Here is a 138,375-nt window from a genome sequence, read left to right on the forward strand (position 1 = left end):
CCACACTAGCCTTACTTTCATGTGGCCTCCAGGGCCCACAGACCATGTGATTTCAAAGCAGACACAACAAAGTGATTTAAACAGAAAAAAAGGAGATACTTTATTTGAAATGTACAAAAGCTATATACACATCACACACACACACACCCTCACACACACTCACATACTGAGCATAGTAAAGTGAATGATAGCATACACACAAACATTTGAAAGGCTAATTAGAAATTGAGCAAACATAATAGAACTGAGGAATTTGCAGAGCTAGTTCTGTTCGAAACAGGATTTCATTATCAAAGTCCCCTCCTGGACTCTGCAGTTCATCTAGAACCCAGGGGAGATATGGGGTGCAGTGAGGGGTGGGGTATGAATGTGTTAATCAGTGTTGGATCTCTCTTAGAGAAGACACAGAGGTACTTGTATATTCTTTTAGAGAACACTCTTCATCAGATTCACAGGCGTTCACGAGCCCTGATAGACTAACACAGAGGATATCCTTGTCCTTTTCAATCATTTACCCTTGTGAGATGGAACCATGGAGAGTTAATGTCTCTGATCCAGAGGGGAAAGGAGGAAATCCGATTTTACATCCCCAAGAGCTCCAAATGCACCATGATCAAAATACACCTAATATCTGTGCATAATAATGGTTGTACACCCACTTGTTTTAACTAGGGCTGTCAAATGCTTTATTTGGACATTTACAATTTGTTGTAATTTTATTTTTGAATAAGATTACTGCAGATTGAATTCCATGATATTTTATGAAGAAAATCAAGAAACATTTACACTAAACTTGACCACTTTTTTCATTTTCTGGCGATAGCTGATATAAGTGCATAAACAAATCGCAATAGTACATTTACTTTTTTTTCTCCAAATATCTTGTATCTTGCATCACTTTCTACATGCATGGCTTCAAATATTTTTTTTATTCATGCCACTGCACAAGCACTGCTATGCATGGCATTTCACTCGTCACCTGACTCATATACTGCTAAATAAAATGTTACCAGGAAGATTAATTTAAAATCATTTTGAAACCATAGATAATAGGGTGGTTTATATGTTACTGTACCTTTGACAGCCCTAGTTTAAACATCAAAAGTCTACAGCATAAGCAAGTACCATATTGTATAATCTATCCATACAACAGTCTCAATGAGAAAATATTTTCTGATATCTACATTTCATGTCAGTTTCTGGTAACTATTTCCATGTTACATGCAGATGCATCACCGTGATGTCCTCAGCAAGGCACTATATGGACTGCTGTCAGTGCTGTTCTTCTTAAAGGCCTGTTACACCAGCAAATACTGAATGGCAATTGTTTTTAATGTATTTATATACCCTGCGCTGTCATAGATTTGTAGCTAAACAGTATGGCTTTTTTTAAAGATGATAGAAAATGGACCTTAACCTAGCTATATTTACTAGTAACTTTTCAGTGTAACATATAATCTTAAGCAAATATTACAAGATAAGCATATTACCATGGACAATGAAGAAAACATGTATGAAATAGCCAGTTTTGCATTGTACAATCAGTGCTTCCTTGTGTTGTCCTTATATTCCTGATAGATGTGATAAGAAAGGTTGAATAGATGATGAGGTGCTTGACTGCTCTCAGCTTATCAGGTTGAGGAACTTGCTTTCCTCAGCCAAGGCTGTGAGCATGGAGTTCATGTCACCAATGGCCATATTGCCAATCCCTGCTGGTACGGACGCGAGAGTGACAGAGTTACGAGGGGTGGTGAGACGTGAGGAACTCTGTGAGAGGCTCTGTAGTAGACCTGGACTCAGGGTGCCTGACATCAGGCTGGAGTGGTCCCCATCGTCAAGCATGGAGTCAAAGTCAATCTGAGCATGCTCTGTTCCGACACATGCTCCTGTGGAAGAATCCACTGTGCTGCTGGAGACTTGGTTAACCCCTGGTGAGGCCATGTTGGCTGGAGCGGAGTTGTTGCTGGCAGGGGCCTGGCTGGCACATGGGGACATAGGCGCATCAAAGCTGACAGAGGCTGGCTCAAACATCTGAATCTGAGCAGTGTAGAACCCAGCAGAGTTGGGATTCTCTGGGTTGTTGATGTGGGATCCACTGGGCCTCTTTGGGCTTGCCTCTGACGTGTCATTACCAAGACCGGGGCTGATATCAGATGGCTTCGGTATTCGGCTTGGTTGGGTCAGGTTGGACCCTGTGTGTTGTCTGGCAGTAGACTTAGGCTCTGTGGGAGGCCTGGGTTGTAACATTCCCCTGGCTCCATTTGAGATATTGTGCTGCTGCTGGGAGACAGTGTTGTAACTTTGCTGCTGATCCACATGGTTCACATGAGAATAACCATCAGTCCTCACTCTGTAACTCTGCAGTTCTGGATCTGCCATGCGTGTAGGTCTCATGCTAGTGCTCCCAGATATAGAGTTTGGGATTGCCTCTTGGCCAAACCCTTGCTGAGGACTCATTTGCTCACTAAGGTTCATATTGTTGCATTGCCTCTGTTGTTGTTGCTGCTGCTGCTGCTGGATGGAGACATTTGTCAGCCTGTGATTGGCATATCCCTGCAAAGACATATTCTGACTCATTGGCACAACCTGTTGGTTGCTGCTCAGGCCCTGACTTTGTCCCTGGAACAGGCCGAAGTTGTTCCTCTGCTGAACAACAGCTAGATTCCCCCTGAGTGGATGTTGCTGCTGTTTAGAGAGCTTGGTTGATGTGTCAACAGTCCCTGAGCTCACCTCATTCCACTGCACCGGCATGTTGTTCTTACTTATGTTGTTTGATGGTGCTGAGAAAGGCTGCAGAGAGCCACCTGGACCCATCTGGCAGGACTGCATATCCTGACCAGACAGAGACATTGTTGCATCCACCATGGCCATCCTCCTCTGTGCATAAGATGAAGCTGGTGGTGCCATGCCTGTCTGATAGCCTTGTGTCTGATTGTTATAATTGACTTGGCTCAAGGTGTGACCTGAGGGCCCAGAATTCTGTGCCCTGATGTACTGTACCACATCATCTGGAAGCACCATATCATCTTCTCCACTATGTTCCGTCCCACTAATCATCCCATCTACTGCCATGTTTTCCATGACCACATTCTCAGAAATGCTTGGTGGTCTGGGGGCAAATGGGTAGCGCTGCAGGCTTCCATCTGAGCGAGTGTAGCCCTGCATAGTCAGTGCTTGGTGGCGCTCTGCAGCTGATGGAGCATTCATGGGGTTCATGCTGTTCATGCTGTTATAGCGCTGGACCCTTGGAAAGGAGAGTGGGTCCAGTGTGGGACGACGCACAGGGTCACTAGCACGACGTGGAAGGTTGGTGGGTACTTCATGAGGCATCATGCTCTGTGACCCATAACCAATGTCACTGCATCGCCTTGGCACTGCTCCACATGGCGGCTGATGAAATGGGTGTGAGGAGCCTTCCTGGGAGTCAGTGTAGAGTGCCATGCGTGTTCTGAGGCTCATTCTGTCCATATTGGGGAGAGGAGTGGGCGGAGCTCCACCAATGGCAGCGGCATACTTTGCTTTTAGCCGATAATGCTGAGCTGGTGTGAGATTGAGAAGGCTAGGAAGGCCTCCTCCACCTCCTCCACTCACACCACCACCTCCACCACAGTGGCTTGCCTCACTGGAGCGGCGGGACAGATCAGTGGAGATTGGATCATAGGAATCAGCAGAACTGATATTGTTGTGGCGGTTAGCACCAAACTGGGATGCCTCGCTCGAGCGACGGCTGGAATAGCAGGGTGAGATGCCAGAGGAGCGCCGACTCATGGTGTAAGCTGAGCTCATGGTGCTGGTGGTGCTGTCACGCCGTTCATTCAGTTGGTTTAGCAATGTGACTTCACATAAAGACAGGTCTCCATTGCGTTGTCCAGGGTAGGGACTGCTTATGTTATTCATCAGGTTGGAGCTCTCCAGCAGGGAACCTGGCAGATGGGAAGTATAGATGCAATATTAATTTATGAAATACATCTGCATGGTGGTTTACTATAGAGCCTAATCAACACGCCAGCATTTTTGTGTGTTAACTATTCCGAAAACAGTTGGTATACTTAGCATTCAGTGCTTACCAACTGCAGGTATGGGAGGCAGCTTCATGCTGTTGCGTTGGCCCTGCGGTGGCTGTGGTGCAGAGTTAACCCAGGGACATGAGTCCCTTACTGTCCTTAGTCTTTCCTTCTTTATGTTTTCCAGCTTGATGGTGACTGCGCCACTGTGACCTGTGGCTTTCCTTAACTGAAGCCCCACCCCCGCATGCTGTCCACCAGCGGGAACAGTGGAGTCAACCATGGGGCACTCATCCTGCGCGCTGAGGTCCCCGAAGCTGCCTCCGCTGTGCATGGCCATCTCTACCCCACTGTCGTTGTTGTTGGCGCTGCTGAGAGGCGACGGCTCACTGCTACATGACGAGTGGCCACCAGGACTGGACTGATATGTCTGGAGGAAGACAGCAGGGAGGAATTTGATGTAAGCATAAAGAATGAAACTTTATTAGCGGATTATAAAAGAGAGTTGTACATCTTTCAGTTTTGCTACCAGGAAATAAATATTCACGTCAATTTGCTCCTTTGAATATTTGATGCAAGAAAAACAAAAGTATAAAAAATTTAAAATTAGGAATGAATATAATGAAATTAAAATAAAAACTATAGCCTCATGCCAAGTTCTGAGAACTGTATTAGGTATTCCATTAGGTAAATAATTACCACAGTTAAAAAATTCTGATTGTAAATGTTTTGCAGTTGCTATTGTAAAGCTCATGGTTCCATAATCTCTGTAATTATAGATGAATATAATTTATTTATATCAAGAAAGTGGATAATAGATAAGTTCTGTGACTAGTAATTCACACTAGCCCAAAATGAACTAAAGTCTTGATCACAGCTTGATGGTAGCTCTATTTGTTCAACCCACAGCAGTCCCAGAACCTTGAATATTAATGTGACAATGGCTTTTATCATTGGTTGACAGTTGATGCTTCAGTGATGTGCTGGACAGAAAAATCCAGCTTAACAGCAGCGTAAGACTCTCCGAGCATGCATATATGTGTAATACAAAGCAGAATGATTTAAATACTGTATGTGGAAATCATGCAATTGTGATTTAATTTTCACCATGCAAAAAGCATCCCGAATCACAATATATTTGCACGTTAACATACAGAGACAGATTGTGTGCTCACCTCAGTGAAGTCTGTCCATTAGGAGGGTTTTAAAGAAAAGAAAGAAGTAAGTTTACTTAACCAGAGAGGCTGGAGTTAGAAAGGATGCGGTTAACTTTTTAATGTTAGCGAGCAATGTTAGTGAAGCAGGAAACAGAGCCCAAGAGATATTGGATTTTAGTGACCTGGAGTAAAATATCAGTATATCAATGTAGTTCCTGTACTTATATGATAAGTAAATATTACCCAATGGTATACCAATGTACCAGTCAAGCTTTACTGATGAACAACCAGGACTCACCATGGAGTTCTCCATCTTGACAGATTTGACTTGCATATAGTCCTCCACACCTCTAGAGGTGCTGTTGGTTTCTGTCTTGCTATCCCCGCCTCTTGACCCATGCTTGGAGTTTGCCTCATTTTCCCCGTTGCCCTTGGGTGGCTGCGGTCTCGGAGGAGCATCGCTTCGTTGTTTCTTGGTGACGTGGGCCTCGGGTCCGTGGACAGTCTTGACATGCTTCCTGAGTGAGCTAGGGTCAGTGTAGCGCTTGGTGCATCCCGGGATTTTACACACATATGGTTTCTGCCAAAAGTGTTTTGAGAAGGTTTTGAGTCTTTTAGTCTTTACTTAAGATGTGGATGGAAAATATTAGTATGCAAGAATGTCCAAACTAAGGCTAACAAAGCTAGAATTTTTTTCTTAATTTTAAGGGGTCAATTAATAAATGTACAAGCATGAATATACCTCATTTGAATGTGTGCGGTTCTGGTGCTTGGCCCGGTCAGAGGCATTGGAAAAGGCCTTGTTGCAGCCTTCATGCTCACACACATAAGGCTTTTCCCCAGTGTGGGACCTTAGGTGGGTCTTGAGGTTCTCCAGGCGGGAATAGGCTTTCGAGCAGCCCTCAAACTACAGAAAGACAGACAGATGGACAGTGAGACATACTGCTGTGTTATTTTGTCTGCAGCTGGGCAGAGAAAAGACCCCCAATCCCCCCCAAAAAACTGTTTCACTTTTTTAAAAATGTAATCTACTCTTGGACTCTTGCCCACCTACTGTGGAGTGCCACACAAAAGCAAATCCCTGCTACACTAAAAAGGGCTATTATGCGAAATATCTAAACTAAGTGTGAGGTGTAGTGAAGCTCTTTGTCTGCTGTGCTTTGTTGAGACAAAGAGAAGTCTGTGTTTAGCCTTTGTATTCACTTGTACTCTACAAGCTATAATTTGGTATTCCTTCTGAGCAGTCATTGTGAGTGTAATGGGCTTTGAAATTAAAAGAGAATCAAATTAGAGATGGGATAAAAAAGTCAGAAGATTCTCCTTAAAAAGACAAGACTAAAGGGGAGTCAAAGTGTTATGAGTGGATGCATGTGGGATTTGTCCACAGAGTATACAGCATGGTCTTAATAAGGACCCCTGCTTGTCTGCAGATTTTAATTACACACTCTCACTGTCAATCAGCTTTCTTAACTCTCTCCTTCACAAGCCATTGGTTTTAATGCATGCACAAGAGCCTGTGAGTAAGCTTTGAAGCCAACCAAACAGGCTCTCAATTTGATCTTAACATAGAAAATGAAGGCTTCAATAGACATGATTTTTTTGGTAGTGGCTGAATGGTAGAGACTTTTTCCCTGTTAATGTGGCTGAACTTCTGTATCTAAGAGTTAAACAAGACAAGGAAATAATACTTAATTCTTCTATGCAAAGCCTACATGTTTATCTGACTACCCATACCAACTATCACACAAGCTGTCTTAAAAATTACCATATGACAACAAGTAGTTATAAATAATAATTATTAAATAACTGCCTATAGGATGCAAGCAAGCACCAAAGACATTCAACTTCTTTTATGTGATCTGTGTTGTCTCTACTTCCGGCCATGATTGTACAGTTTACACAAAGGTGTGGGACTTTATATTATGGTGAACAATGAACAACAAAGGCTGTAACTTTAATTACAGCAGTTACAAATTACAAGTAAAAAATCAGGCAGTGAGTCAGGGTAATACAGTTATGAGGTTCTTACTGTGCATTTGTGTGGCTTCTCCCCTGTGTGTCGCCTCATGTGTACCACCAGCATATACTGGGCCTTGAAGGGCTTCTGCTCGCGGGAACACTCCTCCCAACGACACACAAACTCTTTCTTCTCACCGTGGATGTGGTCATTGTTGATATGCTGAGGACACAAATCAGTTTGTGTCAATAATCACAGATAAGGGTAAATGTGAAACACTGACACTATAAAGCATGTTTGTCAGCATATTGTCTTTTTCCCACCAGATGATTCTCTTTCTTTATTATGTCCTTGTGCATGCACTGTGACTCACACACATTGTGAGTGATGGTGCTATCCGTAATGGCTGACAGTTATTATGTCAATAAAAGACAGAGCCTATAAAATCATTCAGTCTGTTTTTTCAGGCTGTGTGCTCACATTTCTGTAGGAAGAGGAACTTCCTTGGATTCTAGTAAAAAGTGATCAGGAAGCAGATTTTGAAAGCAGCTTTACCTTCCATTCCCCTCTGCACTTTAAATGGATCAGGAAGTCAGTTTCCTATGTGATGCCTTTTTTCTGATTGACTTGAAAAGCTCCATCTACATCTGTAAATTCAGCCTTTATTCTGACTTGTAGGAATTCGTCATGTTAGGAGAACAGAACTATCCCATGCACCACCACATACAAATATCCACACACCCAGAGGAACCACTTCATTTCCTGAGGACATCCAAGCCCACAATGCTCCACTTATGTGGCCACTTCTTCGCCAGTGAAAAAGCTCTGTGGTTGGCGATTTTGCTGAGATCTATTTCTGGGTGAAGGAGGAGGAATGGAAACAAGTGTGTGGCCTGAGCAGAAGGCTCTATTTTCAGGTTACACACTGCTGTGAGTCCATAATTTGGAGGCTCTTGAAACAGGATTACTTTGGTCAAGTAGAAACCAGAAAAAAAGCCCACAGGTCTGTTTGTGTGTGTGCGCGCACTGATATTTTTTCGAGATGATATTGAAAATTACACACTATATTCTGCTTTATAAGTGTATAGAATGCGGACACTTAAAAATGCACATCATGTGGCTTTAAGAATGTATTGGTCCATCCATGGCCAAGATCAAACTACCGGTCTTCTGTGAGTCCACTCTCTAATGTTGGCCAGCTCTGAGTTTGGAACAAAAAAGTCTTCTCTTCTTGTAGCACAACTGACCAGTAACATGTTTCTCCTCCCATTGACTGACATCAGCCAGAAGGTGGAATGTAAGAAGAATCAGACATATATGCTAATATATCCCTCTGCATGGAAAAAAGGGGAAGAGCATTAATTTCTATAACTACAGAGCTGCTGGCACGATGATGGATTTATGGCCGGTCCTCTGGGCTTTCGGGGTTGGGGTGTTGCTAGGAGTGAGAGGTTAGGGGTTAGGGGTCACAGGGCTGAGGGGTTGTGTGCTGGGAGAGGGGGGCACAGCTGCAGGGCTTGGGCTTGAATTTGCCGAAAGCCGGCAGGCTCATTAACATTGTGTGTGTCCATTTAACAGGAAAGGATCAGTCACTGGACAGCTTTCTGACTGGACTCAGTCTGCATTAATTTAATGAACAGCTGAAGAGTTGTTTGAACTTTTAACTTTTTACACAGCTGCATGCTGCAGGTCTAAAATGTAATTAATTGGAATTTACCTTTATGGAAACTAATGTTGGGCATGACAACATACATGTGACTCGCATAACTTTATGTAACACGTATAATGCTAATGTGATGTAACAAAAATAAATCAACAACTTAGTCACACTGGCACCTAGCTTAGCACTCACATGTACAAGTTGATCCTGGGTGTCATACTCCTTGGAACAGCCTTCCCAGTGACAGTTGGTCTCATATATGGCCTCAGGCTCTTGCTTGCACTCGTCTTTATCCAGATCTTCACTCAGATCCAAGATCCCCCCACTGTGGTCCTGGAGAGAAAAAAACACTGTCAGTAGAGGGGAAACAAACTGTACACCTATGTGCATCAATTACAATGTATTGACTGTATGGAAACATGCAAACACAAATCTGCAGTCAATATGTTAAAGGAGCATTCTATACGGTTTCTCTTTTATCTTATCTACTTTGACTGTAGTAAGAGTTGTAGCTTGATCTCACTGCATCACAGCAGTTCTTGTCACTGATTAAAGCTGCAATTTAATTTAACAGCTGTGATCAATCAAAGCCAAATTAGCAACCACCATTAAATTCAGGCATTGTCCTACTATAAATAGCAGGACTTGATCATGGAGCTGCGGAAAACAATGTATGCTGTTGTTTTTGGAGGTCATTGCATGTTCAAAAAGTAAATCTTATAAAGTTATTCAAGTGACCATCTAGCTAGGTTACAATTATAGCTAGCTAAACATAGCTTACTAATGTCATCTGCAAAATACAGTCTAAGTGAAAACATTGCAATAATTTAAACTGTCGAAATGTGCAACTAAAAGCATACATAATTCCCTCCTGATAATATTTTGCTAGTTATGATGTTAGTTATGGTTAGTTCAGTAGGTGAATTTGTTTTTAAGGCCACACTTACCTGAGAGGATGGAGAAATAGGCAGTGGGCCCTCTGCTTCGGTTTTAACCTTTGACCTCTTGGTCATCAGTGGGTTGACTGTGCTACTCACTGCTGGGTCTCCACTCGCATTCTAAAAGACATTAAAATAAGGACAGAGGCCGAGGTTAAATTTACTATAGCACTAGCACAAAAGCAGGCAGAACAGTAACCTTCTCACGCAGCAGTCATTTGTCTGGCCATTTTTTAATGAATCCCAACACCCTAACCATTCATCCATCTGTGCATCCATTAGTCCTCCCACTCAACTATTCATTTTACTACTATTCAACCACGGATTGCTGCCTTCCACACCACAGGGAGATGTGAAGGGAAGTCAGATAAGTAACAGTGCATACTGTTACTGCACAAGTTTTTCTTTGCCCGATGCTCTGCTGTAATGAGATATGAAAAGTCCAGGCACCATGGCCCATACGTTAGACTAGGACCTGCCGCCGAGACTAAACAGTTTAGACTGCTTTATGATCGCCAAAGCCGCAAGAAAATATGAAAGAAGAGGAGTTATTACCCTCGCTACAGATCATGGAGGAGGAAGGGTCGGAGCTCGGGGAGTGTGTGTGTGTGTGTGTGTGGGAGAGGGGGCTTTGATGTGCCGACTGATTCTGAACATGACCAAAAGACAAAGAGTCAGAAGGCCTGTTAAACCTCTAATGGAGACGAAAAGAAAAGATATAAATGTGTGTGTGTTGAGGTTCATTGGAGGGGGTCCAACATTGAAGGGGGGGGGGTCTTCTAATCCCACCCAGACGTTGCAGGGGACTGCAGCTTTTCTGGGGGCCTCAATGATTCATTCAGTTGGCTGGAAACCAAAATGAAAATATGTTTCTGATTGCTGTTGAACTAAAGCTGAATGTGTGTGTTAGGGGGTGTGTTCCTGTTTGTGTGCATGTCTGCTGGAGCGTACACAAAAAGGTGCAAATATACTGTATACTCTTGCATGCTTGGATACCGTTAGTGTGTGTCAGCAGACACCGTGCTGATAGTAGTGTGAGGCGCAATGATTCACTGAGTGGGAAGTTTACATTACAAGTGGCTGCTGTGTATACAGTGGGCTGATACTGAAGAGAAGCAGGGGAGACAGTAGGAAGTAAGACAGATTGAAATGGGGGGTGTTCAAACACACTTGAACTGGTGTATAGCATGTGTGTCTAACATTTTGGTGCATTCCCACCTGGTTTGCCTCAGAGTTGGAGCTGTTGTGAGTGGACATAGGTGAAGTGTTGAGGGGGTGCTGGCGAGCAGAGAAAGAGGAGGGTGATGGTTGGATAAGTGGAGGTGTGTGGCCGAAGGCGTTGAGACCCCTCTGCTGGGACAGCAGCTGCTGGTAGGCCACTGGGTTGATAGGATGTGGGAAGCTGAACGTGGGGCTGAGACAGAGGAAAAGATTATCTGATTAAATATTTAATATGTAGACAGAGACCAGTAGAGTTTTGTAGCAAAACCAAAATAGAGCTACCTTTTACCGTGTATTTTTTACTCACACTGCCAACTGAATGGCTAAGCTAGCGTGCATGATAAGTCTGACCATTGACAAGAGACGGCAGTAAGTACGTCTGTAAAAACCTGCCATTCAACTTAGTACATACCTGATTCCTCCGACAGAGAGATGCCCATAAGAGCTACTAGCAGCCGAACTGGAGCGGGAGTTGTTGATGTAGGCCACTAAGGAGTTTGGTGAGGTGCGGATCATGGTCTGCAAGTCAATGCTGGCATCTGACAGCGGCGAGATGGACAGTGCCCTTTTCCTGCTTAGTCTGGGAGTTAGCCTTGGGCTCGAAAAACGGGATACTGGACCAAGACAAAAAGAGACACAACAGCAGCATTTCTGATTAACTATTGTGTGTTTTATTTCTACAGATAACTAGTTTAAATGATACACATGCAGTCCCCAATATAAAGCAGCAGTTATTGTAGACCACGATAAAGAAACATTCCGCCCTGAGCATTCTAGTGGAGGTCACAGCCATGCTAAGCCACACTCTATCTCCTGCATCTCTCTCACACACAGCTCCCCTGTTTAACATTCGCATCCTCTTATGCATAATGAATCGGCCCCAATCATTCTCAGTAATTACTGTGATAGCAATCTCTTTCAGACCGCCGTACTTGGGCAAGTTAAATGGAGGCAATTTAAACAAATTGATTTCAGAATACCATTAAAAAAGAACAAGGCCGACTCAAAAAGGTAGGGTTCATGGCCTCCTGCTAAGAGGTTGTTCATGCAGTTTGCCTTATTCTCATAAAAGAAGAGCACAAGAAAATGGTGAGGATGGCTATTTTCCCATGAACTTAAAGAGGAGGCTATTTATATTTTTTATTATGTACTGATAGTTTATCATTTGTATCATTTATTTCTTTTAAATGTTTGAGGCGTGCAGCTCCTTCTCACACAGACAGAAACAATAGCTAGGACCAACAGGTGCTGGTTTCTAGTGCGAGCTGCTGCTGTGTATGTTTGTGCACATGCTTAATTAAGACTTACAGCAGACATCATCAGAGGCGCGAGAGGCAGGAAACTCATAATAGGCACATCACAGCTCACCTAAGCACATGTATAGTGACCTGTCACTAGCACACATTTAGTGCATGTCACCTTCACAGCTGTCAATATGTTGCCAATCCCTGACCCTGTGCTGGTAGAACTCACAGCCCCTCAAGCCAAATTAATCCAGGCACCGCCATAATCACCGCGCCAGACCTACAGCCATAAAGCTGGGTCTTACTTCCAAAGCTATTATGTTTGGAGGTGGCGAGTCGTAAAGCAGAGGCACATGCACTGAGTTAAATGGCCCCCAGTAACTTCAGATGGCAGACAACAGTAGTTGAGGGCCAGAAGAAAAAAAAAAGACTGGTGGAGATGATATGGATGTGTATCAAAGGGTTGGCAAAAACAACAAACGGTCCTTAGGAATGCATCTCTTTAGGGTTAATAAATAAATGTGTCATCTCCTGTCACGGTTGGGAAAAGGGAGGCGGGAAGAGAGGAAGAAAAAAGGGTACAGGCAGTGTGTGAGGATTCATTTCAATAAGCTACGCATTTTTTGTGTGGGTTGTGCAGCTGCTTGGATTTTCTCAGTTTAAAGTTAGCCAGGCTTGCATGCAGATTTAATAGCAGATATGTGTATTAATATTCCCCTTTATAAAGCAGGAAACAGGCCTCACAACCTTGTGGCCTGGTAGGCTGGCGCCTGCCTCACCCCTTTGGGCATGATGCCCACCAGACCTCCCTCAACCTCCATCTTCAAACAACCCCCGCATTCTATACATCTAGCTCAGCCCACCAGAATCCTTAATGCCTCCAGCGACACACTTTTTCTTAAGCTATGGCGCAGACAAGCTAGTTTTGTTTTAGTTCCAATAGATGTCCTTAATTTTACCTGAAACAATTTCACACACACACAACTCTCACGACTGGGTAAAGGAGTGTTTTATAGGTGGTGGTTATAATTGAAAGGGTTAGCAGGTTCCGGCAGGGAGTGAGAAACCAGATGTTGCGCAGGCCATGGTGGCGCAGCAGTGTGTGATAATATGGCGTGTGTCTGTATATTTGTGAGCATGTGTTTATGTGCGCTGCGTTGTTCAGTGGGACGGGATCCCGGGCTGGTTGTAATTGTGGGATCTGCATTTATATAGAAAGGCATAATTACAGGCGTTCCAGTGCACATTGATACAGTAAAGAAAAAGAATTTAAAAAGAAGCTAGAGTGAGGAGCGTGTCTGCGTGTGTGATTATTTAAAGCATTTCCTTGTGCTGTTTTAACTGAAATGGCTTTGTGGAAAATGAAAACACTTTAATTGGAGGGTTGTGCTAATCCCCAGACATTGCTAGCACTCATGTCATCATGACCTGAGCTCATGGAGGGTCACTGTGAGATTGGTGTGAAAAGGTGTAGACATAAAAAAATAACAAACAAACATACAAATAAATCATAATACATGTCTTCAAAAGGAGTCATTGCCACTTTCTGAACATGTTAAAGCGGTTCCAAGTATTCACAAGTGTGCAGGGAGTTATAAACTGTATCATCATAGGGTAAACCCAAGTCTCTGTGAGGACGGCCGCAGCCTCATTAAATTCTTATGTATGCACAGACAGTTCCTTTTCCTGAGGTCATATGCCCGCATTTTGAGAAGATTTGTGTTTTTTTAAATAATACATAATAAAAAAAGCAAAGGGGCAGGGAAAATAACTCGTATAAAACACAGACTTCCAGACAGATTCATGGTCCACGGTGTGGGAGCTGTCTGAGTGTGGGTTCGCAAGGCAGTAAAATTCCTGGTAACACAGAAAGCTATTGGCATATGCTGCGACTGACTACATGTACAACACAGTATATTAGAGTTGCATGTTAAAAAAAACAGACCACCATAGGAGTAATATTTTAGAGCTTAGTTGTTCATTGTGAATTTATGAGGAAAAATGGCAACTTTAGATATTCTGTGAACTTCCTGAAGTCATAAATCGATGAAGTAAATAGCTCTTGAAAGCTCAAATGCTTAATAAAAAAGTATCGGGGCAAAAAAGACTGTTTAGCCAAAACAAGCCTACACATAGGCAAACTACAGCATGTGTCATGTCTTAACTTTGTCTGACAAACTGGTACTGGTACAGTTTGGTTTAAGATTTTAATCAACTATTGTGGACACTGTAATGACTGGCAAGAGCTGTTGCACACAGTTTAAAGTAACATCCCTGCACCAAAACATAACTACTCCCTCAGACTAAGGTGACAACATGTCCAGTTGTCACTTTGTGAAACTTTAGATTTTTAAAAATGGCTTCCAAAAACTGTTTATGTCCTTATATTCTGAGCAGTTGACAACAGTGGATAATCTTTGGTTTGACCAACGTGACCTTAATTAGGGTGAAGCCAGAGCTGCTCTGTGCTGGCCCCCACCACTGTTGAGTGTGTGCCAGCAGGGCCTTAGGCCTCCATACCTCCAGCCACCCCTTGGGCTAGCGAGAGTGGGAGAATGTTTATTTTCCCTGCTAAATCTCACTAATGCTAACACTGTGAATTTTATTAGCGAGGGGCTTGCACTGAATCCTCTATGAGCCCCTAGTGTCCAGCCCAAAGCCGCCGTTGTGTTTGCCAGCGTGTTTATGCACACACTTCCACCCATGTGCTCATGAACCAACATATAGTTAAGTGTTTGTGTATGCAGTCTGAGGGGACCAGCCCCCCCCCCCCAACCCCCACTCTCCTCACCACCACATCAGTACACAAATCTATCTGCCTCACTCCCTCTGCAGCATCAACACTAAAATCTCTTTTTGCTCAGGATGGCAGACATTTACTTTGGCTGCTGCTTTTGTCGTGGGAGCTTCAATATTTTCCTGCAAACCACTCTGATATTTCTCTGCCCACCCACCCCTTACATTCATATACAAACAGTCTTGTGAATGCCCCCCAGTGTGAAATACCATAATGTGACTTTATCTGCTCTTACAGTAGCGGTGGTGTACTAGTGGGATGCTAATCAGAATTTATATGTGCCTGGTTTATCACCTGAAAACTTGCAGATGACTATGTTTTCTAAAGTTTTACTGTCACCAAGAGACAGGCCTTTCAGTAAGCAGAGGTTATTTAACATGATGCCTGTAAATTAACTAGCATTTTCTCATAAAGCCAGGCATCTAGGTGAGCTACAGCTTTTGTTATGCAGGGGTGACGTGACATCTCTGTGGTTTGATTTTCAGACTTTCAGCGAAACATCTTCAAGAAACTCTACAAGTTCAGTTGCCTCACTTCAAGTTCTTGAATCAAAATGTCCTGACCATTAATGATCATTCTTGGCTGGTGCAGATTTTTTATGTAAGGAAAATTACTAAATTACTGAGCCTTTTGTTAGAAGATCTGTCCATCATGCAGTGATATGGTTGGTTTGGTGGAGAAAACCACAGCACAAATAAAAAGCTTTTACTATGCTGGTTGGGTTTATACTACAGCTGTGGTAATTCAAAACAGCATCTTTAAAAGCTGTCATCTTTATTTTCTAGAGAGAAATTCCTGTGTGTAAGTGTCTGGCTTGAGGTATACCCAACAGTCAGACCAGAAAGACCTGCATTTCTGTCAAAAGATCCTTCACCGATGCATGTATGCACCACTTCACCAGTACATTTCTCATAGTAGCACTCAGTGCTTCACTGCACTTCACTTATCCAGAGGGAAAAGAGGGGTGGGAGGGTGCAATGGTTGATGGCTGCACTATGGGTTCACTGAGGTCTTGCGGTGGGTCTGCTGAATATTAGTGCATAAATTGATTTTTAATACAGGTTTTATCTGTGCTGCCTTCCAAAACTAACTAACATATTTGCTGCTGCTCCTCCTCTTTTGCTCTAGCAGTAAATAAGGTCTTTGATTCAAGCCCGAGGCTGCCCGCATTGACCATTAGCTGGCCACCTTGGTCAATATGGTCCCTGTGTCTAGAAGAGCCAGAGTGACCCCAACTCAACAACATCACTCCTAGGATGGTAGAACATTAAATAAAAGCTGCCGCAACGGTGGAAGCAAGTGTGGATGCTGCATTAAAGCAGGCAAGGGGGGTGAGGGAAAGGGGTTGTGGCTACATGAGCAAACAACCAGCCAACACCCAGCCCAAACAAGTGTGGGCAAAGCAGCACAGCGGCGGTCACTGAGGTGGTTGGAGGTAGAGAGGGGAAAGTAAAAGAGGTGGTCTACAGTTTCTAACTTTCAGCGCTGGTGTGTTGAACTAAGTGACTAAGGTAATTTAAAAGATTAATGACAGAGCTATCTGATCAAAATCTCCCCGTTTTGTTTTGTGACCTGCGTGCGTTAGGATGGCTGCATTAGTGTCTTTGCAGAGTGTGACATTGCAGCAATAGGGTTTTTTTCTGGGTGGGTGGTTGGAAAGTGTGAAAGAAAGAGTGAAGGCTCCTGTAGTGAAGTGGACCTCACTGCCAAGTGCCCTATTTGATTATCAGGCATCGAAAGGGCTGACTTTCATGGACAGTTTTCCACTCTGTGTGCTTTCTGTTTCCCATTCATGAGGGCTGAAAGTTTCTTGGATGCGTTCCCCTCCTAAAATCAAATGTCTGTTCTGCTGCCTGACCGTCACTTAAAGATAGAGGGCCGAAGTTCTGGCTGGCATAAAAGAACAGGCTGGTCTCTGTGAGTTTGTCTGCAAACACGTGTACAAGTCTGTGGGCACTTGCCTGCCAATGCCTGGCAGTCAAATTTATGCCTGCCACTGTGTGTGTGTGTGTGTATGGCAGCATTAACCTGCCTCATCCCTGCTATTTAAACAGGGAGCACTAGGTTAATCCCTGCCTTAACAGAGCAGAGATGAAGGTATCAGGCTATTACTGATGCGACTCAAACAGCCAATTTCCCTTCATGCTCCCCCTTTTTAGAGACATTTTTGTTGGATGTTACATGTAATAACAGTACAAACACACCTGAAACACCATCACAATGAGAGACTCTAACATGTGTTTTTACAAGCCGCTGACCTGGGGGCATTCAGTGTTTATGCACCCTCAACTAACATTGGCCTCCATGCATGTAAGTCTAAAAATCACTGACTTTGATGTGGAGAGCTCTTCCATGAAAAAAGAATAAGAGGATGGAACAAACATGCCTGGTGCTGAGAACAAAGGACAAGATGGCTGTTAAGTTTGCCCATTACTCTTAAACCAGGGATGAAAGACCTGCATATGTTTACTATTAGTAGAGTGGTAGTTGGTTGACATTACACTTGTATCACACTAGAACAAGCTGGAAATTCAGAACCGTCTTCTTTCCAGGGCCAAGAAGCTGTGGCTGACTTACTTATGACCTGCAGTCATGTGACAAAAATTTAGTTTTTGGCTGATTCTGAGGCTGACATTAATCCAATAGCAACACAGTAGGAATTTCTCTCCTCACCATCCACGGGGGTGATGTAATCCGGTAGATGAGCTGCAGCGGCTGCTGCTGCCGCTGCTGCTGCCACACCGCTCTGCATCAGCAGATCACCGTATGGGCTCCTCTGGCTGGCGCTGGCCATCAGGTGGTAGTACTCTGTGGGGTTGGCCCCTGGTGGTGGAGGAGGAAGACTGAACAGGGCACGATCCTTCAGGTGCTCGTGGGTCACTGCAGTGGAAGGGAAGTGATGAGGGACAACAGGTTAACTTCTTTTAGAAATTCTGCTCACCTTCTGTGTAGAGGTCATTATAACTCTTTGGGATTTTATTTTCCTTTAATGAATTTGTACATCCATAGACATCATTTCACATGGAGCTTGACAGAATGACAAAAACAAAGGCACCCACAGAAAGGTTGCAAGAAGGACTCAACAGAGATGAGATGAGCACACTGCTTTACAGATTTTATGATCTATGCTTGCGTGCATGCCCTGGGGCATGAGGCTTTTGATAAAAGATGTCTGATGTCTTTGATGCTTGCTGGGTTATGGGAAAATATCTCTGTGGAGTAGGAGAAGTGCCTGAGCAGGGCAATGGGGAACACACACACATGTTCATAATGTTGAGGAAGCATTAAACACTGCATGAGCAAAAGGAATATTGACATAAAAATGTGTTAACACCTGCATCTAGTAAAGCCACATTTAAAGATGTCAGGAACTATAAGAATGAGAGATGGATTACTTTTGCTCTTTCCTACATCTAACTGTGTCCGGCTGTGTCCCCCTTTTCCTGCCTCCTCCCTCCTCCTTCCCCCAGTGTGTATGGGTGTTTGGAGGAGACAGGAGTGTGGGCTAGTGGTGGATTAATATGCATGCTGTTGGTAAGGGGGGGTTGGGATCATAAGGAGGAGCAAAACCACCATTTTATTCTACTCTCAGCACACAGAAGCATACACAGGGCAAAAACCTGGATCCATCAGAAACTATTAGGCCATGGCTGCAGTAACAGTGCACAGGGCAATTTGTTTTGTGCAGCAGCAACGACCCAAGCCTAGTACTCTGGTTTTTCCATGGCTGCCAGATCACGTTATTGCATTTGCTGAGTAGCATTTTGTGCTCATGTGTGACCTCACAAACACAGAGGGATGAGGCAACAGATGCGCTACAGGCAGTTTACTGGCAGTAGCATACCTCACTCTACATTGGTAAGGATTCAGAAACCATATTTTCCAACGATCATAGAATAGATTACGTATGGCTTATGGTTTTGTTGTTAAATGTAACAAAATATTGGATATTTCCCCAAAACTACTTACTTAGATCAGTTTGCTCCCTTTACCAAGATGACGACCAACACTAGAGCCACAAAAAATACAACTCTTTTATTTTTTTGTAGTTTTGGCTTAACACGTTTTTTTAGATACATACATTTGTCCACTAATTACCAGATGTAAACCTAAAATCAGCTATGGTTTCACAAACAACACAAACCTGACACCCAGGTATTCCTGTCAGAAGTTTACACATGCTTCACTCAGCTCCATGTCTAAACAGAACTTTAGTTATGTTCTGCAGAGCTACAGAGTGGCCTCCATTTGGTGCCATACTTCCACTTTATCAGTGACAATATCTCTTCCGCATTGCTTCTCTTGAAATGTGGGTAGGTTGTTTTTGCCAGTAGCATGTGCCTAGTGATTTATTGGTGCCGGGTGCAAGCTGCGGCTCCGCTTCTTTCCGACCTGTTGTATCAACAGGGGTACTGAGGACAGGTCTGTCATTGTGTGGACCTAGTAGTTCAGGCCCATTGAGTGTCTGTCTGTACTAATTTCCATGGTTTCCCCTGCCCAAACACTGCAAGCTGCCTGCACCGCAAAGCATGTGCATGACGCAGCCACAAATCACCAGCATGCACACACACGCTGCATCAGAACATGCTTGATGAAAGGTATGCTTCAGTGCCCCATGTAGGGGAAAGTATAAGGTGTCAGACTAATTATCACAATTAGGTAAATAATCAGCTGTGTAAACAACAGTATGTGCACTTGCAGTGAGCTGCAGCTCAGCAGACGGAGTAGGTTTATGGAGAACAGGATACATAAATTCTAAACCCGCTCAACTCTTCACCTCCTTAATGCTGTTCAGAGCAGAGGCGAAGAAGGTGCCGTCTGACAGACTTTCCACATCACTTGCAGTTTATTCTTCAGTTTATATACATACATTAGAAGACTAAGGCTGAGTGTTTCCATCTCCCAGATGATGGAAGTATGTCTGTCTCTCTCTTAGCTACACGGTTAGCACATATGTCATCATTTTTTGAAGTATGTCACTGTGAAAGGCACTACCAAAAAATAAAAATAAAAATTTAGAACAGAAAAAAACATGTTTATGCTTTTCTTACCTTCAGCAGGACTAAGTCCTCGAGCTGCTGAGATCATTGAGAGAGTGGGACTGCCATGTACTGAGCGCAGGTAGTGCTCCATGTGGGGGCTGACATACGGATGTGGAGGGTTGAATGGTGAGTCACCTGTCCCTGCCGCCGCGTGGGGTGATAGGTGTATCAGAGAAATATCTGAGATGACTGGACTGCCTGTCAGTCCAGGAGGTCTGTGGAGAGGGGGTAAAAAATTTAACAAATTTACAAAAAATGGTAAGTGAAGGTGGGAAATAGAAAAGCATGCAGAGGGGGTTCGAGGGGAAGAGAAAAGCAGACAGGCGGGGATGGAGGGAGTGGAGGCAACCGGCCTTAATTTGACTACTTGAATTGTGTCATTAACATTGTGAGTGATCTCTTCACTAAAACATGAAGACTTGAGGATGAGACTTTTTTTTTTTTACAGAAGTGTCTGTCTCACCCATTCCTCTCCCCAGGCCCAAAGCTAATACATAATAATCCCCTTTTGTTCACCTTCTCCTATTAAGCCTTCCAGCTACAGACAAGTCAAGACCAAGGGCTTTTAGTGCAGGAGGCTATGAGGAAGAGTGCACTCAGTCTCTTTGGGTGGGCAGAACGGCGGGATCTCTCACATTAGGTATTACAAGGTGCATGATAAGAGAACACAAGCGGCTGCTTAAAGCTTTAAGTAGCTGCCTGTAGTCACCCTTTGGCTGGATGTTCAGTCTGAAGTTCTCTGTCAGCCTGCCGGTCAAATCAGGCTATACAATAAATTTGTCATCTCTGGCAGGTAATTGGTGGCTATGCTTGGAGGAATGTAGACAAGTGGGTGTTGTAAGTCTAGATTGCCCCAAGGGACAAGCTCCTGATAAAAATGTCTGCTAGCCGCTGGCAGTGGTACAACTCTTTGAAGGGACACTGGTGCTTATGTTGATCCAGTTTGCTTCAGCTGTGATAAGCAGCCTGTCGTCCCTCAGTGTGAGGTGTGAACATATGTAAAAATTGAGCACTGAGAGAGAGGAGGAAGCACACTTCTGATATTTGGCAGCTAATGTTCAAAGCTCTCATTCTGTTTTCACTATATATATTTGTGGCATGTCCATATTTGTCACAGAATTTGATGGACCATTAAAAATAAATACACTTCACAACCTTTCGAGTTTAACACCCTTTTTAAAACTAATATGATTAGTAAGTTGACTTTGTCTCCCAACCTGTGTCTGCTGCACTGTATCACTTTACAAAGCACAGGGCCAACTTTCAATAGGCTTAATAGTAATGTGAGATGGATGATGATGAGGATAAGAAATGCACACAGACACAGAAGGGGAGCTACAGTGTAATAAAATTTACGTAGTCGTGCACAATGGGTTTCAGTAAAAAATTAGCATTAGGAGTTTTCACCTAAATAAGTGAATCTTTATGCAGGCCTTGTGAAATCTCTATTATAACACTGCTTGCCTTTTGTCTCACTTTTTCTAAACTTCACTCTGTTATACTCATAAAACAATACAAAATAATAAAAAACAAGAGAATAGCTCTTATTCTCTATATTATGAGTGACTCAAACCAAATGCTGACACTTTACCAGCTTGATGATGTCTATGGCTGCTGTGAACAAATGAGTGTTTACATTTACAGTGTGGTTTGGATTCTTGGCAGCATCAAATGCAGTCTGGGTACACAACATGTGTATATATGTGTTAGAAAGGATAACCTACACAATCTACTCCTTTATTGTTTAAAACCATTCTGGAATATACCATCGTTTGACTGATGAAACGAGTGTGACTGCCTTATGGTTACAGCCATGAAAGGTGGGCCAGGGACCTGGCAGGGCTTAGCAGTACCCCCTCCCACTACCATCCTCCTTCAGAGTTTCCCTGCTCAGTCTCTCTTTCACTGTCTCTATGTGAACGCCAACCTGCACCCGGCCCAGCCCTGCCCAGGCCCTCGCTCCATTTCCAGTAAGCGCCTGCAGACTGCTGGCCTTGTCTAAGGGCCAACTTTCTGCCGTCGGGCCCACTCTTCCCCTACAAACATCCATAAAGAGCCCTCTGTTCTGGGCGGGAGGGGAGAAGTGAGAAGAAACAGACGCTCCATACACAAAAAACACGCTTTACTCGGTCCGCCTGTAAGCAGCATACAGAGAGGTTGGCACTGCCTTCTCAGATTAGTGCTCGGGTCCTTTACCTGGGTAAGATGGCATTGGTAATGACTCTCTATTTTGTTAGACTGGGTGACTCAAAAGGAATGTCACACTGGGATTCCCAGCGTTTGGCCTAATCATAATGCTAGAATGCAATAAAACCCAATATACAGTACTGTATTTCCTGAATGGACAGAATATTAGAAACACGTGCCTAATCCAAAGCACCAGTGTTCCACCCTTAATTGATGCTGATTTAACAATGGATCACAATAGGCAGCACATTAGGTTTTTATAAAAAGAAATACTGTATGGTGTAGTCACAATTGTGCTGCAGTTCAGTAAACTAAATTGATTGTATAATTTTTTTAACAGATTCCACTTAAGATTGTACGAGCACTTGTTGTTGGAGATCCCAACTGCATGTTGCACCTACCAAACTCATTTTTCAGTGCTTTACTTTAGACCTATATCTATCAACAATAGTTATTTGTTTCTTTGCTCATAGCAAACCAGTGTGTCGACGCACACATCACTCTAGCTGCAGTAAATCACTCCAACAGCCGTGAGCATATATGAAGCTGTGATAATAAGGTGAAATTTACTGCCGCTGCCTGTCAGGAGGCTGCAAATGATAGTCCTGTCTGGCAGGTACCATTATTGAAACCTTGTCAGTCCACCCTCTTTCTGACAAGATGTTACATGAAGTCTGTATGTTTTCTGGAGGCTCCAAAATCACAGGCTGAATGGGAAGCTCTTGGAGGGGCCTGTCTCTTAATCAGTAGCTGCCATTTAAAGAAGCTTCCATCATACTTGAACAGTATGGGTGGCTGCACAGATGAGAATATACTGACAAACAGCACGACCTATATTCTTTGCCATTTCTCCTGGTAAAGATGATAGAACATGGAGAAAAAGAGGTAGATGTATAGGAAGTCAGTGTGAGCCAGTGGATGACATGTTTTCAAGCAGGTAATTGCTATTTGTCTCAGTGTTCTGCACTGTGTGATTACATGCTCTGTTGTTCCATTGTTAAAACTCTGCTGTGAGAAAAAGTGATTTGGACAAGGTGCAACTTGTTGAGCACGATTAACTCTATGAGTAAGTGCATACCACAGAGCACATACATCAGAGCAGACTGCAGTGTGATTAGTGATCTGCTAAAAAAATAAAAATAAAAAAGACTAAAACTGATTCTTACCAAATGTATTTTTACAATAATGCACACTGACATAAAAGATAGTGACTAAAAGTGCTGTACTAACTATCTAATATCAAAATGCTTAAACATCAACAGTACAACTCCACTTTAGACATATTTTGTGCTAGACATAATGGATTAGCAGAGGTATCGACTGCATTTCTTTGTTTTCTTTTATCTACATTTAAATATAAGATTATTTTATATTTAAAGAATGGTGTAAAAGATTGTTATTTTTGACAAAGACAAATCTAACAAACCAGTATGTTCAATGCCTGAACATTTAACATATTTAATATTTGTTAGAATATTTATCTTCATTTGTTGATCACTAAACTGACACTTCACAGCATCCATTTAACATGTTTCCAAGTGAGGTCACATGGCCACACTCCAATTCCAAGTTCCCTTTGTGACTGCCTGCTTGCCTTCTAGCTGACCAACAAGTTAGAGTTCGCCTCTCTGGCGTTTTCCCGACTGGCTCGGGGTGGGATGAATTATGATGCGACACACTCCCTTCTGTACTTCTGGGCAGCCAAGGCGATCAAGATAAATCACCTCTCTACCCCACAGAGGCCATGCTGAGATCCTGCCTTAGTTGTTTTTGGGGCCCTGATCAGGATGCTGAGGGTTTTGGACACAACATGATACTCTACTCTCTCAGAAGCAGGGGCTTTGTACAAAGGAGGGGCCCAGCAGAACTATGTCAAGACGATGGGATAATATACCTAAAAGACACAGGATTAAAGAGAGGGTAATTATCTATTATTTGGCTCTACTGCTGTCACATACCATTTCATACAAAAATTACTTTGAGACCATGCGATAAACCATGAAAATTTCAGGCTATAGATTTGCAACATGCCCGTCTTTTGATTGATAGGTCCCTTGTCTTTTCAGCAGCACATTCCTGGCTGTAACTCAGGGGAGCATCCAAATTCAAACATTAGCCGTGACGATGAGCAGGGGCTTGGGCCAACAAGGAACAGCATAAGATAACAACATGTCAGTCAAAACCAAAACGACCAATCAAGCTGAATGTAAAATTACCCTCCACCCATCTCCCTTCTCAATGTTAACCAAACCAAAACAATAAAGGGAAAAAAACAACCCAAATGGCTGATGTGTAAACTGTATTTAATCAACACATTCCGCGCTGCGGGGCTGCAGGCCTTGAACAGGCTGACTGCCTGGTGAGTGGAACCACATCTGTTTGTGTACAGGGGCGGTGCAGGCCGCAGCACTGCCACACAAAAACCTTGGGCATATTTCAACTTTTCAGTGCTGCAATTTGCCCCCCGACTGCTTCCCAAAAAGCATAAATACGGGCTGTGGAATGAGCGGGGGATCTGTTTTTCTCATCCATTGCTTTGTCATTGAGGTTCTGGGAACGGAAGGCTGGATTTTGGATGCTAATTACCCGGTCAAACATGCTGGCACGGAGGCTGGCTTTCCTGCCCTGTGGGTTTGCATAGAAGATGCCCAAACTCCATAATATGCAGCAAACAGCACATAAGTAGTGTATGTAAGTCCAAGTTCTACTGTCAGCCCACAAAAAGCTCTTCCTAATTTGTTCCAGAGGCAGTTTGTATATGGCATGTTTTGTAAAAAACATCAAGGATTTAGGAATGTGTAGAAAAATACCTTCACCCAGCCTTTGACATCCTACCCTACCTTATAAAACTGATATATACTGCCCTTAAGACCTTTTCGTTCAAGCACCTGTATGAGTCAAAAGCCCCTCGCAGCTGTGATATGTAATACTTGTGGCTTCATCCTTGTGTTGAAATGACAGCATACTGGCATTCAGACACGGGACACTTTCATGGTAATATTCCTCACAGTGTTATTAAAACAAAGCCTTACCTCATGTTCCCCCTGTTCACAGATTTTACTCTTTTTTTACTGTTACTTTGAGTTTAAAGTGAACAGTTAAGAGTTTGTTATAGCCAGATAATGAAAGAAAGAATTGTCAGATACAAGCTTTTGATGTTCCTTGATTAATGGCTCAATTGGAAAATATGTCCAAATTTAAGCATGAAATTGTGACACTCCATTCAATAAACCACTTTATCGTGTGACAAAACTCCCTTCACTTAACGAGGCTTTGGCTGATCTACAGTTGATGTGCAAACCTGGTTTGTGGATGCTTTAAAATGCAAAGAATAAAATATCTACAGCATGTGAAGCTCTTAGATTGGTAACACTGTAATACTTTGAATTTTTGTAAAATAAATTCATTAGATGCGGCTGATATGAAAAACACCCTAGTAACTGTTTGAGGTTTCAGGTCAAGTGTATTTACAGCAGTAACATAAACCACTCATACTAACTCAAACAAAATCTACTAAGCTATACATTATAATTTAATTATAGGGCCTTTAGTGGTGATTCGATTTTCACAGAATGGTGTAAAAGTAAGTTGCACTTGGACACAAAGTCACAAGTAGAAAATGTAAAGTGTCATATTGATATACAGTATGCTCCAGTTTGTTTACTTAAATCTTCACCCAAAGAGCACGGCAGGCAGCAAGAACAGTGCTGCAGGATCTGCATTATGACAGCTGTGATAGAATGACCTGCAGCCCTCATTATGTTACATGCAAACAGTAATGAAGGGGGCTCAGCACGATTCTTCAGAAAGGAAGCCCATCTCTGACACTCGGCAGCCAAGCAGCTACTGACGAAGTGCTGCCACCATGTGCCCTGCACCGACTCCTTGCTCCATTTCTCCGGGATGGCGCACGGTAATTAGGTGAATTTGGCGCGGGTTGGGGAAGAGACAGCTAGATCAAGGCCTTGATGAATTAGTGGGTGCACTCTGTCAGAGTCGCATCACATTAATCACAACAAAGCGGGTGCACAGCCACACTCCCCCCCCACACTCCTCACCCCCGCCTTTCCCTCACTTTGCTGGTGATGAATAGCACTGCCTACGCTGTGTATCACCTGATCTTGCTGAATTTAAATGTAACAGCATAGTTCTCACAAAACCTCTATTGATCTTACTCCTGGGTTCCCCTCCTGGATTCCAATATTTTAGATAAGCGTACAGAGAAGGCCTGGCAGTGTTAAAAAGGCCAGACTTTTATGGTAATGCTACATTAATAAGTTAGGAAACAAATTGTTGTTTTTTTAGGTCAGGTTAGGATACAGTAAGTTGCTGAAACGAGCAGACATCTGGACTTGTTCTTTACTTTTCCTTTATAACAAATGATATTAAAGTATATTACAAGTAGATTTATTGCTTCAACTTTCTGAAGTGAATTATTTATGTACTTCTTTCAACTTCATCTTCCACTAAGCTTTCTGACTGCAGAGCTGTTCAAACTGCACACGAGCTTCTTGGCAGTCCTTCTCATTTTTGGGTGATGCCAGCACCAGAGAGCTCTCCAAGTCCCAAACCATGAAATGTTAGGAGAGGAGATAGAAGAGGAAATGTTAACAGTCTGTTGTATTGGTACTAATGTGATTTGTCTCTCTTCATCTCCCTCTTGCTCTAGCTTTGATGTACTTCTCTCTTGGCTCTCTCAGTCAGGAGATGTCTTTACCGCTCTGGTGCAGACAAATGGGAATTCTCAGAGAAACAAACCAATGAAAAGCGATAATCAGTGCTTTCAGACATTATTTATTCCAGGGAAATCTTCTGTATAAAGGACTAATGCATCGATGTGTTGGTTGACAAGACGTGACAAACTAAAACATGAGGTTAAATAATATGCAGGGGCTAATTTAGACGTGCTCCTATGCCTCGTTTTAGCATGATTTAATGCCCATTTTTTCCATCACAATTAATGCAACAGTGAGTAAAATGTGGTTGTGTTAGCTTCAGCAACCAGCACTGCATAAACTGAATGCCCCAGATATAACAAAAAGTGAGGCATTGACAACATTGTCAACATCCGCAGAAAACTGGGAGGGGGCTAATTACTGGCATTGTTTCCAGTTCAAATGTGAAGGGTATCCTTACATAGAAAGTGTGATATGTTTGGTATCTCGAGTAGAAGTTAACATGTAAAGTCCTGTTAATGTGACCAATGTGATACCAATGTGAGAACCAATTGGCGGGCCACTGCAAAAAATGTTAATTCCAAAGAAATACTGATATCCACTTACCCATGCATGGTGTGGAGTGGGTGAGGCTCATAATGGTATCGCCCCTCATGGTGCCTCATGTCGATTGGAATAGGTGTGTGAAATGTGGGAAAGAGGTGGTGAGCACCTGTAAGTACAAGATTGAAAAAGCCTTAGTTTTTGAAAACAGCCCTTCTTAAAACCAGCACTGAAATTAAATACAGGTGACAGTTACTGACTAATGCTTGCAATACAGTATGAAATGTAACTCTAGCATTTTACAGTTCCTGTAATCCACCAGTAATTGAAACCTTCCACACTGTCTGTGGCTTTTGCCTGGAGAGCTGTTCATTCATTAATGGCTCTCTCTATCCAATAAGACCAAAGCAGGTTTTACACAACAATGAATGTTGTTTTTATGTGTCTGACAAAGAATGCACACATTTCCTGCCATAAATTGTCTGATGACCCAAGGGTAGTCTCATTAGAACAATGCAGTTGGCTCTAATTAATTACTGTCATTAGAGGGGGTAAGTTGGAGACATTTCTGTGTGGATTTAAAGAGAAAGAGAGACCTCTAATCAGAGACTCCTTTGTCATGTTTGAGCTTCATGTCTAATGGCAAAAAATAAACTCACAGCCCCAAATGCTTTTAGAATACAGCCTGAGCAATATTGGCCTGCTGATATAAGTCATTGATTGGTCTAAATGTGCTTCAGCTCCATTCACAATACATATGGTAGAGTAGATGCATCATAGCTCATCAGAGCTCAGACATCAAGATATTTTACTCCCCTGTCTCAAAAGAATGCTTTACTAAATCTGTACTTCAAAAACATTTTCACAATAAATTCAGTTCAGTGTATGTCTTCACTTTTGAGGGCACAGAAAAAACACAGAGTTATAGAGCTCCCGCGGGTTGATCTGTGGTTGTCATTAGGATTCTTTAGCTCTACGTGGTCCACTAAACATGAGACCACCAAGGTTAAAGGTTAAAGCTCAGTGAGATCTGATCATTATCCTTTTCTGGGAGGAACATTAGCAGGAAGTATTTTAAGTCTTTAAGTCATTTCTGTTTTTGTTTTTCTATCTTCACAACATCTAACTTTTTTCACACAAACAAATATAAGAAATTGAGAAAATGTGGATAAACCTTATTTATATTAAAATTAAAGTGACAGAGTGATGGGTTTGTGTATGATTATCATGTTTAGAAAAGAACAGTTAAAATAACTCTAAAGTTTTCCATGTATAGAAACAGCTTCCTGTTTGAGATGTGCCTCAGGATTTCTAACTCATTCTGTGAAAACAAGGTGTAACAGGACTCTGTGCCTTCAGGCGATGATAAAACGTTGGATGTTGTTTTTAGGTGATGCCAGTCACAAAGACAGACATTACTGCTACTTAACCCTGATTGAGCCTTTTGTTACAGTGACTGGGGCAATCATCATGACGTTGTGCCATCTTGTTCTTAGCTAATTCTGATGGGATTACACCCAGCTGGGGGTGGAGAGGTTCCCTGAAGGCAGCTCAGAACTGTGAAACATTTGACTGTTGTGGAATGTATTTAACAACAGGCATTATCTGCCAATGATTGTTTTCACTTTGAAAACCTGGCTTCACTGATGCATCCACTGCAATCAGTGGATTAAGATAAGAAATGCAATCAATCAATTCATGTTAGCAAAATTAGTCAAACTGTTCTTATTTTATACATCATCAGGTAAAATAAACAGACTGAGCATACAGAGACTTGACCCATGAAGACAAAGTGAGTTGTAAAAATCCTCCTCTCGCCTCTGAGCTCAGAAGGCCAAGGGGCTCTGTGTTTCTACTAAGATCTATGCTGCTGGATCGCAGCCAGTGACCCTCCCTTGCTTTTGTGTGTGAGATAGACGGCCAATTTCGAGTCAACTTGTGTGCTACAAAGCCAAAAGAGGCACCCAGTAAATGAGTGAGAGGGAGTTGAGTGCTGGGAAACAGAGTTTAAGCTTTGTTTCACAAGTGGAGCCAGAAGTTCAAACTTTGTCTGAGAGGTGCCCCCTGATTGTGCTGCCTGGCACCTCTCTGGTAGGATACGACGGGAAAGGCACAGGACAAGGAGGACTGCCTATGACAGAGATATAATGGTTGGAATCTTGTTTTCTATTTCTTCTTCCACTGCTCATATGCCGTGATGTCTTTCAACAGGTAGTTGTCTAACTTCGCTCAGTAGGGAACATTGGTAAAGAAAAACATATGCACACACTGACAACCAAGCAGGAGCTCCAGAGGCTGAATTCTCCCCCCCTCTTGGCTCTTCATAGGATTGTGCTGCTGGATGTGGGGGTGATAAGGGCTGACCAGGGCGTTCCATCACCCAAGACAGCTGCATTGTTTGCTGAGCTGCTGGGGACAACTGCCGACAAGTACATGGCCAGGACCATTCACACGTCTTCGTTTCTAGATTTACCGCCTGCCTGTCCCCTTTGGGTGTGTTGGCAGGAGGGGTTACTCCTCCCTGCACTTTCATCCAATACAGTTTGAACAGCACGAGTACATCTTGTCCCAAACAAAACCATGACAACAATATGTATGGGTCTGCTAAGAAAAAAGTAATTTATCCCAAAAAGTCATCATTCATCAATCATGTATCAGTGAGAAACTGTAAAAACAGAAGGCATCATCTGATGGTCTTTAAATGCATCATGTATGATGTACAATGTCTCAACTGCAACAAGATTCTGTTGAAACAAAAATCTGCACTTCTGCATTTAACTACTAAGCCATGACATACTAACATGCAACAAACACTCATCGTCCTAAAGATACTGTCTTTATTTGGCTACACAGGCCACTGAAGCTTTGTCATTTTCATTAGCTCCCATGTTTTCCTGCTAATTCCGTGACCAATGGCAACAGTCCAAATTACAGTGCACCATACACTGGGGCACTTTTGTGCTGGTGCAATCTTATAACATGAATCAACCCTGTCCTTTTCAGGCTCAATATCTGCTCTGATCTCTCTTCACGTGTTTGTTTTAAGATCCAACATATCTTTGCCCCCATAATGAGGCTCCAGACGTGCCAAACATCCTGCCAAGCAGCAGAGAGAGCCCCACATCTTCTCATCTTTTTTTTTTCAGTTTGCATCTTAAAGCTGCGGTTTGATCTCTCACTAAAGACAATGCCAGGTGTTCAATGTTAACAAAGGCCCCTTCCAGTCCCATGACTCAAAAAGCACTCTCTCATTATGTCCAAATGAAGCCCCAGATCAGGACCATCCTGAAGTGGAGAGCAGAGTGGGTTCATGTGTTCGAGGAAGTACTCAATGATAATAATAATGGCCTTAGAGGCTGGGCCAGGAATAATTTTCAGGACAAAAAAAGGCTTTTGTGGTGCTTTGAGAGACGGGGAACACGGAGAAGGAAAGAAGGAAGAGAAGAGCAGAGGAGTAGGAGAGGTGGGGGTGCTACATTCAGACAGGAAATTCCACCAGAAAAAGTTGGCCTGGGTCCTAACTACACAGCACCGTGCCAACGGCTATACACAAATGCTCATGTGCTTGCATACACGCTCACAATTACACACACAGACACTGATTTGTTCTGCAGTTCAGTAAGCAGCCATCAGGAGAGACAAACACAAATGTCTCACTTGGAGGTCGAACAGAAATGCTCTCTTTAAACACAGACACACGAAACACACTACAGCTCGCGCTATGCCCAAGGTTAATAAAAAGTGTGTGTTTAGACTAATCCGGGAATCCTGCTCTACACACACAACATGAAACCTGTAGGTTTAGTTTGCAAGACGCTGCTTCCTCTAGGGCAGTACATGGGCGAGTGATGGCGACAGAGGGATTACGGGCTTACAGGAGAGCACGAAACCACTGCCATCCATGAAAGGAAGTCTTAACAGGGTGGCTCTTTACTTTTAACAGCCCTTGGGGAGGGTAAAATGATACCTTTTTCATTGATAGGGGGATTTTGGGCAGAAGGTAAGTGGATTAGGCCAATGGTCTCCGTCATGACACAAGATGGTTTAAGCGGAAATTCATTAGTTCCTGTGAACTTGTGTGAATGTGTACAGGATATGTTATGATGTATACATTACACATTTCTGCCTAGGACAGCCAACAGTCATTTTGCAGAGGGTTCAGTCAGCACTGTAAGGACAGTTTGGTGCTTGAACCAACATTTTAAAGAATGTTATCAAACAGTTTCTAATATCTCACTGTCCATCATTGTTGCATTCATAAATATGATTTTTATAACGCATTGTGTGCATATGAGAGTGAAAGATTAAAATCTTAGCAAATGGGTCTGTGTTTATATCTCGTTGCCATGACACCACCCTACGCATCCCCCCCCCCAGATGTGTTGTATCATCTGGCAGTGCTGTGCTGCACAGCGTCCGAGGCCTCTGTTGCCTCCGCTCCATATCCCGGCATGTTTACAGATCCCACTCAGACCCAGCTGGCTTCACTCCTCCACGATTAGTCTCTGTCAAATCTGCGTGTCTGCCTCAGCCAATCACTCCTCCTTCTCAGCATCAACCGCACAAACCCACCACCAGTGTGATCCATCACCTGGGTTACAAGGTGCTACACCGCCTCCTCTAATTGTTCTAAAGACTGAGTGCTACCCATACTTAAGCTCACCTGGGTCACTGTTAGCTGGTGGTGCTAACGTCCACTCAGTGTAAAATGGCCATCAAGGGAAAAGGGGAGGCGGGCACTTCTAAATCCAAACTTTTTGTCTTTTTTATTTCTGAAGGTCGGCAAAAATGTTAAGATTTCTGCCCACTGATTTATCATTGTGGAAATACTGATATAATTACTGTCATTGTATATTGGACATTTAGTATGGTGTATCCTGTGTAATGTGCAGGTAGCTTGCTTCAGTGTTCCTATCTGTAAAGACTGATGTGGTGTCAGGATAATCAGCTGCCTGTGCAGACTTCTGATTTATTGCCTAGCTGCACACACAGGTGTGAGGCTGGTCAAGCAATTAATGCACTGGGTTTGTTACTGTTGAAGAGCTGGTGGTCGACATCGTTCTTTTCCTCTCTTCTCTCATGGCTGCGCAGCATTTGCTCGCCAGCTTCTGGCAAGTGCAAAAATACCAATCAAGCCAAGTCACTTCAAACGGCGAGAACTCTGAGCTTTCCTCTGTCTCCCGTGAGCCCTTTAACCTCTCAGACACAGCTGACAGAGAAGCTGCCAGTTCACACAAAGAGCGTCCTCAGCGCCCTATGACGGCATCCTTAGTGCAAGCTCAGCACCCTCCCGCCCCAACTCGTAAACAGGGCTTTTTCTTTAAGGGGAAGAAGGCAGAGGAAGTACCCAAAACAGCGGACACAATGTGTGGGAGAAGAAGGCAGTGCACATCAATCTAAGGCCGACTCAGCTGGGGGTCACCCTGAGGTGAGAGCCCCCCCTCCCCCTCCTCTGGGGAAACCAGAGTGAGAGACTGGGAAGTATCTCCTGCATGGGCTTGGCCTGGTCTCCATCAAACTGCCACAGTGAGTCAGTAAGATGTGTCCGTGGTGAAGACACAAATGTAATTTAGAGCACAGATGGACTTAAAAAAAGGCCAGAGGTAAATTCTTCTGGGGGGAATGTTTATACCCATCAGCAGGAAGGTTTAATTAAATAAACAGCAGATAGCTATTACTGTGCAGCAGCTCTAATGTGGGACATTTTAAAATTAATTGTAGGAAACAGGCATTGGTACACCTTATTCTTGCATTAAGGTCTGTGTGTTCTTTTTTATTTTACGACTGGCTTCTCTCTGTACTTCAGCTGACTGTTGGTGGCATTCATAACACAGGCTAAAGCATCTTAAGTGCAGGCCCCTGCACTCTTGGGTCAGCCATCCCCGATAAGATAAAACATTGAGACTGCACTGTTTATACACGCACACAGACACGCAGGATCTCATAAACCCCCTTCTTGTCTGGCCTCTTTCTTCGAGGCAGGATTCAGTGTGGAAACTCTGGGAATTGGTTTTAAAGCACTAACAAGAAACAGCTGTGAAACAGGTCAGAGGGCCTCTAACCAAATGGATTGGCTCTCAGGTGATTTTTTTCCCTTCCCCGTCTAATAATGCTGCACTGTTCCTTTGCTGTTAGTTAGGTGGACCTCATTTAATAGTCCATGCGTTAACAGGAACAATTGAGCTAATAGCAGTTGTCATATTTATGATTATTTTTTTGACTGAGCATTACACAGGTGACGGCTTGTGCCCACATATCAGTAAATATCCAATATTGTGCCACTGTATAAAATATCACCTGCTTCAAATGGTGGTGTAGTACAGACCCAAAACTCCAAATGGGAGGCTCACTATCTTGGCAGAGTCGGCCTATCTCCTGGTTAATTCCAGTTGATGGTCTAAGAGGAGAGGAGTGAGCTTTGAGATGACAACCTTATGGAAGTTTGTAGGAATTGAGCCAACCTCAGGTGGCCACTGGAGGAACTTTTTTTTCAGGCATATGCAAAGACAAGGTAATTCCTTGATTTATTTATAGCAAGACTGGCCAGTTAATTAAAGTTAATTATCTTGGTGCAAGGGGGTAGTGTGACTGCTCAGTCGCTAGAACACTAGCCCTGAAAAGCGTCAGACACAGTGGAGACAAAAAGCTACAAATTTCCACTCAATGTACTAACATCTGTTTGTTGGTCATTGGACTTGTGTTCAGGAAGGCTGTAACAACAGCTAGTTATTGGTAAATGTAGCCAGTGTCAGTTTTTCTTCCTGTCTCTCTTGTCCCGATTGGAATCACTAAACAAACTCCCTGGCTTCAGGCTAGATCAACAGAAAAAAACGAGGAGATGAGGCTGATGCAGCGATAAGCAAAGAGGAAAGGAGAGAGGAAGTGGGAACGGGTTTGTATTATTAGGGCCACCACCTCTGGGAAGTGCCAGGTCATAAAACATGTGCTTTTAATGCTTCTCTGCCTTCGGGTGACAGGATTACGACAGGGCCCATGCCCTTTTTACTGATACATAAGAGTACATACTGATGCATATATTATCAATGCTGGATTAGGGAGCTTTGGCAGTAAGGGTGGCACTGTGAACAGTCATACTTGATTCTTTCTGGTTATTCCTGCAGCCTGGAGGGCAGCTGATATGTTTACTTGGCTTTAATGCAAGTATGGAAGTCAAATAAACAAGCGACCCTGTGAGTAACACATGCCGCTTTCATCAGGCCTTCACTGCCAATGGGGTCCGGGGTTTTGCCAAATTAAAAAAAAAAAAAAAAAAAAAGGAGCCTGATCCATGTTAGTCTACATGCCTGTCTTCATTAGATGATATGCAGGCAAATGGAAAGGCCATCAAGGAGACCGGTGGAAAGCTTAAGTCAGAGAGGAAATGGAAACCACAGAGAACAGTTAGTCCACAGGGGTAATGACACTACAGCTTGTGTACAAATCAAAGAAAGTTTGTTTTTTTCTGCTGAGCTGTTCTTGAAATCCTGAGCATCTTCAGTTGTGTGTGTTTGTGTGCGCATGCCATTTGACGTTTGACGGTGGGTGCAGATGAAGCCTCTGAAGGCTCCAGAGACAGAAGCGAGTGGCCAGGACATTACTCAGCAACAACAAACAACAGCCCTCAAGATAAGGAATCATTTGTCACTGGAGCTGCACTGACAAACAGCATGCATTGTGTGATAAAATTAGCCGCCACGCTGCTTCCCTTGTGTTACACTGTGAGAACTGAGTCGCCCCAGGGTATGCCTGTTGGGGAATCTCCTTTATCTGACACTTTCATGGATGCAGACAGGAAGGGTTTTCAATCATCAAGGCGCTTCGCAACTTTGTACTGCAACATTATTTATGTGGTTTTGTTTTAGGCTTGGACGCATTCTAGTTTAGCATTATGAATTATTTTACTATTTCAATATGAAAAATACAAAAAAATCCCATGTTTTTTAATAATGTATATTTTATTGTATATCTCCATATATCGTGACTGTTTTTCACACAGTTTTTTTTAGTTACACACATCCCCACTGGGAACCTGACTAGTTTAACCACAGACCTCTACTGGTGACCACATAGCAGACCACTAGAGCTGTTGGCCTGCCATATATGCCTTGCTCAAAACCACTTCAAGAGTAGCTGTCACAGTCCAACCGATTTTCCCACAAGTCCTGGGAGCTTAAAGCAGCAACTGCCTTGTTCATTTGTATTTTAACTTAATACAAAGTTGCACATTGTCAGGTATATGTGAAGGCGGCAGCTACATCCCAGCCAAGTTTTAGTGATTAAAACATAGTATTGCACAAGTTTTCTTACTGAATTTGTCAGACTTTAAATTGGCTCTTGAATACACCACATGTGTTGCGTGGATCAGTAGGAAAAGATACTAAAATCTAAGCTTCAAATTGTGATATTTCATCACAGACACTTATATATTAAACATATCTTAAATACAAAATGCAATTCACCAAAAAAACTCTTTGTAAACAAGATTGTAAAAACACACAAAAAATGTTTTTGCGCAGCCAGGGTGGCAAGATTTGTCATCTGATCTGATAGATTTCTACATTTGATGTGCAGAGTGGAGTGAAAAACTGGTGTGTATGGGTTAATAATTAGTTTTATGCACAAATACCAATGCTCTGGCAACCTAGCTGTATAACCATTTGCTAGATACAAGCTTCTTTAGCTGAATAATGCTAAAAGAAAAAGGAAAATCTGCATTGAATTTTGCCTTGATTAATAATAATTGTGTCATTCAAAGTCTCCCTTGGACTTCATTTAAGCTAATTAAAGCCATTAGTGATTAAAAAAGATCTGAAAGTCTTTCATTTAGTCATTTACCAATTAACTCTAAAGGTGTCAATAGGGCCTTGAACCCTATTAGTTAAATGTGACTTCACAGCCCTAACTGTACAGATTAAACAAGTAAAAAGAACCATGAATTCACTGGTTCATAGTCTCGTTTCTCCCAGCAACATAACAAATGTGTTCATTTACAGAGCTCCACACATGTACCCTTCCAGTGTTTCGGTGAACATGTCCAAACATGTTTATGTCAAAATAGAAGAAACCAATTCCACACTGAGGCATGTGATCAAAAAGTTACAGATTGCTTTGAGCCAAGAGCTGGGTGATGACAGTGGTGCAATCAAGTAGCTGAAGACATAGCTAAAGCATGCAGGTTCTGATTAAGGCCTGAATTCTCTACTGTATATCCCCCACGTCTGTCCACATGTAACCTGAAACTGAAAGAGCGGCAGGCGACTGAGCTGTGATCACAGGGATAAAGGCCTCATTTGTAAAACAGTTCAAAGTACTGTATTACAAATTAAGATAAAGTCATTCATAAAAAAATCTCCCAAACTAACAGATACTCATGCACTGATATTGCCCAACCCATTTTGGCTGAAAATATATGGACATTTCACAATCACCTAATTACAGAAGTAGAGGAATTATGATATTAAAATGAATAGTTAAATCTGTTGTCTTAACGTAGTTCTTTATATCATGATCAAAGCTCAGTTACCATGAGCAAACAGCACGTTTACCGATAGATCATATAGCATAGTGTATCTTTCCTTTTTAAGCCAATTTGCAGATACCGGTGTACATGATTTGCTGACGTGCATTGTGGGAAATGTAGTATTTTGCATTTAAGCCTGTATATTACAACAGCATGACTAAATTCCAGATGTGGTTATGGTTGCCATTATTATATGTGACACACATACATAATACCGTGCCATCATACCATGGACGTTTGAACTATTTAATCACACTCTATCAATGAGCCCATGTTGTCACTGACTCCCTGCCAGACAGCTTCCATCAACACACAAAATGAAACATTATGGAACAAAGTCAAGATGCTGGCAGGTAAGTATTTTATGTACAACAGTAATGGCAACAGAGGGATTTAATCACATCTGATGTTTTGGATATGTTGATTAAGACTCCCTGTGTAGGAGAATTTCTCAGTCTTAGTGACGGCACTACCGAGCAGCGACATAGTGAAGCAATTACAGTGTGGATTCAAGCCAGACTCCAGACTCCAGACCAAATCCATGGCAAAGTATGCTTATCTCAAACGGATCCAAAAAGTGGGGTGAACCTTTTTAAGTCCACTTTACAGTCTGTTTCCAGATCTGAATTCCATTTATTAAATGCGTTATTTTATACCTCTTTAAGAATCCCAAAGGGGAGTTTAGCTTTTATGTACAAAACAAACAAGACTACAGACTATAGATACTTAGTCTGATTTTCCCTTCAGTAGAAACAAACAGGCTCCTTCTGTTGGAGATGTTCCTCAAAGTTTTGGTCTTTGTGGCCTTTGTTTTTGCAAAGCCTTGATTAGAAAGCATTTTCCCTTCACCCTGCCTTGAAGCTTAAAATCTAAGAGCACACTGGAGTTTTAACAACCCATGCTGGCTCTTCATAATGACCCACATGTGGCACAGTTGTGATCTCCATCAAACTACTCTTGTTTCTTTCTGTGGGGAGAGAGTGCCACATGCTGTCACTGGATTATTCTTCGTTGTCTCTTTACATGCACCACATAAAGCACTTGAAACAACATCAGTGTGAAGTTACAGTGTGCTGTGGTTTTGAGATGAATCGTGGACTGGTGGCAGATTTAACCATCTCTAGGACAACACTTCAGAGCTGCTGTGTACCTACACATTTTATAGCTCATGTGTTCCTTAGAATAAACAGCCACAGGCGGCATTGCATACAGAGTATTCACTACACCTACTTCTTATTCATGTTGTTGTTTTCAGTGTGAGCCCACACACCAGTGTATATGTCACGAGACACCACTGTCCTATTTCTGTCCATCCAGCATCAACACCATTTGACACTTCAGAAAAGCTGCGATTTGTTTTTATAGTCCCCCATGGATTGGTGATAGCTCTTAATCTTAAATGGCGTTGAGTCAGAGCCATGGCCTTGGCACACGATATTATAACTTTTTTCTGGGAAAAAAAGAAGCAGCCCAGCTTTGGTATAGCACGTCTTTAACACCAAATACAGACTTGCAAAGGTAAGAAGCAAAACTAGAGCCTGATACGGAAGCTTCGGACTGATACTTTCTTTTTCATGCATATAATCATAGGTGTGTGCCTGTGGCTGTCTGATTCTGTCCAGTAATATCAGCAAACTAATATGTTGTTTGAATCAGCAGATTCTGTAGGTCTCCAGTCTTGGGCAAAGAAGACAAGCTCACTTTTCATTTCGTTGACTTGCTGACTCAAGTGACATTATTTGTGGCTGCTTATCAGACTTTCCTTCTGGAAAAACAAAAGGATTTTTCCAACTAGACATTGGTGGAGTTCCCCAAATACTTTGTATACCAGGGATTTAATGCGAAGTTGTTATTATATGCAGCCAGTGTAGGTCTGCAGTGATTGGAAGACCAAGCAAGGCGTGAGTGCGTGTTTTGTCTGTACAAAGACCCTATTTAAAGCTAACTACTCTACTACAGAGCCTATAGAAACAGAGCTCTGTTTCTATAGCGATAGGCCATCTGATCTCCCCTGTCAGACCGCCACTTGTCAGCTCCTATTAGGGCTAGCAGTTGCCTCAGCTTACATGTGGTACCCATCACCCCAGACCGTGAGGTAGCGATCCAGTTTGGCTGCTACAGTGCCTGGCCCCCGGGGACACTTGGTTCACTCAGTCCAGGAATCACCTCAGGTTATATGTGCCGTGTTATGACAGCCTAATGGTGCTAGTAACTGTGTGGCAGCAGAGTGAGGGGAGGGAGGAGGTAGACAGGAGGAAGACATGAAGGTGAATGTGTGTACGGTACACACATTTGCCTTTCGCAAAGATCAGCGTCAATGTCTGCAATAGGTATTCCCCAATAACTTTATGAATTTCAGGCATTTCTTTTCTAGCTTAATCTGTCTTGCAGATTCTTAGGAACCAGAATTTAAGTTGTGTATGTGGCCAAGAAAAAATAATGAATAAATATTCATATCTAAGCTAATTTTATGAGCTGTTTTGGTTGCCTGTCCTGCATGATGAGAGGTGACTCACCAGAAATGAAAGCCTCCTGTTATTGTAGTTACTCCATCAGCCCAGAAGCCAAGTTCTGAGGCAATTAAACTGTCTGTACAGCTTTGAGAAGCTGCCTAAGCTAAACATTAACCAAACAGTCAGGACACACAGGCTCATTTCACAAAATGACTAGTAGTCTGAGCTTAGCACACCTGCGAAAACATTTTTACTGCAGGTAACGTTGGATAAGTTAGTTAGCATGGCTGAACATGGCCATGACATGCCTTACAAGGCTGTGAAGGCAGCTTTTTTCTTATTTGGGATGCATCGTACAACTCAAGGGTTGCACCAATGTTTCATCAATGGCGCTTTTTTTTAGCTATATTTGAAGAAACCTTCAAATGGGCCTTTGTAGGATGCAAAAACATTAAGCAGTAACCTGAATGATTTTCTTGAAGCCATATTTTTGTTATTAAATAATCTGCCAGTTACTTCACTGATTATTTTGTCATACCAAAAAGTCAACAAACTACAAGAGAAGCTGCACATTTGACACAAAGTAATGACTAATCAGTCATCAGTATACATGATTAATTATTTCAGCTCTAAAGCATTGAGAAAATCTCAACATGTTAAGATGTTAAAGACAAACAAGCCTTCGTCAGAGTTTGGACACTTGTCACTTCAGGTTAAACTGCATTTAAAATATGTGAAAAAGAAAACCGTCTGCAAATTTCTTCAGACTAAATACACAACTTAATGACGTGTTGATGGATAGTCTTGCTGTATCCATATATTTCTCCATATGCACCTCTTGGAACATTTATAACTTAGGTCAATATTTGCTCACATCTGTCATTATGGCTTACTGTGAAAGTACCCGGTGTGGATGTTAATTGCTGTGCTTGTCATGGAATGGCTTTTGCATTTGGAATGATTTTATGAGGTGATTTCCAGTCTGTAAAGGGTAAGGGTCCCCACAGTTTTACCAACTTGTGCCAATGATCCCCCTCCCCCCACCCCCAACTTTCAACAAAAGCATATTTGGTCTGGCTTTATGGAAGTCAATATTAGCCACATTAATTGGGAGACAAAAAAAATGAAAACTCCACGTGGAGGGCATAGAAAGAAGGGGTCCAAAGCTTACTGTCGCTGCCTGTGAGTCCTCCCCCTATGTCCGAGGCTTAGGGCTACTTCCTCCTCTATAATTAAGGGGTTATCCCCTGCACAATGGAGAAATTAAACTGCAAAACCTTGCAAGGCAAATTACAGCTTTTCTTGGGAGTCAGAGGAAGCGTCTTGATATGTAAACAATACCCCCTCTTCAACTGAGTACCCTCTCTGTCACCCCCCCACCTCTTCCCCCTGCTTCCCTCTTTGTTCCGTGGGAATTTCAGATGGGCCAGATTCTCTCTAAGACTACAACTCTGCTGAATACAGAGGATTTACAGTACCTTTATCGCTTAAGCATCTCAAACCTGTTTTGCCAAAGCTAACACTCAGAGAATGAGCCCTCCACTCTTGCATAGAGCATGAACACATACACACATGTTGCCAGTACACAAGTTTACTTATTCAAATAGAGTCTAAGTTTTTTTTTTACTAAGTTTTTATGAAATCACAGTTGCAAAATAACAATATTTGTGTTGATGTATTGACAAAGAAAAGATAAAGGCTAATCTCTGATTAGATAAATATCTCAAGACAGGGTACAAGATGTGATTGTACACTAAGTCAAGTGAATATGAAAGTGTCTTTATGCTAAAGATGCACGTCTGCATAAAGGATCTTGTACATTTAAACAGGAGTTCTGTAGCATTAGGACTGGATGCCACAAGAAGAGGCAAGCACAGAGGAAACCAAAATCTAAACCATTAACACATACACACCAAATGTCTATATGTGGCAATGGAATGGTTGTTTATTAGTGTGTATCTTGTGTGAATGTAAACATAGCATGGAAAAAGGAAAAGTGGATCTAATTTGAGTATGTGTTTAAGGAGCAAGTATTGGATAATGGTTGGTTTTCTTTTGAACTGAAGCACCGCTGTGCCAAGACTGAAACACCTCTTACATATCACTGGACAAGCATGTTGTATGATGAAGCTGGTCAAGCAGACAGCTATTCTGTCTATGGCCCAATCTGCAGACGTATGTCTACCATGAACATGTCTGTATTTGCTGCTGTCAGGGGATGACCTTGCTTCTCTTTGAAGCCAGAGCCAGGAATTCTCAGGCTTAGCTAGCACCACCGGGGAAATCACCTGGCAAACAAAACACAACACGCTTACACGCTATACCAACACACAGGCTTTCATTCAACAAACCCCTTTCATTCACAGACTGTTTATTAGACGGACGCCTCCTATCACTTACATAATACAGCTAAAGCAGAGCAGTAAGCACAAAATAAGGATACAATTATATATTTATATAAGAAGACTTGCATTAAGTGGCTATCTAAGAATGAATGAACAAATGGATGAATGATTTTGAACACCAGGGTGTATATCTAAAGTTCTGATGTATTGAGGAATTGAATTGGTAAAGAAGAAACTTTTAGATTCAAATATCAGACATCTTGTTTCCAGAAACAGACACCGACATACAAAAAAAACATTCCCGTCCACCCTAGCCAGCAATACCACTCAATCATCTGTTGCTACCCAGCTGTTACAGGACGACTCTCTTTATTCCTGCATATTTCCTGCAGCTGTATGATGAATAACATTACAAATCAGTTTTCCATATGGCAGCAGTTTGTTTGCTTTTTTTTAGAGAGAGCGAGAGACTATGACAACCAAACCCGGACCTTCTGACAGACTTTACAGAGCAGTGTGACTAATAGTGGCACAATCATGAAGCACTTTCTCACAAAGAATATGACACTGTAGAAAAATGTATGCTCAGAGCAGGTAGGGATGTCTCACCAAAATATGTTGATTTATTTCAGCGTAACGAATGGTACAAGAACTAAGAAATCCAGCCTCCAGCTTGAATTCCCACACCACATTATATTAAAAATATAGTGTGATCTTCTTTGTCAATCAACCACATAGTAACAGCCTGATCTGCCCATCGCAGACAGATTAGCTTAGGTTAGCATAAGAGTGCAGTTTGTTACATTGCTACATTTACAAGTGTATTTTTGAATTCTCAAGAGAGTTAAGCTATTTTCTGTGCTTCCAGCCTCCTAGCTTATTATAAAGAGATGAAGCTAATATACGTCTTTGTTTGTTTGTTTTTTTTGTCTCTAAAGTTTGAAGTTTAATTGAAGGTGAAGTTTAATTTGACGTGCGTGTGGGAAGCCTTTTTCATTTTATCTTGTTTAGAGGACACGGTCCAAGATCCAGTGAGCATGGACAGCATTTGTTTGTTATACCTGTGTCCGCTATTTACACAGACACCCTCTTCTGCTTATTTTGCTGGTCACCCAATTTACTGCAATGGATGGCTGGTGTTGTGGCCGCACGTTCACCCTTCCGGGGATGTGGCCATGAAAACATATTGTAAAAGTTTATTTTTTCATACATGTTTATGGAATTTCTCTGCCTCTGCTGCAAACCCAGCTGCTGACTGGGCAGGACAGTTTGGGTTTCTGGCTATGACCGTTGTATTTAAAAGTGTGAACCCAGAGGCTGGCAGGTGACATGTATGAACAAGCCCGGCTCTGTGTGTCTATGACCCAGTACAGAGTGATTAGGCTAATTGCTAAATGCTACCAGAGGCAGGAGAGCAGGAGTGTTGAAACCTTAGATCTGTAATTACAAGAAGCAGCATTTCCCTTTGGAGGAATTTCACTGATGAAAAAAATCAATTTCCTCCTCTTGCTTTCTTGGGTGGCTTACAACCAGGACAATTACAGCAGAGCTTTAATTGTAAAGACACACACAATTTGTTCAGTGGCTTATTCAGGCTGGAACAAATCTAATCTGGTGGGCGTCTTTGGGAACATTTTATTAAAATGCACATTAGGTTCATTCAAACATTTTAAGGTGTATACTCTCTTATGCATTTCCAACTGATGCCTTGGTAACCACAGTATTGTACGTTTCATCACGGATGAGTGGGCTTCCCTGCTCCACACAGCACTGTATCTTTCCTCAAGCAGTGTTTCTCTGTTTCTCTGAGGGCGGACTAAAGCTGTGTCTGCAGGCAAGGAGAGAAAGAGGGGGGGGGCTAAGAACCGGAAGAGCCTGACCACAAACTGTCCGCCTCTGGACCAACTCAACCATAGGAACCCGGCCTGTTTATATAAGCGCCTCCCGCCTGTGTTTACAGCTAGCACACATTTTTGTTTTACCACGTCTAAACTCCTCAGACGTTTATTTTGCTTCACTTGAACTGTGAGTGTTAGGGCTACATTAGCAGATGAAAGTAGCCGAGGCTAGAAGACTGGGAGATCGAGTCTGACGGATATCAGGGGTTACACTGGGTCGGAGAGAAAAGAATTTGCAGCATACAAATGTACAGGCATGGACTTTCGGCAAGCTCTTTGATAACACATGCAGTGGAAGAAGTGGTTGCCTGAGGCGACACCTTTTAAAAGTGGAGAGAGCTAGGCACCTTATTGGGCTGAGTCCCATCAGTCTAACAAACAAAACAGGCTGGAAGTATCTTAGAGGTGGGGGCATGGATTACACTGTGCATGCTTTCTGTTTAAGAGAGGATGAAGCACAAAGAGAAAAAGGAAAGAACAAGCGAGGGAGAAGGGACAGACTTGAGGAACAGGGAGAGAAAGCTGGTTGACGGGGTGTTGGCTAATCCCCTAAAGCATCCATATATTGCCTCCACCTCCTCTCCCACTGCTTGTAAACGGCAAGGAATGTAACATGTCTTTGGGCCCCGTGCGTGTAGACGCCTCTAGTAAGGAGAGATTTATATGCACAGACAGTGCCTAAAGCATACTATGTAGCTTTTTTAATTCTGGAAGCTTTGATGCAGAGGTGGAGCGTTCCAAAGAAACAACCAATATGAGAATTGTCCTCTCATTTGAACCTGATTTATGTTTCCAAACCACATTAGAAACCTGGGCTGTCAACCCTCTATTCAGTCGACATACAATAGACGACAGTAAGGCAATAAATGTAGTTTGATGTCTGGGCTGCTTAATATTTGGCTTTACAGCTGTCTTTCAAGCAATCCAAGCTTCCTTTGAGCTGTATGATTGGGTTTAAAGTAAAAATTTTAGGTTCACATAAAATTCAAAAATGAGTATGCATGCACCTACAGCAGATTAAGCTGTGATATAGGGAAACACAAACTTTTACGTTTTACAACAGCGACATCCTTGCATGTGTGGTGTTTACCACTCTTTGTCTGTCTGCCTGAGATGGACAGTATAAATGGGCCCTTACTATGCAGGCCAGAAACCTGCCAGTAATGAGTGATGATAACGACAGCAACTTCAGCAAGTATACAGGGATCTAAAACCTGTGTATTTGGCTATAGCCCAGCTATCACCAAGGCCAAACACCATCACAGAGCAAGATGTTCCTCTTCTGCTTTCACTTAGCACATCTAATCCGTAAGTTCTGTCTTGGCCAGTCAGTGGCCCAAAGTGAATTACTAGATAAGACAGGAAGAGAAACATGAGGATGAAAGCTGGGTGGGTGACTCGGAAAGCAGTGTTCAGTTTTAATAAAAAAGCCAAACACCCAGTGAGTCATTCAAGCATTTTAAATGTCTCCACTTCCAACTTGAGGACAGGCTGGAGTTATCAGGCACAAAGTCCAAACAGATGTCAACTGACTGTGCAAATGATGAAGCTATATGTTTGTGGACAGACGGCTACAAACTGAAAGTCATTCCGGGACAGAAACAATATCGGTCTATTTGAAGTCATTGTTGGAGGACAGCAGTGAGTTCCTGATAGTGTGCTCCTATAGACCCTGACAGGAAAATAAACAACATTGGGAAATGGTCAATAGGCCTTCCTGTAAGCTTGTTGCTTGTAGGTCTTCTCATGTATCAGGAAAGGCATTATTGATATGCTGTTACAAAATTTTACAGTAGATGACACCTGATAGAGCTGATTCCCTCTCGACACCGGGGATATATCCTTTAGGCTGTTAAAAGTGAAATCTATGACATGTTTGGAGGCTTTAGGAGCCAGGGGAGGTGCTTCTTGTATGTGCAGCCACGTAACTCGATCTAGAGCTCTTCTAAAAACAGTAGCTGCGGAACATCTTCAAGTAATAATTCACTCATCTGGATGATATAGAGCACCAGTGGATTGTGAGGAGGAGCATTTATTACTTTAGTTGAGGACAATACTTCAGACATCAGGAGATGAATTCTCTGATTCTTTCAACTAAAGTGGAAGGCCAAGGAGTTAAACCCAAAGGGGGCACAGGGGTCTGGCATGAATGCGGTCATTCCTGCATAACCCTGGCCGCTGAGCACCTCCCCCACCCCTTCCTCCACCTCTTATCCAGTCGGTGGAACCACAACAGCGTAAGAGCCTCATTTAGGAGCATAGAAAGAAAAGGCAGAAATCTCTTTCTCAGGAAGATTAGTGGCTGTCCCTTTGGAGTAGGCCTGTGGATGGGGAGGGAAGAGGGAGAGGGGGGCGTCTATTTTTCTTTGCCAGTGGGGCTGTGACCCACTCCAGAGCACCTTCCAGAGAAAGGCCGTGTGGCCTGCGCAGAGACCCTTCAGCTCCAACTAGGACTTACCAATGCTGACCATGATTAACACCCAGCTCCTTATCGCAAATCCACCCTGTGCTCCCAGAAAGACTAATTATACCCGGCTCTTCTTCTTCATCCATCTACAGTGACCATTCCGAATCAGACTAGGAAGACTTGATCCATTTTCATGAGACTGGAGGAGGGGTGATTTAATGCTGTATTCTTACACACAGACAGTACATGTTGACAAAGGTGAGGACATTTTTCTCTCATTGGCTACCTCCTTAGATACATCAAAGCAGAGAATAACTATGTGTGGACAATGTGTTTTTACGCTGAGGAACATCTATCTTTGCCTAGACTTTGCAAGCCACGACCAAATTCTAAGAAAGATGAATATAACACACTGGTTAGGCAGAAATAATCAGAGTGTTACAGAGCTTGTCTGCTCCACTGGCCTCGTACAGTCACACCAAAGTGAGCGATGATGGAAAAATTCTCTTTGGCAAACTTTTGCAGAGCATAATAAGGGGCCGTAAAACAAGTTTGTCAGATCTGTGTTTGAACCGTCACTCTTCCTCAGACAAGGCCAGAAAAAGGCAGCACATCTGAGTGCTTGTATACTATCTTTGGTGTGAAGTAGCGATGAGGAGGAGATGCATCAATCACAGGTATTCCTTTGAAATCACAAGATGTTTTACAGTTCTGGAAGCGGGCACCTAATCTGAACACATGTTACTCTGACATGGTAAAACACAAGCCAACACAGACTCGTAAATCCTGGGGCCTGGGAGTCAGGTTGCAGGGGCCAAGCCTGTGGAAGCACGCCCTATAGCAAGACAGATGCAGGCTGTCACACAAAATGCTGGTGCCCATTTAAAACCATTAACAAGGCCCGGAGAAACAAGTCTGATTCCTATCATATGGACTAAATCCGACCAAGGGCTTTTGTCTTTGCATCCCTGGCCTCCATCATCTTTTCTTGGACACACACTCTCCAGACAAGTTCAGCAGGGCACGGCATGTCTCCATGAAACTCAAGCAAAGTTATGAGATTCGTGACCAGCTGACACAGTGGATTACAGTGAACAAGATGTTCTCAGGATGTTTCTTCTTAAGTTACACTATTGTAATGTGCGGTTTTACTTCCATAACATAGTCTGGAGTGCTTTAAAATTCCATTTGAAATACAAGTAAGCAGAATAAATGAGTAAACAAGTTAGTGACATTTTGCAAAGCTACTTGATTTATTCACATTTGTCCCACATTTTTGTTGCATACTAGTTTGAGGAAAAAGAAAAAGATTAAAAAATCAAAGCATTACAATCATCTAAAGAAGATCTAATGTCCTACTTTGACTGTTTCCCTGCGTGACAAAGTGTGCTTTGTGATGGCAGGCCACCAGGCCCTTCATTAAATTGTAAAACAACTTGAATGATATGTTCCTGCCTCTGCCCCTCACTCCATGCCAGTGTGCCGTCCTCCGGGATTTCAGTGTCCACCAACCCACTCTACCAGCAGGCTTTAGTAATTTATAAGACTGGTACCTCAGAGGCCCCAACAAGGTCCACCAACCTCGTTATGAGGAGTTTTCATCATACATTCACTAATGAAAACATGAGCTCTCATCTTTTAATTATGACTCTTGCACAGCCTGCACCCTCTCTGTTACCTCACATGCACAAATAACCCCTAATAACTGCAGACAGCAGATTTTCAGAGTGCCAAGGTTATGAAAATCCAACCCCCACAGCCTACATGACACACAATGGTCAGAGCTGTGTCAATGACTGAATAATTCATGCCGTGGCAAGCTCAATATTTTCTTTTGCTGGTTTGAAAAAACTTGTGGCCTCTTTGTGGAGGTGCCAGAAAGGGACGCACTGAAACGGCCTACTTTCTCACCACGCATCCCTAAACAATTAATGCTCATGGCTCCTCATGTGGCAGGCCACCAAGCCCATCATTAAGCAGAAATAGCGCTAACGCCACAATGTCATACGACATCTTGTTAGCATTTCAAAGGTGCTGCTTTCCTCCCAGCCTTTATCCGAGGCCTCTGATACACCATGTCGTCCACTGCTATGCCAGCCTGTGTTAGTAATTTATGAAATTTACACTCGGGAGGTGAGAACAAGGTCTTTCGACCTCATTATAACATTTTTTCATCACCCATTCTCTGACATCTCTGAATCAGCGGCCCCCATCTTTGGCTGTAACTCTTTTGATGCACCACCCAGCTACTTATGAGTAGCCATAATGTTTCAGTTCATTGCACAGCACAGCGCGCAACATAATCCTACAGAAAAACATCGGGATACAAGTGTGCTATTTTATACAAGCATTTGAAAGAAGCAGAGTGGGTGCATCTTTTGCCTTTTCAAGAACTATTATGTGTCAATGAGAAAAATAGTCATACCTCTGCTAAGAGTGGTGGGTGAGGGCTTTTTGGGGAGTTCTGAGAAGCTGCTTCCATCCAGACCAGAGGTTTTACACTCCTTCTTGTCTGTGGCTGTTGGTGCTGACGTTTCCATGCTGCACTTTAATTTGAGTCACAACCTGAAAAGACAAGAAAGGCAATCATGTGAGATCAAATACCTACAAATAATGAGAAAGTAATGGAGTGCCAAGCTAAACTAAGAATCAATTAATATTATGATACTGACATTTCTGTAATGAAACATAATATTTGTCAGATAAAAACCAGGTGAATGAATTTTTTTTTTACTTTTTCAGCACACACACACACACACACACACACACAAAGGTTTCTCAGTTTGATGTTGATAGTGCCCCTTCTGTTGCAATTGTAGATGTGAGTGACCCTTAGTGCTGAGGTTTTAACCACACGCACTGAGTCAATACGTCCTCATGTCTGTGTAAAAGGCTTGATGACTTGGCAACATGCCACTTGTTTGACTTGGTGGGACCTACAAGATCATCCTCCGCTGAGAGCAAATAAGACTTGAGGCCACTTATTCCACACTCTGGCTAGCTTGTGGTTGTTGCCTTTTCACCTGATTTCAGACACTGGTGAGAAAACCTTGTGTGTGTTTTGACAGAATACTGAGATCACGTTAACACAAAAGTGAACAACGTATTCACGGACATATTGAGAAAGACTTTTGCGTCTTAAGGTTTACAAGGGAATGCAATTATGACTGGACCCCTAAAACACACCAATGAGGAAATGAATTTTCCCCTTTTGTAAGGGAAATCACCAGACACCACAAATTCTGAAGACCCATTGTGTAACACTGTGAATGTGCGTAAATACATGCAAGTGGGAATCCTGAGAATGATACTGTCATTAAAAGGAAAGTGTAATTGTTCAGTGGTCTGGTTAGTGCTAGCTGAATGTGTGAAGTACTGTTTTTGGTTTCATGTGGATTTCCAACATGTCATCCTTTATTGTGAGGTGTATGTACTAGCAGCCATGTCTGTGACCCTTCAGAGGTGCCAGTCGCCTGTCACTGGGCCAATGTAAGCCGATTAGAGGTGGGCGACTAACAGGTTTAGGCTGCATCTGTTTCTTTTTTTTCTGCTGCCAAAATGTTCCCGAGCTCGCCAGCGAGCCATCTTGTCTTAGAGAACTCCGTCACTCTGACATCACCTTAGTGATAGAATTTAATTTGCTCTTTCATGGGCCTTTATCGTAGTCAAGAGTTGGCTGGAGAGCTGACTCTTTTTGGTGGCGGACCCTGTTGGCTCGGATAAGATGTGCCCATGAACACACAACTGCTTACAGCAACACTGTTTGCCTTTCAAGCAGCCTGCCCCCTTAAAATTAACAGAGAATCCTCCCCTTAACATCACCATCTGATGAACATCTGGCATCACATTAATAGCTGTTTCCATGCTTTTACAACGTGCCAACTATTTGCTTTCCAATTGCCTCTGAACCTCGAGCCAATATTCTGATGAAAAGGGGTACAAGCACCTGTAAAGGTCATTTATGTCGAAATAAAACATAGCAGGTGCGGTTTAGAGGACTGTTAGTTATAAATAAAAGAATACATTTCTCTAAAAAGTGGCCCTGACTTCACCCTCACCCTCCATTCACCCACCTCCTTCCTCAATTCTGGGTTACATTACCCCCCTCTTACCAAACAGCTCCCTACAGGCTAGACCCTCATTGCCCCCGATGACAAGGAAGCCCAGTTCTGACGGGATAGTACAGGTGTCAGGAACCAAGTGGACAGATGGCAGAGGCCAAAGGCGAACAAACAACAAGGGTGCACTTCTTTTCTCATCTTCTGGTTGGCTGGGCAGCCCATTGCAGCAAGAACAGGATAAGGGCCTCCTTACCCCACCTTCTGGTGTCATGTGACCACTCGCTCGAAGACTTCAGAGCAGGACTACCCACAGACACAAAACTCCCAGTAAATGATTGTAATTTTACCCCTAAATATTTCTCTTTTTTTAAATGTATATTTTCACTTGTCTTACTAGCATCCTATTTGAAGAGACTACAGTTTTTTCATGTCTTTTACAGTATTTAATACAGTCCACAAATGCTTCAGTTCTATTTTCAGTGGCTGTCTGCCCACACCCCCAAGACTCTGAATAAGTTCTGGCTGAATATCAAGACTTAGCAGAAAAAAAAGACCTGAGCGGGGATGGTGCCCAGACATTAACAGAAGAGTACAGTTTATAGCAGAGATAGTTGATGTTGATTTTCCTTTGCCAGCTCTCACTATAAAGGACAGTCCAGACATGCAACCACACAAGGCACCGGAAAAAGACTGAGGTAATGGGGGAAATGCACTTCACGTCAGTTAGGTCTTAAATCAAAAGAGGCTCTGATGATTCCACTTGTTTCCATCTGATGCAGATATCCTGAGTCAGAAACACCACTTCACCAAAACAAACTGTCCCTTTTCCTTTGTCTGTTAATTTACCTTCTACCCCCTTCATCTCAGACTTGCAGACTTTTTGTTATGAGACCCAGTGTGTGTTTTTCTTAGCGCCTCGTTCAGTTTCAAGTGTTCCTCTCCTCCACTACCGTTCAACAGCTCCCCTTTCACCAACACTGAAAGGAATGCAAACACACATCAAAAGAGGCCCTCTCATTTTGAAGATTTCCAGGCTTTGCTCTTCTTACTTTCTTCCTTCCTATCTTTCAGTGAATGCGATCCGTATGCTGGTAGGCTCTCTTTCCTGGCAGCACACACGCATACACACACAAACACACACACACACATACACACAGTTAGTTCGCTCCCACTCAATGAGCGGCTCACCAACTGCTGTCCCACACTCTGCTCACTTGGCAAGCACATGAGATTTGGATAGTTGAGGTCTCCTGCCCCTATGCCACCTGCAGACCTCTCTGCTCAGGTTTCTGATGGTGACACACATGCAGGTTAACATAACAACCACCAAACGCCAAAATATGCTCTTGTTTTACATATTTGTGTCTTCATCACAGATGTAAGGTGGTTTAGATTACCTTGTGCAACTTATGATTTCCTTATCCTCTGGTTCGATGTGCCTTTATGCTCTTTCATTTAAGTAACACTGGCATAACGGTGACTTAACATGTTATTCTTCTATTAAAAATAGATCCAGTTCTAGTCATTTTGATCATCAGTTTTACCTTTCATGAGTGTGCACACTGTATACAAACTGATCCTTGACAAACACCAAACACGGCAGGCAGAAAAGTGATTAGTGATTGGCTAGTGAACAAAGTGTTTGAGATTAGAAACCTAAGCTACTTCCCTTTAGAAGTTTTGTGATTGAGACCAAGAACATTGAGACCAGTAGTGCTGTCATGTCTTTTTAAGGTGTAAGCGATGGTTAAAAAAATAGTTTAGTACACCCATGGAGAGTATGTTTATTTTTTACAGAAGAAGGTCGACATTAGTATCAAAGTTAGCCTTCAGACTGCTTAAGTCATCAACAGACTTGCAGTGGCCGTGTCATTTAAAAATGTGCAGCACGTCCAAAAGCTGTAAAATCTGACAGACCTAACTTCAAACCCGTCCTTTAAGCTGTGTAAACAATTCAGTCTATGTGTAACTTGTGCTCATCGCACTCTGGTAGGCAAAAGGCAAAACCCGATGATACACTGAGGAGGAATGCTGCAACCGTCAGGTCTAATTTACAGGTGGACAGGTGTGGGGGCAAAGGGGAAATGGTGCTGATGGGTTCCACGCTGGCTTCTTCTTTCACTATGCTTCAGCTGTACCTCCGCTATATCCGGAGATCCTCACATAATTCAGGCTTAATTGTTTTTCCTCCTCTCATGGCCATCCCTAACCACCTTGGCTGGACTTTCTCTGGTACTCTGTGACAGTTTCATAAAGAACCTTTAATTTAACTTACCAGATGTTCTCTTAGTGAAGAGTGTTTTTCACTTACCAAATACTTCCTTCTTCAGACTATTCAGACTCATTGTAGGTCCTGGCTGCTGCAAAGCCTAACAGTCCAATGGTACTCATTTTAAACCACATTCTAAAACTTTCACCTTTGGTTTACCACATTTGAGGCCATATTCTTGCCAACTTCCATCATTAAAATGTTTTTAACATTTCATTTCCGCATTATTTGGGCCAGGCACCATGGGTTATAGCAATGTAAGGGAAAAGTCGTGAGGTCTTACAAACATTTGGCTCGGATATGGGCCCCACGTATGCTAAATTGTAACTGTTCATTTAAACGTATGTGTAATAATGTGCCACTTGTTTTGGGCACAGATCCGCTACCAGATGGAGGCTGGAAGATTTGTGTTGTGCACCTTAATATATATATATATATATATATATATATATATATATAACCAATATATAAACCTTATGTGGCTTTGATGTATTGTGAAAAAAAAAATATATGTACGGTATCAGTAAAAAGCAATCTATACCAGACTAGGAATGTTTTTGTTGACAGATGATACACTGAAATGGACGGTGAGCCGCAGAGACCTTTGGGAGAAGACAAGTTTAGACTAGGACAGGGCACATTCTCTGGGTGTGAATCACTTGTCTTTGGAGAAATGTCTTCCTGTGAGGATTTGAAGCTCAGGTCTAAAAGGTCATGAAGTTGACTGTGAGAGGCCTGACAGCAACACATTATCCATTAGTCTGATTCAGAGCTTGAAACAACATCACTACAGCCTGTCACACATGTATACATTCAGGTCACTCAAGCGAGAAGGAGTGTATTGCTACAATGTGCTGTCTCGAACTAGCGTGCTACATTTAAGCACTTAACATGGCTACTTTTAAATCTTGCTTTTACAAAAATTTAACCTGTGGGTGATTTAAATTCAGTCTCAGAACAATTCATCATACTGACAAGGAGGGAGATCCTGTTTTTGATCACAGCCATGTAAATGAGAACTTTTACAGTCTGCAGACTGCACTCAGGGACTTCAATCCCAAACCAAAACCTGACCATCCAGCGGATTGCAGACGATACAGAGTAATGAGAAACTAACAACTGATGTAATATAAAAGGCATCTAAAACAGCAGAGAAAAAAGCCCTGTGGATGAGTTCTTACCCCACCCCTGAACCTGACCTTTCCTGCTAGTAAAGGCAATATCCTGTGGTTGATCTCTTTGTCTCCCTCAACCAACACAAAACAGATGTGAAGCTCACGGCCTTTACAGTACATAGTCCCCAGCAGGGAGGAATTGACATGGAAACTATGCGGGCTTAGGGCTTGAAACTTGATTTTAAATTGAACTCATATTATTCTTCAATTCAATATAGTCAGTTTATGGCAATCATCAATACTCCAAAACCAAAGATTTCATTTATTCCACACACTCTCTTCCCTGAAACTTCCCTGTGTGGTCGAGGATTCTTTTAGTACCTGGGTGTGATCCTACATCAAGAACGCACTCAAACACGTTATTCTGTGATAGAGGGAAATTTAGCATGTAGTGAACATCAGCGCCACATTTCACAGCAATCCATCCTGTAGCTTTTAAGGGGTTTCAGCCAGGACCCTGTCCATCATGACTGTCTCTGAAACCACACCGCTAACATGCTTCAATTATGAACAAAGCTGGTTTTGGCCTCTTAAATGAGAAGATTTCTCTGATTTATTTACAGTGTACTTGTAAAAGAAAGAACATAACTTACCTAGGAAATTTAAAAAAAGGGGATTATTCAAGAAAATCCACATTGTTCTGAGCCAGGTCTGAGCTAGATGAATGGTTGAAAATAAATCCTACATGAAATTATTTATCTGTGGATTTTTCTTGGATATTCTTGTTGTCAATTTTTCCTAATGTATTCACTGTTGAAAATATAGATTAAAAACTAGTGAAGATGCAATCCCTGCTCATTACGTTTTTCTGATATCTGCTGTAATATTGACTGAATTAATAAGTTTGAATGTGTCCCCAGAGAGATGGCAGAAATCTCTGCAACAAAACGATATAAATGCATAAATAGAGTGTCAAAAGTATAAATAATTGATTTTGAAATGTCCCTGTCAGATTGATTGATAACAAAATGATGCTTAACTGCACCCTTAACAGTTTTCATTATATACACCATCCAAATAAAGCCTAAGCTGTCCCTGTAATTTTGTGATGGAGGTTTGTGTGTCTGTGAAGTTAAAGGCACAGCTGTCACTGGTGCCACATTGCACACTGCTGAGTCGAGTCAGCTTCCTCTCTGAGGCATTTGGCCTGGGTCATTCATCCTAAATGTGTTGTTAGCACTCACTCTCGACTGCATCAGCTGTCAATAACCTCGGCAACTACTTAAGCACAGCACTACTGGCACTATACATGCGTGTGTGTGTTCATGTGCACAAGCACACCACATGGAATGCAGCTACTTGCCAGTGAGTGAACATTTTGCCAAACTGAAGCTGGCATTCAGCTTTGCTGCAGTGCTGCTTCCACATTGTTGCAATGAAATAACCACAGAAGCAGAAGTGATTGTGATCGCTGACTAGAACCATTCTTTAACAGCTGCTGCTACTTCCGTGTCAGATCTCAGGCCTTTAGTGACACGAGGACTCCCCTTGAAGTCGTGTCGGTGTGTGTGTGTTTATGTTGCCTTAGGACATGTCTATAGCAGCTGTCAAAGCACGTCACCAGGTGATTTCTTGTAACCCCTGCTAACTGTCAAATTAGTTACCATGATCTGCAACCAAACTGCTTATCCCCCTCTACATTTACATAAATAAACAAGGCTTATAGAAAACACAACACATACTCTATTACCCAAGCACATATTTAACACTCTGCTTAAAAGCCTTTGAAGTAAGGAAGACAGCATTCTGTCCTCTAACCCATGAGAGTTAGTGGTCAGAAGTCTGTTGCCCTCAGAAGATGTCAGTATCATAGATCACACCTGTGTGTGTGTGTGTGTTTTTGACTGACATTCGACCTCACTTTTGCAGCATATTACACACTGCTAGTTTGACTAATGGGAAGAATTTATGAGCTGCTTGAAGATATTTTGTTCCTTCAGTTGTAAATTAAAGCAACTACATTACCAGGCCGTCAGACAGCTGCTACTGGCTGGGACTAGCTGCACTTTTGCATTTTGACGGAGCTGGATTGCCAAAGGGATGATAAAATTTATATGTTCTGCATACACGGGTGCAGAACGGCCATACATTTTATCATTGACTTAGTGAAGTTGAGCTGTTGTCCAGATGTCCATTTTTTTGTGACAGCATAGATACGATTTGTCTACAAATTATAAATATAAACAAATGTTAAAATCAAGACAACAACACTAAAAAAAGAAGGAAGGACTCTATTGTACTGTTCGTGTTTGGAATGCAGACTGCAGGACTTTTAAGTGGTAAGAATAACTGTTTGGATTTGGTTTAGTGCAGACTAAAAGTACCTAATTATGTAGCTCAGGGAAACATTTGCAAAATCAAGATCCACAGCACAACCATATACATTTAAAGTAAAACAACCTCCCAGTCTGTATGAACAGTACCTTGCTGCTAAAAAAAACATGACAAGATGTAGATTTTCTGCTGTCTTCACCAGCTTTTTCTTCCTGGAATGTGCTACGACCACCTGTTGACATCGCAGAGTTCACTGTGAGAGCAGCCTGACATTACAAAGTCTTGCGTGTAAAAGAATGGAGCGCAAAGACGGGGCCCTGCGTGCACATAACCGGGCATCCTACTTTCACCCTACTTTTTCTCTAATGAGTTGATTACAAAACATGAGCAAACCTCATTTTGGCCTAGAGCCACAGTGAAAGAGAAAGAAGAGAGAGGAGATGATGGCAGCAGCAGACATGCTGTGAGGGAGGAGGGGAGGGTTTCAGAATAAGCTGTTAAAGACAACCACATGTCTCTATATCCATGCTCAACTCTGACACTCTGTCTCTTGTCTCTGGCTTCTATCTGAGAGGAGACTGTGGCCTGGCACTGAGTCAGCACGATTCAGAATCTAATATCTCCCATCATATGGAAACATAAGAAAAGCAGCCTAGCTGCCCTGCCCTTGAGGCTGCGTTGACTTTGTAGCTATGGGAGGCCCTGGTGTAAATCATAACTTACAAACTCTTTGCCCTCTCGCCTTCTAAACACAAACCCTAGAGTTAGAAGCACAAACAGATCCCGCTCCCCCTCCTCCTCTTTTCTCTGTATGATGGCTGCATTTTGTTCTCAGTGGCCTCTGCATAGACCCCAGCCTCTGCCTCTGCATCAGATTAGGGCCAGTGGCAAACACAGCACACAATATATCATTGTCTACCAGGCTGTGTCAGTCTATCTTAACAGCTTGCAGTCATATAGAAAAGCCTGTTGGGTGTTTGATGAGGAAGTGATAATGACAGTGAAGGGAAATCCCAATCCTAACAGCTGGCCATTTTCTCTATGGTCAGCCAGGAGATAATCTGAGACTTAATCTATGATGGATGATAACAAAAACACTTCAGCATCTGACTATTATGCAAAAGACAAATGTCAGTATTGACAACTCTTCTATTTAAGTTAATACAAACTAAAATTCACCTTAAGCATTAGCTTCACTGGAACACACTTTTCTAAGAGAATTCCTTTTATTTTCATTTTATTAAACTTAATACTCTCAGCAAGTCAATGAATATACTTGTGTAATAAGGAACTAACACCTCACTGATTTGAGTTTGCTTTTCAGCTTTCAACACAAAAGCACCAAAAGGAGGTTGAGTGAACACAAACCAGTCTGTTGTCTCTTCACATTCAACACCGCCTAATGACGTTTGAGCTCTGCTTTAACATGGACGGATGTTTTATCTAGCGAGAAGTCGTTACCAACAGGAGAAGTTACCAACAGAGCTAACGAGCGTGTTCAACGTTTCACAGGGGCAGAAGAAAAAAACATGTCTAAGTGTGTTCTTTGTTCAATGTAAAAAGAGGTTTCAGTCTTTACTTTTAAAAAATTGTAGTCCGCAGCCTCAACGGAAGCAAGATGCATAAAAATTTATCATACTTCACAGAGCTCCCCATGGAACTACAAAAGACTTTTTACAACTTCTTTTTACATGTACAGTTGTACTCCAGGAGGCCTGCAGATTGACTTTGATGCATAATTTTAGACTTTTCTTTGATAAAATATACCAGAAACTCAACAAATATTTTTCAGCTCATTAACAATTCGTTTTATTACAATTTTCAACATTAGTTTATAAAGTTATAATTTCATCTTTCCTGCATTGTGTTTACAGATTTTATTACAAAAGATTAATTGTGCTAAAAATGCATTTTTAAGGCAATTAAAGCTTTATTGTTGTGTTGTGGTAAAAATGTTGTGGTGTTAAAAAAACACACACACAGAACCTGTCACTTTCTATTGTCCAGAGAGTTTATCTTGTGTTGAGATAATGAAATCAGTCCCACCATCCCCCCTCCTACAGATGAACTGACCTCCTGTGACCTGCGTAGGGTTTCTCCAAAAGACCCCCCGCCATTGTTCCTTTGTAAGCCGATAGACAATGATGATGTTACTGCTAAAATGCCTTTTGGATAACTGGGCTTCCGATGAGTCAGTTAAGGAGTGCGTGAAGAGTTCGGGCCAGGATGTGAAGATCTCTGTAAACTGAACTGGTGATGACACATCATGTATCACACAAAGTACACTGTATACAAAAGTGAACCTGTTTAAGTTTTCCTCCCTTTTGGAGATACTGGTGCTGGCTGTTGTAGAATTGCAGGACAGCCAGGGAAGAGGGCTGTTAGGCCTTAGACATACAGTTTACCTCAAACCAGCTATTTCCGCTGCAATGGTGCATTCCTGTTTAAGCTGTAGGTAATGCCGTAACTAATGGATGAGGTCAATCAACCTGTAATGAGCTTGTCAGTTTTTTAGCCCAGCTTGTTAAATGTACATCAGCCTCTGTTGTGTTTTTAGAGGCCATGTGTGTGCTTTAGATGGCGTTGCTACAATCCACCGCGACCTCTCGATTCTGTGCCAGAACTCGAGTGCCCACTCATAGCTGTTCTAGTGTAAAGAAGGGGGGGGAGCAGGAGAGGGTGAAATGTGCAACACCCCCGCTTCCCCAACCCGGATATGATGTGAGCCTCTTTAACCTCACACACACTTGAGGGAGAATGAACGGGACGCCTCGAGGGGAGAAAACAACAGGCGTTAAAACAAGCAGGGATTGTCCTGCGCCATCTCCCCCAACACCCCCACCCCACCCCATGCCAAAAGCAAAGGAGACGGATTCAGTGAAGGGCTCTACACATGAATGTAAGCAGCCATCTCTCTCACTTGCTTTCCCACTTTTCCCTCCATCTGAAGAGCAGGCTGACTGTGAAAGATCACGGTGGCGATGCTCAACGCAGAGCTGCCTTTTACAGCCCGCCTAAATGGCCATTAAAGTCTCATCAATTCATCCCTGCACATGAGGGAGTTTCAGTCAACAGCCCACCCCTCCCTCTGTGGACTCACAGTCCTGTGGAAAGCAGACACTGTGGATGCTCAGCTCATTTCATTCACAAACTTTTGTCATTTGTCATTCATTAAAAAATGTGTTCATGTTGTACAGATTTCATGTGCAAATATGTAATTCATGATTATTATTTTTTTTAATTGAGGAAAAGTGTTTTATCTATGCAGTCACACAAAGCCCCTTCAGGCAAACTTTTAGTTAAACAGCCAAGCATCCAAAATGCTAAGAGGTTGTTAAATGTTTCCTTTGATGGGAAATACAAGAAACCAACAAACCAGAGCGTGTATGCCAGGCCAGAAGTTGTCCATGAAGCCACATACATAAATCCCATTAGAATTTAAAAAGAGGAGTGTGAAGGGAAGTTGACCAGTGGGGCCTTTACTGTCCTGTAGACATCATCATCTCTTGTGCACGTACGGCACTCAGAAAATATATAATTTGAACACCTACATTAAATTTGTTCAACGTTACATCATGTACTATAAAAGATCTTTATCAGTCCCATACTGTAAAACTGTGCCTGCTGACTCCTAACTGCAGCAGCAGCAGGTCAGAGGTTTACACAGTACTTAAGGGAAAGAGCAGCGGCCAGCCTTTATTCGTGGATGCTAAATTCCAGTGCAAACATTTTTCAGCCGAACCATCAAGGCCTCAGAAGCCCCCCCACCTACCGTATCCCCACGCAGGCCACATTTTCTTGAGGCTGCCATCACGAGGTGACAGGCCACTGAATGGCTTCATTGGTACAGTTCAGTGTCTGGGCTCAGTGAAATGAGGATCGGAGCAGGATGGGCCGTGGTTAAAGGCATTCTTTCTCTCTTTTTTTTCAACTTTTGAGTTTACTCAGCAGGAGTGGGTGGTTGTGGTGGTGGGAAGGTGCTCCTCCCCCTCCTTGGAGTCACTCAGACTTCACCCTCTCCTCCAGCCCTCCTCTCCGTCCCTGTACGCTAGACTTCATCGGTATTTGCTTTAAAAAAAGCCGTACCCCTCCTTCTCCTCCTCATCTTATACCCCTCCTAACACACACACACACACATACACACTGCCCAGTCACTCCTTTTCCAGTATTTGGTTCATTAAATTTTCTGCGAACTTCCAGAAAAGAGGCACAAAAAAAGGGAGCAGATCAATAAAAGTGGGGCCTGTGCGATGTGTGAAAAAAGGAGGCTACAGCAGCATACATACAACGGCACAGAGGGGCAGGGGCTGAGGAGATGAAAGTGACATGGCCACTATAGGGTCTCTGAACACTGCAGAGCGGAGCCCCCGAACTGAGGCTGAATGAGCTGAATAGGCTCATCCATTCTTCACTCCTTTCACTCTCCGTAGGCCCTAACTGTTGGAACTCTTCATTCCTCACAATGGGCAAATGCACTAAAACTTTTTCCTCTTTTTCTCATGCAAATCACCTCGGCCCTGACTGGCGTTGTCATCATGTGAAGCGGAAAACACACATGCACATACTTGATTTGCAAAATCAGCCTTTAAAAAAAATAAAAAATCCTCCCACTTAAATTATTCCTTAAAACCTAAAGTTCAAAAAATTTTCCAACTTTTCTGTGTCTCATTAACATGCAGGAAAAAAAACAGCCATTTGATTTTCAAATGATACTTATATAGCAGGGAGGAGGGGGCAAAGCCTTACAAAAACACACATTTTCTTTTTTCCCCACTAATATGTAGGCCAAAACACAAAGTGGGACTCATGTCCACACATGAGTTTGGAGATCATTAGCAGCGCCCTGTTAGATAGGAGTAAAAGCCAACGGCAAATATAGCTGCTAAAGGGCCCCACAAAGGCGTGAAGTGTTTGTTGACTGCTCAGTCTGAAGAGCAAACAGTAAACTTTGAATCTTTCAACATTAAGTACACATCTCCCACGGCCCTGTCACAGGCACTGAGTGTCCACACTGCTACTGCACTTTCTCATTGTTTCTTTACTTTGTAACATTGAGAGATTAAAAATAATACACGTGTGGTTTTATAGTTTTTCTTTGCAAGCTTAAAAACATGTTTTCTTGATTTAGGAATTTTTCAGATTGGGATTACTAATTTTTTTTTACAATCTTGAGGAAAAAACACTTAAATCATTTGTGCATATCTATGTAAAGGTGAGCAGATGCATTGGCGCCGAGTGTTCTGATCACATCTCTTCCCATATGGATCAAGTTGCAGGACGAAAATTTTTTGGATTCCTGTGTCAGATAAGTTCAAAGTGCAAATGAGATGTGAAGCTGCCCTAAACCTCATCTGCCGTTGACACGAAAGGTAACAGAAACGAAGAGTAGTAGTAGGAGGAGGAGAAACTCAGCAGTGAAACACTTTCTGGGTGCGCAAAGACATAAAAACACAATCACAACATAAAGAAATTATATCGAAAGTGTCAGCATCCCACCAGAATCCCTCCTTACCTTCGCCGCCGTCTCTTTTCTCTCCGAATCTCGTCCTCTCCGTCTTTATGGTTTTGTCCGAAGAAAAACTTTTGCCAGGACTTCTGATTCCCGTAAACTACAACTGATCTGGCGCCGCCACCGAACAAGGCTCTCTAGACTTGACGCGAAACTCCATGAACCGAGTTAGGAAAAGTTTGGAATCAAAGTTTGCACGGCATTACAGCCCCTCTGCTGTCCCACAGAGACACTCAGTGCGAAGCAGAAGTCGCGTCTAACTTTTTCTTACAATCCATCTCCTCCGAGAGGTGCGCTTTAGGCTTTTCAACAAACTAACATGATGCGTAATCGTCTTGTTTTCGTTCTCTCTCTTTCGCTCTAGTGCGCGTAAAAGTTTGAATCGGAACGCGGCACGGCTTCTCTCGGCAGTTGTTGCGGAGACATGCGGTGGTGTTGAGATCTTCGGGCTGCTGATCTGTTTTCAATCCGACCCCCCTTCTCTTCTCTTCTCTCTTCCCCCCTTCACCATCTCCTCCTCTCTCTCATTCCCCTTGCTCCCTGGTGAGTTGGGCCATTTGCTGCACCAGATGGGCCGGGCTAACTCAATCCAGCAGTTGTAGACGGGAGAGAAAAGTTGGGTAAAGTTTCATTTATTGTTCGATTTTTCACGGGCTTTACTCTTAAGCATTTTCAGTCGAAGTCAGTTTTGCCACATAAGTGATGATACACGTGAAGCACACACAATTGCATCAGTTAAAACGCACCAATAAGTTTTGATTGTTGTTTCAGTGTTTTTTTTTCCAGTGATTCGTTGAGTGGGTGGATGGATAATCAAAAAACTCTCTAACTTGAACAAACCAAACGCCCATTTAACCACTAATATATCTTCACCCTATAGTTAACGCCACAGTGTGTTGATTTAAAAGTAGTCAACAAACAATCTTCATAATTTGCACTTTGTTTATCCTCCTGCTGGCTTTTTCATCTTGGTTAGAGGTTGAAACCTTTTATTCAGCAGAGCAGCGGGGGCAGGAGATGGACAAAGAGTATTTATTATGTGATGCATGTACAGTAGGCTTCACCTCAGATAACCCTGCCAGTGCCACTGTCTGTACAATCATTTTGTCATTAGTAGTTATTTATAGGTGAAGATTTAAAAGTAAAGTTGGCAAAAGTGATGATAGAAAGAATCCTAATAAATATTAATAAAATAACAGTATCAGAGATATTATATAAAATATGTCACCATAGTCTGGATTACTGTGAGCAGCGCTTAATGCCTCATAGTGCAGCTTAGTACTTTCAGCCATGTTTCACTTATAGATAGTAAACTGATGCAACAATGTAATGCAGTGGTGTACTGTTTATAACTTTCAGGTAAGCTGTTGTCAAGGCAATTGCATCTTTTTCTGCATTATGTTCTGCAGAAAATAAATAAATAATTACATTGGCACACATCAGTTGGCATGTTCATCTGTGTCAATATGTTATACACCAGTATCGGGCGATAATATCTGCAGACTGATATATCAGTCTGGCAGTGCATTCAAACTACTGGGGTTAGGCATTAAAACGCCCCTTCCACAAGAAATATTACATATACCAAAATCAACATATCTCTCTATTTTTATGGCTACTGTGGTGACCAGAAACATACACACTGGTTGATCTTTATTATGCTATCACAGGTATGCCAGGTCTGAGCTCTTGTTCACCGACAGTGTTGATTCAACGATTTCTGTGTTTCTGCTTTAGATAAAAATACAAGTCACCACTGTCTGAACAAAAACATTTAATGGTGCAGAAGGTTTGAATTCTGCAGTCTTCATCATGCTATAAAATGAACACCCCGCCATTGATGTTGCCACTGCGGCCTCACGGACCTTCTCGGGTGATAAGACTTTGAGACAGGCCTTTATGTCATCTCTCCCTCTCTGATGTTTACCTTCTCAGACACTGGTAACTCATGGTAATATCCACATGAGCTGTATAACTGATGTCCTACATTAGCCCACTGATTTGTCACAACTCTCTCGTATACCTTGAACTATACCTTCAGGCCTTTAAACATAATATCATGGGCATAAAGTACATCTGGATTACACCCTTGTCTGATGTGCACTATGATATGATATAACCTGGATGTGTTAGGTATGAATATTGATGTGTTAAATGAATTATTAATCACCTCTTGATGTGAACTCAGTTTGACAGCGACTGTGTGGATCATACTGATGAGATATCAGTGTTAAACTGACTGTCAGAGGTGGGACACTATTCAGATGTGTCAGATGTGTCAAAGCTAAATTCACAGTCCTCATTCTGTGCCATGTGTATCAATTTCTACTGTTACAGTAAAAAAAAACACTCCAGCTGAGGTAAATGTTCTGCTTTTAAAATATTAAAAAGTAAAAATACACACAGAAAAAAACAAATCTTAGTTTGTTTAATTTTATAAAACTAAAAAAAACACATTTAACCGTTTACTCTTTATTCTTGCTCTGATACTGTGCTGAAACTATGATAAACAGTGATGTTGCAGCATATCAAACTTTACATGACACCAGAATGACTAAAGGGTTCCTAGCATCTTTTTTTCCTACGTCACAAAAACCAATAATGGGATATTTTTCATTATAGTGTGCTGTTAAACATTCACTTTGTAAGCATCAATGTTGTAGCTAATCAACAAGGGCAAGGAGTTGTAATTATGTACATTTTAAACAAGTCACAAACAGTAAAGTGCACTGAGAGCTGGATGAAATGACACACAGGTAGTCAGTGAGTCATTCATTCTTCATTGCATGCTTATCCGTGGGAGGCTTCAAGGGAGGGAGTTTCAAAAGGCTGTACAAATCACAAACCCACATCTACAGATAAAGACTTTTCAAACAGGGAGCTTAGTATCTTGTCCAGTATTTCCCACACAAACTTGGGAATCACAGGTAACACTCAGAGCACATGATCGGCTGCACAGACAGGAGACACAAAAATGCAAAGGATAAAAAGAGTCACAGAAGGACTGTCAGGCCTGGCTGGTCTCAGGGCTCGAGGTGCTGCCACCTATTGTCCCTCTCTGTGCTTGCATCATGCCTGAGTGCCCACTCTCAAAACCAGTCTGTGCACATGAGTGGCCTCTGTGCCTGTGCACGTCCTCAAAAGAGAGTGAATGCCAGTGTCAAGCTCACCGGCCTCTCCCCTGTCCTGCTGCAGTCTTACAGGCAGGAATTTTAATGAGCTTGTTGTTTTTTTCCTGCAATAGAAGAGTGTAAGAGTGTCAGTGTAAAGCACTGATACTAAAGTTTTTGGAGAGAGAATTAAAGAGAAGGAGGTGAGGAGAAGACATGCCAGTGATTAGAGGTTCGATGATACCATTATGGTTTGATCGTATTACCTCATGCATTCTTTTGTGATGGTGCAACTGCTTGTTCCCCCAAATGTTTATGGGTCACATACTGTTTAAATGAACTCATTTTCCATGTTAATGAGAAATTGGAAACAAATCTCAGTTTGGTCTGGTGGTCAGGTTCAAATGTAATAAATAGATGTAAACAAAGGGACATTTTTCAGTTTAAATGTATTGTTTATGAAATAAATAAACAAAATACAAAACTCAATGAAAGTGTAAAAGTCCAAAAATGACCAGTCATCTCTGGACAAAAGACAAAATGGAATTCAACTGTGCCTATTTTAACTGTTTGGAAAAGCATCAGTTGCAAAGATACAAAGGGCTTTTCTATATCTGTGGTTCAAGGATTCCTAAATATTAAACAAAATCCTTTTTGACTGTATTATCTGTCTCGTTACTTTTGAACCCTAAAACTTTTGGTGTCACCATTAATTGAACTGTGGCGATTATATTTCTATAAAATATAAATATATATTATATATAAATATATAGTTAGTATGTATTGTACTTGTATCATAAAACCAATAGTAGGTTTTGTTTAAATAACTTGTGTAGCCACACATTTTACCACAAAAAGTTTTACAAAACACACACTGTTTTTGCACAACTAATAAAATTAGGCTGATTTTGCTCTTATCTGTGCAGGGTGGCTAAGGTAAGCGGGGTGGCCCTGAGCTGGTGCACAGGGGCCACTTTGTCCTCTTATCTGCCCATCACTGAGCTCCTGACAGTTCATTCAGTCTGAGTCTCTGTGCCCCTCACAGCACTGCAGTGTTTTCACAGGGCAGCTCAACCTGCTCCCTGTGTCACCCAGCTACAGCAAAAATGTTGATGATGAGTGGAGAAATATAGAGGAATTAAAGGTATATAAGATTAAGATAACTTTATTCATCTCTGTACGGAAATGAGAAACTATAGAGCAATTTTTTTTACAGCATATAGTACTACATTTTACATGTATTCAATAGGTATTCTCCCAAGTTTTCATAAGGAAAATTCCAATAAGCATTTACAGTAACTTTTCTAAATTTCTGTTATAAAGTATCATTGTATAATATATTAAACAATGCTAATTTCCAATTTTGAACCCTTTAAATGATGCCATGAGGTAAAGTTAGAGGTAGAAGTATTCAGTGATTTACAAAAATAAATCAGAAAGAAACGTTTAGAAAGAAATTTATTTTATGGCAAATATAGTATACACTCCAAGCTCCCTCGTTAAACCTTGTGTAGATTATACATTTGAACAAATCACTTTTTCTATTATTTGAAATGGAATACGTTCCATCAGTCACAGTACGTTGGAGACAGCGCTTTAAATTCCTTAGAAAATGCTGCCCTCTAATGGTTACTCAAAACATTACAACGTCATGCCTACAGTTTCCTCAGAAACTTTTAACAGTGTGCTTCTCAACTAATTCTAACAGGAAAGCCAGTGAGTAGGTCAGTCACTGTTTTGTCAAAACAAACAATAAAACAATACAGCGCTCTCTCAATGAATGTACATTTTTTATTTATTTATGAAATGTATTATTTTTAAGCATAATATTGACTTACTTGAAGTACTTTTTTGGACACTTATAATCATACTCATATTAATGAAATGTGTCTAACCTGAGCGTTTCCTGTTGTTACAAGGCCCACATTCAAAAGTATTATTGCCAGAATATAAGTAATTTATATGCCTGAAGCATCTGCAGCTTTGATCACATCCTCTATTCTCAACAACAAACCTCCCCTCAAAATGTAAGCAGTGTAGAGCAGGGCCACTGAAGTTGCATGTCATGGGTGCATTTTAAATTAAATAAACCTAAAATTCTTCTTTTTTTTAAAAAAAACTTTTAATTGATCTGATTTAAATTTGTAATCAAATTCAACTAGTGTTTCTCTGTGAATGAAGAACCAAACAGAAGAGCAGCTAGCCCTCAGGGGCTGCATGCTGAAAACAACTGAAAGATAACACACAGACAGTCCTGATTAATAACTATTATCATTAATTAATTAATTAATAACACAGTATCGAAAGCCCACATACTATGGGAGGTCAATATGAAATGCTATTACGCTTTTGATCAGTAAGGGTTTGTGGCCCTTTTATTGCAGCTGATTCACATAAATCTACATTTGTGACTGACTGTAGAAATGTGTACATTCTAAAGAGTATTAAAATACCACATAACTAACACAAATATAGTTACAAATAGACCTAATGCCTTATTGTAATACACAATGTTTAAAATGTGTCCAATAATCTGTGTGTTGTACCATTTTTTGTGTAATTCTGAAAGAACATCTAAGCCCAGGATTCAGTGGCATTTGGCCTTTGGAGGTCTCGCCCACAATAGTGAGAGTGTGACAAAACTGTCCTAAAGCTTGTTAGCCTCAGTGAAGGTGCCTGGCCAGGCATTTGTTCTGGCTCCTCTTTGGGAATCCTCATTTCCAGCATTCTCAAAGCGGTCATCACAAAAGAGTGTCCGTCCGGAGGTACGAAAGCTACAAAACAGCCCTATAAACTGAATGGAACTGTCTTAGTGGCCATTTCCTTGCCTTTGGGTGGTAAATCACAGTGTTTGTCGCAGGGAGGTTTATGTTGTTTGTGCACAATCTGCCACCACTTCAAAGCCGTGGGAGGGGACCGCAGGAGGGGGAGAGGGAGGGTGTTGTCCCCCTTTCAGTGACTCATGGTCAACCTCAAAGGACCCGGTCTATAACATCCGGCACCGGCATTTTGTTGGCTTAACTGGAAGAAGTGGTCAAGAAGTTGTCATTGTTTGAGGGGTCAGCAGGTGGGAACAAGTGATTTCTGAGTTTTAAGACTTCGAGTGGAGAGTAATAGACCTACTATACTTTCTTATACACATACTTTCTTATATATTAAGAAATTCTTTAAGCAGTGTCATACAATGACTAGCAAGGCGCGCCACAGGCTAGGGTGAAGTGTCTTGCCCAAGAACACACAACAGTGACTAGGGAGTTGGGATCGAACCACCAACCTTCCGGTTACTAGACAACCCTGCTATACCACTGCGCCACTGTTGTCCCCATACATGAGAATTACAAGGCTGCTCCTCTCGGATGTGACTATGTCCGGGACTTTCCTCCATCCCCCCTCTGAGGTCTATGAGAAAGACATTTTGGTCACTTGAGATCCAGACTGTGACCACAGATTGCTGCAGATACAGTAGCTGTCAGGCTAAGCCTCACCACAGCAGTCACAGCTGGCAGTACAGCAGGCCACAAGTGCCACCATCCTCTCTGACTCACAGCTTCGTCTGGCTCCCCAAGCCTTGGTAGCGTGCTGCGCTGAAGAGCATCAGACGTCAACACACACAACACACTGACCACTAATCACACATTAACCGTCCCTCTCAGGGGAGGAAAGAGTTCTGTGATGTCTCCAAATGATCCAGTAAAAAAGTTCCCTGCTGTTACCGTAAAGAGGAGAAACAGAATCACACATTAGAGAAAGGTTTACAGCAGGAGCCAGCCTTTTAATAGAAGTAATAAATGTGATTTTACTGTTTGTGCCCTGGTTAGATTTTCACTTACAGTTGTCTACAAGTGTGAGGTGCATTACTTTTAGTAAACACTAGGAGGAAGCAGTGATCTTTGCTATTGGTCATTTACACCCACACCTCTTTAAGATGATTATTAACCTGGAGCCTCTGATGTTCTCTTGATGTTTACGAATAAGGAAATTCCAAATTATCTTCTTCTATCCTGAAGCACTGACAATAATAACATAATGTGACATTTAATATCAGTAGAACACAGAAGATTTCTGACATGAAATTACTACTGCTAGCAATATTACAATGTATGACATTCTGTGCAGTAGTCCAAATATTGTTGTGTTGAGACTTATAGAGCAGTGTTTTTATTGTTACTTTCAAAACACTTAAGGTTGTTGTTGTCATGCTACTGGCAGGTTGGGAACCTCATATAAGAATTGGCATTGCACAACCCATTTTTTTCAGTCTTTGCTCATGAAAAGATGGATTAACCTGCTCGGAGGTCCTGTGCTAAAATTAACTATGGGCCCCTATTGAACACCCTTGTCTTTTCTTTCCACTCTGTGAGTCATATGTAACCTGTTGCCTATTAGGTAGGTAACAGGGCACTTATGGGTACCTATTAAAAACACTCCGCAAGGGCTACACATGGCAGCTTCTTTACAACTTGCTTTGAGACTTAAAAGTTAACCAATACACTCCAGTGTTTTAAATCAGCCCATTCTCACCATGACCATATATCTAAGCCTATTAAACAACCTATATGAAAGCATCTGGTGCCCGCTTGTGGTTGTATTTATATCGTGCATTAAATGAGGCGGAATTAGAGATTATTAGATTAAATAACGACACCAACTCATGTAGTTTTATTTCTTATCTGTGAGGAAAAACAAAACATAACAGGTGAAAACAAAAGGAAAGCAACTGTGTAACACTGTAAAAGGCAGGTGTGGTGAGGTGGCAAGTAAGGTTTGAACTTCTCTTCCTCGAACAACACATGTACAGGCAAGTCAGTGCACCCTTATCATTATGGCTAATATAGTGCTTAGCGGGGTTTCTGAATGAGCATTAAGGCTTATGCAGCAGTTTAACATGATGACAAATGAACGTAAAACAACTACACACAATGCCCACACAACAAAATCAAATATCTCAGTAAGTATAAAATGCAGCTGGGTAAATCAAAGGAACATAATCACTTATTTTTTTTCACAGCAAATGGATCTGTTTTGTGTGTGAAAAACCTCCCAGCAGTGTTCACTGATCTGTGGAACTGATATGAAGGACACACACATCTTAACTTGAGGGCGTTTTAGTGACATCCGCTCAGAGTTTGCAGCAGTTGCCAGTTTTCCTGACAGTTCGACAGGAAAGCTTCTTGGTTGGTACAAATTACAAGTCACATCCTGTTGTTCTATGACTGGAACAATCTGTTTGAAATTAGAGAAACCACTTAACATAATGAACTTATCAGTTGACTGGTTCTAGAAGCTTTCTGGAAGAGTTAGCGATTTATTGTAAGGCTTTTGGCTATAGCAGAGATGCCAGCTGATGAAATTTCAAGACCTTCAAGGCATCTCTTCAGGTGACACGGTGTGGTGTATTGTCATTGTGTGGTACTGCACTGTCTCATAAATCAGCAAGGCATTGACCTATGAAGCGCCTTTCATGGTCCGTTTTGCATCTGGGACTGCTGTTGCAGAAACGTGAGACGGTGGGCATGCGTTGGAGCTGCGCTCCCAGCTGCCGATGTGGAGATAAAAACTCTGTGACTTGTGTGCGTCACTCTCTTGTCATGGTACTTTGAATACTATCAGCTCACTTTCAAGCTTGCCCAAACACAGAGGGGCAGTTTGAGGAACCCCAGGGAGGAATCAGTCCAAAATATGCAGGCCAGATAGAGATACACATCGGTGGACAGAGCCTCAGAGAATAAACTCTCCCTCATCTCTACATCTCTCTCCCACGTCGCTTGCTTTCAGTCGTCTTTTTTTGTATCTCTTTCACTTCTCTGGTTACATTACAGCTTTTATTTTAGACCAGCCACTAATATGAATTTGGATTAATGAACAAAAAAAGTTTTTCAACCAGCCAACACAATGACTATTATTATTTAATTATTTGTTATGCAAAAATGTGTAAATTAGGTGCCCACATTTTTCAAAAGTGTCATTTTTGTTAATTTTTTTATATTCACAAATGTTTAATTTCAGATTAAAATGAGACAAATTTGGCCCTTGGGTCCCAACATGGGTAGCCCGGGTGAAATCTGTCAGTGCAATACAATTGTATTTCCTAACAGCACAGCCTCACTGATATTTGAGCACAATTGCATTTTTGAGGTAGTGCATTATGGGTAATGAAATATCAAAATAGATATATAAGCTCTGCTGAAATAACAGCTGACAGGGTCAGGTTTATATTAAATGTTACATTGAAAAGTCATGGAGTCATAAATTCTCCAGTGACATGTTTCATAAACTGAACAAGCATAAAACTTTGGTTCACTAAACAAACATCAGCTCAGCTGTGCTGCAGACAGTCCTGAGAGTATTGTAAATAAGTCGAAGCATGCTCTGTGTCATGACACCATAACTGAAGTACTCAAAACATCTTTCTTTCTGCATTGTATTCTGTAAAAAAATATTAGCCATCAAACTCTGTTCAGTCAAAACATTATGACCACTGACAGCTGAAGTGAAAAACACTGATTATGTTGTTATCATGATCCATATCACTGGGTGGGATTTAGGCAGCAAGAGAATATTACAGTGTGTCCTTAAAGCTGATGTGTTACAGTGAAAATGGACAAACACAAGGAATTAAGCAACTTTGACAGAGGCCAAATTGTGCTGGCTAAAAGACTGGGTCAGAACATCTCCAAAAATGCAGCTCTTGTGGGGCGTTCCCTGTCCGCAGTACCTGTTAAATAAGTGAATCTGAAACAGGGTCACAGACGGGTGAGGCTTGCTGATGTACATGAAGATCCAACAGACGAGCTCTGTAGCTTAAACTGCTGAAAAAGTGGTTCTGATGGAAACATGCAGGGCATCAGAATTAGAACACAGGAATGGAAGATGACCTGGTCTGGGTTTCATTTACATCATATGGATGGCTGGGTAAATCGCAAAGAAGGGTTTGAGAAACAAAACAATGGGTTTAAGATGTTGGTCTCCAGATTCCACCCTTTATAACAAGTCCGATCTATGGAGGTCCCACCTCACAACTTCCAGGACTAAAGGCTGATATCTGCTGCTGATATCTTGGTGTCAGACACACCTTCAGAGGTCAGGCACAGTGCATGCATTGAGAGCTAAAGACTATGTTGGAGCAAAAGGGGACTGATATTTGACAAATGCTGCCAAAGAATTGTTCGTCTTAAGTCAATTAGTTTTTATTATTGGAGGACATTTACTATGTAGTTATCTGTTCCTGCTACAGGGATCGTTAACCTTTGACATTAAGGTGTATTCCTGCAGCATTGTGGGCCTGTTAGTGTCTACTTTTTCAATCTGAGCTGCAACCTGTCCAACTGGTGAACCTGAACACTACACAGATGTATAACATCAAGGCCATTCTTTTCTGACATGTCTTCCTCCCTCTGTTTTTATTGTAGCCAGTCTGTGATATATTACACACTAACCTCCATGATTGGCATGCTTGATGCTTCCTCTCTGAACGACTGAAAGACCTTCCTGTTTTTCCCATATGACCGAACCGTCTGGAAATCCCTTGCATCGAGACAGACAAGGAAATTGGACTTTGCCTTAAAGCCTCTCACTTCTCTCTGAAATCTGCGTCTCGTGGTCTCCAGAGGGTCCACCTGCTCCCTGTCAGATATGATCCAGTTGCCATTACCAACCCCACCTTGGTTTCTGCTGCAGCCGCTTGTCGTGGAGGATGGCTACAGTTAAATGTAAGCAAGGCTAATAGGGCAAGGCGTCAGGGGTGGGGTGGGGATTGAAATAAGGGGCTCATGTGTACCACATCTGAGCGCTTTAACTCCTCATAGGGAGTCTCACAGGGGAAAAGGTCAGAGGTTGGGGAGTTTCCCCACTGTTTCTTGCTTTTGTTGTGGTCTCACACTGCAGCTTTGGTGATTGAGTAAAGGTGCTTTGATGTCGCATTAGATGAGCATGGAGGTGGCAGGGCGATGGGGTGGGTGGGTGATATCATTCTCACACAGGTGAGTGATGATGAAAGACAACAGCCCTTGTGCTGTCAACAGTCTAAGACCTACTGTAAAAACACCCTTTAGTATGTGAAGGAGTAACAAAGGGGATTTGCTTCAAGAGTGCACTTAAAACCTCAGTCGTAGTCCTAAATGACCACGCTTCATGTCACTCAGTGTCTTATGTATGCCTGCACAGGCTCGTCATTTACCTAATGTTGTTTTGGTGACATTTACATTCAAGTATGTAGGTAGAAAAAATATCTCCAGGGCTCAATTTGATTGATGGCTGAGAGAGATCAGCCTGCAGTGACTGAGGCAAACTCTATCTGATACGTATACACAAAGCAAACACAAGGCTCCTATCACATTACCTAAGCCCACATATGCCGTGTTGTGTGTTGCTGGGTATTTTAAGGACAAAACTGCAAACAAAAGATCTTTTATAATCATGAAGCAGTTGCTTTGAAAAGCAAAGGCATATTATTCCCCTTAAAGCATGAAGCCACTGAAAAAGAGGAAAACAGGTCTCACACCACAACATGACATGTAGGCCATCAACGTCTGTGAGGAGAATCAGCCAGACTGGGGCACTGTCTGGGACTTTATGTCATTTCCCAAGTGACCGTCTCGAATATCTTAACCCTGTTTACTTTTATCTCTGCAGTGACTGACCAGTCAGCATGCATCAGACACATGGGAAGCTGGATGGCCTCATTTAAGAGTCTTAAGACCTTTTGCCTGGCAGGAGTTACTTTAAGTCTCTCACCTGAGCACCATGTGTGTGTGTGAAAATGGCTTGATGCCAGGTTTACTTCAGTGTTTACTACAGCCTTAAGGGGTTGGTGAGTATATTCTTAGAAATGTATTTTAATTCACATTTGGAGACATCTGTCCCCATTTCATTAGGGGGTTCTTGATGTTAACGTGTCATGCTATTGGGTTTTTAGCAGACCCATCAATCATGGGATAACTTTAACAGCTTCTTTCAGTTGTCAGCATAGAGTATTATCACATGTAGCTTGTAGCACTTGTAGGTGCTGGTAGTTCATCACAACACACTGACTAGTCTGAGTACGTATCTGTTTAGCCATAAGCCATATAGCTAGACAAGGTGAGTTCTTGTGAGAATCCCGCCGCTTCTCAAGGTAATTTGAAAATTATTGTTGTTTTTGGGCGTATCATCTCCTACAGTTATAGACTTGCTGAATCGTTGACACTGAGCCATCGCTATGAATACAAATATGCAGCAGCGTTTTAAAACTCACCACATACCATAATCTGAACAGTAAGACTGGCTTGAGAGTGTTTTAGCAGAGCACAGATCATAACTTATGGTTCCATGCACACACCTGCACCGACATCATGGCATGTAAAGGAATAAAGGCCAGGCCCTACAGCAAGCAGCAATTATGTAGCTTAACCATCGTCATTTTCATTACATTTCAGAATTTATGAAGTAGACACTATGGAAGCTGAGAGACGCTGTGCCAGCATTTTTTTTCATGCTGTCAATTCAAAATCATGGGTTAAGTAACTTGTGGTTATGATAACAAGTTAGGCTACTAGCAAACAGTAAAGTTCCTATTTAATATGGGATGATAATAATAACCCACCACTTATAATCTGTCACCACTTTATCTAGTGGTTTATAATGAGAGTAAATAACAGGTAGATCCCTACACATTTGCCTCCATCAATTCATCTCAGATGATTCAAATCAGCTATCCTTCAGTCTAATGCCAGCTTCTTTGGGATTTTCATTTTTTATAAAGTAGAAAACTTAAAATGTTCTCTGGTCCTGAGCCATTGAAGAATTTCACCTGGCACATCAGTGAATGAAACTAAAGCCTCCTGGCTACCCATAAAGCTGCCCCACATTACAACTACAAGTGTAATCACAGTAATCTGGCTGAATCCCATTATAGCACTACCAGAGTCTAGACAGCATGATCTCTGCACTGTTCCCTGTTCATAATGACATCAGTGAATACGGTGCCATTACATTTCTCACACACATACAAACACAAGCCTGGAAAATGCCTCCACACACACACACACAACCCGGCTGCCATCCAATAATCCACTCAAACCTTGGTATAACCCTGCCTGATATCAGCCAGAGGGGACAGAGGATTTGCGGTCTGTCTAAAAATATAGCATAAGAGATGAATGAGTGGAATCCATCTCACTAAGCTGTATTATACATTACTCACATGCATTCATTTACCAACTCTGCTTTGTTTTTTCAACTCTCACCTTCCATCTCCTATCAGTTTGCCCTCTGGTTTTTCTACAAAGTAGAATGATTGTTCCTAATAGTCTGCTTTATAAGGCAGGACATGTTCCAGACAAACACGTGGATTAGAGAGCACAGGGACACATTGTAACACGAGCACAGGGCAGATGAAAATGTTGTTTTGGATTTCCTCTGCCAAGCTGAAGTAAAAACTGTCCCCGCGAACATGAGTTCAACTGTCCTTGTGTGTTCGCTAATAGCGATGATGGGGCTGTCCTTAAACAGAGGGCATGAGCACCCTCATAACAGAAAATGTAGGACAAGTGAGGAGAAAAATCCCTGACAGTGTCCTCAGAAACAGGTTCAAACATGTGATGGCACTGACTACACTCCAGGAGCGGGGTGGTCTTTTATAATATGGATGGCATACTCAAGATTTACTGTTAATATGTCAGTCAAGCCACAGTCTGGTCCATAAAAACCTGCCTGACAGCCACTGGAGTGGTAGTAGTCTGCTGGTGCATAATGACACTGTCATGTATTTGAGTGGATTATTGGCTGTCAGATATTTAGTGTGACTTTCACTGAGACAAGAAGAGTAAAATTATTCAACCATTCTTTAGAACACACACACATCACCATGATGGACCACGGGCTGAGAGCATGTGTATTAAAAATGTGAAATGACTTACTAATAGTGCTAATAGGGCTAAAGAAGAAGCTAGTATGAAAGTATGGAAGACTGTAGTGCTTAGAGCTGAGCTATGCCTGCGCACACGTACACACACACACACACACAGAGTAAGCTAACTGAATGAACACAGGTTCAAGAATGTGTATTTTCATGCCAATAAACACCTCACCAACAGGTAATTTAAAAGTGACTGATAGGATCATTCATTGCAAAAGACAAATAAAAATAATGATAAAACTTTTAAAAACTATTTAATACAAATAAAAAATCATTATGACAATTTAAGACTTGGGAGGTTTCTTATGTGATGGCTGCCAGCTGTGGAGCAGCAAGTGTGTAGCTCAGTGTTATTTTAAGCAGGGTGAATGTAAGCCTGATGTTTATATTGGCCGCCTGTTGTAAGAGATAGGTCTTGAGCGCAGATGATTGGATGGTGTATGGAACATGTGACTGCAGTTTGAACTACCGTGACACTCCACGGGGTGGCCTGCTTCCAGGAAATTTGATGTGTTGATCCCGTGACTGGTACTGGCACGATGTTATCGGACAGAACCTGATCACCCATTCAGACTAAACTGTAGCATCAGACTGACACTTTTTTTGTCCATATGCTCTGTCTCTGTCTCATCCTCCATCCCCCTCTCTCTCACATGGAGTCTGTACTCCTACCTCATCCATCATGGCAGGTGTAGTATAGAAACACTGAGCTAACAAAGGGATCGCCTTACCTTTGAAGTAGAATAGTTGTTTTATGGATGTATCTTTTATCTTAACTAAACTGTGTGTGTTTTTGTATAACAGTATACCAGGAACTCCTCCCTCTTTTTTTTATTATTCCAATTACTTCAGCTCAGTATTTTACACACAGGCCAACCTCAAAGTAGCCTGAAACCTGTTTGAAATAGGTTTGACCACTGTCATCCAATACTCTCACAGAACAAACACGTCATAATAAAATTCTAAGAACTACAGATACTGATCACAAAAGTGATCGTGTTCTGGGAAGCTAAAAAAATTATCATTTGTTTTGTAGGTGAAGCAATAAGAGCAATGTTATGTAATAGGTTTTAGTCTCATATTGAAAACTGTTGCAAAGAAGTGAATAATAAAACCAAAGTTTTTAAGTATTATAACACTTTTATGAAATAGTGAAGTACAATAAATAAATAAATAAATTAATTAATTAATTAATATTGTATTCAAAAATTGTGAAATTTGTGTATGTTTTGTGTTTTGAGCTCGTTACCATCAATGTGGTTTGGTTATCTGTGTAGTTTTTACATCTGGACATCCCATGTAGTGGAGCAAGCACTCCCATTCAGAAGGCCACAGGAGTCCTTCTGCTGTCAGTCAGACGTGACACCGCCTTTTTCACGGCACCTAATTAGGAAAACAAGTGCACCTCTAAAAACATCAACAGTGGCAAAGATGGCGTCTACCTGTGGAAGTTTTGGGTTTGATTTGCAATGAAAGTTGGAGAAAATTGACTTTACGTGCGGGTTTTACACGTTTACATCTTTAGTGTAAAACGTGTCTTTTGGGCAGTGGAACCATGCGAACTAACGGAATAACGAGAAAAATCGATGAATGGATTAATACCTGGATTTATGTGCTGCGTCGCAGGTAAGATGTCGCCTTTTACGACGTTGTTAAATGTAAATTAATGCTGCGTGTATTTGTGAAAGTCATTTACACAGTTTCAATTTCAGTTTAAGGCAACGCTGCACAAAACACAGAATAATGTATTTACCTGTTTTAGATATGTACGCAAAACACGTTCAGCTAGCGTGGTGCGGGCCTGTCAAACATGTCATTGATCTCATTCCGTTGAGGTGCTGTGTTAATTCAACATGCTGTAAACTCAGCCACCATCTACCTATTGTAGAAAGCAATATTTAGTGATGTCCATGCAGGGAGAGGCAAAGTAAAAGTCAGAGCCCCATCACCTCTGCACCTACAGACAATGACCTGAAAGCTAACAGAGGCATCCAGACTCCTCACAGAGGTCCCTCCCCACATGCACATGTTGGCATTGCAGAGCACTAAAGTACCACTTGATTTGAAGAGCTAAGCGGGTCTGGAGGCCTGCCAAAGCAGAGCTCCGATTGCAGTGTTGACATTGCTCTTTCTCATCCTTCGCCTGCTATCTATTAGCTCTGTGCTGCTGATACTCAGCATCATAGCATAGTTTGTCCAGCAGAGTAATTTTTTTTGTTGTTTTGTTGGTTTTTGTTTTCTTTTTTTTGCCCAGGGCTAGTTTCACCACTTTAGACCTTAAGAGGGTTGGCAAAAAATGAGAGCAGGGGCCCTCTGGTATCAATGCTGTCATGGAAAATCCCTCTTGCTTTAGTAGTGGTATTTAAGATCGACAACAATTATTATGTGTTGTGGATTATACATCACATACAGCTGCTAACTCCATTGAAGATTGTGAAAATGTGTGCCAACTGATAAGAAACTCGGTGTTATATTATGGTCGTTTCTGTTTCTGAGTGCTGTGTCTTGATCCAACAGCAATACATTCTGTGGCTTTGTCCTAATCGTGTGAGAGGGCAGAAAGGTCTGTTTTGTGAGACAGTGCCCAGCTTATATCTCCTATAATGTGATTATTTAGCTCCTTGTTCCTTTGTGTCCCCCTGTAGTATCAATAACATGTGAATTATAAAGGCATTGTTCTGTGTTGTGGTCATGATGCGGCACATATTTCAGATTTCAATATACAGTAATTCCTCAGAGAGATGTGTCATGGTAGTGTGTATTACCCCCCTGAGGACAAGCAGGTGTACGTTTACACACACACAAACAGGCGTGCACAGGGACAGTGCCTCTATACACACCTTTACATGCACCTACAAGCCTGTATGCACACACTGCAATTTTATCTGTTTTTATGTCAGTTATGATTATTGCTTATAAAGTTATTTAGGTAGTAAAGTAACATGGATATAGTTTGACATTAAAGTCATTAAGAATTTTCAAGGTTGAAAAAGGCTTTTTTGTGAGAATAGGCTTTTTGTTTTATTTGTACAGGACCTCAGTATCTGTTATTATGCCATCAGCGGATTGATGAGACATTTAAATTATACTTTGCAAAGGAATTTAGTATAAGAAAATCCTGCTGATTTTTGTACATCATCTGCATATGATATATCATACTATGTCCAAAACTTATCTGTCTCACTAGTAGTGGTATCTTGCAATGAAGATTACCCAGTGAAGTTTAAGTAACTTCAGATTCTATCCTTTTTTCACATGTATGTTATACAGGACATCCATCATCCACAGAGGCAAGGATATATTATATCACATAGTAGAAAGTGAAAAGGTGTGGTGAAACTCTCTGGGGGACAAAAATACAGATCCAGAGGGAGAGGACACACAGGCCTGTGTGTGTGTGTGTGTGTACATGGCTTACCGTTTCCCTCTTTAAGGATATGAGGTCAAATTAGCCAGAGTAGCAGTCAGTCTGCAGTGGGGTGGATTAAGCTTGTGTGCCGAGAAAGCTAAGGCAACGAACTGTCTACTGTTCGTCCGTTAATGCTTATTAAGCGTTCTGTGCTCTTCAGTCATCTACACACACAGACACACACACGTGTCATATGTCAGTTTATTCAGTGTTGACTTGGTGCGGGATACTGCAACAAATATTAAGTGTGATAATGTTCAAAACATCCATACATAAAAGCATGTTAGGATCTCTTACATTTCCAAACTTGCTCAGTGTTTCTGAGGTCCAGCTGGTCATTGGGTAATCCAGCCTTGTGAGGAGAGAAAGCATGAGTCGTATGGCGTCTCGACAGCATCTTTGGTGCTGCCGGCTCAGCACGGCAGGTCCAGGCAGACCTAGAGAGGGGATTTGGTCACGCAGGAGTGGGAAACTGGGGCACACTGGAATCTGTGGTCCTGAGAGCAGAGTTTAGTAAATGAGCCAGGGCTGACCCAGCAACGGCTGCAGCCACGTCCCATTGGTCCAGCTGCAACTGGTGTTATGCAGATGGTGGGTGTCAGCTGTTGTGCTGGCAGCTGTCAGTCAGCCTTGGACTGGATTGGATCTAGACTGGCTGTGTCTTTGGAGTGTACTTAACACATTTCATATGGACAACCTTTTGCATATTTCTCAACTTCATTGGAATACAAGACCCACTGGAGTTCCAATATCTGCATTGCCAACGCATACCTGGGGTAAGAGAGATTGTTGTCCTAACTAGATTTCTGCTGGTCTATATTGAATGCTGCATACCTTATGTAAGAAAATTATCTGAGCCCATGAAGCTGAATGTGGATGATTTAGATATAGATGTTGTCCTTTAACAGCTGAGTTTCATGATATAACATACAGTCTAATCATTGTTACTAAGTACAGCTGTGACTTTCTTGATACATAGGAATAATAGGCCAATTCATCTCATTATAGCAGATATAAGCTGGTTACTGTTCCACAGCCAAGACCTTTTTGGCCTCTCGTGATTGGAAAATACACAAGAATGCGATGCTGTTATTCAATCTAAAGACTGACCTGTCTGAAAACGTCTTTTCATAGTAATGGGCACACTTGTTTATAAATGCAGCGTACCTTTCCCTTTGGCTCTGTTTTCAACCAGTAGCACAGCAGGTGCTGCACATACCCTCTTATTACCTAGCCTCAGTTGATTGCTTGTAATGCCTGAGTGCGTATGGCTGAAGGCTTGCGCTGGTGTCAGTGGGAATGCCCTCTTAATGGGGGCAGCAATCAGGCAGCCGTCGCCACTGAGCCAAAGGAAAACACACTGGAAACATCCAGCATGTCAGAGGCTCATTACTGAATGGAGCAGCGTTTATAACACTGCTGAGAAGAACAGTAAATCACTGTGCTCCCCTAGAGCGCTGAGTGGAGGGAGTCCTGCCCTCTTAAATGCACCAGTCACCATTCTACACACACCAGGGACTGTGTCTGTGTGTGAGTGAGTGTGAGTCGGTGTAAGCAGCAGTAGCGAGGACCCTATTCTTACTTTTTTCAACATGCAAAGGTCTTATGGCAATCACTGCTTTATGAGCCATGTAAAAATGACAAATCTATACAGTACATGTGTGTGAAACGTGTGTACACAGATCTATTAACAACTTTCTTATACCATGTCTGACAAGAAATAATACAGTTTATGGCTGTTGGTTATATCTAATAGTAAAACTAAGTGCTTTTATTTTTTGCTAAGCTACATTGATACCACTCCAAAACATTAAAACATTGCATTAAAAGCTGCAGGAGTTAGGTTGAAAAGCTACAGGAGTTTATTGAGGATACTTCTATTGATACACTGTGCCTATTTAACTGGCTGAGATACATATATAGCATTGTTTATACTTATTTGTCATTTGACTTACTATGTCACATGGTTAACCTTGTTATCCATATTTCTCACTCAAATTTAAAACACATTACATACATTAAAACACACTATTTATAAACACTGTTTATATGTCCTTTTTTAATTAGAGGAAATAAAGAACGACGCCAAAGATGTTGTGACCAGGATCACTTGCTCCTACTTTCTGTGTGTCTCATCTGTTTGACCCTGCTCCACTGAATTCTTTCTATGAATAATTACTGGAGGAAACACATTGCGTACAGTTGAACCCAAAAAGCGTGAACACATCAATTCTTTAGACATTAGCTCTTGATTAGGTCTTCCAATTAGATACCCATGAGCCTGACTGGGGCCCTGATACAAACCAAATGGGATAGCAGACACACAGCCAGAGTGAATTGTGTCATTGTAAGGCAGATAATGGCCGCCTTCTTACACACATTAAATGCAAGTCAGGGGGGGGCCCTTGAGGCCCCTGGTGGCCTGTTTTTGCATGAGGTAAAATGCCTCCTATTCAATAGGGCATGGTCAGCACCGTTAAACATTTATGGAGGTTGTTTAAACAGCCGTTAACTGCAGATTAAGTGAGATCTGTGCTCCTGGTGTAGAAGAATCTGCCGTTCAGCTCATGCACACAAATGCCAGCATGTGAGCCTGTGGGAGCATATAGACAGGAAAATACATTAAAAGACAGCATGTGTGTGTTTGTGAATGGATGGAATCAAACTCAAACATGGATCAGTCACATGATGCCCTGCACCCCTATATATTCTTACAATATGTCCATTGTAAGAATGGACATATTAAAATGTGCACTTAGCTGTTATGTTTAAAAATGGAGGCAACAGACATGCAGGCAGCCAGTGCAAAATAATTTTCTGATTTATTAAAGACAATGTTGATGACTGACATCCATCTCTGATAACACCAGTAGTCACCCCAACTCAGCATGCTCTGCTGATTGATTTAAGATTGGTAGTTTTAAGCAGTTATCAGTGAGACAGTATAACACCTGTCCTGGTTACCTGATAATGTTTGGACAATCTCTTACCGCATCCTGTTTTTCACTTTTCTGGCTAATCTGGTCTTGTAACATTTGTCTGAGTGGAGACCTGGTGCTCCATAAAGGATGCTACTGTCACTGAAACTGTAACCAGACCAGATTAACTTGGCTGGCTCTTCTCCCGTGTCTCGCTGTCAACCCAGACAGAAACGTGACGTAAGGGTGGAAGTCATGCCTGGAGCGTGCATTGTATTGCACGCTTGCCCTAATATGGAGTTAGCCTCCTTTCGTCGCTCTGTAATTAGCAGCAGAGGCAAGCCAGGAGCTGGACTGTACGTGGAGAGGAAACGCTGTGAGGTCATGAGGCCGGCGGTGGGTCACTGTCGGGGTCAGGAGCTTGTTAATGAGGCGAGGATGTTTTGACTGTGCTGATGAGTTAGCTGGCCTGTGGAAAGACCTGGAAGTGGTTTGATTTGGTGACAACACAGAAATACGAGTGAATGCTTTTAAAATTGAAACTAAAGTAAAAAAACAAATCTTGAGCCTTAGACATTTCTATTACCTGCCAACTAATTATCTCGTCACAAACAGACTTTGTTTTTATTTTCAGTCTTTGAGCCAGTGTTTGAGATATGGTAATAAGCCTCCTCACACAGTTGAATTGGCAGCGCACACAGTTGGCTCGTTGTTGTTTTGGTGTTTTGTGTGGGCCGGGGCCAGGGTGCCTGTCGAGGCGCTGGTGTGGACAGCTGGCCCGTCTGATCCCTCTAGTCTGCTCTTAAATTGGTTTTAGCGGCAGCACTAATAAAGCTGATTATCTGTGTGGCTCAAGGGCCCACTAACCCTGTGACACTCCTGGCAGCTGGTGGGACCCAAAGCTCAAATACCATCCACACTGCAAAAAAGGGGGATATTTATTAGAAATAAACATTGTGGTAATGCTGTATCTCTCAAAAAAGGAGAAATCCTGGGTTTTGTATGTGCTTCAGCCTGCCTATGTTTTTCACTTAGTCAGACTGATGCTGTAATTGGTTTCACACACCAGACTTGTGAAATTAATTAACATTTTTAGTGTTAGTGTACTGTTGTCCACTCCTCTTCAATCCACTCCTCTTGACCGGTAGCTAAGTATTGTACTCCTCCTACCTCCTGTTTACCCTTCCTCTTGTACAGTTGTCCCTCTCTGGGCAGCTGCTGCTAAAGCCTCTGTGCTACTTTGCCCCCGCCCGACCTCCTCTCATCATCACACCCTCTGCATGCTGCCCACTGTTACACTTGGCTCATTTGATATACACATTTAGACACAAAGTGTGCACTGTATGTGTATGCCTTTTGGAAGTTCATTCATTTATTGTCATTTATTGTCAGCATATTGTTGCTCATTTGTCAGCTCATATGCACACTGACATGCGTGAGGACCCATTGTTGAACACGGGGCACACAGAGGGGGGTGTTCCTCTTTCTTGTTAAATGTGCCAAATGACTATGTGAGATGTAGGGCACTGAGAGTTGGACATTTTTGTCTGCACCAAGAGAAAGCACCCAAAGAGAGATTATGGTGTCTTAGTATTCATATTGATTAGTGTGTGATGTTCTGTTGGGAGGGCAGCAGGGGAGAGGCAGTAGGCAGTGGGGTTATGTCAGTCAAACATGAGTTTTAATAAACACTCAACATTCACAAACAAATTCATTACTGTAAAAATACAGATTATGCATAAAATTGTGCACTGGCTTTCCTCAGAAAAGGTCACTGACATTTCTGTTTAAATAGCCCTGTAATACAAAAGCCACTTTCAGCATGATACATGTATTTTGTTCTTAACTTCACTCACTCAAAGGGGATTTAAATCAATGTAGACCAAGCAGCAGCATCCAGACCTAAGAAATAAAGCATATGTTAAAATGCCAAAAAACTGCATTCTCTTACATGGCCAGTTGAAGGTAGCTCTGAAAGCGAGTCAATCATCCATGGACCTACATATTAGACTGTCCGATTAAATGTAGCAACCTTTTTGATGCAGCATAATTAGCTCCCACTAGTCTTCACATGAATATAGCTTAAATGAACTAACTTTTTAATTGTTGTATGAGGGGAAAATCAGGCTCATGTGACTTGCAAACAATTTATGTAAACATATACCTACTGGAAAAGTACAACTTTTTCTCTACATTGTCTGACATGATCTGACATGAATATCCTAATTGTGATTGTTGCACTTCTGTTGCACTGTTGTTGTCAGAAGACCACATATTTAAGCCTTTTAGTGGTAGTTTTCAAATGGGTTGTCTCCAACACATGATTGACTGGGTTGTTGATGAGTGCACACGTTTCACACTTTTCTGACTATAGTTCAACTGTACAAATGTCAACATGGATCAGAGATCACAATGCAAAAAGGATCAATAAAAAATATGGATTAACAACTCAATTTAGGCAACAACAGAGAATGTGTGCTTCTTGTATAATCCTGCTTGTATGACTTACACCCCTGGGAGGAGTGTTTAGCTGGTGAATGGGTGTCTTTGAGTCACTATCCTTGCTCCCATGAGCATTGCCATTTCTCTGGTTTCACTCGCTGAGAGCAGCCTGCTTGAATTGGCCAGGGGCCCGGGTCTTCCTATAGGCCCTAAACTCAACAAAGCTTTTATGACACAGGCAGTTTCAGTCGCTCCACAGGAGAAAGAGGAGGAATTATCATGACAGAGAATCTTTCCTGCAGCACTAGAGATCTGTAAACGGAGAACATTTTTTCAGATCTATTGGAAAAATTTCTTTTAATCAGTTACTGTGATGTGTGTCTGTAGCCGACATATCTGTCATGTTTGACAATCATCCAATTATATCTTGTGTATATGATGATACTTACATTGCAATGAGCTAATCAAAGTAATTTTGGTGTCCTATGCTGTTGAACTGTGTGGAAACCTTAGGGTCTAAATTTGGAGTCATGTACATCTATGTGTCCCTTTCTGATTGGCTTTTTTGTCGGTGCATGTCAGTTGGCTCAGCTTGTGATCGATGGTTGTATTGCTGCAGGCGGTGTCATTTAAAGCTGAGAAATTTTAGTTTACCACCTGATCTACAGATTGTTCCAGCTCTCATTTGTGGTGACATGGTCTAAATTAGATCATGAATACAAGAGGTGTATTCACACACTCTGAAATCCCCCTGAAAACAGCAAAAATAATCAGCAAGTAAGAAATCCAGAAGAGATGTCCCTTTCCACTAAAAAGAACCCGTCAAGGCATTATTTACAATTGATCTGTATCCTTCCTGACAGTCTTGATGAGGAAGTAGTGCTGGCACGCCAATGGGTGGGAAGCTAAGGGTGGATCAAAAATATGCTGGAGAGTATGTCCTCCCTTTCCTGTGAATGCTTCTTTTTTAACCAGGATGAGCTGTAGGTCCTGTGCAACCTCTGCACTTCAAAAAAGAGAAAAAAAGACATGTTTTAAAACTGTCATGTATGCATTAGTTATACTTGCACTCGAATTGTTTGACAGCTGTCAAGAGCTGCATGGAAGTACACACTGGATTCTAAAAAGTTCACTCCCAGCACGTGTGGCCATTGTGCAGTCCCTCTATCATGGAATCAGCAATGGAAACTGTAGCACAGTTGGGACTGTGTTGGTAGTATGGTACACAGCTGGACCTCTGCACATTGCTCACGGCTAGTTTCTTCCTCTCAGAGAGAAAGAGGAGCCTCCTGCACAAAGAAATGACTTCAAAAGGGCTCAGAGACTTCTGAACATTTTGGAAGTAAACAAAAACGTGACACAGGCAGCTGCTCTGTAATTGCCTGCTTCTTTTGACCGTTGCCTGGACTTAAAGCAGGAATGTGTCAGTAGGGAAAGCACTGTGTCGAGCTTGGCCTGGCTGCAGAGTCTGCGTGGCACCCTGCTTGGGGTTAGTCCAGCTGGATTAGAAGTCACAGACGTGTTCATTTTTTTAATTTTACTTTGTAACAGGAAAAATGTCGCCTCCACCTAATGACAAGCACATCACAGAATCAAGCAGCAAATATGTTTAACTTTGAAAGAAAAAACTGTGTTTGGAAACATATGTCATAACGACCACTGAAGAGTGTCTGTTTAGAATCTCTTCATTACCTTTAATTTAAGCAAACACATCAATGCCACAACTTCACTCTGGGCATTTATTTTTGGCACTGCTTTTGGCACAAAACTCAGCAGGCTGGGTTTTGTGTCCCCTGTAGGACTGTATTCTTGAATTTGTTTCATGACCTCATCACTTCACTTTCACTTTCACTCATAGTTGGATACAAATGTTGTTAGGGTGAGAAATAGATTGTAGTTTGGGTTTCATTTGAGACACAATTTCAACACATTTCTGTGTTGAAATTAGAGTAAAACCTTCATATTTCTGTCTGCCATTTACCATGATGACAGTCCTTCAAATGACACATTTGACATGTAATGACCATCACATATGGGCACACTGGTCATTTCAGAGGCCTATAAATATCAATCTCTTGTTTGCTGCTGCTCACTGCCTAACACAGCCATAATGGAATCACAAAGGGAAGTATTTTGAGTAATGAAACAATTCATGAAAAATTAAGAGTCATAGTTATCAATATTTTGTGGTGCTTCCATCTATTATGAGTTTGGCAACACAATGACACAGCACAATAACCAGATTTTTAAGGCAATCAAATTACTTTTTCCTTTTTGGTTGCAGTTAAATGGTTACTGCACATAATTTACAAGTTACTTCTTGCTGTAAGAAAGATAAGAGAAAAATGAAGAAATTCAGTTTACTTGATTAGTGATTGAATTTACTGCAGAGTGAGAAAATGAGTTCTACACTTTAGATTGTAACACCAGTCTTACATTTTCCCACTGACTGTGTAACAATCTGATAAATATTTATAGGCTTAATATAGAAATGACATAATCCTGAAAATGAAAGCCTGAAAACATAAAGCATAACACAGGGATTTTATTTGTCAAGCAACACATCATAAAACATTAGCAGCCACTGAAAGGAACATAGTGAGCACAAACAGGCTGTTTCTGGTATTTCGAGGATTGAAGGTGGATCAACAGTATATAAATTATGTTTCATAATACCTCTGCAGTACTTTGTTGTACCTCATGGAACCTCTGAAATTCAACATATATATATATTATATATCTCTTCTTCTGATGTTGTTGCCAATGTATGAATGTGTTTAAGTTTAGAAGTTTCATCACTAAAAATGATGGATCGTGTAAACAAGTGAACATTCTTTGGCAATGTGACCAGAGTGAGGTTTGAGATGATGAAACCTTTTTTCTTTAGACAGTCTAATCCAAGTTTGGATGAGTGACATATGGGCACTGACCTTCTGCAGCCAGGCATTTATATGATATCGTTTTCATTTTACTTTCTTTTTTTGAGCAGACCAGCATGGTTCATGAACAATTCTTGGAGCTGTCATTAATAAAGATCACATATAAAGAACAACCAATAGCAATCCAGACCAATAGTGCCAAGAGTAAATGAAGTGAATTCAATGTACTATTATTATTACTATTATGCTCATTGTTAAAATAGCTGACATATAAAAGGTTTCAGTTGAGAAATAGTGCAGGCTATAGTTCAGGCTCACAGGCTGAAAATGATGGCTGTAAATGTGTAAAATCAAAACAGGATACAGAATGGTATGAATGCAGAAAAACAGTCACGGGAAAGAGGCGATATATATGTATATATGATGAGGTGACTTGGGAACTGGAAACAGATGAGGTGGGTGTCGAAGTCAGGACTGGAAGCTTAAAGAATGAGTGATGGATTACTGCAAGACATTGACATTCGTTACTCCGTGCAAGGAAGATAAAGGCTAAATCTAGACTTTACACATCTTTAGGACAGCTATGATTACATAGATGGTACATAATTCTATTTTAAAGTATGTTTAATGCACGCAGTAGATAGGCATCTATTGGAACATCTGTGCTTTCACACACTTGAAGTTTGTATTTTGAAGTTTGCTCAGTAGCTAGACTCCAAATAGTTGTTTTCTGGCACATGTACAGCCTTTGCCCTTCCAGGAAGGAGCCTCACAGGAAGCTGTGGGCAACAAATTGGGTCACAGCCACCAGTTTTTATTGCATGAGTATGCAAAGATGAACACAGTACTCCAATACCACCTCTGACATCATTGCAGTGTAATGTGACTATAGAATTCGAACTAGAATATAAACAAACCACATGAAACCCGTGTAAAAATTGTTATTGTATTATTTGTATTAATTGAATAAAGTGTGCATGTGGTCATAAAAAAGCAAGCTTTCATTGTTGCGATATATGGATCAGACTGCGACAATAAACTGTTAGTAACCTAAGATTTTCTCTGCTCTAAAAAACCTTTACGCTTTGTGGTTGATATACACAGTATATAGTCAAAGGGAGAATTTAGGTTAGGGAGCACCTGCTAGAGAGCAGTTGTTATGGGCTGGCAGTAAAGAGGCAGAGATTCTCTGGCCCTTTGGCAAACCTTTGCTCTGACATGCACTGCTTGTTCTTTTTTACACACAGCAGTAATGCAGAAACCTCACTCCTACGAGCACTGTAAAGCTGTTAGGTACTGCTTTAATATATGGTATGCTTTTATAACTCCATCCCCTAAAGCAGTTTCATAACAGCTATAAATGGGACAGTGAAAACAGGACAGCCATGTTACAGGGCTGTGGTGACAGACAACATCAAGCAGTTTACATTGGACTTGACCTGACATAAACACACACACTCTCTGCCTCCCTGTTATCCAGTCTGTGCCTCTCTATCCTCTCTGGAGCCAACATGGTAGAGACAGACTTCTCAGCAGTGGTCTTGAGGTCAGAGGTCAAATATGAGCCTTGTCAGGATCTACACCATGACTAAAGATAAGATCTTTCTTACTGCTACTTCTTACTGCCCCCTGATTTTCTAAACTGAGCCATCAAAAAACTGGATTGTGCTGGCCATGTGTACTGTACATATAATCAGTCTGCTGAGAACTGCCTCATTGTTTATGTCTTCATAGTGTATATATAGATAGCATGTATATGGATGTGTAAACAGCACGTGAAATGCTTTCCCTATATGGCTTATATCTCTCCTTCTCCATCAGTTTTTGTCTCTTCTTCTGTTAACATTCATGCTGTTTGACCCTTGACCACTACCTTAATGTTAAGCTATTCTGTCCATGCACAGTGATCAAATATTATGGGATGGTTCACTGCTCAGTGTTTTCTCCCTTGTTTACAGCTCTGGGTGGGAATGGGGAATTGGTCTGTTAGAAATCTGAAAGTGTAACTATTGATGATTTTTTATAAAGGATGCTCCTAATAGCAGATAATTATTTGACTTGACTGAATTATTTGACCACAGTCCTATCAGCTTTGTAATAGAAGCTCTGAGGTGCACTACTACTTGTCTCCGGACCCTGCTGTGTGATTTTAGCAATGCTAGCCTTGACCTTGACAACCAAGCAGCCTGCCATCACACCTCATTAACATTAACAACAGTCTTCCTGGTGTGAACTGCTTGTGATGGGAACCTTCAGGACTTTTATGGCTCCAATTGGCTGTCAGGCTCTAACATGTAGAGAGAGGAAGTTGTATTATCTTCATTGCTAGGCTAATGGCAGGCTGTATTCATGCTAGAGATGCCTCACACTGTGCAGGGGTTAACATCCACACGTATGAACAATGAGGTATCAAATTCTGTCAGACATTTTGGAAAAACCATTGCCGGAACATGTATTTTTAAGGATATCTAAAAATTGACACTTGCATATGCATACTTAAGCAACTAAAGTTGGAAAGGGAACTGTACAGACTTCTGTCGTGGAGCCCCTGACAGTGGCATGCAACATCCGATCACTGACCGTGGGAATTTACGGAAGTCTGTGTAGTTACCATGGTAACTGACAGTGTGACAATTGCTCTTGCTGATGAAATGTGGAGTTTTCCTTTTTTTTCACCAAAGATACTGCTGACCAAGTGAGCCTTTGATTTATAATCCAGTAGATTCCATGCGTTATTTACCTGTTTGCTGTTTTGACAGCGATGATTATAACAGAAAATGGGTGACAACTAATACAGATACATAACAAAAACTGTTCCCCCAGCAGCCTGAAAAGCAGGATTTATGCTAACTGGGGCAGACATTACTACATCTTTCTGCTACTCACAACTCCCCTGAAAACAATTTACCAGGAATATGACAATAACTTGTCTAAACAACCTCAACTTTTGAACTGAACTTACATGGATCCGCATCAAAATGCAGACATAGTGTAAAGTTGGTCAGATAATTGGTTCTTGAGACAATGAGGGACAGACACTCATATCAGAGCTTATTGTCAATACAATGTTAATGTTAACTAAATAAAAAATAAAATTATTGTCTAATAATCAGTTGCAACTTTTGAATTCAGCATTCACCTTTACCTTGCTTCTTGACATGTGCTGATCCTTCTTTTTTTGCCTCTTCTACATTCCCTATATAAATGTCACACAGACAAATTACATCATCCTGCCATTCAGAATTCAGACCATTTCTATTTATAGACATAATTTTCAATTGTTCAACTAAAATTAGAGCATTTTCTCTGTGGTCTAAGTGCAGCTGAGGCTTCTTGGATTGTAAACAAAAGTTTCTTTAGTTCATGGAAAAGTTCCTGCTGCGAAAACAGGCTGTAAATTTTCAGTTAACTGAGGTTGGGAGACAATCCTAGCCTGAGGTACTTTGTTCAAAAACAACTCCTGGGGTGTAAGTGCATGGCAGAGCTGGCAGAGTTTAGTGTCATGAGGGTTTTCTCATGATGCTGGTCATGTGCGTGTGGAGTCTGTATGAGTAAACGTAGCAAAGAAGGAAAGAGGGCACAGGGGAGCTGAGTGGAACAAGATGGAAGAATTAACTAAACACAGTTAGTGGGAAGAAAGGAAATCTGTAGGTAAAGGCACCAATGTAAGAATTAGGTGGACCAGAAAAGGCAAAAAAATAAGCCAACAAAGTTACAACTGGGAGCATGAAGGAGCAAGACGGTGAAGAGGAGTGGGCAGATGGGGAAGATGGACAAAGATGGAGTGAAACAGTACAACGAAGAGAATGAAAGGTGGGAGAGAGGAAGGACGAGTTCAGCGTACTTTCACACAGTTGGGAAGTGTGCTCGTAACAGCTTGTGCAAATGGCCACTAAGCTGTGAAATATTTAAAGCCTGGAACCTGTCTCATATGTCAAAAAGAATCGCACCAGAGCCAAAAGGTGATCCAGTAAAACAAACAAGGATCCCAAAGCTTTGTGAAGTAAAGCTTCTTCTTTTTCTTTTGTGTTATCTTCTCAAGGTTAGTCAGAGTTAAAGTGAGGGTAACATAAAAAAATCTGACATGAGACTGTGCAGAGTACAGGGGGGAACGCACAGTAGTCACCCGGATTTTAACTGCCTGCTGAGGAAATGTAAAAGATTTTATTGGTGTTTAAAAGATAGAGTCAATGAGGGCCCATTGTAGGCAGCTCTGCAGAGGAGAGGTGTGGGGGTTTTGCGCTGTAGCGGATTGTGCAGGGCTCAAGAAGCTTTGAAACACAGGGGTTCAAGATCAACCTCCTCAGCTGTAAAAAAACATGAAGGCCAAAGCTGTTTTATTCCACCATTTAAAAAAAAAAAAAAAAAAAAAAAACAGCCTCCTGCTGCACGGCGCTGTTTACACAAATCCTTTTATGTAAAATCACCAAACTAGAAGTGATGGTATTAAGAATGTACAAAAATTATATTGTTTTCCACTTCAAAGCAAAGGGAAAATCTGCTCTGAGGAAATTAATTGCATAGTCATAAATGTAAGCTCATGAGGATAACAGTTGCCGCGGTATTTTGGCACGAGTTATGAGCTAAGTTTTGTTTATGAGTTTGCCTGAACAAAAAAGAACACAAAAAACAAAGCAGTCACAGTGTGGAAATGCCTTCACTTAGGCGTCTCTACTGCCTGCAGAAAAAGTCTTTGCTGCGGCGGCAGCATGCAGTGATGCCAAATGTTGCAGAAGTGCATGTTTGATATGCATGCTTTTAAATCATTAATAACCTTGGCACTGAATGCATAATGTGAACCCCCCCCCCCCAAAAGTTCTTACATGCCATTGTGGATGACTGTGCAGTAGCTTAGTGACACCTTTATTTGTGGTTGTTATTGCTCCACAAAAGGTCACAATTGATACTGAAAGTACAGGTTTATATACTTTTGCCACTTACATACTGGTAATTGTATTTTTTTTTAATAAATAAATGACAAAGTTTTTTACTTTCAGGGCAAAATCAGCTGATGTTTTGGGTCAAAATGTCTGAGCAGCATTTTTGAACAGGGGTTCTCCTCCCCTCATACATCTCAGTGTTGGATAGCAGGTGTTCTCTGTAATTTTGTAAAACTGACAGTTCAGGGTTCACACCTACCTCACGCCATGATTAGCCAGCTGCATGGAAGTTATTTGTGCATTGTCTTCTACGTCCTAAACAGTATTGAGGCTCTTTATTACATTTCTCTCTATCTTGGCCTTCGAAAATGGATCTGTGTGAACATATCTAAAGGAATATGTTTGCTCCTCTCTCCCTCTCTCTCTTTCTCCTTCATCCTCTCTCTCTCTCTCTCTCTCTCTCTCTCTCCCTCATCCTCTCTGACTAGCAGCAGGACTGGTTCCCCCTTAAGTTGACGGGTCCTGCTCAAGGTTTCTTCCTCTTAAAGGGAGTTTTTCCTTGCCACAGTGCTCTTAGGGGGGTTCCTGTGAAGCGCTTTGAGACAATGTCTGATTGTAATATGCGCTATATAAATAAAACTGAATTGAATTGAATTGAATTGAATAGCCTGAGACCTTAACCTATTATATTAGCCTTAGGCTGTAATCATAACCCATCAGGTTTTGAACCAGGGATATCACAGCAGTCTTTACTTTGCTGTCTCAAAATCACTCTGCTGTGGGAATTTCCCTGGATTTTTGAATTATTTCTCGTGAATAGTAAGCAGAGGGAAGCAGACATTTCTCAGCATCAATAAAATTTTATCTTTAACACACACTGTGAATAATTAATCAAAAATGATATAGTATTATGTCAGCTTTTATTCCTAACAGCACAAAAGTGACATAAGAATTATTTTGAGTGCAGATCCCATTACCTGCAGCATGCATGTTTGCAGGTTCACGTAGCACAGTTATACATAGCTCTACTTGCATGCTCTGATAAAGCTCCATGTTTAACCATCTGAATTAGAATAAAAAAGTAAGTGAATATTTTGCTGTAGGGGAAAGGTTCAGACACACAAGCACATACATGTTAAAAATGCTGTTTTCCCACAGATGCCTTTACCTGAAAAAATTTGGCCAAAGTTCCATTATGCTACTAAATAAATGAAGCACATCTGAGAGAGGATGTTACAAGAAGATCTCAGGTGGCAACATATGGGTTCTGTTTGTGTGAATTGCTAAAGAATGATTTTAAGTGCTCCAGACTATTTTTATACCAAGCACGTTGTGAGTCACCCATTTAAGTCAACAACACATCAACAACCCTGACTGCTGCACTAGGAGATGTGTTCCTTCCTAACTATCAACATACACGCCCACCCACCCTACCCCACCCCACTCCACCCCACTCCACCCCACTCCACTCCACCCTACCCCACTCCACTCCACTCCACCCTTCCCCACTCCACCCACCCTCCGATGCTCTAAAATACCAAATGTGTATAAATCTGCATCTGAAAATAGCACTGTTCACTACTATGTGAGAAACTCCACAAAAACTACAGGGCAGCTGTTTAAAGAAACTTCATGTCCTTTTTTAGCATAAAATTATGCCTTTGTGACCAGTATTATAGAATTATGTCTTCAGAAGGAACAAAGTGCCTCAGATAAAGCAGGGAACTGTGAAAGGATTTGGAGATGGAAGAACAAGCTATATTGGGCTTTGGCTACTTGGGTAATACTTAAGTCATTGTCACATGGCTCATGCACAAGACTTTGAATAATATGTTGTGGAGCATGATCATATATTGGTCTGCCAATATTAGCGGCCCTTATAATCTCATTTATATCTTTACCAATGATATAATGCCTTCTACCATAGCTTAACAAATGGTTCAGGCATACATGCTACATTTCCTGCAAGCTATTTTCCACTGGTGGATTAATACACTTTTTGGGCTTTGCTGAGTTACGTCAGCAGGATCAGACAAAGCAACACTTTATAATGATGAGGGGACTCACTGATGTGTTTTACCTTCCGGACAACAATGGAGCTCTTTGGCTGTGAGGAATGAGATATATGAGGCTTTATATGCACACACAATACTTGTTAGCAGGTTACATTCATTGTTGCTATATTTTCAGTGGATTTGTGGACAAAAGAAAGCGTATAGAATATCACAATCCTTTAAACTGCTCAGCAAAGATTGTGAGATACACTAAAGTACAGTAGCAAAGACAGCAGTGGTAGGTAGTATGTGGAATTTTCCTAACTGGCAGCATGTAAACTGATCAAGAATCTTTGACATGAAAATAGACCTGCACACCGTGTACCTGAAATCTCCACTGTTGTTGCTTCTCTCTATATCCAATGTCACGTCACAGCTACTCAGCTAACACACAGCTGTGCTGTACAGTATATTGCCTGCACACAGCAACACTTTAGAGTTATTCAGCTTATTTTCAGTTCAGTATATCATGTGTTTTGTAGTGTTGTGAGGGCATGTGATGAAAGACACAGTAGACTGCAGTTAAAGAAAAATGTGAAGATGTCCCATATTTGCTGCCTGGGGCTTTTGCTATTTTGGTTGGGTTAAGTTGAGCAGTATGCACATAACACATACACAAAATACCTTGCTGCTATCTTTCAGTGTTGCTAGGTGGATGCATGTTGTATTTGGATATGTGGTCTGTAGTCAAGCAGCGGCATTTACTGTTTGGGAATATTTTCCATCCAGAATGTGGGGCCTCAGGGCTGACTTCTATTTTCTTCATATGACTAAATAAGTTCCCAGCTTTGCGTTTGGTGTTCTCACTCTGTTTTTCCACAAATTGTAGATTTGGCTGTTTACTCCCTAAGAGCTCAAAGCAAGAAAACACTTCCAGATAGATCTGTATGGGCGTAACCAAAACTCAGGGGATAGCTGACGTGTGAGAACACGTCCTGTCAGAGAACAGTGAGATCCCAGGTGATGTCCTTATGGACAAACACATGACTCACTCACTTCCATGTGAGATATGTGTCCCTGTGACAATGCAAATATGGAAGGATAATTCAATGTCTGTACTATGAGGACTATTTTACTGACTCATTTTACAGTAGATGTAATGCAAGTAACAAATACATTTCTGTTTTTGTTTACAGCAACTAAAAGTGTCATTGGATGTTTTCTGTATCAATATAGCCACTTTCAGACTGCAAAAAACTACAACCACCCCAGCTAAACTATTAACTCTTATGGCCTCTATACGCTGTGTGATTTTTAGCAATCTTATAAGACTATTTAGGGCTCTAGACTAGCTTTTTGTCCACCAGAACCAGCACAAAAGTTAGATGCAATGCGTCACACTTTTTTTTTTTTTTCAAAGTCCATATATTTTTGGACGGATCAGGCCTTAAGTTAACATCTAGTTATCTAGTCTAGTTATATTAAAATATATAATAATATAAGAAAAATATAATATTTTTTTTATTTTGAACTGTGCTCACTAAACATGATCCAAATTTATTTTAGGATGAAATGTGATTATTTTAATCCATTTATTTTTAACCTATGCACTCAGTATTACATAGTACAAAAAATTATGAGCAATCTAGTCAACAAGTCTGCATACAGAAATCTACACTCAACAAAAATATAAACGCAACACTTTTGTTTTTGCTCCCATGTTTCATGAGATGGACTTGAAGATCTAAACTTCATTCCAGATACACAATATTACCATTCCTCTCAAACATTGTTCACAAATCTGTCTAAATGTGTGATAGTGAGCACTTCTGCTTTGCTGAGATAATCCATCCCACCTCACAGGTGTGCCACATCAAGATGCTGATCTGACATCATGATTAGTGCACAGGTGTACCTCAAACTGCCCACAATAAAAGGCCACCCTGAAATGTGCAGTTTTGTCTCACAGCAAAATGCCACAGATGCCACAAGCATTGAGGGAGCGTGCAATTGGCATGCTGACAGCAGGAATGTCTCCAAAGGCAGAATATGGCAGTACATCCAACCGGCCTCACAACCGCAGACCACGAGTAACCACACCAGCCCAGGACCTCCACATCCAGCAGGTTCACCTCCGAGATCGTCTGAGACCAGCCACTCAGACAGCTGCTGAAACAATTGGTTTGCATAACCAAACAATTTCTGCACAAACTGTCAGAAACCGTCTCAGGGAAGCTCAACTGCATGCTCGTCATCCTCATCGGGGTCTTAACCTGACTCCAGATCGTCGCCGTAACAGACTTGAGTGGGCAAATGCTCACATTCGATGGCGTCTAGCACGTTGGAGAGGTGTTCTCTTCACGGATGAATCTCGGTTTACATTGTTCAGGGCAGATGGCAGACAGCGTGTGTGGCGTCGTGTGGGTGAGCGCTTTGCTGATGTCAATGTTGTGGATCGAGTGGCCCATGGTGGTGGTGGGGTCATGGTATGGGCAGGCATCTGTTATGGACGAAGAACACAGGTGCATTTTATTGATGGCATTTTGAATGCACAGAGATACCGTGATGAGATCCTGAGGCCCATTGTTGTGCCATACATCCATGAACATCACCTCATGTTTCAGCAAGATAATGCACGGCCCCATGTTGCAAGGATCTGTACACAATTCTTGGAAGCTGAAAATGTCCCAGTTCTTGCATGGCCAGCATACTCACCGGACATGTCACCCATTGAACATGTTTGGGATGTGCTTGACCGGCGTATACGACAGCGTGCACCAGTTCCCACTAATATCCAGCAACTTCGCACAGCCATTGAAGAGGAGTGGACCAACATTCCACAGGCCACAATAGACAATCTGATAAACTCTATGCGAAGAAGATGTGTTGCACTGCATGAGGCAAATGGTGGTCACACCAGATACTGACTGGTTCTGAGTCCCCAGACCGCCAATAAAGCAGAAACAAAATGCACATTTCAGGGTGGCCTTTTATTGTGGGCAGTTTAAGGTACACCTGTGCACTAATCATGATGTCAGATCAGCATCTTGATGTGGCACACCTGTGAGGTGGGATGGATTATCTCAGCAAAGCAGAAGTGCTCACTATCACACATTTAGACAGATTTGTGAACAATGTTTGAGAGGAATGGTAATATTGTGTATCTGGAATGAAGTTTAGATCTTCAAGTCCATCTCATGAAACATGGGAGCAAAAACAAAAGTGTTGCGTTTATATTTTTGTTGAGTGTATAATGAAGATTTGAAGTTAATATAGCTTTCTTCATTCCCGTTTTCTCACTCTCTGTATTTAGTTGCCAACATGTTTTAAATAATGACTAAAACCTTTAATATTTGTGATTGAGAATCATATTTTTTCTTTAACACAACACATTTCTAATGTACAGTATTTTCTCTCTGATCTTCCTCTTTACCTCAGTTTCTCTTGTGTCTCTTCTCTTTCTAAAGCTGAGCTTCAGCTGACAGAACCTTTTCATTTTGTCTGTCAGAGGAGGAAAGGCAGTTTTAGTTGGTAAACTGTATGCAAATATCATACTGGCAGACAATGCCAGTATATTTGCAACAGATTTCTCTGTTGTGATGACCATTTACTGAATCGCAGGCGATCGCAGGTTACAACGTACATCAATATACGTCATCAGTGTCATCCATCAGTCCATCATCTATCCATTAGTAAATGTAGGTCGTAGCAGCTGTCACACTGTGAGATAGTCATCCTAAATTTCTGACACCGCTAGAATTTTATCTTGGGTTATCTTTGGTTGCAAGGCTCTGACAACTGCCGTCATTAAACCTGTCTCACAGTGCGACATCAGACCACTGTTTTAGAGCCACGACCAAAAAAACATACTTTTAAAAACCGAATGGGAAGGGAAAGATGGATATTTACAAGAATGTGTACATTGTAAAATAGTTTGTTTTTTATTTATTTACCAAATTCATCCAGGATGAAGCCAACCTTGTCATAGACTACTGTTTTCGGTAGAAACACACCTCAATTTAGAGGGACCAATTAATAAGAAAAGCAGCTGCAGAAAAGCCATGCAGACACATGGGTAGAGTATGCAAACACTACATGGGCACAGAAACCAGTAATCTGAATTTTATCCAAACCCTGCGAAATACAGCAAAAAGAAGAAAGGTTTAATATTGCAATTGTAATCACCCCCTTCCTTTCCCTTATTTGGTTCTTACATATAATACTGTTTTAAACATTATTGTTTTTGTATATTTGAAAAGAAATCATTAAAAATAAATTAAAGATCTCAGATTCACTGATAACCAATCAGCGTTCACTCTTATGCTGATGACTCTGCAGTAGCCATTTGGATTTATCAGCAACAGCTCTGATTGGTAGCAGACCATAGGACACCCTGATGGACACAGTAATTTTCGTCCGTCTTACACTGCACCTCAGGCAGCAACTCCAAACATCATTCAGTTGGTTGTTGGAAATTGAAGATTTACAGTGTGATGTTATTCAGGACAGAGCCAGAGTCAGTCCAGGTGTTTTCTTTATGGCTTCAAGGAGCGTAGCCTCATCACAGGTGCAGTTCAGATGCTAGCCCCGACCTGAATCGGCACCATGATGTCACTCTGCAGGGCTTTTCCTGATTTGATTTCACTTCAAGACCAAATGGAGTGCCTGTAGTTCAGCACAAAATCAGTCACAGAGTCTAAGTCCAGGCTCAATGTGGCTTGGAAGTGATTTCTTTTTGTAGGGCCACAACTGAAGTTGAAATAACAACGGTGCATCTGTCTAATTTACCAGCTACTTACAATTGTACTCTGACATCTGTTACTACAGTTTTACACCCACAAGGCCTTAATCACACAGCTATTTAAAGCAGGTGAAAACTTTCATATTTTAAACTTTTTCAGTCTAAAGGGTTAACATGCAAACCTCCCAGAGACTGAAAACTCTGATCCGATCTGTTTCATTAGGGCTGTAGGTGTTGTTTGGTCATTGACAGTGGATATCTCTTATTCTCATCTTAAAGAGAAAGATGCAAATCAAGAGAGCACCTTGAAAATGAGACTTTGTAACTCATGACCTGCAGCATGCAGCCACATGTGGCAATTTCAGGATAACAGTGAACAGAATTTCCCTTTATTTCCCAAATTTTATTTGCCAGGTAGTTGTCATTACATCACATTACTGAATATGAAAGCAATGGGATACTTTTTTTAAGATATGCTGTACATTAGATTTCAGTGTATTCTTGTTTTTGTTGTGAAAAATGTATGCTAGTAAAAGTGTTTGAAAATTTGAATAATGTCAGGTGTGAGTAAACCACATCCATTAAAGGTAGGGTAGGAGATTTCATTCTGATGCACTTCTTGTTAAATTAGTATAACTTCTCTTTACAATCCGATAGCAACCAATTAGTTAGGCAGTTTCAAATTAAAACAAAGAATATGAAACATCTGTGGAAGCTAGAAAACACTAAAAATATCAGTAAAATGGACCCTGCGCGGAGTATTGGCTGGTTGTCACTCTCTTCCTGCTCTGCACTCACCAGAGAGGTACGTGCATGATGGCTGAAGTCACAGACCGCAGCTCGTCTGCAGGTAATGCGCGTCCTTGTGATTGGGAGGCGTGGCTTCAGGGTGAGCTCTGAGAGAAAGGGGCGTGTGTTTACTTTTGAAATCTGACTCTCACTAATGACTCTCACGATGACTGAGAATCTTCATCAACACGACTCTCACTAAGTTTTCAAAATCTCCTACCCTACCAGGGCTCTAGACTAACTATTTGCACTGGTTGCACTGGTGCGCCTAACTTTTTTTTTTTTCTGGCACAAAAGTTAGGTGCACCTCATCACACTTAACACCACAGTTTGTTCGTGAATTAAAAAATGATCACTGTCTCTGATTGGTTTAGACCACGATATGAGCCTGATGTGTGTCTGTTGTTGGACCACAGGGAGACCTTTAAGAGTCGCAGAGAATGTATCTCCCTCTAACAGCTGGTCGCACCGATGCAACCTCTGATATTTTTTGGTTGCACCTTTGAGAAATTAGCACTCTAGAGCCCTGCCTACCTTTAAGTTTTTCCACTCATTTATAACCTCACTTTAATGTATTTCACAGGTTTTAAAATTACTTAGTAAAGGTCTTGTATATGTTGTATATGTATGTATGTGCTCCATTATTACAGCAGTTCCTCAAATGGTTCACGGGCTTCAATCCTCACAGACCTCAATGTTATAATGTCCAGCTGTACAGCCTGTCTAAAGCCTGGTACAGTAACTGTTGTACTGACATGAGCTGTTGCACTGTTAGGACTGTAAAACTCTTTTTGGGTTTCCCGCTCCTCATTAATCCCCAGGAGAAGATTCCAGTTAGTTCACCCACATGTCTGCAAACGATTAAACAATCAAAAAGAACTATTCCTGGAGGAAGTCTGCCCATTATTCAGAATCACAGTTGAGAGATTGTATTTCCTTGTCTTGTTTCACTGAGAGCGTCATGCTCATTAGGATGTATGTCCCATGTGTCCCTGATCAGCACACCTCTACTTTTGTGTTTCCCTCCTTCTTTAATGGTTAACAAAGTGGCTTCCAAATTTGCAATCTGGACATCTGCCAAAGAGCCAAATCAGCCTCCTGTGGAGCACAAAGTGAGGTTGTTCGGATCATGTTTGGTGGCTTTTCATTGAATGTTGTTTCAATGAAGTTGTAGCCATTTAAAATCTAGGTTAAAAGATTATATACGGCTCCGATTAAGCCTGTTGGGAAAGGATTTGTTTTTTGTGAAATGTAGGACCAGAAATGTTTATCGGAAAGCAGCAGGATATCCCAACAGCATCAGGAAGGACATCCGCGAAACTAATCAACCCAAAACCACAGAGCCTCCTAAGTGGCTGGATTCACATATCCTCACGCATGAGATCACTCCAGCCAGATCCTGTATCTACTGAGGGCAAAGTCCACTAATCAGGCTTTAAGTCATCTTTATTGACCATGAATTAATTCCAAGGCCCCCCACAAACACCTCAACTGAGTTGGACATTTAATGGCTTAATGATTGAGCAATTAATCTGTGATGTCTTTCTTAATTTCGGATTAGAATCCTCAAGTATCTGCTGTTTAATTTCAGAAATTGATGTGGTCCTGGTCCACTGATTTCAGAAATCATGCAAATTTGATGGCCCCAAAATTACGGTGATCCTCTTTAATTTTATTAAATTATCCAGTGATTATTTTAGTATCTACTGCAAGGATTATTATCTAATTTGGTACAGACCTGGCATTGCTTCTAGATAATTAATCCTTACAAATAAATGAATACCACAATTTAAATTTGTCCAAAACTTAAGTGTTAGTCTCCTGTATGTTGATGATGTGTTAATTAGCAATAACACATAGTAAGGTTAGAAAACCTTATAGCAGTAAATATATGAAGCCCTTTCTCTTGTAAAACTATAAATTGTGCCAATAAAGCACACACCAGTTAAGAGTGGAATAGACTCACTGATGCCCCTTGTGGCCTCTATAGGTTAAAAGAGAAAATCAGAGGGTCAGGCAGAAGGTTTTTGTTTTATGCCATCTGGGGTTTGCATAGCACTACACGTTATAAAGGCAGAAGAAAGAGGGGAAACAAGTACTTTATTAGAATTATTTGTCAAGCATCATTTTTCATTTCTGAGATTTTTATGATGACACATAACCGGTCGGTTTGATGTGAATATCTGTTGCAGATTTCAAAGCAATCCATCCTCTACTCACTAAACTCCACCTCATCTGTACCAGATCTGATGCTGCTTGAGCTTTTCTGTGTTCTCCTGTTTACTTTGTTTTTAAAAAGAGTTTATTTAAAAATGAATATTTTATTTATTATAAAGCTTGTATTTATTTTAAAACCTGTCTTCAAAATAAAATATGTCATATTTAAAAATGAGATGAAGAGAAAAGACTCAGCATGACGAATGTGTTCCTCCCAAATGAATAGCAAAATTAGTGCAGTGCCATCCCTATATTCTGTTTCAATACACACAGTGTCAACAACAATGCCACAATCTGTTCCTGAAAATAGATATTTCCTGGAATCAATTCACTCAGTATCTCAGATTGGGAAGTGGAGTGGTGGGAGGGAGAGGGATGTTGGGGAGGGGGAGAGATAGGATCAGAGCCGGATTAGAGGGAAGCTGTAATTTACTGACTGAGAGCTGGGAAAGAGCTTCCCATCATCACTACCTTTTTCTTAAGTGATTTAGTATTCCTAGAAATGATTTACTTTAGAGTTAGTGTACACAGTGCTGTACATGATACCCAGTAGTGTTACATTCGAGAACATTTCAATTCTAGGAAAAGCAACTTATACCCTAAAGAATGTTTCACCGTACATTTCAAACTCCAGTTGCTTTTGTTGGGCAGTTGACCAAATGTGACCTAAAAATCTGCATCATTAGAAATGCCTTTTTTTCCCTGAAATGGCTTAGATTAGAGTTTGTAGTTGTAGTGAAGTAGTTTTAGCAATACCATTAATGATGTGATTTGCTTTAGCGCAGGCTACAAGCTGTAGGTAGCAGAATGAGGTGATATTTAGTCAGTTTACATCCGTCTGGGATTGTAAGAAGATTACAGTTTTATTACAAATTTGTAACAGCCATACTGCCTATTTGTGGCCCCAGTCCTGTCTCAATACAGATGGGAGCAGCTGTGCATCTTCCACCCAGAGACAGAGTGAAAGCACCTGGTGGCTTAAAGCCGTGGTGTTCAATCATGATAACCAAACAAGTAAGCAAAAGGGGGCAAATCACTGTTAAGCCCAGTAAAGACGGCTGCTGTTGGAATAACCCTCAGCGGCTGGAGAACCAATAAGAGAGCTCTTACTTCCCGAGTCTGTGAACCAATGTGCAGGGGTCAGTGTCTGGGCTTACTCAAGTCCGTCCTGCATGATGTCTTGGTTCATGCAGAGATCCTGGTTCGTGCTGAAAACTCCTATTGACTGTGCGTGGAATGTGGGAGGAAAACCTCAAAGATATCTGGATATTTGCAGTGAAAATTTGTATTGATCTTCTGATAAATTTTTCATCTCATCATTGAACCTTCATACCTGGCTCCTCTGAGTTGTGGGGATTAGGGAAAAGCTCAATAATGCAGCGTCTTTGTCTGGTCTATTTTGCCTTGTCCTTCTTTTGAAATCTTTTTTCTTTTATTCCTAAGGCTCACCCCCTCCTCACAGAGAAATCCACAGGGTTTTGACCATCCCACCTGCAGAGAGAATAATATCCTAAATCCATATTAGTGCTCTTTCCCAAAAGCTTTGGTCAACAGATGGTTTACCCAAATCCCCTGGACCTCCCATCCAAACCCCCTCTGCCCCATTTGACTCTGAGCTTGGACATGTGGCAGGGTCCTATTATCAAGAAAGGAGATTCCATGATTCCTTCTTAGATGGTATTTGTTTTCAAAGCCTTGTATAGGACAGAAACAAAAGACTGAAAATCAGTTTTATTGTACACACGCTGATGAAACAGCAGTTGTACGAACTGAAGGACAAAAAAAAAGTGACTGAAAATGATATGTATAAAGCAGCTTTTTCATCCAGCATGCTGCTCAATCTTGATTTCCTGCCATCAACATGTTTTGATTCACACTTCACTGGTGATTTTTCTCAGCTGGCTATGAGATAAGCAGCGAGGATCGCTGTGCCAGAACCAATTAGGGCTAACCCGGCGCTGCTCAGGAAGTGTCCCCGCTGCTGGCTTTTGCCGTGTTCGGTCATTAAGACCAACAGGAGTGGCTGGTTAATTGTAATCCCTGGGCGCTGGAACAACAGCCACACTGTGCACACCGCCCCCTTCCTCCCTCCACCTCCCACCTCAGAAAACAAGTTACTTCAAGCTGCTTTTCATTTGTCAAGTAGCTTTGCCGCTCACTTGTTGTCCAGGGAAACAGCAGCAACCAATAAGTGCTAATCGAGAGTCATTTTAGAGAATCACAGACTGACAACACTAATCCTACCCCCTTGTAGTCCACATGTCAAATATCAAAATTTGGTGGATAATTATGAAATAAATTATAATTAAAGTGGAATGTAAAAAAAAAACCCACACTCCTTCCCTATAAAAATGAATACATCTCTTTAAGATCTCCATGTCCTGCCAATGTGTTAACTTACAGTATATAAAGCTGCAGTAGAGTATTTTTTGTTAAAACTTGCCTGAGGAATGTTGTCTTGTTTTGCGGTCTTGATCCCGTTCTGTGAGGTCCTATTTGTGTGTCCTGGAGAGGAATGCCAGGAATGGCAACGTTGCAACACAGACGCATCACATGGAACGTGCCAGGCAATAAATGAGAGACTGATTGATGAACCAAAGTTATTATTAATGAGTGTTGATGGCATTTTAGTAAGTAAGTATCTGAACCCAGTTGCAAGTTTGCATGCTATGAGTTACTGTAATTTAATTACATTTGATCAATTACAGTTAAAATATGAACTAGAGAATGCTGTTTTCTGTGGTTTTTGTGGAATAGGGAAGGTTTATATTGTTCCCAGGAGCCTTGGAAACTGCTATAATCTTATCTGATTTGTGTGTGTGTTAGTTTCCCAAAGCATTAGAGGTGTGCTGCATTATGTGCTGTAATTTGTTGTTGTATAACATCTATACATGTGCCCCGATATGATTGTACAAGTGCATGTATGGTGATTCAATGTGTATTGTATTATAAAGAGTGTCACATTACACAGTCAGTGCGCTTTTCAAGGCATCTCTGTGTGCACATTGCAAGCGTACTGTATGTTACAGTGCATGTGAACCTGATCTGTTTGATCTTTGACAGGAGATGTTAACACAGCATGGGAGTGTGACACTCCTACTGTACCCGTCAGCATGGAGTGTCACCTCACGGTGGCCTGCGTTTCCAAAGCTAGCACGCAATCCTATGTCAGCCGCTGTCAAGATGCAGCAGGTGCTTTCTGCACCAGCTTTCCCACACTGAAGGGCACTGGGGGGCATGGACACCTTAGCTGCCTATTCAACCAACACATTGCACAGGGCGGGCAAGCACGGCTCCCCTCTCAATAGCACAGGGCCGCTCCTCTCTCCGTACAGCCCAACAATGGCCACTGCTATCACTGCCTGGCTATACAAACCAGGGCGGGGACCCGCCAAGTGCTCATAAAAGACCCTGTCACTTTGACACTGGCAATCAGAGAGCTTGCCTTTATGAAAACCATAGAAAGAAAAATAGGGCTTTCTCTCAATCTCTCCCTCTTTCCTGCACATTCGGTCTTTTGTCTCATCGCTCACCTGTGCCTGATGTGACATGTTGGAAAGTGAATCAAACAATCACATATCAGGATGTGAGTGGGTTTTGACCTGTGTGTGACCTCTGTCATGTTCTTGGTCATTTTTGCTGCTTTTGTTTGTTTCTGACAAAAACGGACATTACCATGGTGTAAAAAGTATAGACTTCTTCAATGATACCACTACATCAGAGGCTTCATGCAATACAGTTGCACCTGGTCCATCCTATCACAGTGCATCCTCATCCAGCTGTACAACAAACCAGCTGATCAAAGACACACATGCTCACTTCTACCATTTGCCCTAAAGAACAAGTTTAGACAAATGATACTGCCCAATGCTAAATGCTAAATCTTAAGCAAAAATTTGACATGAAGGAACCTTTTGATCTGAGTCTGCAGCACCCTTACATACAAAGGAACTTACCAATACAGCCCAAACTGATTTTGTACTAGACTGTAAATGCAGGGCGACCATTTTGATTGCACATGCAACTATCAGAGGTCGCACCGGTGCAACCAGCTGTTAGAGGGAGATACATTCTCCGCGACTGTTAAAAGTCTCCCTGTGGTCCAACAACAGACACACATCAGGCTCATATCGTGGTCTAAACCAATCAGAGACCAGGGCGGGACCCCCGTGTGTGTGTGTGTGTGTACATTTGCAGTCAGACCGAGTCTGTCACATATGCAGCACAGAGCTGATGCTGTGTGATAAAGCTTGTTCCATACTCCACAAGAACAGATAAATCTGTTTGTGTTCCTGAGGTGACACGAACAAAGTTTGTCTCGTCCCGGACTTTTTGAAACGTGTGTGCAGAATTCATACGGCCCTCTCACAGGGTTTAAAGACATTTCACTGCAGAACAGCAGAAACTGCAGTTCAGGTGAACATGCAGCGGAGGAGCAGGATTTGTTGCTACTATGCAGGTTTTGCTAATTTGCTGTTGACCTGAATGACGGATGACAATGAGCCTGTAATGTTCGTGGCGTGACGTGCTCGTAGCATTATAACAGACTGAACAACAGTTCTGACAGACAGTATTATCTGACCTGTGTGGTTCATCCATGAAGGCTGATTCACTCTGACTGACAGCAGTCAGCTGGTTTAAGGAGTTATAGTACATGGTTACATGACAAACACCCATTTAAACTGTTATTATCCTGCTATAGCGGAGCATTGTCTGCCAGTATGATATCTGCATACCAGCTAAAACTGTAACAGACAGAATGAAAAGTCTGTCAGCTGGAGCTCAGCTTTAGAAAGAGAGGAGGCAGAGAGAAACTGAGGCAGAGAGGTGAGGAAGATGAGAGAAAAGATACTGTTGCTACGTTAGAAATGTGTTGAAGAAAACAAAATATATATCTCAATCACAACTATTAAATAAATAAAGTTGTATATGATCATTTTTTAATTTTTATTCCCATTGGCAGATAGATAAGTGAGGAGCGACAGCCAGAAAATACAGAGAGAAATCAAACGGGGAACTGAAGAGTGCTGTAACTTTGAATCTTCATTATGGATTTCTGAAATGCAGACTTTTGTCCATAATATGAATGAGTACTATCAGTATTAAAATATTTGTATATAACTGTGTTCATTATACAAGGTCCTACTGATTCAACTTTATTAAAATAGGTTACAAAAACAAAAGCAACAAATCCTCACATTTGAGAAGAATAAAATATTTTCAATCAAAAATGTTTATCAAAATAAATAGTTATTTTTCAGATCTTTTTGTCTATACTGAGAGATGAATGTGTATTTCTGTTTTGATTTCATATCACAGGTCAACACTGCGTATTATTACTATACAGACATATCTCATTTCCTTGTGACTTCAGTGTTGGTTAACATTATCTCATTCTTCACTCTGACAGTATCAGTTTATTCCAATCATTTATTCATTAAATCTTTACGATGTTTACGATGAGAGAAATATATTAACATTTTTTTTTCCTCCTTTAAAAGGTGATTTATACTTTTGCAGGATCACACACAATGTATTTCTTTTGGATTGATGCCAAACACTAACATTCAGCCTGTCATATTTGGCATCTTTATTTTCATTAGGTGTGTTTGTAGATCAAACAAACTTTTGTTGGAGCCAACCAACCATCAGAGGCTTGTTAATTATTGACATGACAGATCCACAAAGAAAATACTCTCCAACCACATTTACCAAAGTGAGTTGTATAATTTATGTACATGCAGCAACATCATTTCCCGCCTGTGGGCTCTTATCATTCCCTTCTAGAACATTTGATAGAACAGTAGTGTTGGAGTGTGTGGGTCTTGAGACATTCACCTTGCCAAATGATGTTGGCAACATTTTGTAAATGACCAAAATGTTGCCAACAAGCTTTAAGGCTGAGTGTACGTTTTGTTAGGGAATCAAAAAAATTTCAAATCTAATTGTAGGAACTGCTTGTTCCGTGTCGTCACAGCCTGTAACTACTCAGTTGTTAGTCGTGTATAACATTAGTCAACAAATGTGACAGCTTAGTTTCTGGATGATCCCCACTGGCAGTGCCATCTTGCCACCAACACAGCTTCAGCCTTTTTTCACAACATTACCCAAAAAAGAATTTCCCTCTGGGATAAATAAAGGAATTCTGATTCTGATAAAATTCTTTGCACGAAATTTCCAAAACATTTTGGAAATTTAGTTTTTCCCTAGATTTTACTCACGATTCTGATTTGGACAAAGTCTGCACTATTTGGGGGCACTCAGCATAGGTAGTTGGCCCAAAAATCTGTTAATGTGTGAGGGTGGGGAAAAAGCAAGTCTGTAAAGACTAAAAGTTGCGTAGTGTGTCCCCAGGTTACAACATGTCCTTAGGTTGCAGTAAGATATCTTTTACTGAAAAAAAAGTTTGACATGATATTCCGCAAAACGGTTTTGAAGTTAACTTTTAAAGAAGCTGTTAAATTGACATACACTTTCAGAAAAGTAATTAAATAAAAAGTACAGAAATGATTTTACAAAACTTTGTGCTCAGACTGATAATAAAATAGTATGGTCTTGTGATTGGTATAGGCACGTGGGTGCTTGCGTGTACACACATGAAAGAGGCATTACTGTTCTTTTGCCATGGACCCACATATAAATACAGAGCAGATTAAAGTATGTCAGGTATTGTATATTGATTCTGTACAGCACAATAGGAAGATAATGTGATGATGTGATCTCACAGAGTTGCATTATGTTCAGGCCTTTGTTAAGTACAAAGTACTACCTGTATAGAATCTACTGTGGATTAGCTTCTCAGTGTTTGACTTCCAACAAGTGTTGAATTTTATCATAAGAACAGGTTTTTCCCTTACAAATATTAAGTTGGAACTGGAGCCAAGCAGCCAGACAATATGTTCATTGTCCATCACATTCTTAATTTTTCTTGGCCCATGTATTTACAAGAAATTCTTTATGATAAAATGTGATTTTGTCCTTGCCTCTTTGGCTTTCCCAAAACCCATTAGGAATTCATTAATAAACAGATTAATATCTTGAATGTGGTTTGTTCCATTGTGAACCTGTGAGGAATGTGCCACTGGAAACATTGGCATGCTTATTTCCACTGTTGCAATAAAACCACACAGACCAGAGTCCATAAAATCCTTAATTTACACCACTCTCCAATTGCCACTTGCAAGCATCATCAACTACTGTAAAGCACACCAGAAAACAAACAAAAACCCCACGCCTGTTTTAGGATCACTTATTAGGGCCAGTGATAGATTTATGAGGACAGGAGTGAAAGCTCCACTCTTCTTGTATTGGCAGTGGGTGAAAAAAATTGAGGTCTTGGGTTTAAGTACAACCCCAGTATCTGTTCATTATTTCATTGTGCACATGAGCCACCATGTCTCAAGTAAAACTCAAGGGAGGCCATAAAGCAGCTTCTAACACAGCACCTCACTGTACACATTTAGCACTTTTGTCATTTTCATTGGTGGAAAATGTTTTTCTGCAGCTACTCCCTGATGAATGCCTTGTATGTTGGCAGTGTCCCTCGTGGCACCATCATAAAAGTTACAAGTGTTTTCCTGTAGCTCCCTTAATACAAACGTTTATTCATTTTGATTGCATGACAAAAAGGGCAGTCCAGCATCATGCCACTGCTACAATCAGCTATCTGTCATACTACAGTATGTTGTTTGCAGTATTTGTTTAAACATATTAATCTCAGATGCAGGCTGCTCCTGCCAAACTGGACATACAGTACATTGTGTCACTGAAGGTCAGATTTAGCACCATTAATAAAGCAGGTTGGGAACACAGTGTAGAGTTACAGCATGACGAGAATTATTATTATAAATTAGGTCATTTTGAAAACATGTCTTTGTATTGAAAAGAACACACTTTATAAGGGCAGCTTATTCATTTGTGTGGTTCAAAAGTTCATGCTAAGGCTTAGCTTGTTTTAAAAAGGTAAGGGCAGATGCACAAATAAACTGATAGCCATAAGAAACACTGAAAAACAATTAATTTACCAGGTCATCAATTTAAATGTTTGACAAAGTTGCAAAAAAATAAGTGTTTCCAGTCTGAAACATTATCATAGTGTCTGTGAGTTGTGAATTTTGTCACAACAGATATGAAGCATTGACGTTTGCTGTCTATAAAACCACATGTTAAGAACATGAGCCCCTGAGCAACAGATACATTTCCTAGAAAAGAAAAACATAGTGTGACTTAATGTAGGGAATCCCTCCTCTAAAAGGTTCTATTTAGACATTTGAAAAAATCTACAGTATAATATAAAAACATGTGTGTCCATAGTCACTGAAGCCTTGAGTATATGTTTATTTCTGCAGTGGATTATAATCCTGGCCAAAGCTGTTCTCTTGTCATGATTATGACCTTGTTGTGACAACAGATAGATCATGCAATAATTATTATGGAAGCAACACTTATAGATGGATTTTAGTGTCTCATTTATCATCTCATGTTTATACCTAATTCAGTTTCTTAGTGTCCCCAGTCAGTCGTGGATCATAGCACAATGGTGATCTGAACCATCTTAGATGCAATTACAAACTAATTACAAATTACCCCCTCCTTGCCTTCCCTCCTCCCCACCTTTCCATAATCCTTTCTCAATCCCCCCCTGTAGCTACAGTACCTCGTTCAATTATGTGCTCCTCTTGTGTCAGCTAAGGTGAGCTTGTTTCTACTTTGTATTCACAGATGCATACACTTTTAGTGTGACAGTATGATGACACCTTTTTGTGGTACCACCGATTTGCCGTTGGATGCATGTGTTGCTGGTGGACATTGTTCTTGCCTAGCCAAGCATGATGATGAACAAAACACTGTTTACACTGGGTAAATTATTGAACATGTGCAAATGGTGAAGACATTTCACCTTGGGAGGCAAACAACAAGATACCTCAAGCTTTAAGTTTTATAACATCTATTGCAGCAGGATTGTAGTAGAGCAGATGATGATAACTGTAGCATAAATGTTGCAAGATGCATGAAGTTAAAGACTGTTGTTACATTTCAACTGGCCTCAGACTTTTAAATGTCTATTAGCAAAGCACAGTATTGTGTGTTTACATGGGAATGTGTGCTGTTCCGGATGACCTTGACAAATTATATACAATAAGTAGCTACAGAGATTACATGTTATCTGCTCCACATTTTGCTATGTTTACCAATTTGTGCAAACTGCATCCTACTCTCCCTAAGAGATACAAGCTTGCATTCAATTAGCTTGACTGAAAGCCTGTCTTCTGTGTCTCTGTTCAGGGATGTAGACATGACAGACATCTGAGAATCTGCAGGTACAAGGACAATCTTTAAAGATGTCGGATCAAAACTGTGCTGCTACACACAAACAAAGAGACGGGAAACGTGAGTATGTGGGGATGTGGTGAACACAAAGTGACTTTCTGCATGTTGACTTCTGTTCAATGTATTTCATTTGTCCAGCTCCTTACTGCGACAGATGTTGACTGTATAAAGTGCTTCTATACAGTCAACGTCTGTGTTTGAAACGGTGTGAATTATCTGTTAGTATGCTTGAATGGTGCCATCTGTACCAAAGCCAAGAGGGCTTGAGCAGGTACGGGTCTCGATCCGATTACAAATGAACTCTAGTATAGGTCAACTGAGATACAAACTCTACCAAAGATTCAAAGAGGTTTATTTTTCATAAACACAGTATTGACAGCAAGGTCATTTGAGCAATGAAATACTTAAAACAAGTAATCTTAGTAATCTTAGGTACTAATAGACACAAACAAAACAAAAGGCCTAAATTAATATTTATCAAAATATCAAAAATGTTGCACCACAAGGATACTATGTACAACAGAAGTGACAAAATACATACACATATGTATATGAGAATGTGCAAATGGTGCAATGAACTAAATCCTTAAAAAAATCCTTAAAAAGACCCTTATCACACGATTTTACAAAATGAGCACATTTAGCCCATCCCATAACTTAGTTTTGAAAGCAATAAAGGCAAGACGGAAGTGACTCAGTTCGTGAAGCTTCAAAACTAAATAATTTTCTTCTTTGTGTTACAGAAATTGTTGAAATTTTTTGAAATCTCTTTAAAAGTAAAGCAACTATGTGATTCGACAACTACCATTGGGGATTCACAGGTTTGCTTTTCTGGAGCAATTGAAAGATGCTCTAGTACAAGTACAGATGTACCCTGCTACCCTGGGGATTAGAACCAGTGACCTGTAACCCCTTGGTTGCAGTTGCCCTCAGTGCATGTGTCTGCATGTCATTGCAGAGCCCAGCTGCTGTCTGTGGTCTATCCCAATTGGTGTCCAAATCCAAACCCTAAACTTCTCTTGTCGTACATCATTGCTGTTGTAGGCTCAGAAACTCACTCAGTGTAATGTGGAATATGCCCTGTGTGTGTGGTGGGGGGAGCTGGGGGTGGGCTGTGCTTGCAGTGTTGACCTGTGTAGCCTTGCTGACCCCAAGGCCCATGTCCCCTTAATAAGTGTTGCCCTCCCCAGTGGTAACAGAATGGTCAAACATTATGTCAAGGGTAATTAAGGTCCAAATGCTCCTGACCCTGATATAATCCCCTTTGAAAGGATCTCCAACTGTTTGCTGTGATTAACAAGGACTGCTGCACTGGGAGGATCTGCTGCTGGTGAAAAGGCTTTATTGGGCCCTGTTTTATCACCACATAAAGTTTCCTCCAAGAGCCTCAGAAGATGTCCACAGGTCCATAAGACAACAAGTCGGTGCTTTGAGCTGTCATTGAACATTACCAACCAAATGGCCAGCTGGTCACAGGTATCGGAAGCTATAAAGGATTCCCTCAGGTCTGAGAATCTCCTAAAACAAGATACTTCTCCAGTAAGCGTGTTTCCGTGGCTGGATAGTTAGGTTGCAACAGCTGCAACTTACCCTAACCACAGCTGAGCACATTTCCCCCCTCCAAAGCCCATGTGCTGCACGCAACACCCCACTTCCCCAACAAACAGACCCTACACCCCACACCCCACCTTGCACTTACAAACACTGACCACACGCACACACTATCCTTCCACTGGGTTCCCAAAATGACAGACTGTCCTTGCCATGTCCACTAACGGTCACTTTAATGCGCTGGAGGTCACAGGATTAGTCTTTGGGGTCATCTTCACAGGGCCTGAGTTTTTAATATGAATCTTACAAAGAGGTCAGTGTCCAAGGGGCGGGAGAGGTGGTGGATGATGAGACTCCCCCAACACCCCTCTCCACCCCTTTCCCCACAACCATACCCTCTTCCACCCGTTCCCTCCTGCCTCCTTGTAACCCCCCCCCTTAAGCCACACACACACACACTGCACAGTCCACACCCACCTCTCTATGAGGACAGCAGCACCCCATCCATCCTTTATCTCTGGGGGCAGTGCAAGTCATGCAGAACTCACGAGAGGAACATGCTGAGTGTGAGCTCATCGGATTAAGGCAGGGTGCCTCAGAAAAGGGCCGGTGTGGCTTCCTCCGCCTCATGTGCCTTTTCTTTTGCACAAACACGGGGCTGAACAGGAAGATAAATACGCTTGAATCCATCAAGCACACAGAAACCTTAGAGGAAAGGGCACACGCTACTGAACTCTCCACCCTGCCATGATGCATCCTGGAGGTTTTCGTTCTTTGTGCTTTCCATGATATTATGATCAGAAAAAAAGCACGCAAAAGCACAAATAGTAAACCAATATGTGCCCATATCAAAGAGTGGAAAACAAAGGCCTTATCAAGGGGTATTCCACATCCCAATGCTAATTTGTGGTGATGTGTTCAAATGGGTTAGGTGGGATGAAATATCAAAAGCGTAATAAAGCATGATTAAACGACTGAGAGTGGGTGCAGATATGGTACAGATCACAGATCAAAGATGAGTGTTGAATTATCCTCTCCTTGAGTTACATCAGATTTGGAGATGTTCACTGTGCTTTGTTAGATGCTCAAATGCCTGAACAATTTGACTCTGTTACAGCTTTGACGGGAGCAGTGTTCTGTGATGAATGAGGTGAGGCACAACCTTTTGAAGTAATAAAACAAAGAGAAGTAGGCCGATGCATGGCCGTGTGCCAGAGTTTTCGCAGGGGGCAGAGGGGGTAAGGAAAGCACATGATCGCTAATGGGTGATGGCTTTGATCATGCTCCCAAACAAACGGCCAGGGTAATCAACACCTCTGGCCACAAGTCCAAATTTGCTCCTGCCAGTGTCTATAAATTACCCACCATTAAAGATGAACATTTGGCATACATTTGGCATTGTTACACCACTCAGGGACCAGGCTGTGACATGTTAAGGAGTAGCCTGTGCAGAATATTTTACTTACTTGGGCAGGCAGGAACAGCACAACAGGACAGGAGCTGGAGTTTCTAGCTTTTCGACCTTGTAGCTGGGAGTTTGTAAGGATCAGTGGGTGCCAAAGAGTGAGCAAGACGATAACCATGGCTGAATGGTGTGGGGGGTTTAGACCTTAGTCTCTGAGTCGTGACCTTTGTTCTTCTCTGTGTGGTTTATGTCTCCCTGTGGGCAACGTCCCAGGCAGCACTATGCCTGCCAATTGAGGGAATCCCTCAGGCTGAATGTCTGCTCTGGATCTCTTGCCACTGCTCTTCTTTAGCTCAGTGTTCACAGGAGACATAATACCCCACTGTGCTATAACAGCACTGAAAGTCTTTTGCATTCAGAAATACTGGCCACCCATTAAAACTGTAGCCTACGACACCTGCTTAGCTTTATTTATTTGTTGTTGCCAACATGCCCTAATACCTATGCATAAAGTTGAGGGTGTTAAATAAAGTTCTTGTATATAATGCCACCATACCTCTATAATCTCTCTAACACATTATATCACTATGTTATGCTACTGCACATTGAAGAAAATTAGGGCAAAAAAAAAAATTTGTAAAAAAAAAAAAGAAGCTGTCAAATGCTTACAATTCAAATCCAGAAAAAAGCAATGTAATTAAATAATAACTGTTGTACAAATATCAGAGCAGCTTACAAGGATTAAAGTGTATAGTTGAATTGTTTCTGAAATGTAAAGAAAATACTACATACAGTGAATTCCTTTGAAGTTACTGTAATTTACTGTAAACACATGTTTGAACATGTTTTAAGGTTCTTGAGTTTATGTAACTGAGCTCTATCGCCATACTGTAGATTACAGTACAGATGTTAAGCAGAGCTGCATGTGTGTGTGAGGGTGTGAGAGAGAGTGAGAGAGGGAGGGGAGTTAGATTGAAGGGTTTGGTAGCGCTGCATGAAGGCTTAGTTTAAGACGAGTGGATCTACAAACAGGAAATAGCCACCAAACTGTTAATTTTAAAGTTCATTTCCTCATTTCCATTGAAGTTGCTCAGCGGTTCCTGTGCACATTTAATGCTGAATGCTTGTAAAGGAAACAATGTCAGTATGCAGCTGTCTGATGGTGATCAAGGTCAAATTTTACCGCCCACAAAAGAAGCACAGTGGAATCAAGAAAAAGATTTTTTTAATGTGTTTACTGTAAACAAATGTGTCCCACAGCTCATAATTGGGTTTAGGAATGTGCCAAACTTTAATGGTGCTTACATTTTAGCATCCTAATTGAACTGTGAAGAAATGCGTGGAAGGAGGAGAATGGTTAGCTTTGTGTCAGCTCTCATGGTGTTTGTGATGATGCAAACAGAATTAAAGAGAAATTGGTGTGTTACAGGGTTTATATTGTATGTGCTTGTAAAAATGATACCGTTGGTGATTTCCATCTCTAGAGAAATATAATAGAATCCATTGTTGTACTTCCTTGTGCAAATGTCATACATTTATGCTTGACATTTCTCACAGAAAGATGCACTGATTATTGTTTTGTGTTGCAACATTACTATGAACATGCTCATCTATTAAAATTTACAGCCAAATAAAAAGCTAAAACCACTCTCATTGGTTGATACACCACGTCATCATGCCTGAGTGTGTTCCTGTTGATTTCTGTTTAAATCACAGGCCCTCGTGTTTGGGTTACAGATTGTAATTTTGTAATGACTGTTTACATACCTTTGGGGTTTGCACAGAGACAGTGAGAGCACCTTATGCACTGCCCATTGGCTGGACAGAACAACACATCTATACAATCAAGAGTTTTAAGCTATTGTAAATACCTGCTATATCTTTGGTCAAAGTGTTGTTTTTTCTTTTGGGGAGCTTCATGTGGAGATGAACATGCTGTCAAATGGACTGTGGATGGCAGATTTTTACCATAACAGGCAACCATTGCATTATAGTTAATTAGGCTAAAGCTTGTTTAATAAGGAAGAAAAAAGTCATTTTAGCTATATGTTAAAGTAAGTGCATTTTCCAGAACAGGTTGACTCTATAGATGCTGTGTAACGAAACATGTGCCAGGTTAGCACAGAGTTTAATGATCACATCCCATGCTACAAATGACACTCTCCATAATCACAAAATCCTGTAGATTATCTGGTTTGGGTCTAAATGAGATCCTTACTGAAAACCAGCCAAAATTAATGAACAGCTTTTACAACATTGTCATTTTTTTTTAAATTACCCTTATCATAAACATAGTGATCTAAAAACTGGTTCCCACTTGTAAACAGCAGGACGTGACGTTCAAATCCCAAACACACCCCTACAGATACCAGTGCAGCTCACTGACTGTTTCTAGTCATTACGACACTCATCTGTACTCTAGAATTACTTGTTGTTACACATCTCTGTCTCTTCATTTAACTTAAAAATCAGCGTGTGCGGCAAAAAAAACAAAAAAAAACTCTTACAAATAAAATATTGTTTTGAATAGAACATGTCTCCCCTCTGCCTGTGCTTCATGGTCAGTTTAGCAGTATCTAAAATAAGACATACTATCATCATCTAATAACAGTGCAGATCATGTGAAGCTCTTTTCAGGCCAGTGTGAGGCAAGCCCCTGATGACAGACGCTGCTGTGTGCTGGGCACAACCTCAAATTAAAGCTAATCCCTAAATGTTATTTCATGAGATTACTCTTTCTAGAAGCCTGCCATACAGTTCTGACTGCGCTACATCATCCCGCTGGAAATGAATAAACAATCTATTCTTTTATCTCGGTTTACCTCTGCTGGCTGTTTATTTTAAGTCACGCAGGTAACTCACAATGGTTGTTTTGTTAGACGCTGCTAAGGCGTCTGTATTTAGAAAGGAGATGATTGTGTCTCATGTTTCCTTCTGGGGGAAAAAGTTGATACAAAACATGAGCTCATTTACAACATGTCATCACGGGACTGGAAAAAAAAAATATTTAAGCCTATGTCTGATGTAGACCAATGACTCATTTCATTACTTTATATTAGAAAACAGTTGAGTGTTGGTGGATTTAAATGCAAGCTTGGTTAATTGTTCATTTAGGGATTGAAAATCTGTGTCTTGTAGAAAATTCACACACACACACACACACACACACACACACACACACACACACACACACACACACACACACGTTTATCTTCTCTTGTCAGATTTACTTTTTTGAGGATACACATTTCCAGAGTAACTGGCTCATTGCACCACCACATGTATTTTTTGTGTGTTGAAACATTGCATTTGTCATTTGTTGTTTTTGTACTCACAATAATATGTCTGAAGTCAACTTAAGCTAAACCCTTGCTACTTATACCAGACTGTAAACATGTTACTGCTGTGCAATTTGACATTTTAACATTGAGAACAATGGTGACGCTCACTTTTGGAGCCATCCTCAAGCATCCTCCTTAGAGGACCTGCAATTTTGTCTTCATCTGGAGCTCAGCACAGCTCCAGGAACAGTCATCAGGGCTTCACCTGACTGAATGATGATTAGTAACCTGACAGGAGAACAGGCTTGTTCCTTGAGTTTATTTCTAACGCGGTACCTCTCCTCAGTACTTATAGTTGCGTTGCCATAGAGGACACTGTCTTCAGAGCTAATGTCAGGAATCAAATGAGTGCTGTGCACAGTGAACACCACACATGAAAGGCGGTGATGTGTAATTGCAGCCTTTCTCTCCATGTACTACATGTACTCATCTGTATCTCTAGCTGTAAGAACATGTTCAGGTCTTCCTCACAGAGGTGGATATGGATAAGTAAAGGATAAGTATACAAAGTGCTAGTGCAGACAGAATCAGCAAAAGAAGAAAAACAACAAGCAAGAGAGTGATCAGAAATACGCAGAAAATAAAGGCTGGGTGTCTGACCTTTCTCACGCTGTGCTGTTAACACCTCATTCCCCTCATCCCCATCGTCATTGGACAGTACCATGACATATCCACAACTCCCACTGGGACTAGTTTTTTACATTCAGATCATGTCTGTCCATATTGAAGATATTCATCCCCTTTAGAGGGATCACACATGTGGAGGTCACCACAACCCTTCCTGGGTGCAGGTGTGTGCATCTCAAGCCATTTATGGCACAGCATCCCCCTGCTTATCTCCCTCCTATCCTCTTTAGATCCCCATGGAACAGATCTTTAACAAACCATTATTAAAAGAGACCACAGGGTCCTGCCCCTATATCCATGTGATGAGTGGCTGCTGCCTGCTATCGAGCTACATACATATGCTTTGGGATCTTACTGCAAAGAGACAGCTGTCACAACATTCAGCAGCAGTTTAGAGAAATGTGACCCTCCACCTTTCCATGCTTATTTGATTTCAGCAATGTGCATGAAGGTAGCACAGTTAATGGGATGTGTTTAGCAATATCACTGCCTATAAACAATGAGCTGTCAAAACAAGTATATTTTAAGCACCACTGTATAAGACAAGAAACTGACTGTGACAATAATAATTACTGTTCTCCATAAGGCACAAATTATATGACTTAGAGGCGGTTAGTCAGTGAGTGAGTAATTCACACATTGAACAGTCAAGATTAGCTCCTTTTAACTATGACCAAGAATGTTTTCTTAACCTTTACTGACAGTGGTTTCAGTTACCTGAACCTTTGCTCCATGTCACCCATGGAACTGTTTGAAAAGAAAGCCATGAATCCATGGTGGGGGATTTTTAGGGCCCGAGCACCGAATGGTGCAAGAGCCCTATTGAAACCCTTAGGATTATTATTTTTTTTTTTTTTTTTTTTCTTTCCCCCCCTTAGATCGCATTTTTGGGGGCCTTAACATGCCCAAAAACTCACCAAACTTGGTAGAAAAATTCATTCGCCCTAAAAATTTTGAAATTTGCTGACGTTTGAAACGCACATAGGAAAATGACTCTATAGCGCCCCCAACGTGTAGCCCCTCTGGCCAGTTTGACACAGGATTATGAAAATTGGCACACATATGTATCACCTCAACACGCACAAAAAAGTCTCTTGGACCCCCCCTCCAAACCCAACAGGAAGTCCGCCATTTGAAGGTTTGTGGCCATTTTTGGCGATGTGTGACCCTGCTGCCAAACTTTTCATGCCTCGCATACTTCATAGAATTGAGCTGAAAGTCACCGTGTCCACTCAGGACACCATAGGGAATAGACGCATTCCAAAACTCTTACAAAAGTCTGACGGTGTGGCCGGGGCGTGGCCTCAAAGTTTGACCATTTCAGAGGAAACAGGAAGTCGCTATAACTTCTTTGTTTTCTGTCCGATCTGTACCAAATGTCACATGTATGATCAGAGTCTGACCCTAAACACATCTATACAACAATATTGAGGCTTTGACAGAGCGCCACCTACTGGCTACACAAAATGTTGTGTTTTCATATGTTTTTCTGCCTACCCCCCTGGCCTGTTTTGAGTAGGGTCATGAAAATTGGTACACATGTTTATCACCCAAAGATGCACAAAAAAGTCTCTTGGACCCCCCCTCCAAACCCAACAGGAAGTCCGCAATTTTGAAATTTCTGTTAATTTTTGGCGATTTGTGACCCTCCTACAAAACTTTTCACGCCTCGCACACTTCATCCAAATGAGCTAAAACTCACTGTGTCCACTCAGGACACCATAGGGAATAGACGCATTCCAAAACTCTTACAAAAGTCTGACGGTGTGGCGGGGGCGTGGCCTCAAAGTTGACCATTCGCCATTACAAAGGAACTCACTGTATTTATTGCCCTAATGCGTAGCCCCGCTGGCCAGTTTGACACAGGATCATGAGAATTAGCACACATGTGTATCACCCCAAGACGCACAAAAAAGTCTCTTGGACCCCCCCTCCAAACCCAACAGGAAGTCCGCCATTTTGATTTTTTTTGTAATTTTTACCGTTTTCTGACCCTGCTATAAAACTTTTCATACCTCGCATACTTCATGCAATTGAGCTGAAATTCACTGTGTCCACTCAGGACACCATAGAGAATAGACGCATTCCAAAACTCTTTCAAAAGTATTACCGTGTGGTGGGGGAGTGGCCTCAAAGTTGACCATTCGCCATTACAAAGGAACTCGCTGTGTTTTATGCAGTACTACCCATATACTTTATGCAATGTGGACAAAATCTTACAGTACTGCCATGGAGCCGAGTCTAAACAGATATATATGCTAATAGGATGATACGGTCATAGCGCCACCTACTGGTAGCAGGAAAGTTTGGTTATAAACATGTGTTTGTTGTATATCTGTGGAAATGAGAGGAGGAGAGCATAGCACAGGAGAGTATAGGAGACGAGAGCATAGGAGAGAAGACTGCGATGACCCCGCGGATCGCAAGGTGCGCGAGGGCCCGCAATGCTGCTTGCAGCTTTAATTTCTAAACTGCTGCTGCTCTGCTTTATATAGATTTTTTTTTTTAACTTTAAAAATACCTTTTGTTTTTGCTTCTGGAGTTTAAATATAAATGAAACACTGAATGAATTACTGTCACAAAGTGATACCATTTCAAAATTTTCAGGTTATGAAATTTCCTGATTTTGGATGAGGGTAGGGGAAAATAAGTACAAATGAAACATCATTGATCATCTATTTGACACATTTGCTAGCTGCATGCAGAAGAAATAGACCAGTTGCTGGAACAAGATAGCACTTTTAGGGCTCGCTGCCATTCGTTGACACTTTTATATGCAGGCCTGCATATTTATTTCCAAATTCAAGATGACAATATTTATCTTAGGTCCTCAAATACAATATGAAGCAGAGCACCTTTGACTGAAGTGTTTACCTTACTGGAAAGTTTGGGGTTTTTGTTAAATCAATAAACGTAAGAGTGAAAAGGCACTGCTTCCAAAATAGCTCATGATGGATTCACAGCTTCAGACAGGCACCTTGGTCCATTGAACCACAGGCAGTCTTTCCTTGTGAAACACTCAAATATCACTTAGCAGCCCTCACATGTCATTCATGTGCATGCAGAACTAACAACCATCGATTAGTGGATTCAGGTGCACTAATTCAAGCGTAGAACAATGCGGGTACTTGCAGAATAATAGCTGCTGATCTTCAAAGTAGCTGAGCAGTTTGATTCCTTAGTCTGTACTTTGTCTGTGTCATAACACAGAGAGCATTCTGGGCAAAGTGAAGACTCCCAGCTGGATCTGACGACCCATAGAATCCACATAAAAACCGTAAGAAGGGGATGAAAGAGGGGTTTAATCCCTTCTATTGAATGTTCGTTGACAGCACATACGAGGGTCTAAAGTGTGTGGTAGATGAGGGTAATGAGGGTAGGCTATTATTTTGCTCTCAAACTGAGTCATTCTTCCTACACAACCATTTTCCAAACACTTCAGAGCTCAGTGTTTGGACCAGAATAGCAATGGACAGAGAGGATATGGGTACAAAAAAGACCTGTGTAACCTAGAAAGTGAGGTCTGATGTTAGACATTCAGGTGTTCAATCAGATGTTTAACTTGACTATGTGAAATTATTTATTTTCACTTGTTTGTCCCCCTGAATTGCCAAATTACTGTTTAACATAGTGCACATAGTAGTGGGTTAACCCATTCAGAGGCTAGATCTTAAATGTGTTGAGTTAAAAAAAAACTGCAGTTCCTTTAGTGGCCATTTAGTAGACTGACTGTAGAAGTGAGTCAGTCTAATTAGACCTTACCTGGATCTGATAGCTTGAGCAGATTTTCACCTCTTTAAATTATGATGAGTCTTAAAACCATGTATAACTAAGGGAGGGGTCGTCTTAGATGACAGTGGGTTCTAGCTCCTGTCTAGACACTAACTGCCCAATTCTGCTCGACTCATGCTGCCACACTGACTTTTAAATTTGCTCTTTAGAAAACGTATGGGTGATGTCAAAGGGAGTGCTGGAAAATGAAGTCATCAAGCCAAAAGGACAAAGCACTTTATTAATTTGAAGGGGAAATTAACGTTACAGCAGTCACTTTAAACCATGAGATTGTTGCCATACATATTGATTTATGTCAACACAGTTGAAGTTTGTGGTCATTGTGCATTTCTTTGTTGTGTTTCTATATATCTTTGTGGTTGATTTTGTGTACATTCTCTCTTTATACCACTCAGGCTCCTGCCGTAGGACAATCCAGTCATATTGGGCATGCTGGACTCTGCCATGTCTGTTCCTCCCTGATTAGAGAGTGAGCTCACACTCAAATTAAAATGCTTATTTTTATGACCAAATTCTTCCACATACTCCAAAAATACGCCTACATATTAGATGTATTGTTTGGTGCCACAACTGACTGCTCATCCACCCCATTCAGGCCTGTAAACCTCTTTTCAAGCTATCACTGGCAGTGATCCCGCCTTTCATTTAAAGGCATGGAAACCTCAGCAAACAAGACATTGAGCGCTCAGGCTTGATTGATGACCTGCTCTTATTGATACAATCCCTCACATGTGGTTTGGCCATTGTAGCACATGTGGTTAACCAATAAAGAACAGATCTAGGTTAGATGCAAAGAGGACATGCAGATTACAGGCTTTGGTTGCTGTTCTAATTCAACTCAGTACATTGTCATTGGCTGGCAATATGACTCCAAAGGACAGTTATATTTCTCAACCTGTCATTATTGTACCCCAGAAGTTTTTAAATAGGTTTCCTGTCAGGCTTCATGTTTCTAATAGCAGACACTAAGTGAGTTTTCTCATGGAATACAGTGGTTGTATATAAACAGTAAGTAGGTTCAGTTAAGTACAGTATTTGATTTTACATATTGTAATTGCTGTAGTATTTACCAATATTTCCACTGGTAACAAAAAACATAAAATTGTTACGTCTATTTCTTTTTCAGAAACCAGATCTGATATCAGAGAGTGTTTTAAAATACCAATACAAACATTAAGCAAACATTACCAATACAAACATTAAGCGTTCAGGTTGTGATCCATCATACAGTACCATCAGGACAGTCAGTCACTAAACATGAAGCTTGAGTCATAAACAACCATCTTTAGCCACAAAAAGAAAAAAAGCAGCAGCAGATGGTCTTACACAGTCATAGTCTCAACATCATGGTGTCAGTTTGGAGTTACACGAAAGAGACAAAAGAAACAGAGGCAAACCCAATCCACAGAAGGGCTGTGGTAAGGACTCTAAGATGACCTCAGTGTGAATCTTAGTGCTAAGTACATGGTCACACACAACCATGGATTGGATTTATTTTCTTCTCTTAGCCAAACTTTTCACACTTTATACATACTTCATAAATCTTTTTTTATACCATTACATTTTTTTCATACCATACGAGGGTGCTGACATAGGCTGGTTTCAGCATGTTTATTCCTGCTGTATATGACTCTTTTTTAAATCTTATTATTGAGTCTGATATTGTGTTCCTGTTATTATTTTCATATTTGGAAAGTTTTGAGTTCACATAAAACACTCAGAATTATGTGATGTTAAGCAGATTTAACCTTGTGCTGGGGCTGCTCTCCGGAACCAGAATAGGTCATCCACTCCTCTTAGTACCTACCATGCATGAGTGGAAGCTTAAAGAGAGCCTGACTATGCAGATGGATGTTCCAATAGAGAAAACCTTTGCAGTCTGGATGTAGCATTTATGCTGTTTGTGACTCATTATTGATATTTTAAAATGAATATAATAGCATATGTAGAAGTAGTTATTTATGGTGACTTGTGTTTTGCACTATAAACCTATAGCCTTCCAAACTGACTGATTTATTGATGCCATATTAATTGCAGGCTAATGTCAACAATAGCCTCTGCTAAGTATGATAATTTGCTGTGACAGGGGGAACACCCTCAGTTTGTACATGGGGTAAATACTGTAAATTGTCATCTCTTTCTTCTTGGTTAACAATGTCTAGATTACACTCAGGTTGTGGTTGTAAGGATGGGCGGCAACCATGTAATTTATATGTGCGTGTGGCTCAGGTATTACTTCTGTTGTGAGGAAGAAGAATCTGTTTATACAGTCACATTATGGGGACTTCCCATCCTAATGGGGGACAAAGCAACCACAGATAATTCATTCAGCTGTAAAGAGGAGACATATTTTAAGGTTAAAAGTAGTTGAATTACTCTCCATGTAACAAATGTAAGCCAATGGGATGTCCTCCTCTCCTAACTCGTGCATGCATGATTGTGAGTGTGTGCGCGGATTTGAGCATGTGTTTGAACCTGATGCATTACTGACAGGAGTGGGCCCTGGTGCAGCAGTGGGCCATTGTTTTCCTTGGCAGAGATTAGCGGCCCCCAGAGGCCCTTGCCACAAAGGGAGCTCTGTTACCCACTAGAGTGCTTTATTGTGCCCCAAATTACCCCCGTGGAGAGGGTAAAAAACAGCATGGCAAATATCAAGCATGCATAATGTCAATGAGCTAAATGACAGCTGCTTAGTCCAGAAAATTATGCTGCTGCTTCTTGTCTTTTTCAGTGCCAGAGGGGTTGTGATGTTAAAAGTTTAAGTTGCATACTCATAAACTCACAAATTTAAAACTAATATAACCTGAATACATGATTTACAAAAAAAAAGAAAAGACTCAAAGTGTTTTTGTTGTAAAAAGAGCCCCTCATTTTATCACATCAGAAGAAACAAACCACATTGTTTTGTGTGGCTTTACTCCCTCTTTAAAAGCTTGTTCTTTTTCATCTAAAACATGGGTAGAACTTCACATCCCCAAATTCCTTTAAGACGGCTCAAACCTCTCAAAAAGACGAATGGGGTCATGTCTACAAAGAGCAATAATCTTCTTTTCTCTGTGGCCTACAAACAGGCCTGTCAATTGGCTTCATTGTCAACATCCTAGGGGACTGGTTTTTAAAAGTGTCAAGATCAAAAGGCTTGACTGACAAAGCACGCTTTTTATTATTGCAGTGGCAACCCATAAGCTTTTAATGTTGGAAATTACAGTAATTAAGTACAAGCTGTACAAGCCTTGGATCTTGACGGTGGCTTTGAGGAAAACCACAAATAAAAAGCAAGCCCATAGCTGAGATAAAGAGGGTTGTATGTAAATATGAGTTCTTTGTACTGGTAAGCAGTGCAGACTGCTTGCCTGCGGTGCCTCTTATCATTCCAAACAGACTGATCAAATTTAGCGTCTTCATGGTGTCTTTGGTTTAGATTTGGGGGAATGGAGGAAGGGGCATTGTAACAACAAAAAAGCATAATGAAGAAGAAGTGAGTGGGAGAAAAAATTTAAGAAACCCTGTAACAAGAAAAAAGGAAGGAAAGAAAGAAAAGCTACCATAAAGAAATAAAATCATGAAAAAAAAAACTTTTTCAGTTTGACACTGATACAGATTTTGACAGTACAAAACACAGTGCCAGCCAGCTGTTTATGTGTTAAGCACATAAACAGTAGCAAGTAAACACTTATCAAACATCAGCCAATCTCTTTTTAAAGCTATTTAAGTGTAAATTCTAGCCTGCTGGAATCTGACATGAGCATTCACAAGTTGTGAACACTGTAATCCCATAACATGACTTTACCACAGCATTACTGACCTAAGAACAGCTACAGATACATATGGGTGCACATTTTGCTACAAGGACACAGTCAATAATGTTGCATCTGTTATTTGTGATGCAGGCTTTGGTTCCTTGAATCTAACTCCTGGCAACAGAAATATTGTGGTAAAACAGCCGCAAGTCTGCAGAGTAGAGTAAAAAAGGGCAAAGATAATTACTTTACTTGTCATTCTGTAATCTGGCAGCTTCTCACAGATATAAATATGAAGTCCTATCTGTGCCCTTGTCATCAAACAAAATGAAATAGTTCGTATGCTGAAGTTGACTATTGAGTTGTATGTAGTACCAGGAACCAAAAGAGAAAGACACATGCTCTGCCACAGCTAGGTTGCTGTGCAATGTTGGTAGTTGCCCTTTGAGTGGCCGGTGCGGTGAAAGGCTGGTGGGCGGGGGTGACTCGGCCCTCTCCCCATTGTTCCCATAGCTTGGTATTCCTCTCATAGCATGCCCTGGGCTCTAGAGGATGTGCTTTTAAAGATCCCAGGCTCTCCTAATGGCCCCACTCACCTCTGCAACACGCTCTTTTTAACAAACACACCCCTGGACTTAATTTTTGCATCTTTCACCTCTGAGCAGAGGGTGAGTGTGTTCGAAGAAGTTATACAATACAAATGAAGATTTTTACGACTATTTCTCTAAATTTGTAGTAACACCCCACCTACAATATCTTCCTCTATCCTCCTCTTCCCCACTCTCTTTCACACTTCCTCTCTCGGGCCTCTCTCTGTCTCTCCTTCCATTTTGCTGAGTATCCCGCTCAGCTGGCCAGCACCTTTTCACTCTTTGCTGAAGGAATTGTCCCCTGCATGTCAAGTGTAGTCATTAGAAGGAAGGGTTTGGATGAGAGGTGCTTTTCAGGTCCCCGTCCCCTCACCTTTGAATGGAGACAATAGAGCTGTTCTTTATGTCCAGATGACCACACACACACACACACACACATACACACACACACTGCCAGGAAACTTTTTAGTGTCCTTCAGCAGTAAGGGCCTGTACAGCTCTAAGGAACGGCTATATTACATAACAAAGCTGTGATTTGACTGCATTAATCAATGCTGCAGTCAAGTCAACTTTACTTCCTACAAGTTAATTTTATGACAACATTTTACAGGAGCTCAGTTTGAGGCAGTACAAGTAAAGAATCAAAAACAAACCAAAGCAGAATGGATGCTCTTAGTGGAGACTGGATGCTGATTGATCCACACCACCTGTGGTTTATGATCTCAAAAATCCTGCAGGAATCCATTTGCCCCAATCTCCTGTTGACACCAGAGAGTGAACGTAACAACCAAATGGACATCAACAACATGACGCTGATTACAAAAACATTACTGGTCACTATTAAAAAGAATCTTGTGTGTTGTTCTGGCCATTTTTAAACACTTTGAGCATTAAGATATTCTGTGGAAGATTGTCAAGTGAATAACTAAAACAAAGCTTATACTGACACTGAAAAAATGTATGACCCTGTATGACCCTGACATGGTAGGGTACTTTTAGCCATCATTAATCACATGCGGTGTGTCCCCCCAGTAAGAAAGAACAACGGGATCCAGGCCCAGACACCGTGTTTGGCAATCTTAAGCCTAGAAACTCTTAGGAAGCTTCTGGCTGGGAAACCTAAAGCAAACTCTCTTTAAGGGCAAATTTGGCATTCATTGAATTTGCCACCAGTAGGGAATGACACTGTTTGTATCCCATTTCCTATAGATGCTTCTCAACGGTCACCACGTTCTTGGCCAGGTGTCTCTTCTTTTAATGATGCAAAAGAAGCAGAATTTTTCTCAGCCTTAAAACAAGCTGTATATTTAGGCTACTAAGTAGATTGTGATTGTGTCAAAATGGTTTTTAGCAACTTAAACATAGGTGTTACACAATCATTTAAAAGTTTGATTAATTCATTTTTATTGAATAAACTTAATAATCTTCTGAACCTCTTAATGCACCAAAGTTGGACTTATGATATGTGATGTAGAGCTCAAAATATAAAGACACAAATATAACCACACGTAACCTTACAGGGTACTTTTAACTGTCTCACTTCCTTTTTGACAGCCAGTCTTGCTCTGGGTGGTTACATGCTTTAAGCTTTCATCACTTTTAGGTTTTTTAGTATAACATTATATAGCACATGTAGAGTGAAAGGACCGTAGTGCTGGAATGAAAGGACGCCAGGATTCAGGCCCAGACATAGCTATTGGCAGCTTCTGGTCAGTAAACCTAAAGCACAAAGCAAACTTGGCATTCACTGCATTCTCTACCAGCTCCTTTAAAGCTATGGGTGTCAGGACTCGTTACTCTCTCTGCTAACTTTTTCTAGATGCAGCAGTCTGCTTTTATGAGGTGGAGACCTTGACAACCTTATCTAAAATGTCTCTTAAGTGTAATGCTTTAGAGAGTGACTTATAGGAAGTTTTAAAACAAGCCGTAGCGGGATCACAGACTGAAAGGGGAGAGGGGTGGTGGGGGGGGTCACTGTAGTAAGAGTTACAACAAACACTGTCATGCCCACCACCACGGGTTTGCATAAGCCCCTTAATGATAATGCGCCGTACAGTCCCATGGCCCCCATGCTTGCCTCCTTGAGTGACAAAGTCACTCATACCAATGGATTAGCAGGCTGCACAGGGGCCCTTCAGCTCTAAACGGCTGACAGTAATGTGCCCATGATGGACATGCTGCAGCATGTTCATGCTTCCCACCATCCTCCCCTCCATTCATTCTTCACCTTCTTCCTCCTGCCCTACACAGTTTCTACAGTGCATCAACAAGAATGTCAAGATAATCTTCAGGTGGATGGCTAAATTCTGACCTCTAGGGCTAATACAAGCTAAGGCTAAGAAAACACAGTTACAAAACATAATGCTACCCTTTAAAACCCTTGCAAGTATGTCAGTGCACATTAAAGGCACAAACAAGCCCTCTGTGCATTCCAACTGCATTTAACCACAGAAGAGAGGCTTTGCCCAATTAACCCTTCTCCCTGTTCTGGAGCCAGCCTTTGTTAAAGTGGTCCTGTGAACAAAGGCTAAGAGGACTATGGGTATAATTATTCCTATGTTGAGTGTTGGCGGGGGTATTTTCTTCATTATGTACTGTTTAACAGCAGATCACTTTGTGTATAGTCTTTCCCCTTAGGTATAGTCAAGTGCAGAACTGCAGTTCCTCAACTGGCCACCTGGTTCTGGCTCAAAGAGTCAATCCTCATGTTAACGTGACCGATGTTGAAATTAATAGTTTTGGTGATTTTTATATAATTGGTTTAAATATAAAATACGTTTTACTTAAATACAACCATGACCACTGTGAGGGTTAGACATGTTGCAGTCATTTACTTTCAGTTAAGTGGGGCCTGGTTGCATGGGCAGGAGGCTAAACAGTGAAGCCCAGACCTCCCTCGCTTCATCCAACTGAGAGATATAATCTCTCTAGCAGGTCCTGTGTGGGCCCTGCGCTTTCTCCAGGTTGGACATGCCTGAAACGCCCAAAGGGCATCTTTATCAGATGCCCAAACCACCTCAACCACCCGCTGCATCAGAGACTCATTTCAGTTGATTGTATCTGCAGTCTCATCCTTTGGTCACTACCCACAGGAGAGGGTAAGAACAAAGGTCAACTGGTAAATTGAGAGCCTTGGCTTTTGGCTCAGCTCTGTCTTCACTTCAACAGACTGGAGCAAATCCTGCATTACCTCAGACACTGCAACAATCCACCATCAATCTCCTGCCCCATTCTTCCCATTCTTCTTCACAACCCAGAAAGGGCATTCCACCTTTTTCTGTCTAAGAATCATCACCTCAGATTCTCATCCCAGCCCTTTTACACTTGACTGCCCTATCTTGTTTGCGTAGCAGAAAGAGACCAACACATTTTTTGGCAGTTAATTTAAATACATTTTATTTAACAGGAACAGATAAATTGAAACATTTTGATGTCATGGCTATGTCTTATTTCAATCTTTACTGTTACTGTACTGTACTACACCCAGCTACAGGGAATGTGGTGAAAAACACTGCTTCTCCTGCTTGTCCTTATAAGGATTGCTTCCTTTGTGGCCTTGCCGATATAAAACAGAAGGTCCAGGCAACCTCTCATGTATGAGTTATGAAATGACTGTCTGTGAGTTGTCAGCTTGGGCTTAATCATTTAAAACCCCTCCTTTTCCTTTTTGCTCAAGTAAGTATGTAAGTAGTTTCTACATAGCAGCCTCATCATACTGTGTGTGTGTGTCTGCTGCCAGACAAATGTCTGGGGCCTTGCCACAGCCAGCTGCTTCTAAGGATGAGGTGGAGCACCTGTACACTGACTCAGTCATTTAGACACAAGGACTTACACATATATACACGCATTTTAAATGTCTGGCCTTGAGATTAAATCTGGCTGTCTCTTCTACAAATCAGTCAGAGTGTGGGCAAGACATTCATAAAATATTGAAATGACTGTTACATTCACGCCCGCTGTCTAGTGAGTTAGCTGTGAGCTGCATATAAACATTCTCTGTAGTTTCTTGACACTAAAAATTTGGTCTTGAATGACTTGCTCCCATGGATGTGAAATTTGGCCTGGGATGTGGTCAGACAGACTTGCCAAACATCTAATTACAGTGTAAGCTTGTGATTGAAAAAGATGCCTGCCTCTTGTTTTCATACTTAGCTGGGCATGTTTTTGCCTGAGAGAGGCCAAATAATAGAAGAAAACCTTTGGCTACCAAGAGAGCACATTCCACACAGGTCTACTATGTGTTCAGCAAAGGAAAAGGTGTTAACTTACTGCTGCTACTTAATATGATGATGATACCCCTTGTGTGGATTTTCTGCTAAATCCGCATGGCTTTACTACTGCTTGGTTAGACTTAAACACAACCCTTCCCTGTTATTGCAAGGGATTCTCAATGAAGCCAACCCAGATAGAGCTACAGTTACCACTGATCCTGCTGGTGTTGGGAAAGCATGCAAAGCATCTGGGTCTGCCCTGGCGAGAGCCCTATTACTCATGGTAGATAATCCTGCTGTTTCTATAAGGAAAATTTGGATGAAACACAACCAGAAAACAGATGGGAGTAAGGAAGTAGAGGGCAGGGGACAGGAGATTAAAGGATGCAAAGAAGAGAGGGCTAAAAGAAGATTGTAGTGTGATTTATGACTCAAGAACTAGGTAAGAAACAACGAGGTATGGAGATGTCTGTTTTTACACGGACAGATCAGACAGGCATGCAGCAACAAGGAATGACAGGGAACTTTCATCATGGCACTACCTGCCCTTCCTACTCTTACATAAGAGCCAAATTAGGATATTATTATTAAAATAGAATGTTGACTCGGCCCATGTGATCTACTTTACCACCCTGCGCCACCTGACTCTAGAGGCCCAATCTAATCAGGTCACAACAGCCTGCCTGCTGCTCCAGGACCAGGCCACTCCATCCTTACCTCAGCTGATATGCATGTGGTCAAGAGAAGGAAGTGGCAAAGATAACTGAGGGTTTTTTTTTAGTCAGACAGGCATGAGGTAAGTCATCAGGAATCTCTCACAGGGCATTACCTCAGTCTGTAGGCCTACATATGCCTGCTGTGGTGCTCTGTAGAAAACACTCACACACTGGAGGTGGTACCTATTTTAGGCAGCAGACCCGGGGATCATTGCCATTATGATTGTCTGCTGTGGTAGGTGAAAACACCATGACTAATAATTTCCCATTATGAGTTTGGCTAGGTTTGCTTGTAATTTGAGGCCATGTCTGTGCTTGTTGAGGACAGAATGTGTCAATTTGTTAGGTGATTTTACACATGGAGGCAGAATTAAGTTGTTTGGAGAGGTGAAGGAGGCAGTCTCATCCTCAAAAGCAATGTTTTTTTTTCTTTAACTGTAACCTGTGCAGCTTCCTGGCACAGCCACGAGGAATGTTCAGTATGCACCTGAAAAAGTCAACAATAAAAGTATTTAGGAGACATTAAATTGCACACGATGACTGCCTAGTACAACAGATGCCTTTGTTGTGTGTACTCTCAGTGCACCACAGAGGTTCAGCATAGGCAGGGATTATATTCCACTGCTGTAATCTGAGATAAAAAAAAAAATAAAAGAAGTGTAGAGGGAAAAAAAGACTTTAGAGGGTGGGTAACTGCAGATGGTATCTCCTCTTCTGCATCATCTGAGCCATCAGAGACAATCAAAGACTGTGTGTGGCACACTCGCTAACCCTGAGCCTGAGCCAAGGCCCTGCAAAATTAATTTTGATCTGGGCGATATCCACAAGCCCCCACACCCAGAGAGAGGACCCCACACCCCAACCCTGCTTCATCCCTTTGCCTCACATGCTTTGACTTTGTGCCCTCACTCACAAGGCAGCTAAATCAACAGGAATGTCAATACATCACACTCACTCTCTAATGCCTGGAAAGCTATGTGAACATGTTCCATCTGATAGTGAGCAAAAAGTAAACGTTCGTGTCACTGTTCATCACCCAAAGAAACTGTGGAGTTGTTTTCGTTTTTTTGTTTCTTCCTCAGCTTTCATTTTTTATCTCTCCGTGGCAGCTGGCGCCAAGAATGTGTTTGAAAGAGTGCTGCATTGTTTTCCTACGCACTGTCAGGGAAACGGTTTGAACCTGAAATCTTGCAGCGTTACAGATACATGTGATGTTTACAGACTCTCTCGCTCACGTGCTTTCCTACACCTGCTCTATACCCTCTTATCTGAATAGTTAGTGGTAGAGTACAAATAGTTGAAGATGTATGCATTTGTATTGTCATTATAAGTTAATAATAATAAAAAAATATTATTAACTTATAAAAAAAAAAAAGTTCCAACTTTATTCCTCTGCCTGGGGTACATAAATAAAGGAAAGTGGTCACAGTTCACATAATAAAGGCACTTGCTAATAAACAGAATTAAAATAAGGAGGACAGCATCCCATACACTGCTGCCATCTTCTTCTCATTAGGCCTTTGATATTCAGTATTTGGGGATGTCTATAGATAGTCTTTAATCAGACTTTGACTTTACAACAGAAACAAAACTGCTTTATTCCATTTTTAGAGAAAAGACAATATTCACGGTGCATGAATGCTACAGTTTTCACAGTAATTTTTCAAAATTCTCATAGTATTGTAACAATAGTTGGTAACAATACTATTGTCAAAACAAAAAAGGTCTTGCTGAGTGTATATCTTAATGTTCTTCCAATTTTTTCTTTTAAAGTTTACACATTCATGCCAGAATCAAGTTCATGTTTTCCCTGTGACCTGCTGTGCTATTCATCCATCTATATGGTTGTGGTGTCACCTGCTTTAGAGGACAGACAAAGATTACTGCTATAGTAAAGTTGTGCCATTATAAATTAAAAAAAGGTTTCCATGTCTGTTTCTTTAAGATGCTGGTAAGGAAGACTTACAAACACTCATGCATTACCAGATTAAAACACACAGCATGCATCAGTTGTTTTTCTATTATTACAACATCTGTCAACAGCTCCTTTGTTGTGTTTATTCCAGACCAAAAGGACTTTCCCATGAGGTCATACAAAGACACTCACACAGTCTCACAGACAGCAGTGGGGGATGTTATTGCCTTGATGACACACTAATTTAAGCAACTACAGCACACTAACAATGCAAGGTAAAGTTCAGCAGAAATGACCTAGAAATAGAACAAAAACTCCCGAGGCCAACTTGGGGATGTGTGTAGTTTGTCACACGATGCTTTCATTCATAAAAACACTGTCACCACATCCCGCTGCCCTGACCACCAAACATCTTGATATTTGCCCTCAGATATGTGTTCACTCTCAACAAAGCTGCCTCTCTTCTTTTGATGCCAGAGTTTTTGAGTCTTCTTCACTTGGCCACCACCCCTTGTCCTCCTCCTCCTCCTTCTCTTCCTCCTCCTCCCTGCATATTTTGGTGTTGTGTTTTTGGTATGCTCATGAAAAGGCCTGCAAAGATGGGACAATAGGGCACCTGCCAGAATAATGAGCCCTCAGAGAGAAATGCAGCTGGGGCCGAGAGTCATACAGGAACGCTGATGATGGCCCCGCTTTTAAGTGGTCAGAGATGATCCGTTGCCACACCTTATATCCCCCTGGCTGGAATTTCCCCTCTGACACACAAAGTAGTCATGTTTAAACACAAGCGCACACACATAAGGTGCAGACGCACACAAGGAAATGGGAGATAACTTTGCAGAGCTTGTGCATTTTCCTTGTCCTGTTTGTTACAAAGGACTATCAGTGTTTCCTCTTGAGTGAGTGTGTGTGTGCCATCAGTGGCAGCCTATCAGTGAGACGACTATCTGCGTCACTTGAATGTGCACAGAAACTGTGCTCCTCGGAAACAAAAGCCAGACTGTTTACACACTGATTCTACATTTAACCTCCACAAGGGCATCAGACATTAGTCACCAAGATTCCTTTCCATTTTAAATGTTGTAAAAAAATGAGTCAAAAATAACACCACTGAGCTAAATCTAGCCCAGGAGGTCAAACATACAGCATGGTGCTGAAACAAATAATGTGGCACCGGGGAGCAGGGAAGACGGAGCAAGGGACTGCTTCATTTTTTCAGCCACATAGTGTGTTCTCAACACATGGTTCAGGCATTTTCTTAAGGTAATTTATGGGGGAGAAATATTGATTACATCAAAGATCAAACCAAATGACTGCTACAAACTGATGAGAAGATGCTGAATGCGAACATCAGTTTTATTTTGATAAATGTTTATTAACTTCCAGATGATCACCTGATTCAGCAGGTACCCCATTAAAGTGAAGCCATAGTGCTTACTGTAGATGTGCAGGTTCATTCAAGCTTGCACCTTATGCTGTATATTATCACCTGTCTGCACGGCGCACGGCACAGTATTTATGTATACCGGGGTAAAATGTGGAGGGCGTTTGAGCTCAAAAAAAGATGTTTGATTGTCTGCGACTGAAGTTGGGTCAGGTCTGTTCCCCTCACACACTGAGGATTTGCATCTTCACCCACTCATACACCCACAGATTTTTGTGCCAACTACTGACTGTCCCCAACTAGTGCAGACTTTGCCCAACTGGGAAATGTGGCATAGTGTGTCCTCAGCTTAAGGTGCTGCCAAGATGGTGTTGGCCTCACTGATCTTTATCATTTTTCTTTCTAATTCCTTCACATTTCTTTCTAATCTTTATTTAGTTTATAGTTGATTGGGACATATTTATGGGCCTGAGGGCAGCCTAGCTATTTTTTTTCTAAGAAATGCAACAACCTTGGTATTATTGTCCAGAGCAAAGAAAACAAACACATAATTTTTCACCGTTACTTTCCATTAACCCTAATACCCTCACTGTCTCCGTCCACTCTCAGTCTGGTTCTCACACAGCCAGCCCATTACTCCACTTCTGTCTTAAAGGTGGACGTAGACAACACAATCATGGACTTTGTGGCCCCTGAGTGTGCCTTAGGTACTCTGGGAGTCAGAAGGTCAGGATGGTGGAAGGTGGGGTGCGAGGGTGGGAAGGTTTAGGGGTTGACAGAGAGACCTAGTTTGAGGTGGAGGGGGTAGAATTGGTGACAAGGCCTTAGTTGTTTTACTAAACTGAGGAGGAACAACCTGGACATTATGACATTGTGGACTCGCAAAATACACGCACTGTGCCATGTTGACCTTTTCACGTCCTTTGCTATATGCATTCAGGAGAGAGAAAATATACTTACTGATTTGGCAGTGCTGTTATTCTGTCATTTGTAGAACCAATGTCAGGGTCAGCCTGAATTGATCTTTATCATTTTATCAACTAGCAGAAGAAAAGAGAGAATATTTAAGCAGCGATCCATTAATAATGTCTGGATTAATAAAGTTTTTGCTCATTAGTGCTAACAAGTATGCTTTCAAGTTGCAAAGCCTTTTTACTCTTCCAGTAATCCGCCTGTGAGAACAAGCTTGCAGGGAACACAGTCCACGTTGCTCCAAAGGTCAAAATGTCACTTTGGGTTGTAGAGAGAAGTAAACAGGGGTGGAATAAGCCTCCTGTCTTAAGGGGCCCCTGGCACAAATCCTTAGAATAAGAGTGCCTTTACATGATGATCTCTTGAAGCTGAAACAAAGGGTCAGGCTTTAATCGCCAGTAATAGAAATCCTATTGTGTTAGCAAAGAACTGGGATTTAGGGGAAAAATAGTGTCAGATACTATTCATACTTTCTAGACTTCCACCAAGCGATCAAAATATCCATCATCAACACATGTGGTGAGTTTCTCTGGGCCACACAGCCCAAATACAAGCGATGCGTAGCAGAGGAATGCCTGCCCCCGGGCAATGAATAGTCATAAATTCATTAGTGAACCGGGATGATTTGGAAGAATGAGTGCCACCGCGGTGATAAACCAGCTGACCCCGTCAACTTGGCAGCTGTCATGACCTCAACCTGTGGAGGTATTAGATGAGGGAGAGCCGGGGGGGGGGGCAATATTTGTTTAAGCTGATAACTAGGGGTTGTAGAGGTTGTGTGCATGTGAGAGTGTGTGTGCACATATTTGTGTTTGTTTACACTGCACATGTGAGAGCATGGTTATATATACAAGCCTATGATGGATTTGCACTCAATTGGTACAGAGAGGATGAATCCAAAGGTCCAAGATGGCGGTTCAAGCCACGGCTCAGCTCTTTCTCTTTCATGTGTTTTATGTGTTTACTTAGGGGTTACGTCGTTTTTTAGTGTCCCGACGCTAGCACACACAGCATATGATTGCTCACAGCTACTTTTAATTGGTGAGCAACACAAGGACTACAGTGAGGTCTTCACCACCTGTACCCCACCAGAGATAGTCCAACAACCAGAATGCAAACCTATTCAACCTGCCGTTACTGAGTTTCGTTTTTGCTCCAATCACGGAACCTGCCTGCAAAGAACCTACACTGGTCCTTTAACAACACTAAGTGACGACAAAAGGGCATCGACATCTACAAAGCAGCTGGTCCTGATGGAGTACCAGGGCAAGTACTAAAAACATGTGCCAGTCAGCTATCTGCTAATCCCCATGCTCAGACAGCTATGTGAGGATTCTGTTTGTAGATTTCAGCTCTGCATGTAATACAGTTGTCCCTCACAAGCTTGTGAGGATTTATACAGCACGTGCGAAAGCGTAGCGTAACTGCAGCGCAGCGTCAAGTGCTGTGAAACGCTTCCATTATAGTCAATGAAGGTATTTACACCGGCCGCGTTGCGGCGCATTTTAGAAGCGTCCCAGAAGCGCTGCTACGCAAGTGATACGCGGCAGTTATATTTTGGAGATGTGTCGCACCCAACATGCATCTATTTGCACCAGCTACATCGAGCAGACAGGAAGTCAAGCACCAGAATAAAAGTTTCTGGTGGATTTTCAAAATAAAATGCTGTCAGACTGAACTCTCGCTGGTTTAACATCGCTACCGGCAGAGAAACAGCCACAGCCATGTATGAGGAGTGATTCCGTTTGAAAAGTAGAAAAAATGGCATTTTATATGATAGAACATATGAGGACATCAGAAAGGAGAAGGCAGGGAAAGAAGCAGCAGCTGTTCTCAGAGTGGAAGGTGAGGAGCTGCCCTTTGTGTATAGGGAGTAAACTGGGTTTTCAGTAACTGCTCTGTAACACATAGAGTGTGACACATAGAGAGGGCATTAACCATCAGATAAACCGGCAGATTACTACGTGACTTTGTGAATCTCACGAGTGTGGAGGCAGCGCTACACAGTGCTACGCTTCTGAAACACTCCTGGTGTAAATTGATGTTGTGAGACAGACGGGCGTATTACGTCCGTAAAGCGCCACTCTGCGCTCTCTCGTGCGGTATAAATCCGGGGTTAGCTGACCACCCTGGGCTTCAACTCAACACCCTGCAAACCATCCACAGAACTGCCTTAAGAGATGGTTGTTGATTTCAGGCGCTCCAACAACAGAGGACTACACCTTCCACTCCACATACATGGAGCCTCAGTGAAGATTGTGGAGAACCTCAAGCTCCTTTGGAATCACCATCTCTAACCACCTGACATGGCCTGCTAACACCCAGCAGCTGGTGAAGAAGGCCCCTCAGCGGCTCTTTTTCCTGAGGTGGCTGAAAGAGACTAAACTCCCTCCGCCCCTGCTGCTGAACTTCTACAGGAGCACGTCCATCCTGAGCCACTGCACAACAGTGTGGTTTGCTAGTGTGAGATTTAGAAGGCAAGCAGACAGGATCAGCACTGACCACTCAGACTGGACACTCTCTGTTTGAACCGCTATCATCAGGAAAACAGTTTAGAGCAATAAACACCGACTCTCAGACTCACTCACAGACCACCCCAGAACAGTGGTCTTTTTCACAGCATCCCTCAATGCATCTCCTCAACCCCAGTGACAAGTGACAATACCTCACCCATCTGACCTATTAATCCTAATGTGAAAACTGAAATTGTGACTGCGCATTTGCACAACTGGAAAGTTTTGTTAATTTTGCTGCTATAAGACGGCTATGGTCATTTATTTGTACAGAATCTTTAGTAAAGATATATTGTTCCTTTCAATTTATTTTTATCTGTGTGTTAACATTTATCTTTAAGAGAGAAGCCTTGCAGAAATTCATTGTACCTGGTGTATAATGACAATAAAGATCATTCATTCATAGTGTGAATGCAAACACCTATAATGCTATAATGTGATTTTGTATGACCCAGAGCGCAGCATGCTTAATGGCCTGCAGCTCCTGCTCAGAATAATTAACATTCCAGCTGTAGAGATTTTGGCAGGCATTTGAAAGCATGACAAGACAGCTACACATACACAGACACACACACAACCCTCTACTCGCAGCACAGACTGTCATTTGTCTACAGCTCCACCAATGAGATGAAAAACAACTTGCAGATTATTTGTGACAGATTATTTCTTGTCCGCCTA

The 138,375-nt window shown here is 41.6% G+C and overlaps 1 protein-coding gene across 1 annotated transcript; it reads right to left on the reverse strand.

Moving 5' to 3' along the window:
- Window positions 1–212: 212 nt before the first annotated feature.
- Window positions 213–61,818, reverse strand: gli2a (GLI family zinc finger 2a). The gene is made up of 14 exons (XM_028393885.1): window positions 61,341–61,818; window positions 48,475–48,614; window positions 27,490–27,595; window positions 20,030–20,235; window positions 17,652–17,858; window positions 11,350–11,551; window positions 10,935–11,130; window positions 9,726–9,836; window positions 8,971–9,111; window positions 7,191–7,340; window positions 5,904–6,068; window positions 5,460–5,741; window positions 4,068–4,434; window positions 213–3,923 (listed from the first exon to the last, which is right to left on the reverse strand). Exons 2-14 carry the CDS (start codon window positions 48,587–48,589, stop codon window positions 1,624–1,626), a joined length of 4,548 nt encoding a protein of 1,515 aa, XP_028249686.1. The 5' UTR covers window positions 48,590–48,614; window positions 61,341–61,818; the 3' UTR covers window positions 213–1,623.
- Window positions 61,819–138,375: the final 76,557 nt, after the last annotated feature.

The sequence above is a fragment of the Parambassis ranga genome, chromosome 21, assembly GCF_900634625.1.
Source record: "Parambassis ranga chromosome 21, fParRan2.1, whole genome shotgun sequence".
NCBI classification, from domain to species: domain Eukaryota; kingdom Metazoa; phylum Chordata; class Actinopteri; family Ambassidae; genus Parambassis; species Parambassis ranga.

What these genes read in the sequence shown, in the direction of transcription:
- gli2a (XM_028393885.1), bottom strand. Translation starts at nt 48,589, where the DNA reads ATGGAAACGTCAGCACCAACAGCCACAGACAAGAAGGAGTGTAAAACC. An exon ending in CTCTCTGTCGGAGGAATCAG is followed by an intron (nt 11,131 to 11,349) that starts GTATGTACTAAG and finishes CCTCTGTCTCAG; the next exon opens with CCCCACGTTCAGCTTCCCAC. An exon ending in CCCAGGATCAACTTGTACAT is followed by an intron (nt 7,341 to 8,970) that starts GTGAGTGCTAAG and finishes TTGTGTCCTCAG; the next exon opens with CATATCAACAATGACCACAT.